The 112,739-nt window shown below is 37.3% G+C and overlaps 28 protein-coding genes across 28 annotated transcripts; all 28 read right to left on the bottom strand.

Annotated features, from left to right (window-relative positions):
• Positions 1 to 225: 225 nt before the first annotated feature.
• On the bottom strand, positions 226 to 600 carry LOC142242599 (histone H2A). The gene has a single exon (XM_075314166.1). The coding sequence runs from the start codon at positions 598 to 600 to the stop codon at positions 226 to 228; it is 375 nt and encodes a 124-aa protein (XP_075170281.1).
• A 3,599-nt stretch (positions 601 to 4,199) lies between these two features.
• LOC142242641 (histone H3) lies at positions 4,200 to 4,610 on the bottom strand. The gene has a single exon (XM_075314207.1). It carries the CDS (start codon positions 4,608 to 4,610, stop codon positions 4,200 to 4,202), a length of 411 nt encoding a protein of 136 aa, XP_075170322.1.
• A 7,371-nt stretch (positions 4,611 to 11,981) lies between these two features.
• On the bottom strand, positions 11,982 to 12,356 carry LOC142242598 (histone H2A). Its single transcript, XM_075314165.1, has one exon. It carries the CDS (start codon positions 12,354 to 12,356, stop codon positions 11,982 to 11,984), a length of 375 nt encoding a protein of 124 aa, XP_075170280.1.
• Positions 12,357 to 15,955: 3,599 nt separating this feature from the next.
• Positions 15,956 to 16,366, bottom strand: LOC142242642 (histone H3). The gene has a single exon (XM_075314208.1). The coding sequence runs from the start codon at positions 16,364 to 16,366 to the stop codon at positions 15,956 to 15,958; it is 411 nt and encodes a 136-aa protein (XP_075170323.1).
• A 1,652-nt stretch (positions 16,367 to 18,018) lies between these two features.
• Positions 18,019 to 18,393, bottom strand: LOC142242597 (histone H2A). Its single transcript, XM_075314163.1, has one exon. The coding sequence runs from the start codon at positions 18,391 to 18,393 to the stop codon at positions 18,019 to 18,021; it is 375 nt and encodes a 124-aa protein (XP_075170278.1).
• A 3,599-nt stretch (positions 18,394 to 21,992) lies between these two features.
• Positions 21,993 to 22,403, bottom strand: LOC142242643 (histone H3). Its single transcript, XM_075314209.1, has one exon. It carries the CDS (start codon positions 22,401 to 22,403, stop codon positions 21,993 to 21,995), a length of 411 nt encoding a protein of 136 aa, XP_075170324.1.
• Positions 22,404 to 24,055: 1,652 nt separating this feature from the next.
• On the bottom strand, positions 24,056 to 24,430 carry LOC142242596 (histone H2A). The gene has a single exon (XM_075314162.1). It carries the CDS (start codon positions 24,428 to 24,430, stop codon positions 24,056 to 24,058), a length of 375 nt encoding a protein of 124 aa, XP_075170277.1.
• A 3,606-nt stretch (positions 24,431 to 28,036) lies between these two features.
• On the bottom strand, positions 28,037 to 28,447 carry LOC142242644 (histone H3). The gene has a single exon (XM_075314210.1). The coding sequence runs from the start codon at positions 28,445 to 28,447 to the stop codon at positions 28,037 to 28,039; it is 411 nt and encodes a 136-aa protein (XP_075170325.1).
• A 7,196-nt stretch (positions 28,448 to 35,643) lies between these two features.
• On the bottom strand, positions 35,644 to 36,018 carry LOC142242588 (histone H2A). The gene has a single exon (XM_075314155.1). It carries the CDS (start codon positions 36,016 to 36,018, stop codon positions 35,644 to 35,646), a length of 375 nt encoding a protein of 124 aa, XP_075170270.1.
• A 3,599-nt stretch (positions 36,019 to 39,617) lies between these two features.
• LOC142242646 (histone H3) lies at positions 39,618 to 40,028 on the bottom strand. Its single transcript, XM_075314211.1, has one exon. It carries the CDS (start codon positions 40,026 to 40,028, stop codon positions 39,618 to 39,620), a length of 411 nt encoding a protein of 136 aa, XP_075170326.1.
• Positions 40,029 to 41,680: 1,652 nt separating this feature from the next.
• On the bottom strand, positions 41,681 to 42,055 carry LOC142242587 (histone H2A). Its single transcript, XM_075314154.1, has one exon. The coding sequence runs from the start codon at positions 42,053 to 42,055 to the stop codon at positions 41,681 to 41,683; it is 375 nt and encodes a 124-aa protein (XP_075170269.1).
• A 3,599-nt stretch (positions 42,056 to 45,654) lies between these two features.
• Positions 45,655 to 46,065, bottom strand: LOC142242647 (histone H3). Its single transcript, XM_075314212.1, has one exon. The coding sequence runs from the start codon at positions 46,063 to 46,065 to the stop codon at positions 45,655 to 45,657; it is 411 nt and encodes a 136-aa protein (XP_075170327.1).
• Positions 46,066 to 47,717: 1,652 nt separating this feature from the next.
• LOC142242589 (histone H2A) lies at positions 47,718 to 48,092 on the bottom strand. Its single transcript, XM_075314156.1, has one exon. It carries the CDS (start codon positions 48,090 to 48,092, stop codon positions 47,718 to 47,720), a length of 375 nt encoding a protein of 124 aa, XP_075170271.1.
• Positions 48,093 to 57,391: 9,299 nt separating this feature from the next.
• Positions 57,392 to 57,766, bottom strand: LOC142242590 (histone H2A). The gene has a single exon (XM_075314157.1). It carries the CDS (start codon positions 57,764 to 57,766, stop codon positions 57,392 to 57,394), a length of 375 nt encoding a protein of 124 aa, XP_075170272.1.
• A 3,517-nt stretch (positions 57,767 to 61,283) lies between these two features.
• Positions 61,284 to 61,694, bottom strand: LOC142242648 (histone H3). The gene has a single exon (XM_075314213.1). The coding sequence runs from the start codon at positions 61,692 to 61,694 to the stop codon at positions 61,284 to 61,286; it is 411 nt and encodes a 136-aa protein (XP_075170328.1).
• A 1,652-nt stretch (positions 61,695 to 63,346) lies between these two features.
• LOC142242595 (histone H2A) lies at positions 63,347 to 63,721 on the bottom strand. Its single transcript, XM_075314161.1, has one exon. It carries the CDS (start codon positions 63,719 to 63,721, stop codon positions 63,347 to 63,349), a length of 375 nt encoding a protein of 124 aa, XP_075170276.1.
• Positions 63,722 to 67,320: 3,599 nt separating this feature from the next.
• Positions 67,321 to 67,731, bottom strand: LOC142242649 (histone H3). Its single transcript, XM_075314214.1, has one exon. It carries the CDS (start codon positions 67,729 to 67,731, stop codon positions 67,321 to 67,323), a length of 411 nt encoding a protein of 136 aa, XP_075170329.1.
• A 1,652-nt stretch (positions 67,732 to 69,383) lies between these two features.
• LOC142242586 (histone H2A) lies at positions 69,384 to 69,758 on the bottom strand. The gene has a single exon (XM_075314152.1). It carries the CDS (start codon positions 69,756 to 69,758, stop codon positions 69,384 to 69,386), a length of 375 nt encoding a protein of 124 aa, XP_075170267.1.
• Positions 69,759 to 78,452: 8,694 nt separating this feature from the next.
• Positions 78,453 to 78,863, bottom strand: LOC142242651 (histone H3). The gene has a single exon (XM_075314215.1). It carries the CDS (start codon positions 78,861 to 78,863, stop codon positions 78,453 to 78,455), a length of 411 nt encoding a protein of 136 aa, XP_075170330.1.
• A 1,564-nt stretch (positions 78,864 to 80,427) lies between these two features.
• LOC142242585 (histone H2A) lies at positions 80,428 to 80,860 on the bottom strand. Its single transcript, XM_075314151.1, has one exon. It carries the CDS (start codon positions 80,858 to 80,860, stop codon positions 80,486 to 80,488), a length of 375 nt encoding a protein of 124 aa, XP_075170266.1. The 3' UTR covers positions 80,428 to 80,485.
• A 3,573-nt stretch (positions 80,861 to 84,433) lies between these two features.
• Positions 84,434 to 84,844, bottom strand: LOC142242652 (histone H3). The gene has a single exon (XM_075314216.1). It carries the CDS (start codon positions 84,842 to 84,844, stop codon positions 84,434 to 84,436), a length of 411 nt encoding a protein of 136 aa, XP_075170331.1.
• A 1,564-nt stretch (positions 84,845 to 86,408) lies between these two features.
• On the bottom strand, positions 86,409 to 86,841 carry LOC142242584 (histone H2A). The gene has a single exon (XM_075314150.1). It carries the CDS (start codon positions 86,839 to 86,841, stop codon positions 86,467 to 86,469), a length of 375 nt encoding a protein of 124 aa, XP_075170265.1. The 3' UTR covers positions 86,409 to 86,466.
• A 3,575-nt stretch (positions 86,842 to 90,416) lies between these two features.
• LOC142242653 (histone H3) lies at positions 90,417 to 90,827 on the bottom strand. The gene has a single exon (XM_075314217.1). The coding sequence runs from the start codon at positions 90,825 to 90,827 to the stop codon at positions 90,417 to 90,419; it is 411 nt and encodes a 136-aa protein (XP_075170332.1).
• A 1,842-nt stretch (positions 90,828 to 92,669) lies between these two features.
• On the bottom strand, positions 92,670 to 93,044 carry LOC142242591 (histone H2A). The gene has a single exon (XM_075314158.1). It carries the CDS (start codon positions 93,042 to 93,044, stop codon positions 92,670 to 92,672), a length of 375 nt encoding a protein of 124 aa, XP_075170273.1.
• A 3,574-nt stretch (positions 93,045 to 96,618) lies between these two features.
• On the bottom strand, positions 96,619 to 97,029 carry LOC142242654 (histone H3). Its single transcript, XM_075314219.1, has one exon. The coding sequence runs from the start codon at positions 97,027 to 97,029 to the stop codon at positions 96,619 to 96,621; it is 411 nt and encodes a 136-aa protein (XP_075170334.1).
• A 1,842-nt stretch (positions 97,030 to 98,871) lies between these two features.
• LOC142242592 (histone H2A) lies at positions 98,872 to 99,246 on the bottom strand. The gene has a single exon (XM_075314159.1). It carries the CDS (start codon positions 99,244 to 99,246, stop codon positions 98,872 to 98,874), a length of 375 nt encoding a protein of 124 aa, XP_075170274.1.
• Positions 99,247 to 102,820: 3,574 nt separating this feature from the next.
• Positions 102,821 to 103,231, bottom strand: LOC142242655 (histone H3). The gene has a single exon (XM_075314220.1). It carries the CDS (start codon positions 103,229 to 103,231, stop codon positions 102,821 to 102,823), a length of 411 nt encoding a protein of 136 aa, XP_075170335.1.
• Positions 103,232 to 105,073: 1,842 nt separating this feature from the next.
• LOC142242593 (histone H2A) lies at positions 105,074 to 105,448 on the bottom strand. The gene has a single exon (XM_075314160.1). It carries the CDS (start codon positions 105,446 to 105,448, stop codon positions 105,074 to 105,076), a length of 375 nt encoding a protein of 124 aa, XP_075170275.1.
• Between the last annotated feature and the right edge of the window lie 7,291 nt (positions 105,449 to 112,739).

The raw sequence follows: 112,739 nt of genomic DNA on the forward strand, positions 1-112,739 counted from the left end.
CGAAATTTTTCGATGTCATAACAGATGAAAACTAAATATATGTATATATATCTTCATATAATTTTTTTATAGTAAATTTTATTGTTACTGAAAAAAAGTATGTATGAAATTATATTGTTTGAAAATATTTTTTCTCTTTTTAAAAATGTTTTGTCGTCCTGAAAAGGACGGATTGTTGTTTGATAGAGATACGATGGTCTGTATTTACATTTTCTTGTAGATAATTTAAGCCTTCTTTTCGGTCTTCTTGGGCAAGAGAACAGCTTGGATGTTTGGCAATACACCACCTTGAGCAATGGTGACACCGGACAACAATTTGTTCAATTCTTCGTCATTACGGATAGCCAATTGCAAGTGACGAGGGATAATTCTTGTCTTTTTGTTGTCACGAGCAGCGTTACCAGCCAATTCAAGAACTTCAGCGGCCAAGTATTCCATCACAGCAGCCAAGTAAACTGGAGCTCCAGCACCAACACGCTCAGCATAGTTGCCTTTGCGCAAAAGACGATGAATACGACCGACGGGGAATTGAAGCCCAGCACGATTGGAACGAGACTTTGCCTTTCCCTTAACTTTGCCACCTTTACCGCGTCCAGACATGTTTCAATTTTTTTTTCTTTTTCACTTCACTTCACAAAACACTAATGATAGCGTTTAACTAGTTGTCAGTTCTTTATATACTTTTCGTTCGAGCTATTTAATACATTTGAGGGTTGTTTTGCTGCACGAAGAGGCTACCTGAATATCTTGTCCACGAAATGGTACAAATGTGTGCTCATCGCTGCGCACACACAAAATTCTCTTTTGAACAGTGTAAACAGTGTTTGTGTGAAAAAAAAATAGTGAAAATGCCTCCAAAAGCCAGTGGTAAAGCAGCAAAGAAGGCCGGCAAAGCCCAAAAGAACATCACAAAGGGTGACAAGACCAAGAGACGCACCAAGCGTAAGGAGAGTTATGCCATCTACATTTACAAAGTGTTGAAGCAAGTACATCCCGATACTGGTATCTCTTCAAAGGCAATGAGCATCATGAACAGTTTCGTTAATGATATCTTCGAACGTATTGCCGCCGAAGCCTCTCGTTTGGCTCACTACAACAAGCGTTCCACCATCACCAGTCGGGAAATCCAAACTGCCGTTCGTCTATTATTGCCCGGTGAATTGGCTAAGCACGCTGTCAGTGAAGGTACCAAAGCCGTTACTAAGTACACCAGCTCCAAGTAAATGGCTTTATATTTCGTCGAAAATTTATTTCCTCCACCATCAAAGGCCCTTTTCAGGGCCACAAAAATCATTAAAAAAGAGATTTTCTTTGTTGATCAACTAAAAACAAAATATCCTTATTTTATTTCAATAACAAAAAAAAAAATAAATACATCTTCCATCGAATAATAACAAATAATTGATTTTTCAACTAAGATAAATTCAATGTTGTAATCTTCATTTTATTAAAATTCTATTATGGCATTTCATTACTATGTCTAACTTCTATTAAAATTCTAATTTGGCATTTCATTACTGTTTCTTCAATATTTCTTCTTTTTATTTTTCTTCATTATAATAACGTCGCTATAATATTTTTCTCAGAGTAAAAGACTTCAATATTTCTTCTTTTTATTTTTCTTCATTATAATAACGTCGCTATAATATTTTTCTCAGAGTAAAAGACTCTATTACATTGATCGTATGCATTACTGTAAATGGCGTAGTTAAAGGATGTGTGTGTGTGAGAGAGAGTTTTGATGATGACTCTATGCGTAGGTACATGAAACCTTTTTTTCTAGAATTCTAATTGCTGCGGTTTATTACCACATCCCAATTGGCTAATCCAGTTTTGGAAAAATTCCCATAAAACATGTGATTATAAATTTCAATTTTACCGTGAAAAATAGATTAAGTACAATGTATATTTATTTAAATAAAAATTAGGTAAAAAAACAAAATTGTTTGCATAAAATTTGTTCTCTTTTTCAAAGATATTTTGTAGCCCTGAAAAGGGCTGTTAGATAAACTGCTTTCGAATATCGAAAATAATCATTCTGCCATGAAATAGAAAATTTACTTCTTGGCGGCGGCTTTTTTAGCAGCTGGTTTCTTGGCAGCGGCGGCCTTTTTGGGTTTGGCTGCTGCTACTGTTTTTGCCTTGGGTGCTTTTGGTTTTGTGGCGGAGGCCTTGGCCTTGGCGGCGGTTTTTGCTGGTTTAGCTTTAACTGTACCGGTCTTTTTGGCAGTTTTAGCCTTAGCCTTTTCGGTCTTCTTCTTTTCTGCTGTCTTCTTAGCGGCAGAAGGTTTCTTTGCAGCAGCCTTCTTTTCTCCACTGGCCTTTTTGGGTGCGGCAGCCTTCTTTTTCTTATCACCAGCTGGGGCCTTCTTCTTTTCGGCGCTCATTGCTTTAGACATTTTGAATGAACCAGATGCACCCTTACCTTTAGTTTGGATCAATTTTCCACTGGCAACAGCGCCCTTCAAATACTTCTTGATGAAGGGAGCCAATTTTTGGGCATCAACTTTGTAGGTGCTGGCCAAATATTTCTTGATGGCAGGCAATGATGAACCACCACGTTCTTTCAATGTTTTGATGGCAGCATCGACCATTTGTTGGGTTGGTGGATGAGATGGGGCAGCAGAGGGCTTCTTTGCCTTGGCAGCAGCTTTTTTAGGTGCCTTTTTCTCAACAGCGGCAACTGGAGATGCGGTGGCTTCAACTACGGCGGCGTCAGACATGTTTCACTATATTTTTCACTTCAAACACTAATATACACTAACACGCGTGTACGTTGGTTATATATATTTTTTACCGTTCAACGTAGCTATTCTTGGGTACATCGGAATTATGAGAAGTACATAGTAGTCAGCTACGAAATTTTGTGAATTCTTGTGTGGAAGAGAATAAATTTTTTCACAAAAGTTTTGATAGAATAATTAAATTTATGATGACATAGTAAATATATTTAATTGGAATTTATCACATTTCTCTAGTAGAGATATCCACCTAAATGACAAAAAGGACTTCAATTAATAATATTGAAGGACTAGAGTATTATAATCTTTTGAGTTGAAAGTTTATAAAAGTGTCATCATAAATTTCCAACTAAATTATATAAATTTTAGTATTTTTATTGAAAATTGTATAAAATAAAAAAATTATAGGGAATCTTGATATGTTTTCTTTAAAAAAATACGAAAAAATTATACATTTTGCATAGTTTTCATGGTAAAATATTCAATTATATTATGTCGTCTATGACAGTGGAATTCATCATATTGGGATATTTTCCATGAATAAAAGTTTTTCTGCAAATTAATTTGAAAGCTCAAAAGTGAAAATGTTTTAGGAAATTTTCATTCAAAAATATAATAGAAATCACAAATTTCTACTAAAATATAACATTAATAATAAAAAGTGTCAAATTGTAACGAAAAGTTAAAATAATCGTGAAGGTGTGGTATATCATGTACAGCGATGTTAACAATGTTGAATATAGTTGAAACCATAAAATTAAAATATTTGCAAAAGAAATGAAATGTATATATGAAAAATATTAAAACATCGTAGAAAAAATACATGTCGGATTATAATACCATTTTAACAAAATTTTAAATCGAAATACTATGAATAAAAATTTGCCATAGCTGATATACCACCTCTAGCCAAATTTTAAGAAGTAAAGTAATTGGCTATTTTTGATATAAAATTTCGCAAAAAAAAAACTAAAAGAATTATAACAACAGATGGAATAAATTTAAGTCTAACGACTTTAGGAAATATATAAACAATAAACACCCTAGAAAATTCAAAAACCATCTCCGATTTAGATTAGGGTTAGAAAATATTTCATAAAATGTTTGCCGCATTGAATGTAGCATTAGATGAAAATAAGAAACAAATCCTCCTACTTATATCTTTTCTTCTTTTGAAAAAATAAATTAATAGAAAATAAATTGTGAATGAGTACGAAAAAATGTAAAACCATTGGAAAGCAAAATCTACATCATATATCAACATTCCCTTCATATCCAACCTAATACAAAAAAAAAAACACAAATGCAATATATTTTATTGATATCAAATAATTAAGAATAAATTCTTGTCAACTGTAAAGTATTGAAAAAATTTTTTCTCTTTTTATAAAAATATTGTGGTCCTGAAAAGGACCGATTGTTTTTGTAAAAAAAGTTGGCTTTTAATATGTCAAAAATTTAAGCACGTTCTCCACGAATACGTCTGGCCAATTGGATATCCTTAGGCATGATGGTGACACGCTTAGCATGGATAGCGCACAAGTTGGTATCTTCGAATAGACCAACCAAGTAGGCTTCGCTAGCTTCTTGCAAGGCCATGACAGCAGAACTCTGGAAACGCAAGTCAGTTTTGAAATCTTGGGCAATTTCACGAACCAAACGTTGGAAAGGCAATTTGCGGATCAACAATTCTGTGCTCTTTTGGTAACGACGGATTTCACGCAAAGCAACGGTACCAGGGCGGAAACGATGGGGCTTCTTGACACCGCCGGTGGCTGGGGCACTCTTACGAGCAGCTTTAGTAGCCAATTGCTTACGAGGGGCTTTGCCACCGGTAGATTTACGGGCAGTTTGCTTAGTACGAGCCATTTTTCACTTTAATTCTTCACTTCACAAGATATGAACACAAACACTGTCAAAACGTTATTACTTGTGTGCCGAGCATGAACGCGCATATTTATAGAAAAATTGAGCGCGCAAACTGTTAGTTAAGGGTGTGTGTGGGGAAAGATTGAAATATTGTATCTTACAGCTGCCTGTATATACACGAAGTATACACGAACGAACCCGAGGGTAGATCGTGTTATTAATATTAGTAAGCATTTCAAGGAATTTTTGTATAAATAGAAGCGCATAGGCTGCGGAACAGTATTAGTTCTTGTGCATCATTCGTGAAGTGAAATTTAAAAGTGAAAAATGACTGGTCGTGGTAAAGGTGCCAGTCCACTTTAATACTCACAGTGTCAGTGCAAAGTGATAAAGACTAAAAAACTATATAACACAAATTGCTGTTTTACCGACGGCTTTTTGATAATTGACAATTGGTGTTTTGCCGACGGCTTTTGTATTTCACTACACTAGCTTGAAACAAAATTTTAATCCACTCAGTTTGAAACAAAAAATAATCTAAATCGCAGTGAATTTTGTGATACTTACCTGGATTTTTGAGAAGAAATAGTAGTCTTCGAATATTTTGACTATTGGTGTCACTTACCTGAAAAAGTGAGAATCACATAGTAAGCAGAAAATTTTTTCAACATTTTTCTGGTCACATGAAATTTTGAGAATCGAAAAGGAGGCAGTGAAAATTGAACTTTTTTCATATTGGACTCTCTAAGGAGGGTTGTTGCAACGGCCTCAAGCATGAGTGCCAGCGGTGGACGTGAGGAAGCCGTTGGTCATCTTGGGGCAGTTAAAAAGACTGGTAATATGTCTAATATAACTATAACAAACAACAGTGGACATGGAAAAGCCATTGAAATAATCAATAATAATATGGGTGCCCCTGACAACGAGGGTGAATGTGCAACTGACGCCACCCTATGTACTTCAGATGGCTTTCAGCCCGTCGTGGATAAGAAGCATCGTAAGAAGAAAAGGAAGAAGAAGACTGGGGATGACAGCGACTCCCCGTACGAAACCTTGAAATTCAATTTGGCTCTCAAACAATTCAATGAGACAATTGAAAAATTGCAACAAGAAAGGCAACTTTTATTGAATAGAATAGCCGAACTGGAGAGATATGTCCATGATAATAACAATGGCGCAGGAAATAATAATGCCTCGAATAATGCTGTGGATGAAATTATTCCATCAAATTTAAATAATAATAATAATGCTATCGAAGTAGCCGGAGGCTTCGATATGGCGTGTGGATATGAAGATGTCACAATGCAGGTGACTCCAAATGAAATTGAAATACCGGTCACAACCAACCGATACAGTGTTTTAGCGGACGAGAGACACATTGACACCAGCAGAGGAGCCATCCCAAAGGGAGGTGGAGCGGGAATAGGTGCCTCAACAAAAAATGCAGAACAAGGAAATGATGACAACAATAACAATAACCAAAACAACAGGAAATCAGGTAAGACTAGACCACCTGTTATTAAAATATACAATGCCAATATTAAAGAATTAGGAAATAGAATCAGAAATTTGATAGGCCATGACCTCTTTACCTTAAAAATTGCGAACCGTAACATGGTATGTCTAAAGATGGTGGAACTTGTAGATTACGACAAAGTATGTAAGATGCTAGTGGATAGGATGTATCGTTTCTTTACTTATACTCCTAAGAATAGGAAACCATATACTTTGGCGATAAATGGGTTATCAAAGACCTATGATGTTGAGGAGGTTAGGGCTTTTCTACTCAAGAAAAACCTTGACATAGACATAAAGAATTTGATGAACCTTGAGAATGACAGATGGATCGTACAGCTCTCCATGGGGTCGGATGTCCAGGCGTTCCGCAAGATTCAGTATATCATAAACTGCAAAGTGAGCATGTCCAGGCTGAAGAAAGGAGGATTATTGCAATGTAGAAATTGCCAGCGATTTGGACATTCGTCAGTAAATTGTCATTTAGAATTTCGATGTGTTAAGTGTGGTCAATCCCATGGCCCCGGAAAATGCGAGATTCCTGATAAAGAACACAATAACAAGGAGTTCACCACCACTGACCCGAAAACTGGAGCGATAGTACAGACGATTGGGATTCCAGTCCGATGTGTTAACTGTAATATGGAAGGACATGTTGCTAGCGATAGGAACTGTCCCAGAAGACTTGATTTAGTCCGCAAAATAGCAGAAAGAAAGGCTGCTGATCAGGCAGCCAAGGCCGCGAGATATAATGCTATACCTGCTCGCAATGTTCCAAACCCGGGACGTAGTGCCCCCAGGACTGGCAATTTGTCTTATGCAAATGTTACGCGAGGACCACAGGCGATGCCCTCCTCATTTTTGTTTATGAGCCCTGAAGGGAGAGAAGAAGTTCGAGGGAACAATACTGAAATGGCAAGGGCTAGCGCGGCAATGGCTGGCTTCAATAATGAGGTCAAAAGAGTATTAGGTCAGGATTTTCTGACCTGTATGAGAAGGATTGATCAGTTCCGGGTTGAGTATAGCCGCCTGAGAAATGATGACGAGAAGATGCAAGCCATGATGGGGTTGTTATGGAGTTTCCGTGAAAATGGACAACATTAAATGTATTTTCATCAATGTCAACTCTATAGTGTCCCTAGCTAGGAGACACTATCTTAATCTGTTTGTGAAGGCGAAAAAACCTGACGTCTTAATGGTCGCTGAGCATAAACTTAAGGACAATCATACTTTTGAACTGGAGGGCTACACGGTTTTTCGTCAAAATAGGAATAATGGTAATGGGGGTGGTACGGCGATATGCCTCAGGGAAAATATAAAGGGGGAAAGACTGTCTGTCCGTTTCATAGATCTGGAGGGTACTATTGTTAAAGTTAGGGGTATAGGCAATAGGGCGATTTTATTTATATCATTATATTCGAGCCCTAGGGCGGTGTTGAATAGGATAGATTTAGATATGTTAGAGACCATAATAGGACCTGATTGTGCAGTGATTGGTGGTGATCTCAATGCGAGACACACATATTGGGGGGATTGTCTGGATAACACCCGTGGAAGGACTCTCAAAAGATGGCTTGATATGAGCCCAACGTTGGTAATTAGACCAACTAATAGCCCAACAACTGGGACATCATTTATAGACATTTTCTTGACTTCAGCTGATATAAGACTTACTGACGGACCAAACGGAGGACAAACAGTGAACGGACTACGGACACTAGATTACGACTCGGACCATAGGGCAGTTGAGATTAATATTATGCTCAGCGACCTAGAGGTACGGGACCCTGATGAAATCTACTTATATGGGAAAATGAGGAACCGTGTATTTAACGACTCTTTGAATGAAATTTTGTCTACAAGAATCCCACCTGTGGACCGGAATTTGACAATATCTGAAATTGATGAGCACGTGGACTTCCTCACGGCTTCAGTGAAGACGGCCATGGAAAACAGCATTCCGAAGAGAAAACCAGGAGTCGGCAGGATGAATCGACTACCGAGGGACATAATTTCCTTAATCTCCCAGAAGAAAAACCTTAGAAGACGGATTTTCAGAATACACAATCATCAAGACGCAAGAGAAATTAGAGTGCAAATCCGCCTATTGGATAAGATAATAAGAGAAAGAATAACATTATTCGAGGAGGAACATTGTGTTAGGATACTTTCGTCGATTAGACCAGGTAATAATCTTTTCAAAGATGTGAAGAAACTCACATGCACCAAGGCAGGAAGGGCGACTGGTGATCTCATATGCAACGGAGGCCAGACTATTAGCTCTGATAGGGAGAAGACGGAGTTATTGGCATCAACTTTTGCTGACGTCCAGGGACAAGTGAATACGGCTGGACTGGCAGTTTCTGGCGATCCCCCGCCCCCTTTAGTGTCTTTTGGATCTCAAATACTTGCAAATGGAGAACGAACTGGAGCATCATATACAAGTCCTATTAGGTTCATCAAATCCGATGAGATAGGTGCTAGATTGAGAAGATTGAACAATAAAAAGAGCTCCGGTGAGGATGGCATACCTAATTTTGTGGTAAGGAGAATTGATCGTAGAATCTGGACACACCTGGCCATTTTATATAATCAATGCCTAAACTCTGCATATTTCCCATCTAAATGGAAGAGGGCTATTGTTGTGCCGATATTAAAACCAGGAAAAGACCCAACAGACCCTAAGTCTTACAGGCCCATATCATTATTATCAAATCTTGGCAAACTATTTGAAGCTTTGATTCTGGATAGATTGGAGGATCAAATTGAGGATAACCATGTGGTTGGGGATTTCCAATTTGGTTTTAGAGCAGAGACATCCACAGAGCATGCTCTAACTGTTTTGACCGATAAAGTGTCCAGGGGCTTCATGGACCGTAGTGCGACGGTGGCGGTCAGCCTCGATTTTGAAAAAGCATTCGATACGGTCTGGCACGAGGGCCTTTTGGAGAAAATGGGAAATTATGGTATTGAATCACACTTGACCAAATTGATTGGAAATTATCTCATGGGAAGATCGTTCACGGTGCGAGTTCAAGAGGAGACATCGGGTCCCAGGAGTGTCTTGGCTGGAGTGCCTCAGGGATCAATCCTGGGCCCGACACTATATAATTTATATCTGGCAGATATCCCACAGCCCCATGGTAATGATCTGTTGATAATGTATGCTGATGACATACTGGTAGCGGCTACTCATGCGAGGGCTAGGATCGCGCAAACCCGCCTAGAACAGTATTTAACAGTACTCTCGGACTACTTCGATAGATGGAGGCTGAAACTGAACATACCCAAATGTAGATCTATCATCTTCAAGGGCAGAAGAAACACATTATATAGGAATGCTAGGGGATTCACCCCTATGATCAGGATTAGAAATGAGGTTATCCGGAATGATGGTGAACTGAAATACCTGGGTGTGAAATTCCAAGAGAACTTTTCCTTCACCAAACAGGTGGATGAAGCAATTAGGAAAGGTAGGGCGGCGTATCAGGCGCTACAAAAGGCCATGGGACAAAGAAGGGGACTCACTCGACAGGTGAAAATGATAATATACAAGGTTGCTGTCAGACCAGTTATATCATATGGTTTCCCCATATGGTTTAATGTTTCCTCGACTCAAATGGAGAGAGTAAGAATACTCGAAAGGAAGATTTTGAGACATTGCCTCTGCCTTCGGGGCACTTCCATAGATGGACGTTATCGTTCGCCCTCTAATGAACTGGTATATGAATCAAGTGGAACGCCAAGGATAGACGCCTTCATGGTGAGGTCGACGCTGGCCAGAATTGGAAAAAATATAACGCACCCGAATGGTTTAGTCAGGGGTGGTTGTGCTACAAGGGAGGTTTATCAGAGGGCCGCTGAGATGGGCAGCCATCTCCCCCCTATATGCCTTCAGTACCTCGATGATGATGGTCTCTTATTTGATGATGATGGAAGACTGGTTTTCTTCAATAGAACGCTCGGGTCACTAGACTCTTTGAGCAATACGTACAGCCTAGCACAATGACCTTGTCGTGATCCACATAGTCCGGCAATCTTTGTAAATACGTTCCCTTAGTTTCCTTTTTTTTCCTATTCCAATCTTTTTTCTTTTTGTAAATACCTTCAATTAGTAGACTTGAATCCCCTATTTTATTTTATTTTATTATTTTTTAGTTTTATTTTTGTAAATAGTGTAAATATCGTAGTAGTTAAGCATCAATGAAAAAAACCAAAAAGTGTTCCCGATTTTTTTACCCTTTTTTAACGGGAAATTCATACAAATTGAAATAACAAACAAAATTGGCATTATAAAGTGGTCTAGTCTTTCTGAGCTACTTAATATTTAACGAAACGAATGCATTCCTAGAAAAATGAATCTCTATGTTCATGCTGAGGAGTAGATATCAATATAATATAAGATACAAGATTTAAATATTGTAAAATTAGATTTAAGACTAATGGAAAATAAAAACGAATCTGAATCTGAATCTGCGGAACAGTATTAGTTCTTGTGCATCATTCGTGAAGTGAAATTTAAAAGTGAAAAATGACTGGTCGTGGTAAAGGTGGCAAAGGCTTGGGAAAAGGTGGCGCTAAACGTCATCGTAAAGTGTTGCGTGATAACATCCAAGGTATTACCAAGCCTGCAATCAGACGTTTGGCTCGTCGTGGCGGTGTAAAACGTATCTCTGGATTGATATACGAAGAAACCCGTGGTGTCCTCAAGGTGTTTTTGGAAAACGTTATTCGTGATGCTGTCACCTACACCGAACATGCTAAGCGTAAAACCGTCACCGCTATGGATGTCGTCTACGCTTTGAAGAGACAAGGCCGCACTTTGTACGGTTTCGGCGGTTAAACATTTTCTTGACGCTATTTGGAGAATATTTAAATACTTTAATACAAAAACAATCGGTCCTTTTCAGGACCACAAAATATATTTACAAAAGAGATCATCTTGTTACAAATTTATTTAATTATTTTAATAATAAAATTTTAAATTTACTTGGTTTAAATAAAATTACAAACATTTGGTTTGCCGTCGGCAAAACATTGTTACTAACCCAATGAAACAATTATGTATGGACTTACCAAAGGCGACTACTATGCTATTTTTCTGCCGTCGGCACTTGAAAAACATGACATACGCTACAAAAGAAAAACACTACGAATGTAATACATACGAAACATATATGCAATTCTCTATATGTCATTTCTCGTCCCATTCCCCAAAGAAAATGATTCTATGATTCTCTTACTCTCTTTTTGCAGAAATCAAAGAAAATGATTCTATGTTGCACTGTACTCGATCCTAGTGTCATTTATTTGTTCTTTTGCGTGACGTTCTTACTCTCTTTTTGCAGAAATCAGTTATGTATGTATTGATACAAACAGCTTTCTCTGTCATCAACTATTTGCAACTTCCCGCTAGAAGTTACGAACACTTACGATCCTACTAGACTTCGGCTTTGCCAAAGCATACAAAAGATACATATGTAGTAAATAATCAGAGTTGATACAGATGAAAATAAAAACACTTCGGCTCAGAAAACGAATGCTCTCTTAATGAAATTGGTGGGAATTTGTTGTTTTTCGATATTAGGAATAAATGACATTAGATAGGAACAAAATGAAAAAATGAAGTGACGAAATTTTTCGATGTCATAACAGATGAAAACTAAATATATGTATATATATCTTCATATAATTTTTTTATAGTAAATTTTATTGTTACTGAAAAAAAGTATGTATGAAATTATATTGTTTGAAAATATTTTTTCTCTTTTTAAAAATGTTTTGTCGTCCTGAAAAGGACGGATTGTTGTTTGATAGAGATACGATGGTCTGTATTTACATTTTCTTGTAGATAATTTAAGCCTTCTTTTCGGTCTTCTTGGGCAAGAGAACAGCTTGGATGTTTGGCAATACACCACCTTGAGCAATGGTGACACCGGACAACAATTTGTTCAATTCTTCGTCATTACGGATAGCCAATTGCAAGTGACGAGGGATAATTCTTGTCTTTTTGTTGTCACGAGCAGCGTTACCAGCCAATTCAAGAACTTCAGCGGCCAAGTATTCCATCACAGCAGCCAAGTAAACTGGAGCTCCAGCACCAACACGCTCAGCATAGTTGCCTTTGCGCAAAAGACGATGAATACGACCGACGGGGAATTGAAGCCCAGCACGATTGGAACGAGACTTTGCCTTTCCCTTAACTTTGCCACCTTTACCGCGTCCAGACATGTTTCAATTTTTTTTTCTTTTTCACTTCACTTCACAAAACACTAATGATAGCGTTTAACTAGTTGTCAGTTCTTTATATACTTTTCGTTCGAGCTATTTAATACATTTGAGGGTTGTTTTGCTGCACGAAGAGGCTACCTGAATATCTTGTCCACGAAATGGTACAAATGTGTGCTCATCGCTGCGCACACACAAAATTCTCTTTTGAACAGTGTAAACAGTGTTTGTGTGAAAAAAAAATAGTGAAAATGCCTCCAAAAGCCAGTGGTAAAGCAGCAAAGAAGGCCGGCAAAGCCCAAAAGAACATCACAAAGGGTGACAAGACCAAGAGACGCACCAAGCGTAAGGAGAGTTATGCCATCTACATTTACAAAGTGTTGAAGCAAGTACATCCCGATACTGGTATCTCTTCAAAGGCAATGAGCATCATGAACAGTTTCGTTAATGATATCTTCGAACGTATTGCCGCCGAAGCCTCTCGTTTGGCTCACTACAACAAGCGTTCCACCATCACCAGTCGGGAAATCCAAACTGCCGTTCGTCTATTATTGCCCGGTGAATTGGCTAAGCACGCTGTCAGTGAAGGTACCAAAGCCGTTACTAAGTACACCAGCTCCAAGTAAATGGCTTTATATTTCGTCGAAAATTTATTTCCTCCACCATCAAAGGCCCTTTTCAGGGCCACAAAAATCATTAAAAAAGAGATTTTCTTTGTTGATCAACTAAAAACAAAATATCCTTATTTTATTTCAATAACAAAAAAAAAAATAAATACATCTTCCATCGAATAATAACAAATAATTGATTTTTCAACTAAGATAAATTCAATGTTGTAATCTTCATTTTATTAAAATTCTATTATGGCATTTCATTACTATGTCTAACTTCTATTAAAATTCTAATTTGGCATTTCATTACTGTTTCTTCAATATTTCTTCTTTTTATTTTTCTTCATTATAATAACGTCGCTATAATATTTTTCTCAGAGTAAAAGACTTCAATATTTCTTCTTTTTATTTTTCTTCATTATAATAACGTCGCTATAATATTTTTCTCAGAGTAAAAGACTCTATTACATTGATCGTATGCATTACTGTAAATGGCGTAGTTAAAGGATGTGTGTGTGTGAGAGAGAGTTTTGATGATGACTCTATGCGTAGGTACATGAAACCTTTTTTTCTAGAATTCTAATTGCTGCGGTTTATTACCACATCCCAATTGGCTAATCCAGTTTTGGAAAAATTCCCATAAAACATGTGATTATAAATTTCAATTTTACCGTGAAAAATAGATTAAGTACAATGTATATTTATTTAAATAAAAATTAGGTAAAAAAACAAAATTGTTTGCATAAAATTTGTTCTCTTTTTCAAAGATATTTTGTAGCCCTGAAAAGGGCTGTTAGATAAACTGCTTTCGAATATCGAAAATAATCATTCTGCCATGAAATAGAAAATTTACTTCTTGGCGGCGGCTTTTTTAGCAGCTGGTTTCTTGGCAGCGGCGGCCTTTTTGGGTTTGGCTGCTGCTACTGTTTTTGCCTTGGGTGCTTTTGGTTTTGTGGCGGAGGCCTTGGCCTTGGCGGCGGTTTTTGCTGGTTTAGCTTTAACTGTACCGGTCTTTTTGGCAGTTTTAGCCTTAGCCTTTTCGGTCTTCTTCTTTTCTGCTGTCTTCTTAGCGGCAGAAGGTTTCTTTGCAGCAGCCTTCTTTTCTCCACTGGCCTTTTTGGGTGCGGCAGCCTTCTTTTTCTTATCACCAGCTGGGGCCTTCTTCTTTTCGGCGCTCATTGCTTTAGACATTTTGAATGAACCAGATGCACCCTTACCTTTAGTTTGGATCAATTTTCCACTGGCAACAGCGCCCTTCAAATACTTCTTGATGAAGGGAGCCAATTTTTGGGCATCAACTTTGTAGGTGCTGGCCAAATATTTCTTGATGGCAGGCAATGATGAACCACCACGTTCTTTCAATGTTTTGATGGCAGCATCGACCATTTGTTGGGTTGGTGGATGAGATGGGGCAGCAGAGGGCTTCTTTGCCTTGGCAGCAGCTTTTTTAGGTGCCTTTTTCTCAACAGCGGCAACTGGAGATGCGGTGGCTTCAACTACGGCGGCGTCAGACATGTTTCACTATATTTTTCACTTCAAACACTAATATACACTAACACGCGTGTACGTTGGTTATATATATTTTTTACCGTTCAACGTAGCTATTCTTGGGTACATCGGAATTATGAGAAGTACATAGTAGTCAGCTACGAAATTTTGTGAATTCTTGTGTGGAAGAGAATAAATTTTTTCACAAAAGTTTTGATAGAATAATTAAATTTATGATGACATAGTAAATATATTTAATTGGAATTTATCACATTTCTCTAGTAGAGATATCCACCTAAATGACAAAAAGGACTTCAATTAATAATATTGAAGGACTAGAGTATTATAATCTTTTGAGTTGAAAGTTTATAAAAGTGTCATCATAAATTTCCAACTAAATTATATAAATTTTAGTATTTTTATTGAAAATTGTATAAAATAAAAAAATTATAGGGAATCTTGATATGTTTTCTTTAAAAAAATACGAAAAAATTATACATTTTGCATAGTTTTCATGGTAAAATATTCAATTATATTATGTCGTCTATGACAGTGGAATTCATCATATTGGGATATTTTCCATGAATAAAAGTTTTTCTGCAAATTAATTTGAAAGCTCAAAAGTGAAAATGTTTTAGGAAATTTTCATTCAAAAATATAATAGAAATCACAAATTTCTACTAAAATATAACATTAATAATAAAAAGTGTCAAATTGTAACGAAAAGTTAAAATAATCGTGAAGGTGTGGTATATCATGTACAGCGATGTTAACAATGTTGAATATAGTTGAAACCATAAAATTAAAATATTTGCAAAAGAAATGAAATGTATATATGAAAAATATTAAAACATCGTAGAAAAAATACATGTCGGATTATAATACCATTTTAACAAAATTTTAAATCGAAATACTATGAATAAAAATTTGCCATAGCTGATATACCACCTCTAGCCAAATTTTAAGAAGTAAAGTAATTGGCTATTTTTGATATAAAATTTCGCAAAAAAAAAACTAAAAGAATTATAACAACAGATGGAATAAATTTAAGTCTAACGACTTTAGGAAATATATAAACAATAAACACCCTAGAAAATTCAAAAACCATCTCCGATTTAGATTAGGGTTAGAAAATATTTCATAAAATGTTTGCCGCATTGAATGTAGCATTAGATGAAAATAAGAAACAAATCCTCCTACTTATATCTTTTCTTCTTTTGAAAAAATAAATTAATAGAAAATAAATTGTGAATGAGTACGAAAAAATGTAAAACCATTGGAAAGCAAAATCTACATCATATATCAACATTCCCTTCATATCCAACCTAATACAAAAAAAAAAACACAAATGCAATATATTTTATTGATATCAAATAATTAAGAATAAATTCTTGTCAACTGTAAAGTATTGAAAAAATTTTTTCTCTTTTTATAAAAATATTGTGGTCCTGAAAAGGACCGATTGTTTTTGTAAAAAAAGTTGGCTTTTAATATGTCAAAAATTTAAGCACGTTCTCCACGAATACGTCTGGCCAATTGGATATCCTTAGGCATGATGGTGACACGCTTAGCATGGATAGCGCACAAGTTGGTATCTTCGAATAGACCAACCAAGTAGGCTTCGCTAGCTTCTTGCAAGGCCATGACAGCAGAACTCTGGAAACGCAAGTCAGTTTTGAAATCTTGGGCAATTTCACGAACCAAACGTTGGAAAGGCAATTTGCGGATCAACAATTCTGTGCTCTTTTGGTAACGACGGATTTCACGCAAAGCAACGGTACCAGGGCGGAAACGATGGGGCTTCTTGACACCGCCGGTGGCTGGGGCACTCTTACGAGCAGCTTTAGTAGCCAATTGCTTACGAGGGGCTTTGCCACCGGTAGATTTACGGGCAGTTTGCTTAGTACGAGCCATTTTTCACTTTAATTCTTCACTTCACAAGATATGAACACAAACACTGTCAAAACGTTATTACTTGTGTGCCGAGCATGAACGCGCATATTTATAGAAAAATTGAGCGCGCAAACTGTTAGTTAAGGGTGTGTGTGGGGAAAGATTGAAATATTGTATCTTACAGCTGCCTGTATATACACGAAGTATACACGAACGAACCCGAGGGTAGATCGTGTTATTAATATTAGTAAGCATTTCAAGGAATTTTTGTATAAATAGAAGCGCATAGGCTGCGGAACAGTATTAGTTCTTGTGCATCATTCGTGAAGTGAAATTTAAAAGTGAAAAATGACTGGTCGTGGTAAAGGTGGCAAAGGCTTGGGAAAAGGTGGCGCTAAACGTCATCGTAAAGTGTTGCGTGATAACATCCAAGGTATTACCAAGCCTGCAATCAGACGTTTGGCTCGTCGTGGCGGTGTAAAACGTATCTCTGGATTGATATACGAAGAAACCCGTGGTGTCCTCAAGGTGTTTTTGGAAAACGTTATTCGTGATGCTGTCACCTACACCGAACATGCTAAGCGTAAAACCGTCACCGCTATGGATGTCGTCTACGCTTTGAAGAGACAAGGCCGCACTTTGTACGGTTTCGGCGGTTAAACATTTTCTTGACGCTATTTGGAGAATATTTAAATACTTTAATACAAAAACAATCGGTCCTTTTCAGGACCACAAAATATATTTACAAAAGAGATCATCTTGTTACAAATTTATTTAATTATTTTAATAATAAAATTTTAAATTTACTTGGTTTAAATAAAATTACAAACATTTGGTTTGCCGTCGGCAAAACATTGTTACTAACCCAATGAAACAATTATGTATGGACTTACCAAAGGCGACTACTATGCTATTTTTCTGCCGTCGGCACTTGAAAAACATGACATACGCTACAAAAGAAAAACACTACGAATGTAATACATACGAAACATATATGCAATTCTCTATATGTCATTTCTCGTCCCATTCCCCAAAGAAAATGATTCTATGATTCTCTTACTCTCTTTTTGCAGAAATCAAAGAAAATGATTCTATGTTGCACTGTACTCGATCCTAGTGTCATTTATTTGTTCTTTTGCGTGACGTTCTTACTCTCTTTTTGCAGAAATCAGTTATGTATGTATTGATACAAACAGCTTTCTCTGTCATCAACTATTTGCAACTTCCCGCTAGAAGTTACGAACACTTACGATCCTACTAGACTTCGGCTTTGCCAAAGCATACAAAAGATACATATGTAGTAAATAATCAGAGTTGATACAGATGAAAATAAAAACACTTCGGCTCAGAAAACGAATGCTCTCTTAATGAAATTGGTGGGAATTTGTTGTTTTTCGATATTAGGAATAAATGACATTAGATAGGAACAAAATGAAAAAATGAAGTGACGAAATTTTTCGATGTCATAACAGATGAAAACTAAATATATGTATATATATCTTCATATAATTTTTTTATAGTAAATTTTATTGTTACTGAAAAAAAGTATGTATGAAATTATATTGTTTGAAAATATTTTTTCTCTTTTTAAAAATGTTTTGTCGTCCTGAAAAGGACGGATTGTTGTTTGATAGAGATACGATGGTCTGTATTTACATTTTCTTGTAGATAATTTAAGCCTTCTTTTCGGTCTTCTTGGGCAAGAGAACAGCTTGGATGTTTGGCAATACACCACCTTGAGCAATGGTGACACCGGACAACAATTTGTTCAATTCTTCGTCATTACGGATAGCCAATTGCAAGTGACGAGGGATAATTCTTGTCTTTTTGTTGTCACGAGCAGCGTTACCAGCCAATTCAAGAACTTCAGCGGCCAAGTATTCCATCACAGCAGCCAAGTAAACTGGAGCTCCAGCACCAACACGCTCAGCATAGTTGCCTTTGCGCAAAAGACGATGAATACGACCGACGGGGAATTGAAGCCCAGCACGATTGGAACGAGACTTTGCCTTTCCCTTAACTTTGCCACCTTTACCGCGTCCAGACATGTTTCAATTTTTTTTTCTTTTTCACTTCACTTCACAAAACACTAATGATAGCGTTTAACTAGTTGTCAGTTCTTTATATACTTTTCGTTCGAGCTATTTAATACATTTGAGGGTTGTTTTGCTGCACGAAGAGGCTACCTGAATATCTTGTCCACGAAATGGTACAAATGTGTGCTCATCGCTGCGCACACACAAAATTCTCTTTTGAACAGTGTAAACAGTGTTTGTGTGAAAAAAAAATAGTGAAAATGCCTCCAAAAGCCAGTGGTAAAGCAGCAAAGAAGGCCGGCAAAGCCCAAAAGAACATCACAAAGGGTGACAAGACCAAGAGACGCACCAAGCGTAAGGAGAGTTATGCCATCTACATTTACAAAGTGTTGAAGCAAGTACATCCCGATACTGGTATCTCTTCAAAGGCAATGAGCATCATGAACAGTTTCGTTAATGATATCTTCGAACGTATTGCCGCCGAAGCCTCTCGTTTGGCTCACTACAACAAGCGTTCCACCATCACCAGTCGGGAAATCCAAACTGCCGTTCGTCTATTATTGCCCGGTGAATTGGCTAAGCACGCTGTCAGTGAAGGTACCAAAGCCGTTACTAAGTACACCAGCTCCAAGTAAATGGCTTTATATTTCGTCGAAAATTTATTTCCTCCACCATCAAAGGCCCTTTTCAGGGCCACAAAAATCATTAAAAAAGAGATTTTCTTTGTTGATCAACTAAAAACAAAATATCCTTATTTTATTTCAATAACAAAAAAAAAAATAAATACATCTTCCATCGAATAATAACAAATAATTGATTTTTCAACTAAGATAAATTCAATGTTGTAATCTTCATTTTATTAAAATTCTATTATGGCATTTCATTACTATGTCTAACTTCTATTAAAATTCTAATTTGGCATTTCATTACTGTTTCTTCAATATTTCTTCTTTTTATTTTTCTTCATTATAATAACGTCGCTATAATATTTTTCTCAGAGTAAAAGACTTCAATATTTCTTCTTTTTATTTTTCTTCATTATAATAACGTCGCTATAATATTTTTCTCAGAGTAAAAGACTCTATTACATTGATCGTATGCATTACTGTAAATGGCGTAGTTAAAGGATGTGTGTGTGTGAGAGAGAGTTTTGATGATGACTCTATGCGTAGGTACATGAAACCTTTTTTTCTAGAATTCTAATTGCTGCGGTTTATTACCACATCCCAATTGGCTAATCCAGTTTTGGAAAAATTCCCATAAAACATGTGATTATAAATTTCAATTTTACCGTGAAAAATAGATTAAGTACAATGTATATTTATTTAAATAAAAATTAGGTAAAAAAACAAAATTGTTTGCATAAAATTTGTTCTCTTTTTCAAAGATATTTTGTAGCCCTGAAAAGGGCTGTTAGATAAACTGCTTTCGAATATCGAAAATAATCATTCTGCCATGAAATAGAAAATTTACTTCTTGGCGGCGGCTTTTTTAGCAGCTGGTTTCTTGGCAGCGGCGGCCTTTTTGGGTTTGGCTGCTGCTACTGTTTTTGCCTTGGGTGCTTTTGGTTTTGTGGCGGAGGCCTTGGCCTTGGCGGCGGTTTTTGCTGGTTTAGCTTTAACTGTACCGGTCTTTTTGGCAGTTTTAGCCTTAGCCTTTTCGGTCTTCTTCTTTTCTGCTGTCTTCTTAGCGGCAGAAGGTTTCTTTGCAGCAGCCTTCTTTTCTCCACTGGCCTTTTTGGGTGCGGCAGCCTTCTTTTTCTTATCACCAGCTGGGGCCTTCTTCTTTTCGGCGCTCATTGCTTTAGACATTTTGAATGAACCAGATGCACCCTTACCTTTAGTTTGGATCAATTTTCCACTGGCAACAGCGCCCTTCAAATACTTCTTGATGAAGGGAGCCAATTTTTGGGCATCAACTTTGTAGGTGCTGGCCAAATATTTCTTGATGGCAGGCAATGATGAACCACCACGTTCTTTCAATGTTTTGATGGCAGCATCGACCATTTGTTGGGTTGGTGGATGAGATGGGGCAGCAGAGGGCTTCTTTGCCTTGGCAGCAGCTTTTTTAGGTGCCTTTTTCTCAACAGCGGCAACTGGAGATGCGGTGGCTTCAACTACGGCGGCGTCAGACATGTTTCACTATATTTTTCACTTCAAACACTAATATACACTAACACGCGTGTACGTTGGTTATATATATTTTTTACCGTTCAACGTAGCTATTCTTGGGTACATCGGAATTATGAGAAGTACATAGTAGTCAGCTACGAAATTTTGTGAATTCTTGTGTGGAAGAGAATAAATTTTTTCACAAAAGTTTTGATAGAATAATTAAATTTATGATGACATAGTAAATATATTTAATTGGAATTTATCACATTTCTCTAGTAGAGATATCCACCTAAATGACAAAAAGGACTTCAATTAATAATATTGAAGGACTAGAGTATTATAATCTTTTGAGTTGAAAGTTTATAAAAGTGTCATCATAAATTTCCAACTAAATTATATAAATTTTAGTATTTTTATTGAAAATTGTATAAAATAAAAAAATTATAGGGAATCTTGATATGTTTTCTTTAAAAAAATACGAAAAAATTATACATTTTGCATAGTTTTCATGGTAAAATATTCAATTATATTATGTCGTCTATGACAGTGGAATTCATCATATTGGGATATTTTCCATGAATAAAAGTTTTTCTGCAAATTAATTTGAAAGCTCAAAAGTGAAAATGTTTTAGGAAATTTTCATTCAAAAATATAATAGAAATCACAAATTTCTACTAAAATATAACATTAATAATAAAAAGTGTCAAATTGTAACGAAAAGTTAAAATAATCGTGAAGGTGTGGTATATCATGTACAGCGATGTTAACAATGTTGAATATAGTTGAAACCATAAAATTAAAATATTTGCAAAAGAAATGAAATGTATATATGAAAAATATTAAAACATCGTAGAAAAAATACATGTCGGATTATAATACCATTTTAACAAAATTTTAAATCGAAATACTATGAATAAAAATTTGCCATAGCTGATATACCACCTCTAGCCAAATTTTAAGAAGTAAAGTAATTGGCTATTTTTGATATAAAATTTCGCAAAAAAAAAACTAAAAGAATTATAACAACAGATGGAATAAATTTAAGTCTAACGACTTTAGGAAATATATAAACAATAAACACCCTAGAAAATTCAAAAACCATCTCCGATTTAGATTAGGGTTAGAAAATATTTCATAAAATGTTTGCCGCATTGAATGTAGCATTAGATGAAAATAAGAAACAAATCCTCCTACTTATATCTTTTCTTCTTTTGAAAAAATAAATTAATAGAAAATAAATTGTGAATGAGTACGAAAAAATGTAAAACCATTGGAAAGCAAAATCTACATCATATATCAACATTCCCTTCATATCCAACCTAATACAAAAAAAAAAACACAAATGCAATATATTTTATTGATATCAAATAATTAAGAATAAATTCTTGTCAACTGTAAAGTATTGAAAAAATTTTTTCTCTTTTTATAAAAATATTGTGGTCCTGAAAAGGACCGATTGTTTTTGTAAAAAAAGTTGGCTTTTAATATGTCAAAAATTTAAGCACGTTCTCCACGAATACGTCTGGCCAATTGGATATCCTTAGGCATGATGGTGACACGCTTAGCATGGATAGCGCACAAGTTGGTATCTTCGAATAGACCAACCAAGTAGGCTTCGCTAGCTTCTTGCAAGGCCATGACAGCAGAACTCTGGAAACGCAAGTCAGTTTTGAAATCTTGGGCAATTTCACGAACCAAACGTTGGAAAGGCAATTTGCGGATCAACAATTCTGTGCTCTTTTGGTAACGACGGATTTCACGCAAAGCAACGGTACCAGGGCGGAAACGATGGGGCTTCTTGACACCGCCGGTGGCTGGGGCACTCTTACGAGCAGCTTTAGTAGCCAATTGCTTACGAGGGGCTTTGCCACCGGTAGATTTACGGGCAGTTTGCTTAGTACGAGCCATTTTTCACTTTAATTCTTCACTTCACAAGATATGAACACAAACACTGTCAAAACGTTATTACTTGTGTGCCGAGCATGAACGCGCATATTTATAGAAAAATTGAGCGCGCAAACTGTTAGTTAAGGGTGTGTGTGGGGAAAGATTGAAATATTGTATCTTACAGCTGCCTGTATATACACGAAGTATACACGAACGAACCCGAGGGTAGATCGTGTTATTAATATTAGTAAGCATTTCAAGGAATTTTTGTATAAATAGAAGCGCATAGGCTGCGGAACAGTATTAGTTCTTGTGCATCATTCGTGAAGTGAAATTTAAAAGTGAAAAATGACTGGTCGTGGTAAAGGTGGCAAAGGCTTGGGAAAAGGTGGCGCTAAACGTCATCGTAAAGTGTTGCGTGATAACATCCAAGGTATTACCAAGCCTGCAATCAGACGTTTGGCTCGTCGTGGCGGTGTAAAACGTATCTCTGGATTGATATACGAAGAAACCCGTGGTGTCCTCAAGGTGTTTTTGGAAAACGTTATTCGTGATGCTGTCACCTACACCGAACATGCTAAGCGTAAAACCGTCACCGCTATGGATGTCGTCTACGCTTTGAAGAGACAAGGCCGCACTTTGTACGGTTTCGGCGGTTAAACATTTTCTTGACGCTATTTGGAGAATATTTAAATACTTTAATACAAAAACAATCGGTCCTTTTCAGGACCACAAAATATATTTACAAAAGAGATCATCTTGTTACAAATTTATTTAATTATTTTAATAATAAAATTTTAAATTTACTTGGTTTAAATAAAATTACAAACATTTGGTTTGCCGTCGGCAAAACATTGTTACTAACCCAATGAAACAATTATGTATGGACTTACCAAAGGCGACTACTATGCTATTTTTCTGCCGTCGGCACTTGAAAAACATGACATACGCTACAAAAGAAAAACACTACGAATGTAATACATACGAAACATATATGCAATTCTCTATATGTCATTTCTCGTCCCATTCCCCAAAGAAAATGATTCTATGATTCTCTTACTCTCTTTTTGCAGAAATCAAAGAAAATGATTCTATGTTGCACTGTACTCGATCCTAGTGTCATTTATTTGTTCTTTTGCGTGACGTTCTTACTCTCTTTTTGCAGAAATCAGTTATGTATGTATTGATACAAACAGCTTTCTCTGTCATCAACTATTTGCAACTTCCCGCTAGAAGTTACGAACACTTACGATCCTACTAGACTTCGGCTTTGCCAAAGCATACAAAAGATACATATGTAGTAAATAATCAGAGTTGATACAGATGAAAATAAAAACACTTCGGCTCAGAAAACGAATGCTCTCTTAATGAAATTGGTGGGAATTTGTTGTTTTTCGATATTAGGAATAAATGACATTAGATAGGAACAAAATGAAAAAATGAAGTGACGAAATTTTTCGATGTCATAACAGATGAAAACTAAATATATGTATATATATCTTCATATAATTTTTTTATAGTAAATTTTATTGTTACTGAAAAAAAGTATGTATGAAATTATATTGTTTGAAAATATTTTTTCTCTTTTTAAAAATGTTTTGTCGTCCTGAAAAGGACGGATTGTTGTTTGATAGAGATACGATGGTCTGTATTTACATTTTCTTGTAGATAATTTAAGCCTTCTTTTCGGTCTTCTTGGGCAAGAGAACAGCTTGGATGTTTGGCAATACACCACCTTGAGCAATGGTGACACCGGACAACAATTTGTTCAATTCTTCGTCATTACGGATAGCCAATTGCAAGTGACGAGGGATAATTCTTGTCTTTTTGTTGTCACGAGCAGCGTTACCAGCCAATTCAAGAACTTCAGCGGCCAAGTATTCCATCACAGCAGCCAAGTAAACTGGAGCTCCAGCACCAACACGCTCAGCATAGTTGCCTTTGCGCAAAAGACGATGAATACGACCGACGGGGAATTGAAGCCCAGCACGATTGGAACGAGACTTTGCCTTTCCCTTAACTTTGCCACCTTTACCGCGTCCAGACATGTTTCAATTTTTTTTTCTTTTTCACTTCACTTCACAAAACACTAATGATAGCGTTTAACTAGTTGTCAGTTCTTTATATACTTTTCGTTCGAGCTATTTAATACATTTGAGGGTTGTTTTGCTGCACGAAGAGGCTACCTGAATATCTTGTCCACGAAATGGTACAAATGTGTGCTCATCGCTGCGCACACACAAAATTCTCTTTTGAACAGTGTAAACAGTGTTTGTGTGAAAAAAAAATAGTGAAAATGCCTCCAAAAGCCAGTGGTAAAGCAGCAAAGAAGGCCGGCAAAGCCCAAAAGAACATCACAAAGGGTGACAAGACCAAGAGACGCACCAAGCGTAAGGAGAGTTATGCCATCTACATTTACAAAGTGTTGAAGCAAGTACATCCCGATACTGGTATCTCTTCAAAGGCAATGAGCATCATGAACAGTTTCGTTAATGATATCTTCGAACGTATTGCCGCCGAAGCCTCTCGTTTGGCTCACTACAACAAGCGTTCCACCATCACCAGTCGGGAAATCCAAACTGCCGTTCGTCTATTATTGCCCGGTGAATTGGCTAAGCACGCTGTCAGTGAAGGTACCAAAGCCGTTACTAAGTACACCAGCTCCAAGTAAATGGCTTTATATTTCGTCGAAAATTTATTTCCTCCACCATCAAAGGCCCTTTTCAGGGCCACAAAAATCATTAAAAAAGAGATTTTCTTTGTTGATCAACTAAAAACAAAATATCCTTATTTTATTTCAATAACAAAAAAAAAAAATAAATACATCTTCCATCGAATAATAACAAATAATTGATTTTTCAACTAAGATAAATTCAATGTTGTAATCTTCATTTTATTAAAATTCTATTATGGCATTTCATTACTATGTCTAACTTCTATTAAAATTCTAATTTGGCATTTCATTACTGTTTCTTCAATATTTCTTCTTTTTATTTTTCTTCATTATAATAACGTCGCTATAATATTTTTCTCAGAGTAAAAGACTTCAATATTTCTTCTTTTTATTTTTCTTCATTATAATAACGTCGCTATAATATTTTTCTCAGAGTAAAAGACTCTATTACATTGATCGTATGCATTACTGTAAATGGCGTAGTTAAAGGATGTGTGTGTGTGAGAGAGAGTTTTGATGATGACTCTATGCGTAGGTACATGAAACCTTTTTTTCTAGAATTCTAATTGCTGCGGTTTATTACCACATCCCAATTGGCTAATCCAGTTTTGGAAAAATTCCCATAAAACATGTGATTATAAATTTCAATTTTACCGTGAAAAATAGATTAAGTACAATGTATATTTATTTAAATAAAAATTAGGTAAAAAAACAAAATTGTTTGCATAAAATTTGTTCTCTTTTTCAAAGATATTTTGTAGCCCTGAAAAGGGCTGTTAGATAAACTGCTTTCGAATATCGAAAATAATCATTCTGCCATGAAATAGAAAATTTACTTCTTGGCGGCGGCTTTTTTAGCAGCTGGTTTCTTGGCAGCGGCGGCCTTTTTGGGTTTGGCTGCTGCTACTGTTTTTGCCTTGGGTGCTTTTGGTTTTGTGGCGGAGGCCTTGGCCTTGGCGGCGGTTTTTGCTGGTTTAGCTTTAACTGTACCGGTCTTTTTGGCAGTTTTAGCCTTAGCCTTTTCGGTCTTCTTCTTTTCTGCTGTCTTCTTAGCGGCAGAAGGTTTCTTTGCAGCAGCCTTCTTTTCTCCACTGGCCTTTTTGGGTGCGGCAGCCTTCTTTTTCTTATCACCAGCTGGGGCCTTCTTCTTTTCGGCGCTCATTGCTTTAGACATTTTGAATGAACCAGATGCACCCTTACCTTTAGTTTGGATCAATTTTCCACTGGCAACAGCGCCCTTCAAATACTTCTTGATGAAGGGAGCCAATTTTTGGGCATCAACTTTGTAGGTGCTGGCCAAATATTTCTTGATGGCAGGCAATGATGAACCACCACGTTCTTTCAATGTTTTGATGGCAGCATCGACCATTTGTTGGGTTGGTGGATGAGATGGGGCAGCAGAGGGCTTCTTTGCCTTGGCAGCAGCTTTTTTAGGTGCCTTTTTCTCAACAGCGGCAACTGGAGATGCGGTGGCTTCAACTACGGCGGCGTCAGACATGTTTTTGTTTTTCACTTTGATTCACTTCAAGCACTAATATACACTAACACGCGTGTACGTTTATTATATATGATTTTTACCGTTCGAACTAGCTATTCTTGGGTACATCGGAATTATGAGAAGTACATAGTAGTCAGCTACGAAATTTTGTGAATTCTTGTGTGGAAGAGAATAAATTTTTTCACAAAAGTTTTGATAGAATAATTAAATTTATGATGACATAGTAAATATATTTAATTGGAATTTATCACATTTCTCTAGTAGAGATATCCACCTAAATGACAAAAAGAATTTCAATTAATAATATTGAAGGGCTAGAGTATTATAATCTTTTGAGTTGAAAGTTTATAAAAGTGTCATCATAAATTTCCAACTAAATTATATAAATTTTAGTATTTTTATTGAAAATTGTATAAAATAAAAAAATTATAGGGAATCTTGATATGTTTTCTTTAAAAAAATACGAAAAAATTATACATTTTGCATAGTTTTCATGGTAAAATATTCAATTATATTATGTCGTCTATGACAGTGGAATTCATCATATTGGGATATTTTCCATGAATAAAAGTTTTTCTGCAAATTAATTTGAAAGCTCAAAAGTGAAAATGTTTTAGGAAATTTTCATTCAAAAATATAATAGAAATCACAAATTTCTACTAAAATATAACATTAATAATAAAAAGTGTCAAATTGTAACGAAAAGTTAAAATAATCGTGAAGGTGTGGTATATCATGTACAGCGATGTTAACAATGTTGAATATAGTTGAAACCATAAAATTAAAATATTTGCAAAAGAAATGAAATGTATATATGAAAAATATTAAAACATCGTAGAAAAAATACATGTCGGATTATAATACCATTTTAACAAAATTTTAAATCGAAATACTATGAATAAAAATTTGCCATAGCTGATATACCACCTCTAGCCAAATTTTAAGAAGTAAAGTAATTGGCTATTTTTGATATAAAATTTCGCAAAAAAAAAACTAAAAGAATTATAACAACAGATGGAATAAATTTAAGTCTAACGACTTTAGGAAATATATAAACAATAAACACCCTAGAAAATTCAAAAACCATCTCCGATTTAGATTAGGGTTAGAAAATATTTCATAAAATGTTTGCCGCATTGAATGTAGCATTAGATGAAAATAAGAAACAAATCCTCCTACTTATATCTTTTCTTCTTTTGAAAAAATAAATTAATAGAAAATAAATTGTGAATGAGTACGAAAAAATGTAAAACCATTGGAAAGCAAAATCTACATCATATATCAACATTCCCTTCATATCCAACCTAATACAAAAAAAAAAACACAAATGCAATATATTTTATTGATATCAAATAATTAAGAATAAATTCTTGTCAACTGTAAAGTATTGAAAAAATTTTTTCTCTTTTTATAAAAATATTGTGGTCCTGAAAAGGACCGATTGTTTTTGTAAAAAAAGTTGGCTTTTAATATGTCAAAAATTTAAGCACGTTCTCCACGAATACGTCTGGCCAATTGGATATCCTTAGGCATGATGGTGACACGCTTAGCATGGATAGCGCACAAGTTGGTATCTTCGAATAGACCAACCAAGTAGGCTTCGCTAGCTTCTTGCAAGGCCATGACAGCAGAACTCTGGAAACGCAAGTCAGTTTTGAAATCTTGGGCAATTTCACGAACCAAACGTTGGAAAGGCAATTTGCGGATCAACAATTCTGTGCTCTTTTGGTAACGACGGATTTCACGCAAAGCAACGGTACCAGGGCGGAAACGATGGGGCTTCTTGACACCGCCGGTGGCTGGGGCACTCTTACGAGCAGCTTTAGTAGCCAATTGCTTACGAGGGGCTTTGCCACCGGTAGATTTACGGGCAGTTTGCTTAGTACGAGCCATTTTTCACTTTAATTCTTCACTTCACAAGATATGAACACAAACACTGTCAAAACGTTATTACTTGTGTGCCGATTTTCGATTTTCAAAAAGTTCATTTTTATTCCATTAAATCAACTATATACGTACATAAGTAGAACTGAACTTAAGAAATTAAATTATTGATAACCAATCATATGAAGTACTAACTTCCTTCATTCTCAAACTCAAATAAACTCTTGCTGCAGATCTACCACAGACACAACTTCCTAACAAAAAACAACTAAAAAATGTCATCTCCAGTCCGTCTCAAAAATTTGGGAATACAAAAAAAAAGACAAAAGTTAATATAAAATGAAAACTTAAAACTAGGGCTTAAAACTATGGCTTAAAACTAAGGATATTTACAATATTTACAAAATATATTTACAATGTCCACCTAAGTGGTCAGGTCTACTGCGCAGTCAAATAGACCGTGTCGTCAAGGTCATAAGTCCCATACCTTCTGTGATAGAACAATAATTGTCCATCCCTGTACAACATTCCATTCTCCTCTAGGCCCAGAAGTGAGGCCGGCGACAAGTGGGTCCTGCCAGTAAGACTGTCAACGTCCCCCCGAAAGCCCAACATGTCAACAACCATTCCGTTTGGAACAGTCTCCGAGTCTCGCAAAAATACCAGAGCATCCCTCATCATCACCACATCAATACGCAACACATTCGCACAATCATACACTGCCCTCGCAGAGGGACTTCGCACCGTGCCATCATCCAAAACCATGGGTCTCATACCAACACACGCTCTCAAGATGCCTCTCTCCCATATCCTAAGTCTCTCCATCTGCGCAGACGAAATGCCAGCCCAAACGGGGAAGGCGTAGGTTATGACAGGTCGCACTATCTGACTGTAAATCAGAAGTTTGACCCGTTGAGAGAGGCCTCCCCTCATAGCAATCAGCCTCCTATACGCAAAATAAATACCCTTGCCCTTCGCCAAGGTGTAATCCAAGTGCCTACGAAACGAGAATCCAGTATCAAAGACCACGCCAAGGTACTTCAGCGAGTCCGTCACGACAACAGAAGTGCCAGCGATCAACACCTCAGGTCGAAATGACACGAAATTGGGAAATACCGTGCCAGGTCGCCCAGTGATGACGACCGCAGAACACTTCCTGACATTCAGCCTGAGTCTCCACTTGGAGAAATAGCTGTGCAAATCCTCCAAGAAGAGATTAAGACCACGCTCAATCGAACTGGCCCTGGGACCAGAAAACGCAACCATAACATCGTCCGCATACGCTAGCAGCAAGCCCCTTTCGGGTGGTTCAGGGATATCACTTGCAAAAATATTATAGAGTATCGGCCCAAGGAGTGAACCTTGGGGCACACCCACTGAAACATTCCTCCAAGTCGACATTCCATCACCTACTCTCACAGCAAAAGAGCGATCCCGCAAGAAACTTGCTACCATCCCACACAGACGCTCACCAAAGCCGAAGCGGGACATCTTGTACAAAATCCCGTCATGCCACACAGAATCAAACGCCTTGGCGAAGTCAAGGCCAACAGCAATTGTACCATACCTCCTCCCCAGAGACCTAACAACATGCGTCGAGAAAACACCCAATGCGTGAGATGTGGACAGACCTCGCCTGAACCCGAACTGGAAATCCTTGAAGACCCCATTCTCCTCCGCGAACGACCTAATCCTTTCCAGGACGAAAAATTCAAAAAGTTTGCCAAACGATGACAACATTGAGATCGGTCTGTAGCCCGAACAATCTTCACGAGAGCCGCCAGCTTTCGGTATTGGAATGACAACTGCCTTTTTCCACGCCTTTGGGAAATATCCCAAATTAAGGCAGTGGTTAAAGAGGACAGCTAGAAATCCAAAAACCAAGATGCCAGCTCTCTTGATGACTGTATCCGGGATACCGTCCAACCCAGAAGATCTCTTGGCAGGCCTTAATGCCAAGGCCTGCCCAATATCATCAGGCCTGACAAACCCCCCGTCAGCCCAGAGAGAACGATCCGACATCATTGCTCCATCCGCAGAAAATGTGCCACAAAATGTTGTCAGAGGCGGCCCTCGTCCAACACCATCCGCAACCACGCCGACATTATTGGCGAAGTCGTCATCATTCATATTAACGGGAGCAGAAGACTGCAGGAAGTCGGCTAAAACCTCTGCTTTGTGAGCATCGACAGTCGCCTGACTACCATCAGGACAACGCAAAGCACCAACAGAGATTCCTGTCGACAAACCGGCAGCTCTTTTCACCCGTCCATATGTCCGATTATCCACCTTAATGCCTCGAAGATAACGCTTCAGACGATCCTCCTCAAACCGTCTGATAGAACCGTCAATGACAACATTAAGCTCACCAATCATAGCCCTGATCTCAGATCGCCTCTCAGGATCTGGCGTCCTGCGAGCCGTCCTACAAAGCCTACGCCGCTCCCGAATAAGGCCAACCAAATAAGGCGGAAGATCAGGAAGAGATTTCCTATTCCTAACTCTGGGCACAGAACGGTCCACAGCCTCACGAAACACATTCACCAAACCATCCACACAGTCATCGATCTCATTCACTGTGACATTTCTGTCAACCGGAAGCATGTGCCCCTCCAAACCATTCATGAGATGAGACCTAAATCTTCTCACATTCATACGTCTATAATCTAAATATCCAACTCGCTCTCGCCTAGCAACATCATTCACACTCAGAAACAAACAAATAGCCCTATGGTCTGACTCAAAATCCACCGCATCCACAAGCCCCCCAGGGTTCAACACAGGAAGACCAGGGGAGATCAAAAATAAATCTATAAATGACCCGTAATCGCCATTTGGCCTGGTAGGTCTATTCGCAGCACAAGCTACTAAATTCGGCGAATTCAGAAGGAATTCGGCGAATCTTCTACCCCTATGATCCAACTCGTTGCCACCCCAGGATGGATGCCTCGCATTGAGATCAGCACCAACAACTACTTCGCCCTCATCATATAATGAAAGAATCGCATTAAAATCATCCACACGCAAAGCAATAGACGGAGGCAGGTACAATGAAACAAACGAAATCGAAGACCCATCATTCATCCACACTCTAACAGCACACGACTCAACCACACCAGTATCAAGCACAATCTCATCACACCTGAAGTCATCTCTTACCACGACAGCCGTCCCACCTCCAGACCGACCCTGTCTATCCCTGCGAAACACCCGATAACCATCGATGGCGAATGTATGAGAGGCCGAGAGCTTATGTTCCGCCAATAGCAAAACATCTGGCTTTCGTTCTCTCATAAACATTGCCAAAAAATGTCTCTTGCTCAGGGATATGCAAGAGTTGACATTCAGAAACACACAATTCAATTCACACATTGACAAGCACACGCATCATTGCCAAAAGGGCCTCATTCTCACCTTTTTCCTTAACCAGTCTCTCATATCGTGGAGCAAATTCCCTCATTCGGGCAAAAACTCCAATGAAATCCCCACCAAAGACACGCTGACAGGCGTCGAACATGTCGGGCTTACGATTTGAGGCACCTGATGAGGGTACCCCCTTCGTAATTCCAACGCCACTTCTGACAGCGAGGGGGGGATTTGGGCGCGCACCTAGGGCGGCAGCATATGACATGCTAGCAACGCGATCAGATTTAGCTTTGGCTTTCGCCTTAGCTTCCTCTTTACGCTTTGCAAGCGCTGCCATAATGGCTACCCTACGTGGGCACTCCAAGGAGCCAGCCGTATGCCCCACGACATCACAGTTCACACATCTCACAGGGGGGCACTCTGAAACCACTCCAGAAATCGGGTCAATAACGCCCTGAGCAGCAATCTCCCTAGAGGGGATATGACAGTCCCCCGGTCCATGAGCGCCCCCACACTTCACACAGCGAAGAGGCATACTACAATTCTCGGAGACATGTCCAAACCTTTGGCAGCGGAAACATTGGGGGGGACCCTTCGATTTGTCCTTGGTGAACCGAACTACGCAGTCGAGGACTGTCCGTAACTTGTACAGCTCCTCGACGTCACTAGTTCGGTCCACGCGCAGGACCCATTTGTCCTCAGCGATATTCTTCACACTCAGTATGCTGAGCTTGAAAGTGATTTTCTCCCCCGAGAAAAATCCTAAAACCTCCTGCTCACTATACTCACTCGAAAGTCCGTGAAGGACAATGGTGTAGGGCAAAACACACTTTGGTGTATGAGTGTGGCCCATATACTTTCGATCCCTAAAAATCGACGTGACCTTCTCAAAGTTCTTCAGACCCTTCACCTTTACATTAATCACCCCTTTTCTTACCATTTTTATATGGAAGTCACCATTCTTCAACGTCCTATTTAAAATATTGGCTATCTCCCTTATACTTGTCTCGTATAATGTTATCGCCGGCATCATACCATCAGTGTTGATTTTCTTCTCCTTCGGTGTATCTTCTTTAGGCTTGGTTGCCGCAGTCTTCTTCTTCTTATTTTTGCCTTTCGCCTCTATTAAAGTGGGGAACTGCTCATTCGCTTTCGACGCTTTGGGTATTGCGCCTGTTGGGGCCTTCTTTAATGCTTCTGCAGTTGACATCGAGGCCACTGTTGCCGGCGGTGCAACAAATTCCATCTTCGCAGTGCCGGGGACTTCGGCTGCCCCGACCGACAAAACATCATCTATCTCTTCTGAGACCATGCCATCCATACCACTTTCAATGGCAGTATCGTTGTGAGTGACTGTTCTACCAGCGCCACTCAATGCCTGAATCTCAGCTCTCAGTCTGTTATTTTCTTCGACCAGCATTGAAATGGTTCCATTTAGTTCGCTAATGGTACCATTGAGCTTCTCAACTGCTAGCTGCAAACGCAAATTCTCGTATGGCGAATCTCGCCCACTCGACTTCTTTTTGCGTTTACGCCTCTCACGCTCTCTATTGCGTGCCTCCTCATTATTAAGGCTAGTGTCAGATAATTGGCTACTAGCCTCACCAGTCATCTTCGCCTCACTGACTTTTCCACCAAGTCTTTGACTTTCACTCATTGTGACTACCTGAATGGCTTCCTCGCGTCCACCATTCAATGTAGTCACTGGAAAATCTTTCAAATTATTGAAAATTTCAATATTTGATTTTTGCTGCCTACTATGCAAATCTCACTTTTACAGGTAGGGTGTGAGATTTTTGCTGCCTACTATTTCGATTTCGGCTTCTCACAATCGCTAGTAAGGTACAATATTTTGCACAATTTTTGCTGCCTACTATATCGTCTTCCGCTTCTCAAAATCGCTGGTAAGGTGAGTGATTTTGACAAATTTTGCTGCCTACTATTTTGATTTCGGCTTCTCAAAAATCGAGGTAAGCTAACCAAATTTAGCCACCAATTTGAGATTTAATTTTGTTTCAAGCTCACTGAGATTAAATTTCTGCTTCAAACTAGTGTTACAGTGAAGTGATAGTTCCGTCGGCAAAACACCAAAAAACTGCCAAGCTTATTAAAAAAAGCCGTCGGTAAAATTACCAATCCGCCAAACTAAAAAGCCGACGGGAAAACAGCAGTTTGCTTGGTAGACACTTCTCACTTTAATTCTTCACTTCACAAGATATGAACACAAACACTGTCAAAACGTTATTACTTGTGTGCCGAGCATGAACGCGCATATTTATAGAAAAATTGAGCGCGCAAACTGTTAGTTAAGGGTGTGTGTAGGGAAAGATTGAAATATTGTATCTTACAGCTGCCTGTATAAACACGAAGTATACACGAACGAACCCGAGGGTAGATCGTGTCATTAATATTAGTAAGCATTTCAGGGCATTTTTGTATAAATAGAAGCGAAATGAGGCTGGAACAGTATTAGTTCTTGTGCATCATTCGTGAAGTGAAATTTAAAAGTGAAAAATGACTGGTCGTGGTAAAGGTGGCAAAGGCTTGGGAAAAGGTGGCGCTAAACGTCATCGTAAAGTGTTGCGTGATAACATCCAAGGTATTACCAAGCCTGCAATCAGACGTTTGGCTCGTCGTGGCGGTGTAAAACGTATCTCTGGATTGATATACGAAGAAACCCGTGGTGTCCTCAAGGTGTTTTTGGAAAACGTTATTCGTGATGCTGTCACCTACACCGAACATGCTAAGCGTAAAACCGTCACCGCTATGGATGTCGTCTACGCTTTGAAGAGACAAGGCCGCACTTTGTACGGTTTCGGCGGTTAAACATTTTCTTGACGCTATTTGGAGAATATTTAAATACTTTAATACAAAAACAATCGGTCCTTTTCAGGACCACAAAATATATTTACAAAAGAGATCATCTTGTTACAAATTTATTTAATTATTTTAATAATAAAATTTTAAATTTACTTGGTTTAAATAAAATTACAAACATTTGGTTTGCCGTCGGCAAAACATTGTTACTAACCCAATGAAACAATTATGTATGGACTTACCAAAGGCGACTACTATGCTATTTTTCTGCCGTCGGCACTTGAAAAACATGACATACGCTACAAAAGAAAAACACTACGAATGTAATACATACGAAACATATATGCAATTCTCTATATGTCATTTCTCGTCCCATTCCCCAAAGAAAATGATTCTATGATTCTCTTACTCTCTTTTTGCAGAAATCAAAGAAAATGATTCTATGTTGCACTGTACTCGATCCTAGTGTCATTTATTTGTTCTTTTGCGTGACGTTCTTACTCTCTTTTTGCAGAAATCAGTTATGTATGTATTGATACAAACAGCTTTCTCTGTCATCAACTATTTGCAACTTCCCGCTAGAAGTTACGAACACTTACGATCCTACTAGACTTCGGCTTTGCCAAAGCATACAAAAGATACATATGTAGTAAATAATCAGAGTTGATACAGATGAAAATAAAAACACTTCGGCTCAGAAAACGAATGCTCTCTTAATGAAATTGGTGGGAATTTGTTGTTTTTCGATATTAGGAATAAATGACATTAGATAGGAACAAAATGAAAAAATGAAGTGACGAAATTTTTCGATGTCATAACAGATGAAAACTAAATATATGTATATATATCTTCATATAATTTTTTTATAGTAAATTTTATTGTTACTGAAAAAAAGTATGTATGAAATTATATTGTTTGAAAATATTTTTTCTCTTTTTAAAAATGTTTTGTCGTCCTGAAAAGGACGGATTGTTGTTTGATAGAGATACGATGGTCTGTATTTACATTTTCTTGTAGATAATTTAAGCCTTCTTTTCGGTCTTCTTGGGCAAGAGAACAGCTTGGATGTTTGGCAATACACCACCTTGAGCAATGGTGACACCGGACAACAATTTGTTCAATTCTTCGTCATTACGGATAGCCAATTGCAAGTGACGAGGGATAATTCTTGTCTTTTTGTTGTCACGAGCAGCGTTACCAGCCAATTCAAGAACTTCAGCGGCCAAGTATTCCATCACAGCAGCCAAGTAAACTGGAGCTCCAGCACCAACACGCTCAGCATAGTTGCCTTTGCGCAAAAGACGATGAATACGACCGACGGGGAATTGAAGCCCAGCACGATTGGAACGAGACTTTGCCTTTCCCTTAACTTTGCCACCTTTACCGCGTCCAGACATGTTTCAATTTTTTTTTCTTTTTCACTTCACTTCACAAAACACTAATGATAGCGTTTAACTAGTTGTCAGTTCTTTATATACTTTTCGTTCGAGCTATTTAATACATTTGAGGGTTGTTTTGCTGCACGAAGAGGCTACCTGAATATCTTGTCCACGAAATGGTACAAATGTGTGCTCATCGCTGCGCACACACAAAATTCTCTTTTGAACAGTGTAAACAGTGTTTGTGTGAAAAAAAAATAGTGAAAATGCCTCCAAAAGCCAGTGGTAAAGCAGCAAAGAAGGCCGGCAAAGCCCAAAAGAACATCACAAAGGGTGACAAGACCAAGAGACGCACCAAGCGTAAGGAGAGTTATGCCATCTACATTTACAAAGTGTTGAAGCAAGTACATCCCGATACTGGTATCTCTTCAAAGGCAATGAGCATCATGAACAGTTTCGTTAATGATATCTTCGAACGTATTGCCGCCGAAGCCTCTCGTTTGGCTCACTACAACAAGCGTTCCACCATCACCAGTCGGGAAATCCAAACTGCCGTTCGTCTATTATTGCCCGGTGAATTGGCTAAGCACGCTGTCAGTGAAGGTACCAAAGCCGTTACTAAGTACACCAGCTCCAAGTAAATGGCTTTATATTTCGTCGAAAATTTATTTCCTCCACCATCAAAGGCCCTTTTCAGGGCCACAAAAATCATTAAAAAAGAGATTTTCTTTGTTGATCAACTAAAAACAAAATATCCTTATTTTATTTCAATAACAAAAAAAAAAATAAATACATCTTCCATCGAATAATAACAAATAATTGATTTTTCAACTAAGATAAATTCAATGTTGTAATCTTCATTTTATTAAAATTCTATTATGGCATTTCATTACTATGTCTAACTTCTATTAAAATTCTAATTTGGCATTTCATTACTGTTTCTTCAATATTTCTTCTTTTTATTTTTCTTCATTATAATAACGTCGCTATAATATTTTTCTCAGAGTAAAAGACTTCAATATTTCTTCTTTTTATTTTTCTTCATTATAATAACGTCGCTATAATATTTTTCTCAGAGTAAAAGACTCTATTACATTGATCGTATGCATTACTGTAAATGGCGTAGTTAAAGGATGTGTGTGTGTGAGAGAGAGTTTTGATGATGACTCTATGCGTAGGTACATGAAACCTTTTTTTCTAGAATTCTAATTGCTGCGGTTTATTACCACATCCCAATTGGCTAATCCAGTTTTGGAAAAATTCCCATAAAACATGTGATTATAAATTTCAATTTTACCGTGAAAAATAGATTAAGTACAATGTATATTTATTTAAATAAAAATTAGGTAAAAAAACAAAATTGTTTGCATAAAATTTGTTCTCTTTTTCAAAGATATTTTGTAGCCCTGAAAAGGGCTGTTAGATAAACTGCTTTCGAATATCGAAAATAATCATTCTGCCATGAAATAGAAAATTTACTTCTTGGCGGCGGCTTTTTTAGCAGCTGGTTTCTTGGCAGCGGCGGCCTTTTTGGGTTTGGCTGCTGCTACTGTTTTTGCCTTGGGTGCTTTTGGTTTTGTGGCGGAGGCCTTGGCCTTGGCGGCGGTTTTTGCTGGTTTAGCTTTAACTGTACCGGTCTTTTTGGCAGTTTTAGCCTTAGCCTTTTCGGTCTTCTTCTTTTCTGCTGTCTTCTTAGCGGCAGAAGGTTTCTTTGCAGCAGCCTTCTTTTCTCCACTGGCCTTTTTGGGTGCGGCAGCCTTCTTTTTCTTATCACCAGCTGGGGCCTTCTTCTTTTCGGCGCTCATTGCTTTAGACATTTTGAATGAACCAGATGCACCCTTACCTTTAGTTTGGATCAATTTTCCACTGGCAACAGCGCCCTTCAAATACTTCTTGATGAAGGGAGCCAATTTTTGGGCATCAACTTTGTAGGTGCTGGCCAAATATTTCTTGATGGCAGGCAATGATGAACCACCACGTTCTTTCAATGTTTTGATGGCAGCATCGACCATTTGTTGGGTTGGTGGATGAGATGGGGCAGCAGAGGGCTTCTTTGCCTTGGCAGCAGCTTTTTTAGGTGCCTTTTTCTCAACAGCGGCAACTGGAGATGCGGTGGCTTCAACTACGGCGGCGTCAGACATGTTTCACTATATTTTTCACTTCAAACACTAATATACACTAACACGCGTGTACGTTGGTTATATATATTTTTTACCGTTCAACGTAGCTATTCTTGGGTACATCGGAATTATGAGAAGTACATAGTAGTCAGCTACGAAATTTTGTGAATTCTTGTGTGGAAGAGAATAAATTTTTTCACAAAAGTTTTGATAGAATAATTAAATTTATGATGACATAGTAAATATATTTAATTGGAATTTATCACATTTCTCTAGTAGAGATATCCACCTAAATGACAAAAAGGACTTCAATTAATAATATTGAAGGACTAGAGTATTATAATCTTTTGAGTTGAAAGTTTATAAAAGTGTCATCATAAATTTCCAACTAAATTATATAAATTTTAGTATTTTTATTGAAAATTGTATAAAATAAAAAAATTATAGGGAATCTTGATATGTTTTCTTTAAAAAAATACGAAAAAATTATACATTTTGCATAGTTTTCATGGTAAAATATTCAATTATATTATGTCGTCTATGACAGTGGAATTCATCATATTGGGATATTTTCCATGAATAAAAGTTTTTCTGCAAATTAATTTGAAAGCTCAAAAGTGAAAATGTTTTAGGAAATTTTCATTCAAAAATATAATAGAAATCACAAATTTCTACTAAAATATAACATTAATAATAAAAAGTGTCAAATTGTAACGAAAAGTTAAAATAATCGTGAAGGTGTGGTATATCATGTACAGCGATGTTAACAATGTTGAATATAGTTGAAACCATAAAATTAAAATATTTGCAAAAGAAATGAAATGTATATATGAAAAATATTAAAACATCGTAGAAAAAATACATGTCGGATTATAATACCATTTTAACAAAATTTTAAATCGAAATACTATGAATAAAAATTTGCCATAGCTGATATACCACCTCTAGCCAAATTTTAAGAAGTAAAGTAATTGGCTATTTTTGATATAAAATTTCGCAAAAAAAAAACTAAAAGAATTATAACAACAGATGGAATAAATTTAAGTCTAACGACTTTAGGAAATATATAAACAATAAACACCCTAGAAAATTCAAAAACCATCTCCGATTTAGATTAGGGTTAGAAAATATTTCATAAAATGTTTGCCGCATTGAATGTAGCATTAGATGAAAATAAGAAACAAATCCTCCTACTTATATCTTTTCTTCTTTTGAAAAAATAAATTAATAGAAAATAAATTGTGAATGAGTACGAAAAAATGTAAAACCATTGGAAAGCAAAATCTACATCATATATCAACATTCCCTTCATATCCAACCTAATACAAAAAAAAAAACACAAATGCAATATATTTTATTGATATCAAATAATTAAGAATAAATTCTTGTCAACTGTAAAGTATTGAAAAAATTTTTTCTCTTTTTATAAAAATATTGTGGTCCTGAAAAGGACCGATTGTTTTTGTAAAAAAAGTTGGCTTTTAATATGTCAAAAATTTAAGCACGTTCTCCACGAATACGTCTGGCCAATTGGATATCCTTAGGCATGATGGTGACACGCTTAGCATGGATAGCGCACAAGTTGGTATCTTCGAATAGACCAACCAAGTAGGCTTCGCTAGCTTCTTGCAAGGCCATGACAGCAGAACTCTGGAAACGCAAGTCAGTTTTGAAATCTTGGGCAATTTCACGAACCAAACGTTGGAAAGGCAATTTGCGGATCAACAATTCTGTGCTCTTTTGGTAACGACGGATTTCACGCAAAGCAACGGTACCAGGGCGGAAACGATGGGGCTTCTTGACACCGCCGGTGGCTGGGGCACTCTTACGAGCAGCTTTAGTAGCCAATTGCTTACGAGGGGCTTTGCCACCGGTAGATTTACGGGCAGTTTGCTTAGTACGAGCCATTTTTCACTTTAATTCTTCACTTCACAAGATATGAACACAAACACTGTCAAAACGTTATTACTTGTGTGCCGAGCATGAACGCGCATATTTATAGAAAAATTGAGCGCGCAAACTGTTAGTTAAGGGTGTGTGTGGGGAAAGATTGAAATATTGTATCTTACAGCTGCCTGTATATACACGAAGTATACACGAACGAACCCGAGGGTAGATCGTGTTATTAATATTAGTAAGCATTTCAAGGAATTTTTGTATAAATAGAAGCGCATAGGCTGCGGAACAGTATTAGTTCTTGTGCATCATTCGTGAAGTGAAATTTAAAAGTGAAAAATGACTGGTCGTGGTAAAGGTGGCAAAGGCTTGGGAAAAGGTGGCGCTAAACGTCATCGTAAAGTGTTGCGTGATAACATCCAAGGTATTACCAAGCCTGCAATCAGACGTTTGGCTCGTCGTGGCGGTGTAAAACGTATCTCTGGATTGATATACGAAGAAACCCGTGGTGTCCTCAAGGTGTTTTTGGAAAACGTTATTCGTGATGCTGTCACCTACACCGAACATGCTAAGCGTAAAACCGTCACCGCTATGGATGTCGTCTACGCTTTGAAGAGACAAGGCCGCACTTTGTACGGTTTCGGCGGTTAAACATTTTCTTGACGCTATTTGGAGAATATTTAAATACTTTAATACAAAAACAATCGGTCCTTTTCAGGACCACAAAATATATTTACAAAAGAGATCATCTTGTTACAAATTTATTTAATTATTTTAATAATAAAATTTTAAATTTACTTGGTTTAAATAAAATTACAAACATTTGGTTTGCCGTCGGCAAAACATTGTTACTAACCCAATGAAACAATTATGTATGGACTTACCAAAGGCGACTACTATGCTATTTTTCTGCCGTCGGCACTTGAAAAACATGACATACGCTACAAAAGAAAAACACTACGAATGTAATACATACGAAACATATATGCAATTCTCTATATGTCATTTCTCGTCCCATTCCCCAAAGAAAATGATTCTATGATTCTCTTACTCTCTTTTTGCAGAAATCAAAGAAAATGATTCTATGTTGCACTGTACTCGATCCTAGTGTCATTTATTTGTTCTTTTGCGTGACGTTCTTACTCTCTTTTTGCAGAAATCAGTTATGTATGTATTGATACAAACAGCTTTCTCTGTCATCAACTATTTGCAACTTCCCGCTAGAAGTTACGAACACTTACGATCCTACTAGACTTCGGCTTTGCCAAAGCATACAAAAGATACATATGTAGTAAATAATCAGAGTTGATACAGATGAAAATAAAAACACTTCGGCTCAGAAAACGAATGCTCTCTTAATGAAATTGGTGGGAATTTGTTGTTTTTCGATATTAGGAATAAATGACATTAGATAGGAACAAAATGAAAAAATGAAGTGACGAAATTTTTCGATGTCATAACAGATGAAAACTAAATATATGTATATATATCTTCATATAATTTTTTTATAGTAAATTTTATTGTTACTGAAAAAAAGTATGTATGAAATTATATTGTTTGAAAATATTTTTTCTCTTTTTAAAAATGTTTTGTCGTCCTGAAAAGGACGGATTGTTGTTTGATAGAGATACGATGGTCTGTATTTACATTTTCTTGTAGATAATTTAAGCCTTCTTTTCGGTCTTCTTGGGCAAGAGAACAGCTTGGATGTTTGGCAATACACCACCTTGAGCAATGGTGACACCGGACAACAATTTGTTCAATTCTTCGTCATTACGGATAGCCAATTGCAAGTGACGAGGGATAATTCTTGTCTTTTTGTTGTCACGAGCAGCGTTACCAGCCAATTCAAGAACTTCAGCGGCCAAGTATTCCATCACAGCAGCCAAGTAAACTGGAGCTCCAGCACCAACACGCTCAGCATAGTTGCCTTTGCGCAAAAGACGATGAATACGACCGACGGGGAATTGAAGCCCAGCACGATTGGAACGAGACTTTGCCTTTCCCTTAACTTTGCCACCTTTACCGCGTCCAGACATGTTTCAATTTTTTTTTCTTTTTCACTTCACTTCACAAAACACTAATGATAGCGTTTAACTAGTTGTCAGTTCTTTATATACTTTTCGTTCGAGCTATTTAATACATTTGAGGGTTGTTTTGCTGCACGAAGAGGCTACCTGAATATCTTGTCCACGAAATGGTACAAATGTGTGCTCATCGCTGCGCACACACAAAATTCTCTTTTGAACAGTGTAAACAGTGTTTGTGTGAAAAAAAAATAGTGAAAATGCCTCCAAAAGCCAGTGGTAAAGCAGCAAAGAAGGCCGGCAAAGCCCAAAAGAACATCACAAAGGGTGACAAGACCAAGAGACGCACCAAGCGTAAGGAGAGTTATGCCATCTACATTTACAAAGTGTTGAAGCAAGTACATCCCGATACTGGTATCTCTTCAAAGGCAATGAGCATCATGAACAGTTTCGTTAATGATATCTTCGAACGTATTGCCGCCGAAGCCTCTCGTTTGGCTCACTACAACAAGCGTTCCACCATCACCAGTCGGGAAATCCAAACTGCCGTTCGTCTATTATTGCCCGGTGAATTGGCTAAGCACGCTGTCAGTGAAGGTACCAAAGCCGTTACTAAGTACACCAGCTCCAAGTAAATGGCTTTATATTTCGTCGAAAATTTATTTCCTCCACCATCAAAGGCCCTTTTCAGGGCCACAAAAATCATTAAAAAAGAGATTTTCTTTGTTGATCAACTAAAAACAAAATATCCTTATTTTATTTCAATAACAAAAAAAAAAATAAATACATCTTCCATCGAATAATAACAAATAATTGATTTTTCAACTAAGATAAATTCAATGTTGTAATCTTCATTTTATTAAAATTCTATTATGGCATTTCATTACTATGTCTAACTTCTATTAAAATTCTAATTTGGCATTTCATTACTGTTTCTTCAATATTTCTTCTTTTTATTTTTCTTCATTATAATAACGTCGCTATAATATTTTTCTCAGAGTAAAAGACTTCAATATTTCTTCTTTTTATTTTTCTTCATTATAATAACGTCGCTATAATATTTTTCTCAGAGTAAAAGACTCTATTACATTGATCGTATGCATTACTGTAAATGGCGTAGTTAAAGGATGTGTGTGTGTGAGAGAGAGTTTTGATGATGACTCTATGCGTAGGTACATGAAACCTTTTTTTCTAGAATTCTAATTGCTGCGGTTTATTACCACATCCCAATTGGCTAATCCAGTTTTGGAAAAATTCCCATAAAACATGTGATTATAAATTTCAATTTTACCGTGAAAAATAGATTAAGTACAATGTATATTTATTTAAATAAAAATTAGGTAAAAAAACAAAATTGTTTGCATAAAATTTGTTCTCTTTTTCAAAGATATTTTGTAGCCCTGAAAAGGGCTGTTAGATAAACTGCTTTCGAATATCGAAAATAATCATTCTGCCATGAAATAGAAAATTTACTTCTTGGCGGCGGCTTTTTTAGCAGCTGGTTTCTTGGCAGCGGCGGCCTTTTTGGGTTTGGCTGCTGCTACTGTTTTTGCCTTGGGTGCTTTTGGTTTTGTGGCGGAGGCCTTGGCCTTGGCGGCGGTTTTTGCTGGTTTAGCTTTAACTGTACCGGTCTTTTTGGCAGTTTTAGCCTTAGCCTTTTCGGTCTTCTTCTTTTCTGCTGTCTTCTTAGCGGCAGAAGGTTTCTTTGCAGCAGCCTTCTTTTCTCCACTGGCCTTTTTGGGTGCGGCAGCCTTCTTTTTCTTATCACCAGCTGGGGCCTTCTTCTTTTCGGCGCTCATTGCTTTAGACATTTTGAATGAACCAGATGCACCCTTACCTTTAGTTTGGATCAATTTTCCACTGGCAACAGCGCCCTTCAAATACTTCTTGATGAAGGGAGCCAATTTTTGGGCATCAACTTTGTAGGTGCTGGCCAAATATTTCTTGATGGCAGGCAATGATGAACCACCACGTTCTTTCAATGTTTTGATGGCAGCATCGACCATTTGTTGGGTTGGTGGATGAGATGGGGCAGCAGAGGGCTTCTTTGCCTTGGCAGCAGCTTTTTTAGGTGCCTTTTTCTCAACAGCGGCAACTGGAGATGCGGTGGCTTCAACTACGGCGGCGTCAGACATGTTTCACTATATTTTTCACTTCAAACACTAATATACACTAACACGCGTGTACGTTGGTTATATATATTTTTTACCGTTCAACGTAGCTATTCTTGGGTACATCGGAATTATGAGAAGTACATAGTAGTCAGCTACGAAATTTTGTGAATTCTTGTGTGGAAGAGAATAAATTTTTTCACAAAAGTTTTGATAGAATAATTAAATTTATGATGACATAGTAAATATATTTAATTGGAATTTATCACATTTCTCTAGTAGAGATATCCACCTAAATGACAAAAAGGACTTCAATTAATAATATTGAAGGACTAGAGTATTATAATCTTTTGAGTTGAAAGTTTATAAAAGTGTCATCATAAATTTCCAACTAAATTATATAAATTTTAGTATTTTTATTGAAAATTGTATAAAATAAAAAAATTATAGGGAATCTTGATATGTTTTCTTTAAAAAAATACGAAAAAATTATACATTTTGCATAGTTTTCATGGTAAAATATTCAATTATATTATGTCGTCTATGACAGTGGAATTCATCATATTGGGATATTTTCCATGAATAAAAGTTTTTCTGCAAATTAATTTGAAAGCTCAAAAGTGAAAATGTTTTAGGAAATTTTCATTCAAAAATATAATAGAAATCACAAATTTCTACTAAAATATAACATTAATAATAAAAAGTGTCAAATTGTAACGAAAAGTTAAAATAATCGTGAAGGTGTGGTATATCATGTACAGCGATGTTAACAATGTTGAATATAGTTGAAACCATAAAATTAAAATATTTGCAAAAGAAATGAAATGTATATATGAAAAATATTAAAACATCGTAGAAAAAATACATGTCGGATTATAATACCATTTTAACAAAATTTTAAATCGAAATACTATGAATAAAAATTTGCCATAGCTGATATACCACCTCTAGCCAAATTTTAAGAAGTAAAGTAATTGGCTATTTTTGATATAAAATTTCGCAAAAAAAAAACTAAAAGAATTATAACAACAGATGGAATAAATTTAAGTCTAACGACTTTAGGAAATATATAAACAATAAACACCCTAGAAAATTCAAAAACCATCTCCGATTTAGATTAGGGTTAGAAAATATTTCATAAAATGTTTGCCGCATTGAATGTAGCATTAGATGAAAATAAGAAACAAATCCTCCTACTTATATCTTTTCTTCTTTTGAAAAAATAAATTAATAGAAAATAAATTGTGAATGAGTACGAAAAAATGTAAAACCATTGGAAAGCAAAATCTACATCATATATCAACATTCCCTTCATATCCAACCTAATACAAAAAAAAAAACACAAATGCAATATATTTTATTGATATCAAATAATTAAGAATAAATTCTTGTCAACTGTAAAGTATTGAAAAAATTTTTTCTCTTTTTATAAAAATATTGTGGTCCTGAAAAGGACCGATTGTTTTTGTAAAAAAAGTTGGCTTTTAATATGTCAAAAATTTAAGCACGTTCTCCACGAATACGTCTGGCCAATTGGATATCCTTAGGCATGATGGTGACACGCTTAGCATGGATAGCGCACAAGTTGGTATCTTCGAATAGACCAACCAAGTAGGCTTCGCTAGCTTCTTGCAAGGCCATGACAGCAGAACTCTGGAAACGCAAGTCAGTTTTGAAATCTTGGGCAATTTCACGAACCAAACGTTGGAAAGGCAATTTGCGGATCAACAATTCTGTGCTCTTTTGGTAACGACGGATTTCACGCAAAGCAACGGTACCAGGGCGGAAACGATGGGGCTTCTTGACACCGCCGGTGGCTGGGGCACTCTTACGAGCAGCTTTAGTAGCCAATTGCTTACGAGGGGCTTTGCCACCGGTAGATTTACGGGCAGTTTGCTTAGTACGAGCCATTTTTCACTTTAATTCTTCACTTCACAAGATATGAACACAAACACTGTCAAAACGTTATTACTTGTGTGCCGAGCATGAACGCGCATATTTATAGAAAAATTGAGCGCGCAAACTGTTAGTTAAGGGTGTGTGTGGGGAAAGATTGAAATATTGTATCTTACAGCTGCCTGTATATACACGAAGTATACACGAACGAACCCGAGGGTAGATCGTGTTATTAATATTAGTAAGCATTTCAAGGAATTTTTGTATAAATAGAAGCGCATAGGCTGCGGAACAGTATTAGTTCTTGTGCATCATTCGTGAAGTGAAATTTAAAAGTGAAAAATGACTGGTCGTGGTAAAGGTGGCAAAGGCTTGGGAAAAGGTGGCGCTAAACGTCATCGTAAAGTGTTGCGTGATAACATCCAAGGTATTACCAAGCCTGCAATCAGACGTTTGGCTCGTCGTGGCGGTGTAAAACGTATCTCTGGATTGATATACGAAGAAACCCGTGGTGTCCTCAAGGTGTTTTTGGAAAACGTTATTCGTGATGCTGTCACCTACACCGAACATGCTAAGCGTAAAACCGTCACCGCTATGGATGTCGTCTACGCTTTGAAGAGACAAGGCCGCACTTTGTACGGTTTCGGCGGTTAAACATTTTCTTGACGCTATTTGGAGAATATTTAAATACTTTAATACAAAAACAATCGGTCCTTTTCAGGACCACAAAATATATTTACAAAAGAGATCATCTTGTTACAAATTTATTTAATTATTTTAATAATAAAATTTTAAATTTACTTGGTTTAAATAAAATTACAAACATTTGGTTTGCCGTCGGCAAAACATTGTTACTAACCCAATGAAACAATTATGTATGGACTTACCAAAGGCGACTACTATGCTATTTTTCTGCCGTCGGCACTTGAAAAACATGACATACGCTACAAAAGAAAAACACTACGAATGTAATACATACGAAACATATATGCAATTCTCTATATGTCATTTCTCGTCCCATTCCCCAAAGAAAATGATTCTATGATTCTCTTACTCTCTTTTTGCAGAAATCAAAGAAAATGATTCTATGTTGCACTGTACTCGATCCTAGTGTCATTTATTTGTTCTTTTGCGTGACGTTCTTACTCTCTTTTTGCAGAAATCAGTTATGTATGTATTGATACAAACAGCTTTCTCTGTCATCAACTATTTGCAACTTCCCGCTAGAAGTTACGAACACTTACGATCCTACTAGACTTCGGCTTTGCCAAAGCATACAAAAGATACATATGTAGTAAATAATCAGAGTTGATACAGATGAAAATAAAAACACTTCGGCTCAGAAAACGAATGCTCTCTTAATGAAATTGGTGGGAATTTGTTGTTTTTCGATATTAGGAATAAATGACATTAGATAGGAACAAAATGAAAAAATGAAGTGACGAAATTTTTCGATGTCATAACAGATGAAAACTAAATATATGTATATATATCTTCATATAATTTTTTTATAGTAAATTTTATTGTTACTGAAAAAAAGTATGTATGAAATTATATTGTTTGAAAATATTTTTTCTCTTTTTAAAAATGTTTTGTCGTCCTGAAAAGGACGGATTGTTGTTTGATAGAGATACGATGGTCTGTATTTACATTTTCTTGTAGATAATTTAAGCCTTCTTTTCGGTCTTCTTGGGCAAGAGAACAGCTTGGATGTTTGGCAATACACCACCTTGAGCAATGGTGACACCGGACAACAATTTGTTCAATTCTTCGTCATTACGGATAGCCAATTGCAAGTGACGAGGGATAATTCTTGTCTTTTTGTTGTCACGAGCAGCGTTACCAGCCAATTCAAGAACTTCAGCGGCCAAGTATTCCATCACAGCAGCCAAGTAAACTGGAGCTCCAGCACCAACACGCTCAGCATAGTTGCCTTTGCGCAAAAGACGATGAATACGACCGACGGGGAATTGAAGCCCAGCACGATTGGAACGAGACTTTGCCTTTCCCTTAACTTTGCCACCTTTACCGCGTCCAGACATGTTTCAATTTTTTTTTCTTTTTCACTTCACTTCACAAAACACTAATGATAGCGTTTAACTAGTTGTCAGTTCTTTATATACTTTTCGTTCGAGCTATTTAATACATTTGAGGGTTGTTTTGCTGCACGAAGAGGCTACCTGAATATCTTGTCCACGAAATGGTACAAATGTGTGCTCATCGCTGCGCACACACAAAATTCTCTTTTGAACAGTGTAAACAGTGTTTGTGTGAAAAAAAAATAGTGAAAATGCCTCCAAAAGCCAGTGGTAAAGCAGCAAAGAAGGCCGGCAAAGCCCAAAAGAACATCACAAAGGGTGACAAGACCAAGAGACGCACCAAGCGTAAGGAGAGTTATGCCATCTACATTTACAAAGTGTTGAAGCAAGTACATCCCGATACTGGTATCTCTTCAAAGGCAATGAGCATCATGAACAGTTTCGTTAATGATATCTTCGAACGTATTGCCGCCGAAGCCTCTCGTTTGGCTCACTACAACAAGCGTTCCACCATCACCAGTCGGGAAATCCAAACTGCCGTTCGTCTATTATTGCCCGGTGAATTGGCTAAGCACGCTGTCAGTGAAGGTACCAAAGCCGTTACTAAGTACACCAGCTCCAAGTAAATGGCTTTATATTTCGTCGAAAATTTATTTCCTCCACCATCAAAGGCCCTTTTCAGGGCCACAAAAATCATTAAAAAAGAGATTTTCTTTGTTGATCAACTAAAAACAAAATATCCTTATTTTATTTCAATAACAAAAAAAAAAATAAATACATCTTCCATCGAATAATAACAAATAATTGATTTTTCAACTAAGATAAATTCAATGTTGTAATCTTCATTTTATTAAAATTCTATTATGGCATTTCATTACTATGTCTAACTTCTATTAAAATTCTAATTTGGCATTTCATTACTGTTTCTTCAATATTTCTTCTTTTTATTTTTCTTCATTATAATAACGTCGCTATAATATTTTTCTCAGAGTAAAAGACTTCAATATTTCTTCTTTTTATTTTTCTTCATTATAATAACGTCGCTATAATATTTTTCTCAGAGTAAAAGACTCTATTACATTGATCGTATGCATTACTGTAAATGGCGTAGTTAAAGGATGTGTGTGTGTGAGAGAGAGTTTTGATGATGACTCTATGCGTAGGTACATGAAACCTTTTTTTCTAGAATTCTAATTGCTGCGGTTTATTACCACATCCCAATTGGCTAATCCAGTTTTGGAAAAATTCCCATAAAACATGTGATTATAAATTTCAATTTTACCGTGAAAAATAGATTAAGTACAATGTATATTTATTTAAATAAAAATTAGGTAAAAAAACAAAATTGTTTGCATAAAATTTGTTCTCTTTTTCAAAGATATTTTGTAGCCCTGAAAAGGGCTGTTAGATAAACTGCTTTCGAATATCGAAAATAATCATTCTGCCATGAAATAGAAAATTTACTTCTTGGCGGCGGCTTTTTTAGCAGCTGGTTTCTTGGCAGCGGCGGCCTTTTTGGGTTTGGCTGCTGCTACTGTTTTTGCCTTGGGTGCTTTTGGTTTTGTGGCGGAGGCCTTGGCCTTGGCGGCGGTTTTTGCTGGTTTAGCTTTAACTGTACCGGTCTTTTTGGCAGTTTTAGCCTTAGCCTTTTCGGTCTTCTTCTTTTCTGCTGTCTTCTTAGCGGCAGAAGGTTTCTTTGCAGCAGCCTTCTTTTCTCCACTGGCCTTTTTGGGTGCGGCAGCCTTCTTTTTCTTATCACCAGCTGGGGCCTTCTTCTTTTCGGCGCTCATTGCTTTAGACATTTTGAATGAACCAGATGCACCCTTACCTTTAGTTTGGATCAATTTTCCACTGGCAACAGCGCCCTTCAAATACTTCTTGATGAAGGGAGCCAATTTTTGGGCATCAACTTTGTAGGTGCTGGCCAAATATTTCTTGATGGCAGGCAATGATGAACCACCACGTTCTTTCAATGTTTTGATGGCAGCATCGACCATTTGTTGGGTTGGTGGATGAGATGGGGCAGCAGAGGGCTTCTTTGCCTTGGCAGCAGCTTTTTTAGGTGCCTTTTTCTCAACAGCGGCAACTGGAGATGCGGTGGCTTCAACTACGGCGGCGTCAGACATGTTTCACTATATTTTTCACTTCAAACACTAATATACACTAACACGATTTTCGATTTCGATTTTCAAAAAGTTCATTTTTATTCCATTAAATCAACTATATACGTACATAAGTAGAACTGAACTTAAGAAATTAAATTATTGATAACCAATCATATGAAGTACTAACTTCCTTCATTCTCAAACTCAAATAAACTCTTGCTGCAGATCTACCACAGACACAACTTCCTAACAAAAAACAACTAAAAAATGTCATCTCCAGTCCGTCTCAAAAATTTGGGAATACAAAAAAAAAGACAAAAGTTAATATAAAATGAAAACTTAAAACTAGGGCTTAAAACTATGGCTTAAAACTAAGGATATTTACAATATTTACAAAATATATTTACAATGTCCACCTAAGTGGTCAGGTCTACTGCGCAGTCAAATAGACCGTGTCGTCAAGGTCATAAGTCCCATACCTTCTGTGATAGAACAATAATTGTCCATCCCTGTACAACATTCCATTCTCCTCTAGGCCCAGAAGTGAGGCCGGCGACAAGTGGGTCCTGCCAGTAAGACTGTCAACGTCCCCCCGAAAGCCCAACATGTCAACAACCATTCCGTTTGGAACAGTCTCCGAGTCTCGCAAAAATACCAGAGCATCCCTCATCATCACCACATCAATACGCAACACATTCGCACAATCATACACTGCCCTCGCAGAGGGACTTCGCACCGTGCCATCATCCAAAACCATGGGTCTCATACCAACACACGCTCTCAAGATGCCTCTCTCCCATATCCTAAGTCTCTCCATCTGCGCAGACGAAATGCCAGCCCAAACGGGGAAGGCGTAGGTTATGACAGGTCGCACTATCTGACTGTAAATCAGAAGTTTGACCCGTTGAGAGAGGCCTCCCCTCATAGCAATCAGCCTCCTATACGCAAAATAAATACCCTTGCCCTTCGCCAAGGTGTAATCCAAGTGCCTACGAAACGAGAATCCAGTATCAAAGACCACGCCAAGGTACTTCAGCGAGTCCGTCACGACAACAGAAGTGCCAGCGATCAACACCTCAGGTCGAAATGACACGAAATTGGGAAATACCGTGCCAGGTCGCCCAGTGATGACGACCGCAGAACACTTCCTGACATTCAGCCTGAGTCTCCACTTGGAGAAATAGCTGTGCAAATCCTCCAAGAAGAGATTAAGACCACGCTCAATCGAACTGGCCCTGGGACCAGAAAACGCAACCATAACATCGTCCGCATACGCTAGCAGCAAGCCCCTTTCGGGTGGTTCAGGGATATCACTTGCAAAAATATTATAGAGTATCGGCCCAAGGAGTGAACCTTGGGGCACACCCACTGAAACATTCCTCCAAGTCGACATTCCATCACCTACTCTCACAGCAAAAGAGCGATCCCGCAAGAAACTTGCTACCATCCCACACAGACGCTCACCAAAGCCGAAGCGGGACATCTTGTACAAAATCCCGTCATGCCACACAGAATCAAACGCCTTGGCGAAGTCAAGGCCAACAGCAATTGTACCATACCTCCTCCCCAGAGACCTAACAACATGCGTCGAGAAAACACCCAATGCGTGAGATGTGGACAGACCTCGCCTGAACCCGAACTGGAAATCCTTGAAGACCCCATTCTCCTCCGCGAACGACCTAATCCTTTCCAGGACGAAAAATTCAAAAAGTTTGCCAAACGATGACAACATTGAGATCGGTCTGTAGCCCGAACAATCTTCACGAGAGCCGCCAGCTTTCGGTATTGGAATGACAACTGCCTTTTTCCACGCCTTTGGGAAATATCCCAAATTAAGGCAGTGGTTAAAGAGGACAGCTAGAAATCCAAAAACCAAGATGCCAGCTCTCTTGATGACTGTATCCGGGATACCGTCCAACCCAGAAGATCTCTTGGCAGGCCTTAATGCCAAGGCCTGCCCAATATCATCAGGCCTGACAAACCCCCCGTCAGCCCAGAGAGAACGATCCGACATCATTGCTCCATCCGCAGAAAATGTGCCACAAAATGTTGTCAGAGGCGGCCCTCGTCCAACACCATCCGCAACCACGCCGACATTATTGGCGAAGTCGTCATCATTCATATTAACGGGAGCAGAAGACTGCAGGAAGTCGGCTAAAACCTCTGCTTTGTGAGCATCGACAGTCGCCTGACTACCATCAGGACAACGCAAAGCACCAACAGAGATTCCTGTCGACAAACCGGCAGCTCTTTTCACCCGTCCATATGTCCGATTATCCACCTTAATGCCTCGAAGATAACGCTTCAGACGATCCTCCTCAAACCGTCTGATAGAACCGTCAATGACAACATTAAGCTCACCAATCATAGCCCTGATCTCAGATCGCCTCTCAGGATCTGGCGTCCTGCGAGCCGTCCTACAAAGCCTACGCCGCTCCCGAATAAGGCCAACCAAATAAGGCGGAAGATCAGGAAGAGATTTCCTATTCCTAACTCTGGGCACAGAACGGTCCACAGCCTCACGAAACACATTCACCAAACCATCCACACAGTCATCGATCTCATTCACTGTGACATTTCTGTCAACCGGAAGCATGTGCCCCTCCAAACCATTCATGAGATGAGACCTAAATCTTCTCACATTCATACGTCTATAATCTAAATATCCAACTCGCTCTCGCCTAGCAACATCATTCACACTCAGAAACAAACAAATAGCCCTATGGTCTGACTCAAAATCCACCGCATCCACAAGCCCCCCAGGGTTCAACACAGGAAGACCAGGGGAGATCAAAAATAAATCTATAAATGACCCGTAATCGCCATTTGGCCTGGTAGGTCTATTCGCAGCACAAGCTACTAAATTCGGCGAATTCAGAAGGAATTCGGCGAATCTTCTACCCCTATGATCCAACTCGTTGCCACCCCAGGATGGATGCCTCGCATTGAGATCAGCACCAACAACTACTTCGCCCTCATCATATAATGAAAGAATCGCATTAAAATCATCCACACGCAAAGCAATAGACGGAGGCAGGTACAATGAAACAAACGAAATCGAAGACCCATCATTCATCCACACTCTAACAGCACACGACTCAACCACACCAGTATCAAGCACAATCTCATCACACCTGAAGTCATCTCTTACCACGACAGCCGTCCCACCTCCAGACCGACCCTGTCTATCCCTGCGAAACACCCGATAACCATCGATGGCGAATGTATGAGAGGCCGAGAGCTTATGTTCCGCCAATAGCAAAACATCTGGCTTTCGTTCTCTCATAAACATTGCCAAAAAATGTCTCTTGCTCAGGGATATGCAAGAGTTGACATTCAGAAACACACAATTCAATTCACACATTGACAAGCACACGCATCATTGCCAAAAGGGCCTCATTCTCACCTTTTTCCTTAACCAGTCTCTCATATCGTGGAGCAAATTCCCTCATTCGGGCAAAAACTCCAATGAAATCCCCACCAAAGACACGCTGACAGGCGTCGAACATGTCGGGCTTACGATTTGAGGCACCTGATGAGGGTACCCCCTTCGTAATTCCAACGCCACTTCTGACAGCGAGGGGGGGATTTGGGCGCGCACCTAGGGCGGCAGCATATGACATGCTAGCAACGCGATCAGATTTAGCTTTGGCTTTCGCCTTAGCTTCCTCTTTACGCTTTGCAAGCGCTGCCATAATGGCTACCCTACGTGGGCACTCCAAGGAGCCAGCCGTATGCCCCACGACATCACAGTTCACACATCTCACAGGGGGGCACTCTGAAACCACTCCAGAAATCGGGTCAATAACGCCCTGAGCAGCAATCTCCCTAGAGGGGATATGACAGTCCCCCGGTCCATGAGCGCCCCCACACTTCACACAGCGAAGAGGCATACTACAATTCTCGGAGACATGTCCAAACCTTTGGCAGCGGAAACATTGGGGGGGACCCTTCGATTTGTCCTTGGTGAACCGAACTACGCAGTCGAGGACTGTCCGTAACTTGTACAGCTCCTCGACGTCACTAGTTCGGTCCACGCGCAGGACCCATTTGTCCTCAGCGATATTCTTCACACTCAGTATGCTGAGCTTGAAAGTGATTTTCTCCCCCGAGAAAAATCCTAAAACCTCCTGCTCACTATACTCACTCGAAAGTCCGTGAAGGACAATGGTGTAGGGCAAAACACACTTTGGTGTATGAGTGTGGCCCATATACTTTCGATCCCTAAAAATCGACGTGACCTTCTCAAAGTTCTTCAGACCCTTCACCTTTACATTAATCACCCCTTTTCTTACCATTTTTATATGGAAGTCACCATTCTTCAACGTCCTATTTAAAATATTGGCTATCTCCCTTATACTTGTCTCGTATAATGTTATCGCCGGCATCATACCATCAGTGTTGATTTTCTTCTCCTTCGGTGTATCTTCTTTAGGCTTGGTTGCCGCAGTCTTCTTCTTCTTATTTTTGCCTTTCGCCTCTATTAAAGTGGGGAACTGCTCATTCGCTTTCGACGCTTTGGGTATTGCGCCTGTTGGGGCCTTCTTTAATGCTTCTGCAGTTGACATCGAGGCCACTGTTGCCGGCGGTGCAACAAATTCCATCTTCGCAGTGCCGGGGACTTCGGCTGCCCCGACCGACAAAACATCATCTATCTCTTCTGAGACCATGCCATCCATACCACTTTCAATGGCAGTATCGTTGTGAGTGACTGTTCTACCAGCGCCACTCAATGCCTGAATCTCAGCTCTCAGTCTGTTATTTTCTTCGACCAGCATTGAAATGGTTCCATTTAGTTCGCTAATGGTACCATTGAGCTTCTCAACTGCTAGCTGCAAACGCAAATTCTCGTATGGCGAATCTCGCCCACTCGACTTCTTTTTGCGTTTACGCCTCTCACGCTCTCTATTGCGTGCCTCCTCATTATTAAGGCTAGTGTCAGATAATTGGCTACTAGCCTCACCAGTCATCTTCGCCTCACTGACTTTTCCACCAAGTCTTTGACTTTCACTCATTGTGACTACCTGAATGGCTTCCTCGCGTCCACCATTCAATGTAGTCACTGGAAAATCTTTCAAATTATTGAAAATTTCAATATTTGATTTTTGCTGCCTACTATGCAAATCTCACTTTTACAGGTAGGGTGTGAGATTTTTGCTGCCTACTATTTCGATTTCGGCTTCTCACAATCGCTAGTAAGGTACAATATTTTGCACAATTTTTGCTGCCTACTATATCGTCTTCCGCTTCTCAAAATCGCTGGTAAGGTGAGTGATTTTGACAAATTTTGCTGCCTACTATTTTGATTTCGGCTTCTCAAAAATCGAGGTAAGCTAACCAAATTTAGCCACCAATTTGAGATTTAATTTTGTTTCAAGCTCACTGAGATTAAATTTCTGCTTCAAACTAGTGTTACAGTGAAGTGATAGTTCCGTCGGCAAAACACCAAAAAACTGCCAAGCTTATTAAAAAAAGCCGTCGGTAAAATTACCAATCCGCCAAACTAAAAAGCCGACGGGAAAACAGCAGTTTGCTTGGTAGACACTTCTCACTTTAATTCTTCACTTCACAAGATATGAACACAAACACTGTCAAAACGTTATTACTTGTGTGCCGAGCATGAACGCGCATATTTATAGAAAAATTGAGCGCGCAAACTGTTAGTTAAGGGTGTGTGTAGGGAAAGATTGAAATATTGTATCTTACAGCTGCCTGTATAAACACGAAGTATACACGAACGAACCCGAGGGTAGATCGTGTCATTAATATTAGTAAGCATTTCAGGGCATTTTTGTATAAATAGAAGCGAAATGAGGCTGGAACAGTATTAGTTCTTGTGCATCATTCGTGAAGTGAAATTTAAAAGTGAAAAATGACTGGTCGTGGTAAAGGTGGCAAAGGCTTGGGAAAAGGTGGCGCTAAACGTCATCGTAAAGTGTTGCGTGATAACATCCAAGGTATTACCAAGCCTGCAATCAGACGTTTGGCTCGTCGTGGCGGTGTAAAACGTATCTCTGGATTGATATACGAAGAAACCCGTGGTGTCCTCAAGGTGTTTTTGGAAAACGTTATTCGTGATGCTGTCACCTACACCGAACATGCTAAGCGTAAAACCGTCACCGCTATGGATGTCGTCTACGCTTTGAAGAGACAAGGCCGCACTTTGTACGGTTTCGGCGGTTAAACATTTTCTTGACGCTATTTGGAGAATATTTAAATACTTTAATACAAAAACAATCGGTCCTTTTCAGGACCACAAAATATATTTACAAAAGAGATCATCTTGTTACAAATTTATTTAATTATTTTAATAATAAAATTTTAAATTTACTTGGTTTAAATAAAATTACAAACATTTGGTTTGCCGTCGGCAAAACATTGTTACTAACCCAATGAAACAATTATGTATGGACTTACCAAAGGCGACTACTATGCTATTTTTCTGCCGTCGGCACTTGAAAAACATGACATACGCTACAAAAGAAAAACACTACGAATGTAATACATACGAAACATATATGCAATTCTCTATATGTCATTTCTCGTCCCATTCCCCAAAGAAAATGATTCTATGATTCTCTTACTCTCTTTTTGCAGAAATCAAAGAAAATGATTCTATGTTGCACTGTACTCGATCCTAGTGTCATTTATTTGTTCTTTTGCGTGACGTTCTTACTCTCTTTTTGCAGAAATCAGTTATGTATGTATTGATACAAACAGCTTTCTCTGTCATCAACTATTTGCAACTTCCCGCTAGAAGTTACGAACACTTACGATCCTACTAGACTTCGGCTTTGCCAAAGCATACAAAAGATACATATGTAGTAAATAATCAGAGTTGATACAGATGAAAATAAAAACACTTCGGCTCAGAAAACGAATGCTCTCTTAATGAAATTGGTGGGAATTTGTTGTTTTTCGATATTAGGAATAAATGACATTAGATAGGAACAAAATGAAAAAATGAAGTGACGAAATTTTTCGATGTCATAACAGATGAAAACTAAATATATGTATATATATCTTCATATAATTTTTTTATAGTAAATTTTATTGTTACTGAAAAAAAGTATGTATGAAATTATATTGTTTGAAAATATTTTTTCTCTTTTTAAAAATGTTTTGTCGTCCTGAAAAGGACGGATTGTTGTTTGATAGAGATACGATGGTCTGTATTTACATTTTCTTGTAGATAATTTAAGCCTTCTTTTCGGTCTTCTTGGGCAAGAGAACAGCTTGGATGTTTGGCAATACACCACCTTGAGCAATGGTGACACCGGACAACAATTTGTTCAATTCTTCGTCATTACGGATAGCCAATTGCAAGTGACGAGGGATAATTCTTGTCTTTTTGTTGTCACGAGCAGCGTTACCAGCCAATTCAAGAACTTCAGCGGCCAAGTATTCCATCACAGCAGCCAAGTAAACTGGAGCTCCAGCACCAACACGCTCAGCATAGTTGCCTTTGCGCAAAAGACGATGAATACGACCGACGGGGAATTGAAGCCCAGCACGATTGGAACGAGACTTTGCCTTTCCCTTAACTTTGCCACCTTTACCGCGTCCAGACATGTTTCAATTTTTTTTTCTTTTTCACTTCACTTCACAAAACACTAATGATAGCGTTTAACTAGTTGTCAGTTCTTTATATACTTTTCGTTCGAGCTATTTAATACATTTGAGGGTTGTTTTGCTGCACGAAGAGGCTACCTGAATATCTTGTCCACGAAATGGTACAAATGTGTGCTCATCGCTGCGCACACACAAAATTCTCTTTTGAACAGTGTAAACAGTGTTTGTGTGAAAAAAAAAATAGTGAAAATGCCTCCAAAAGCCAGTGGTAAAGCAGCAAAGAAGGCCGGCAAAGCCCAAAAGAACATCACAAAGGGTGACAAGACCAAGAGACGCACCAAGCGTAAGGAGAGTTATGCCATCTACATTTACAAAGTGTTGAAGCAAGTACATCCCGATACTGGTATCTCTTCAAAGGCAATGAGCATCATGAACAGTTTCGTTAATGATATCTTCGAACGTATTGCCGCCGAAGCCTCTCGTTTGGCTCACTACAACAAGCGTTCCACCATCACCAGTCGGGAAATCCAAACTGCCGTTCGTCTATTATTGCCCGGTGAATTGGCTAAGCACGCTGTCAGTGAAGGTACCAAAGCCGTTACTAAGTACACCAGCTCCAAGTAAATGGCTTTATATTTCGTCGAAAATTTATTTCCTCCACCATCAAAGGCCCTTTTCAGGGCCACAAAAATCATTAAAAAAGAGATTTTCTTTGTTGATCAACTAAAAACAAAATATCTTTATTTTATTTCAATAAAAAAAAAATACATCTTCCATCGAATAATAAGAAATAATTGATTTTCAACTAAGAAAAATTCAATGTTGTAATCTTCATTTTATTAAAATTCTATTATGGCATTTCATTACTATGTCTAACTTCTATTAAAATTCTAATTTGGCATTTCATTACTGTTTCTTCAATATTTCTTCTTTTTATTTTTCTTCATTATAATAACGTCGCTATAATATTTTTCTCAGAGTAAAAGACTTTATTACATTGATCGTATGCATTACTGTAAATGGCGTAGAGTTAAAGGATGTGTGTGTGTGTGAGTTTTGATGATGACTCTATGCGTAGGTACATGAAACCTTTTTTTCTAGAATTCTAATTGCTGTGGTTTATTACCACATCCCAATTGGCTAATCCAGTTTTGGAAAAATTCCCATAAAACATGTGATTATAAATTTCAATTTTACCGTGAAAAATAGATTAAGTACAATGTATATTTATTTAAATAAAAATTAGGTAACAAAACAAAATTGTTTGCATAAAATTTGTTCTCTTTTTCAAAGATATTTTGTAGCCCTGAAAAGGGCTGTTAGATAAACTGCTTTCGAATATCGAAAATAATCATTCTGCCATGAAATAGAAAATTTACTTCTTGGCGGCGGCTTTTTTAGCAGCTGGTTTCTTGGCAGCGGCGGCCTTTTTGGGTTTGGCTGCTGCTACTGTTTTTGCCTTGGGTGCTTTTGGTTTTGTGGCGGAGGCCTTGGCCTTGGCGGCGGTTTTTGCTGGTTTAGCTTTAACTGTACCGGTCTTTTTGGCAGTTTTAGCCTTAGCCTTTTCGGTCTTCTTCTTTTCTGCTGTCTTCTTAGCGGCAGAAGGTTTCTTTGCAGCAGCCTTCTTTTCTCCACTGGCCTTTTTGGGTGCGGCAGCCTTCTTTTTCTTATCACCAGCTGGGGCCTTCTTCTTTTCGGCGCTCATTGCTTTAGACATTTTGAATGAACCAGATGCACCCTTACCTTTAGTTTGGATCAATTTTCCACTGGCAACAGCGCCCTTCAAATACTTCTTGATGAAGGGAGCCAATTTTTGGGCATCAACTTTGTAGGTGCTGGCCAAATATTTCTTGATGGCAGGCAATGATGAACCACCACGTTCTTTCAATGTTTTGATGGCAGCATCGACCATTTGTTGGGTTGGTGGATGAGATGGGGCAGCAGAGGGCTTCTTTGCCTTGGCAGCAGCTTTTTTAGGTGCCTTTTTCTCAACAGCGGCAACTGGAGATGCGGTGGCTTCAACTACGGCGGCGTCAGACATGTTTCACTATATTTTTCACTTCAAACACTAATATACACTAACACGCGTGTACGTTGGTTATATATATTTTTTACCGTTCAACGTAGCTATTCTTGGGTACATCGGAATTATGAGAAGTACATAGTAGTCAGCTACGAAATTTTGTGAATTCTTGTGTGGAAGAGAATAAATTTTTTCACAAAAGTTTTGATAGAATAATTAAATTTATGATGACATAGTAAATATATTTAATTGGAATTTATCACATTTCTCTAGTAGAGATATCCACCTAAATGACAAAAAGGACTTCAATTAATAATATTGAAGGACTAGAGTATTATAATCTTTTGAGTTGAAAGTTTATAAAAGTGTCATCATAAATTTCCAACTAAATTATATAAATTTTAGTATTTTTATTGAAAATTGTATAAAATAAAAAAATTATAGGGAATCTTGATATGTTTTCTTTAAAAAAATACGAAAAAATTATACATTTTGCATAGTTTTCATGGTAAAATATTCAATTATATTATGTCGTCTATGACAGTGGAATTCATCATATTGGGATATTTTCCATGAATAAAAGTTTTTCTGCAAATTAATTTGAAAGCTCAAAAGTGAAAATGTTTTAGGAAATTTTCATTCAAAAATATAATAGAAATCACAAATTTCTACTAAAATATAACATTAATAATAAAAAGTGTCAAATTGTAACGAAAAGTTAAAATAATCGTGAAGGTGTGGTATATCATGTACAGCGATGTTAACAATGTTGAATATAGTTGAAACCATAAAATTAAAATATTTGCAAAAGAAATGAAATGTATATATGAAAAATATTAAAACATCGTAGAAAAAATACATGTCGGATTATAATACCATTTTAACAAAATTTTAAATCGAAATACTATGAATAAAAATTTGCCATAGCTGATATACCACCTCTAGCCAAATTTTAAGAAGTAAAGTAATTGGCTATTTTTGATATAAAATTTCGCAAAAAAAAAACTAAAAGAATTATAACAACAGATGGAATAAATTTAAGTCTAACGACTTTAGGAAATATATAAACAATAAACACCCTAGAAAATTCAAAAACCATCTCCGATTTAGATTAGGGTTAGAAAATATTTCATAAAATGTTTGCCGCATTGAATGTAGCATTAGATGAAAATAAGAAACAAATCCTCCTACTTATATCTTTTCTTCTTTTGAAAAAATAAATTAATAGAAAATAAATTGTGAATGAGTACGAAAAAATGTAAAACCATTGGAAAGCAAAATCTACATCATATATCAACATTCCCTTCATATCCAACCTAATACAAAAAAAAAAACACAAATGCAATATATTTTATTGATATCAAATAATTAAGAATAAATTCTTGTCAACTGTAAAGTATTGAAAAAATTTTTTCTCTTTTTATAAAAATATTGTGGTCCTGAAAAGGACCGATTGTTTTTGTAAAAAAAGTTGGCTTTTAATATGTCAAAAATTTAAGCACGTTCTCCACGAATACGTCTGGCCAATTGGATATCCTTAGGCATGATGGTGACACGCTTAGCATGGATAGCGCACAAGTTGGTATCTTCGAATAGACCAACCAAGTAGGCTTCGCTAGCTTCTTGCAAGGCCATGACAGCAGAACTCTGGAAACGCAAGTCAGTTTTGAAATCTTGGGCAATTTCACGAACCAAACGTTGGAAAGGCAATTTGCGGATCAACAATTCTGTGCTCTTTTGGTAACGACGGATTTCACGCAAAGCAACGGTACCAGGGCGGAAACGATGGGGCTTCTTGACACCGCCGGTGGCTGGGGCACTCTTACGAGCAGCTTTAGTAGCCAATTGCTTACGAGGGGCTTTGCCACCGGTAGATTTACGGGCAGTTTGCTTAGTACGAGCCATTTTTCACTTTAATTCTTCACTTCACAAGATATGAACACAAACACTGTCAAAACGTTATTACTTGTGTGCCGAGCATGAACGCGCATATTTATAGAAAAATTGAGCGCGCAAACTGTTAGTTAAGGGTGTGTGTGGGGAAAGATTGAAATATTGTATCTTACAGCTGCCTGTATATACACGAAGTATACACGAACGAACCCGAGGGTAGATCGTGTTATTAATATTAGTAAGCATTTCAAGGAATTTTTGTATAAATAGAAGCGCATAGGCTGCGGAACAGTATTAGTTCTTGTGCATCATTCGTGAAGTGAAATTTAAAAGTGAAAAATGACTGGTCGTGGTAAAGGTGGCAAAGGCTTGGGAAAAGGTGGCGCTAAACGTCATCGTAAAGTGTTGCGTGATAACATCCAAGGTATTACCAAGCCTGCAATCAGACGTTTGGCTCGTCGTGGCGGTGTAAAACGTATCTCTGGATTGATATACGAAGAAACCCGTGGTGTCCTCAAGGTGTTTTTGGAAAACGTTATTCGTGATGCTGTCACCTACACCGAACATGCTAAGCGTAAAACCGTCACCGCTATGGATGTCGTCTACGCTTTGAAGAGACAAGGCCGCACTTTGTACGGTTTCGGCGGTTAAACATTTTCTTGACGCTATTTGGAGAATATTTAAATACTTTAATACAAAAACAATCGGTCCTTTTCAGGACCACAAAATATATTTACAAAAGAGATCATCTTGTTACAAATTTATTTAATTATTTTAATAATAAAATTTTAAATTTACTTGGTTTAAATAAAATTACAAACATTTGGTTTGCCGTCGGCAAAACATTGTTACTAACCCAATGAAACAATTATGTATGGACTTACCAAAGGCGACTACTATGCTATTTTTCTGCCGTCGGCACTTGAAAAACATGACATACGCTACAAAAGAAAAACACTACGAATGTAATACATACGAAACATATATGCAATTCTCTATATGTCATTTCTCGTCCCATTCCCCAAAGAAAATGATTCTATGATTCTCTTACTCTCTTTTTGCAGAAATCAAAGAAAATGATTCTATGTTGCACTGTACTCGATCCTAGTGTCATTTATTTGTTCTTTTGCGTGACGTTCTTACTCTCTTTTTGCAGAAATCAGTTATGTATGTATTGATACAAACAGCTTTCTCTGTCATCAACTATTTGCAACTTCCCGCTAGAAGTTACGAACACTTACGATCCTACTAGACTTCGGCTTTGCCAAAGCATACAAAAGATACATATGTAGTAAATAATCAGAGTTGATACAGATGAAAATAAAAACACTTCGGCTCAGAAAACGAATGCTCTCTTAATGAAATTGGTGGGAATTTGTTGTTTTTCGATATTAGGAATAAATGACATTAGATAGGAACAAAATGAAAAAATGAAGTGACGAAATTTTTCGATGTCATAACAGATGAAAACTAAATATATGTATATATATCTTCATATAATTTTTTTATAGTAAATTTTATTGTTACTGAAAAAAAGTATGTATGAAATTATATTGTTTGAAAATATTTTTTCTCTTTTTAAAAATGTTTTGTCGTCCTGAAAAGGACGGATTGTTGTTTGATAGAGATACGATGGTCTGTATTTACATTTTCTTGTAGATAATTTAAGCCTTCTTTTCGGTCTTCTTGGGCAAGAGAACAGCTTGGATGTTTGGCAATACACCACCTTGAGCAATGGTGACACCGGACAACAATTTGTTCAATTCTTCGTCATTACGGATAGCCAATTGCAAGTGACGAGGGATAATTCTTGTCTTTTTGTTGTCACGAGCAGCGTTACCAGCCAATTCAAGAACTTCAGCGGCCAAGTATTCCATCACAGCAGCCAAGTAAACTGGAGCTCCAGCACCAACACGCTCAGCATAGTTGCCTTTGCGCAAAAGACGATGAATACGACCGACGGGGAATTGAAGCCCAGCACGATTGGAACGAGACTTTGCCTTTCCCTTAACTTTGCCACCTTTACCGCGTCCAGACATGTTTCAATTTTTTTTTCTTTTTCACTTCACTTCACAAAACACTAATGATAGCGTTTAACTAGTTGTCAGTTCTTTATATACTTTTCGTTCGAGCTATTTAATACATTTGAGGGTTGTTTTGCTGCACGAAGAGGCTACCTGAATATCTTGTCCACGAAATGGTACAAATGTGTGCTCATCGCTGCGCACACACAAAATTCTCTTTTGAACAGTGTAAACAGTGTTTGTGTGAAAAAAAAATAGTGAAAATGCCTCCAAAAGCCAGTGGTAAAGCAGCAAAGAAGGCCGGCAAAGCCCAAAAGAACATCACAAAGGGTGACAAGACCAAGAGACGCACCAAGCGTAAGGAGAGTTATGCCATCTACATTTACAAAGTGTTGAAGCAAGTACATCCCGATACTGGTATCTCTTCAAAGGCAATGAGCATCATGAACAGTTTCGTTAATGATATCTTCGAACGTATTGCCGCCGAAGCCTCTCGTTTGGCTCACTACAACAAGCGTTCCACCATCACCAGTCGGGAAATCCAAACTGCCGTTCGTCTATTATTGCCCGGTGAATTGGCTAAGCACGCTGTCAGTGAAGGTACCAAAGCCGTTACTAAGTACACCAGCTCCAAGTAAATGGCTTTATATTTCGTCGAAAATTTATTTCCTCCACCATCAAAGGCCCTTTTCAGGGCCACAAAAATCATTAAAAAAGAGATTTTCTTTGTTGATCAACTAAAAACAAAATATCCTTATTTTATTTCAATAACAAAAAAAAAAATAAATACATCTTCCATCGAATAATAACAAATAATTGATTTTTCAACTAAGATAAATTCAATGTTGTAATCTTCATTTTATTAAAATTCTATTATGGCATTTCATTACTATGTCTAACTTCTATTAAAATTCTAATTTGGCATTTCATTACTGTTTCTTCAATATTTCTTCTTTTTATTTTTCTTCATTATAATAACGTCGCTATAATATTTTTCTCAGAGTAAAAGACTTCAATATTTCTTCTTTTTATTTTTCTTCATTATAATAACGTCGCTATAATATTTTTCTCAGAGTAAAAGACTCTATTACATTGATCGTATGCATTACTGTAAATGGCGTAGTTAAAGGATGTGTGTGTGTGAGAGAGAGTTTTGATGATGACTCTATGCGTAGGTACATGAAACCTTTTTTTCTAGAATTCTAATTGCTGCGGTTTATTACCACATCCCAATTGGCTAATCCAGTTTTGGAAAAATTCCCATAAAACATGTGATTATAAATTTCAATTTTACCGTGAAAAATAGATTAAGTACAATGTATATTTATTTAAATAAAAATTAGGTAAAAAAACAAAATTGTTTGCATAAAATTTGTTCTCTTTTTCAAAGATATTTTGTAGCCCTGAAAAGGGCTGTTAGATAAACTGCTTTCGAATATCGAAAATAATCATTCTGCCATGAAATAGAAAATTTACTTCTTGGCGGCGGCTTTTTTAGCAGCTGGTTTCTTGGCAGCGGCGGCCTTTTTGGGTTTGGCTGCTGCTACTGTTTTTGCCTTGGGTGCTTTTGGTTTTGTGGCGGAGGCCTTGGCCTTGGCGGCGGTTTTTGCTGGTTTAGCTTTAACTGTACCGGTCTTTTTGGCAGTTTTAGCCTTAGCCTTTTCGGTCTTCTTCTTTTCTGCTGTCTTCTTAGCGGCAGAAGGTTTCTTTGCAGCAGCCTTCTTTTCTCCACTGGCCTTTTTGGGTGCGGCAGCCTTCTTTTTCTTATCACCAGCTGGGGCCTTCTTCTTTTCGGCGCTCATTGCTTTAGACATTTTGAATGAACCAGATGCACCCTTACCTTTAGTTTGGATCAATTTTCCACTGGCAACAGCGCCCTTCAAATACTTCTTGATGAAGGGAGCCAATTTTTGGGCATCAACTTTGTAGGTGCTGGCCAAATATTTCTTGATGGCAGGCAATGATGAACCACCACGTTCTTTCAATGTTTTGATGGCAGCATCGACCATTTGTTGGGTTGGTGGATGAGATGGGGCAGCAGAGGGCTTCTTTGCCTTGGCAGCAGCTTTTTTAGGTGCCTTTTTCTCAACAGCGGCAACTGGAGATGCGGTGGCTTCAACTACGGCGGCGTCAGACATGTTTCACTATATTTTTCACTTCAAACACTAATATACACTAACACGCGTGTACGTTGGTTATATATATTTTTTACCGTTCAACGTAGCTATTCTTGGGTACATCGGAATTATGAGAAGTACATAGTAGTCAGCTACGAAATTTTGTGAATTCTTGTGTGGAAGAGAATAAATTTTTTCACAAAAGTTTTGATAGAATAATTAAATTTATGATGACATAGTAAATATATTTAATTGGAATTTATCACATTTCTCTAGTAGAGATATCCACCTAAATGACAAAAAGGACTTCAATTAATAATATTGAAGGACTAGAGTATTATAATCTTTTGAGTTGAAAGTTTATAAAAGTGTCATCATAAATTTCCAACTAAATTATATAAATTTTAGTATTTTTATTGAAAATTGTATAAAATAAAAAAATTATAGGGAATCTTGATATGTTTTCTTTAAAAAAATACGAAAAAATTATACATTTTGCATAGTTTTCATGGTAAAATATTCAATTATATTATGTCGTCTATGACAGTGGAATTCATCATATTGGGATATTTTCCATGAATAAAAGTTTTTCTGCAAATTAATTTGAAAGCTCAAAAGTGAAAATGTTTTAGGAAATTTTCATTCAAAAATATAATAGAAATCACAAATTTCTACTAAAATATAACATTAATAATAAAAAGTGTCAAATTGTAACGAAAAGTTAAAATAATCGTGAAGGTGTGGTATATCATGTACAGCGATGTTAACAATGTTGAATATAGTTGAAACCATAAAATTAAAATATTTGCAAAAGAAATGAAATGTATATATGAAAAATATTAAAACATCGTAGAAAAAATACATGTCGGATTATAATACCATTTTAACAAAATTTTAAATCGAAATACTATGAATAAAAATTTGCCATAGCTGATATACCACCTCTAGCCAAATTTTAAGAAGTAAAGTAATTGGCTATTTTTGATATAAAATTTCGCAAAAAAAAAACTAAAAGAATTATAACAACAGATGGAATAAATTTAAGTCTAACGACTTTAGGAAATATATAAACAATAAACACCCTAGAAAATTCAAAAACCATCTCCGATTTAGATTAGGGTTAGAAAATATTTCATAAAATGTTTGCCGCATTGAATGTAGCATTAGATGAAAATAAGAAACAAATCCTCCTACTTATATCTTTTCTTCTTTTGAAAAAATAAATTAATAGAAAATAAATTGTGAATGAGTACGAAAAAATGTAAAACCATTGGAAAGCAAAATCTACATCATATATCAACATTCCCTTCATATCCAACCTAATACAAAAAAAAAAACACAAATGCAATATATTTTATTGATATCAAATAATTAAGAATAAATTCTTGTCAACTGTAAAGTATTGAAAAAATTTTTTCTCTTTTTATAAAAATATTGTGGTCCTGAAAAGGACCGATTGTTTTTGTAAAAAAAGTTGGCTTTTAATATGTCAAAAATTTAAGCACGTTCTCCACGAATACGTCTGGCCAATTGGATATCCTTAGGCATGATGGTGACACGCTTAGCATGGATAGCGCACAAGTTGGTATCTTCGAATAGACCAACCAAGTAGGCTTCGCTAGCTTCTTGCAAGGCCATGACAGCAGAACTCTGGAAACGCAAGTCAGTTTTGAAATCTTGGGCAATTTCACGAACCAAACGTTGGAAAGGCAATTTGCGGATCAACAATTCTGTGCTCTTTTGGTAACGACGGATTTCACGCAAAGCAACGGTACCAGGGCGGAAACGATGGGGCTTCTTGACACCGCCGGTGGCTGGGGCACTCTTACGAGCAGCTTTAGTAGCCAATTGCTTACGAGGGGCTTTGCCACCGGTAGATTTACGGGCAGTTTGCTTAGTACGAGCCATTTTTCACTTTAATTCTTCACTTCACAAGATATGAACACAAACACTGTCAAAACGTTATTACTTGTGTGCCGAGCATGAACGCGCATATTTATAGAAAAATTGAGCGCGCAAACTGTTAGTTAAGGGTGTGTGTGGGGAAAGATTGAAATATTGTATCTTACAGCTGCCTGTATATACACGAAGTATACACGAACGAACCCGAGGGTAGATCGTGTTATTAATATTAGTAAGCATTTCAAGGAATTTTTGTATAAATAGAAGCGCATAGGCTGCGGAACAGTATTAGTTCTTGTGCATCATTCGTGAAGTGAAATTTAAAAGTGAAAAATGACTGGTCGTGGTAAAGGTGGCAAAGGCTTGGGAAAAGGTGGCGCTAAACGTCATCGTAAAGTGTTGCGTGATAACATCCAAGGTATTACCAAGCCTGCAATCAGACGTTTGGCTCGTCGTGGCGGTGTAAAACGTATCTCTGGATTGATATACGAAGAAACCCGTGGTGTCCTCAAGGTGTTTTTGGAAAACGTTATTCGTGATGCTGTCACCTACACCGAACATGCTAAGCGTAAAACCGTCACCGCTATGGATGTCGTCTACGCTTTGAAGAGACAAGGCCGCACTTTGTACGGTTTCGGCGGTTAAACATTTTCTTGACGCTATTTGGAGAATATTTAAATACTTTAATACAAAAACAATCGGTCCTTTTCAGGACCACAAAATATATTTACAAAAGAGATCATCTTGTTACAAATTTATTTAATTATTTTAATAATAAAATTTTAAATTTACTTGGTTTAAATAAAATTACAAACATTTGGTTTGCCGTCGGCAAAACATTGTTACTAACCCAATGAAACAATTATGTATGGACTTACCAAAGGCGACTACTATGCTATTTTTCTGCCGTCGGCACTTGAAAAACATGACATACGCTACAAAAGAAAAACACTACGAATGTAATACATACGAAACATATATGCAATTCTCTATATGTCATTTCTCGTCCCATTCCCCAAAGAAAATGATTCTATGATTCTCTTACTCTCTTTTTGCAGAAATCAAAGAAAATGATTCTATGTTGCACTGTACTCGATCCTAGTGTCATTTATTTGTTCTTTTGCGTGACGTTCTTACTCTCTTTTTGCAGAAATCAGTTATGTATGTATTGATACAAACAGCTTTCTCTGTCATCAACTATTTGCAACTTCCCGCTAGAAGTTACGAACACTTACGATCCTACTAGACTTCGGCTTTGCCAAAGCATACAAAAGATACATATGTAGTAAATAATCAGAGTTGATACAGATGAAAATAAAAACACTTCGGCTCAGAAAACGAATGCTCTCTTAATGAAATTGGTGGGAATTTGTTGTTTTTCGATATTAGGAATAAATGACATTAGATAGGAACAAAATGAAAAAATGAAGTGACGAAATTTTTCGATGTCATAACAGATGAAAACTAAATATATGTATATATATCTTCATATAATTTTTTTATAGTAAATTTTATTGTTACTGAAAAAAAGTATGTATGAAATTATATTGTTTGAAAATATTTTTTCTCTTTTTAAAAATGTTTTGTCGTCCTGAAAAGGACGGATTGTTGTTTGATAGAGATACGATGGTCTGTATTTACATTTTCTTGTAGATAATTTAAGCCTTCTTTTCGGTCTTCTTGGGCAAGAGAACAGCTTGGATGTTTGGCAATACACCACCTTGAGCAATGGTGACACCGGACAACAATTTGTTCAATTCTTCGTCATTACGGATAGCCAATTGCAAGTGACGAGGGATAATTCTTGTCTTTTTGTTGTCACGAGCAGCGTTACCAGCCAATTCAAGAACTTCAGCGGCCAAGTATTCCATCACAGCAGCCAAGTAAACTGGAGCTCCAGCACCAACACGCTCAGCATAGTTGCCTTTGCGCAAAAGACGATGAATACGACCGACGGGGAATTGAAGCCCAGCACGATTGGAACGAGACTTTGCCTTTCCCTTAACTTTGCCACCTTTACCGCGTCCAGACATGTTTCAATTTTTTTTTCTTTTTCACTTCACTTCACAAAACACTAATGATAGCGTTTAACTAGTTGTCAGTTCTTTATATACTTTTCGTTCGAGCTATTTAATACATTTGAGGGTTGTTTTGCTGCACGAAGAGGCTACCTGAATATCTTGTCCACGAAATGGTACAAATGTGTGCTCATCGCTGCGCACACACAAAATTCTCTTTTGAACAGTGTAAACAGTGTTTGTGTGAAAAAAAAATAGTGAAAATGCCTCCAAAAGCCAGTGGTAAAGCAGCAAAGAAGGCCGGCAAAGCCCAAAAGAACATCACAAAGGGTGACAAGACCAAGAGACGCACCAAGCGTAAGGAGAGTTATGCCATCTACATTTACAAAGTGTTGAAGCAAGTACATCCCGATACTGGTATCTCTTCAAAGGCAATGAGCATCATGAACAGTTTCGTTAATGATATCTTCGAACGTATTGCCGCCGAAGCCTCTCGTTTGGCTCACTACAACAAGCGTTCCACCATCACCAGTCGGGAAATCCAAACTGCCGTTCGTCTATTATTGCCCGGTGAATTGGCTAAGCACGCTGTCAGTGAAGGTACCAAAGCCGTTACTAAGTACACCAGCTCCAAGTAAATGGCTTTATATTTCGTCGAAAATTTATTTCCTCCACCATCAAAGGCCCTTTTCAGGGCCACAAAAATCATTAAAAAAGAGATTTTCTTTGTTGATCAACTAAAAACAAAATATCCTTATTTTATTTCAATAACAAAAAAAAAAATAAATACATCTTCCATCGAATAATAACAAATAATTGATTTTTCAACTAAGATAAATTCAATGTTGTAATCTTCATTTTATTAAAATTCTATTATGGCATTTCATTACTATGTCTAACTTCTATTAAAATTCTAATTTGGCATTTCATTACTGTTTCTTCAATATTTCTTCTTTTTATTTTTCTTCATTATAATAACGTCGCTATAATATTTTTCTCAGAGTAAAAGACTTCAATATTTCTTCTTTTTATTTTTCTTCATTATAATAACGTCGCTATAATATTTTTCTCAGAGTAAAAGACTCTATTACATTGATCGTATGCATTACTGTAAATGGCGTAGTTAAAGGATGTGTGTGTGTGAGAGAGAGTTTTGATGATGACTCTATGCGTAGGTACATGAAACCTTTTTTTCTAGAATTCTAATTGCTGCGGTTTATTACCACATCCCAATTGGCTAATCCAGTTTTGGAAAAATTCCCATAAAACATGTGATTATAAATTTCAATTTTACCGTGAAAAATAGATTAAGTACAATGTATATTTATTTAAATAAAAATTAGGTAAAAAAACAAAATTGTTTGCATAAAATTTGTTCTCTTTTTCAAAGATATTTTGTAGCCCTGAAAAGGGCTGTTAGATAAACTGCTTTCGAATATCGAAAATAATCATTCTGCCATGAAATAGAAAATTTACTTCTTGGCGGCGGCTTTTTTAGCAGCTGGTTTCTTGGCAGCGGCGGCCTTTTTGGGTTTGGCTGCTGCTACTGTTTTTGCCTTGGGTGCTTTTGGTTTTGTGGCGGAGGCCTTGGCCTTGGCGGCGGTTTTTGCTGGTTTAGCTTTAACTGTACCGGTCTTTTTGGCAGTTTTAGCCTTAGCCTTTTCGGTCTTCTTCTTTTCTGCTGTCTTCTTAGCGGCAGAAGGTTTCTTTGCAGCAGCCTTCTTTTCTCCACTGGCCTTTTTGGGTGCGGCAGCCTTCTTTTTCTTATCACCAGCTGGGGCCTTCTTCTTTTCGGCGCTCATTGCTTTAGACATTTTGAATGAACCAGATGCACCCTTACCTTTAGTTTGGATCAATTTTCCACTGGCAACAGCGCCCTTCAAATACTTCTTGATGAAGGGAGCCAATTTTTGGGCATCAACTTTGTAGGTGCTGGCCAAATATTTCTTGATGGCAGGCAATGATGAACCACCACGTTCTTTCAATGTTTTGATGGCAGCATCGACCATTTGTTGGGTTGGTGGATGAGATGGGGCAGCAGAGGGCTTCTTTGCCTTGGCAGCAGCTTTTTTAGGTGCCTTTTTCTCAACAGCGGCAACTGGAGATGCGGTGGCTTCAACTACGGCGGCGTCAGACATGTTTCACTATATTTTTCACTTCAAACACTAATATACACTAACACGCGTGTACGTTGGTTATATATATTTTTTACCGTTCAACAGATTTCAGATTTCAAAATTTAGGTTTTATTGGTCAAAAATTTCTAAACTATTACAGTTGAAACCTTACAACTACAATTTTCAACTACATACATACATATATAGATTCTTATATTTAGCGTATATATAATACTTTTCTAAATTTATCTAAATATTACAAAATACGGCTTAAACTATTTATTTAAGCTAGTCTCTATTTCAAATTTTTTCTCAATTAAACAAAATTTCCCTGAAAAATGACTAATAAAAACAGGGGTCATAACATTTTTCTATTATTTACTTAAAAACTATCACTTAAAACTAAAAATCAAAAAATATATACAATTGTCCTTAGAGTTACTATTGTGCCAAACTGTAAACAGTGTCGTCCACGTCTAGCGTACCATATCGTCGATGATAAAACACAAGCCTCTCATCCCTAAAGAGAAGTCCCTGTCTATCTAACTGTAACAGACATATCGGCGGTCGATATGTTAAATGAGGAAGATTGGCTGGACTGATGTCCTCTACCAAGCAACCCCTCACTAGCGGATTATCTACAAAAGATGCCCTATCTAGGAAATTTAATGCATTTCTAGTCAGAAATACATCAATCCTATCAATCTCTGCAGAGTCGTAGATGGATTGGTTGGAAGGTCTCCGCCATACACCATCCTCTCCTCTAACAGGCACTAAACCTACACAAGAAGCTAAAATTCTTCTCTCCCATATCCTGAGTAATTCCATTTGGTGTGAAGAAATTCCATACCAAATTGGAAAAGCATTAGCGATGATTGGCCTAATGATTTGTCGATAAATCAATAGTTTCACCTCCTTACTCAGGCCATTTGAGCGTCGAAAGACGCTCAAATAGCAGAAGAACATCCTCTTAACCTTGTCAAGAAGATAGCTAATATGCGACACAAAATCAAATCTGCCTTGGAGAATCACGCCTAAGTATTTAATGCTTTCACAAGTGCGAATGGTACGATCACCAATTGCAATGGCTGGCTCGTATCTTCTAGAGCGAGGATACAAGTTTCGCCTATTGCCTTTGAAAATCACACCTTCACACTTGTCCACATTAAGCCTTAGTCGCCATATATCGAAATATGTGGATAGTTCACCCAAGTATTGATTCAATCTGTCATTGACAACCGCTGCATCTGCTCCTGATGCTGCGACGAATATGTCGTCAGCATATATCAGGAGTAAATCTCCAGATGGTGGTTGCGGTATGTCACTAATAAAAATGTTGTAGAGGACTGGACCCAGTAAAGAGCCCTGGGGTACACCAGTCCTTACAACCCTATCGCTAGAGTAGTCATCGCCTACTCTAACCCTAAATGTCCTGTCCCTAAGAAAGTCCGCGACGATCCTACATAAACTAGTATCAAAGCCTAATACTCTCATTTTGTATATGAGAGCATCATGCCAGACACTATCAAATGCCCTAGAGAAATCGAGACTAACGGCGATAGTCACGCGACGTCTATTGAGCGATCTAACCACATGATCACCGAGCACAGTCAGCGCATGTGTTGTGGAGAGGCCTTGTCTAAAGCCAAATTGGCTATCAGACAAGATCGACCTATCATCTAGCGTCTCCCTAATACCGTCGAGTATGAAATACTCGAAAAGTTTACCGAGCGATGACAGTAAACTAATCGGTCTATAACTCTTACTGCTCGTTGGATCTTTTCCTGCCTTTAGGATGGGGACGGTGATCGCCCTTTTCCATAAGGCCGGAAAATAACCAATGTTCAAGCAGTGGTTATATAGAATCGCGAGAAAAGTCCATGTGTGGTGGTCAGTTTTCCTTAACACCACGTCAGGAATTTTATCCTCGCCGCTAGATTTGAGATTTTTTCTTGATCTCAAAGCTGTCCTAATCCTTTCACACGAAACGAACCTATTTCTATTCGCACTAACGTCCCTTATTTCACCATCAGCCGTAAGAAACGGCGAAAAGTGAACTAAGGGATTTCTATCAACCAAGGGAAAAGTATTTTCCCTAACGGTTGTGTCAATCGGCATTCCCCGATCGGCCACATCAGCTAAATCGCCTTGTACCACGTCGGCCAAGAGATCAGCTTTACGGCAATCCTGCGAAATCGTCAATCCATCATCTGTTTTCAAATCAGGAATTGACGTTTTTCGATTTAAACCGATAGCAGATTTAACTCTGCTATATACCCTATCATTAACGCGGATACTACGAAGAAAGCGAATATTTCGCTCTTCTTCATAGTCCCTAATAGCCGAACTAATCACCGAATCTAGTTCGCGAATTTCCGCTTTGAGTATATCATACCTCAAAGGATTAGTCGTTCTATGAAGAGTTCTTCTCAGCCTCTTCTTTCGAGCGATTACCTCGAGGACATGAGGTGGCAGCTGTCTTGGGCCTCTATTCCCAGGACGAATCTTGGGAATAGATGCATCCATTGCTTCACGAAATGCCTCGCCCATAGTATCAATGCAAGCATCAATTTCTGAGCAAGTCGCATTTCGATCCACTGGCAGCTGACAACCCTCTAATGCCCTATTTAACGACCGATTAAAACGTCGCCTATCCATACGCCGAAAATTATAAATTAATTCGCGTTCCCTATCAACCGTTTCGCCACTAGAGATAATAATCTCTAGGGCTCTATGGTCAGACTCATAGTCTAACGTCCTAATTTGACCATTGGCATTGGGAACAATTATTCCAGCAGATGCCATACAAATATCGATAAAAGAGCTGGTGCTCCTACCGATTCTTGTTGGTCCTTCTGTTGGAATTATCCCTAAATCAGGACAACCCAACAGAAAATCCCTAATTAACCGGCCTCTAGCGCATGTCGTGCTTCCTCCCCAGTCAACATTCCTGGCATTGAGGTCAGCCGCGACGACCACATCATTGGCTGATGCCAATGATGCGATTGTGTCCAAATCTGATGCAACGAAATTTGCATTTGGCGCACAATATAACGAGATAACATAGAGATGGTTACCGTCCATTCTATGTATCTTTACACACGTTCCCTCTATCGAACCTAACTCTATTTCAAATCGTTCGCTTTTCATCGAATCTCTAACTAACACGGCCGTACCGCCCCCTGAGCGTTCGCGCCTAATCTGGGTATATATCGAATACCCATCCATATCAAACACGTGTCCTGAATTCAGCTTATGTTCGGCCATAAGCATGACATCAGGACAATGCCTATCTAAAAATAATTTTAGATAATGTCTCTTCAGTCGTGATACCACTGAATTGACATTTGCAAAGATTATTTTCATTTCCCTAGACATCGCATAAAGAATCGACAACAGACATCATAGCGCCGCAGATGTCCCCTTTCGTGATTAATGCTCTTACGTCATCCATACGTCGACGCAACACACTTGCACAGGCAAGGAAATCCTTGCCAAACGCCTCGCGACACTTTTCATCAAAAGTGGCAAACAAGCCAGCTGTCGATGTAAGGGTCGACGAGGCGTTGCTACCTCTGTTACCTGTGGTAACAGCTGCAGCTGCACGTGGTTTTACCGCGGTCGAGTAGGAAATTCCCGCGCGAACGTTGTTACTACCTGACCTACCTGTGTTGCTGTCCTTTATGACCGCAACACGTGCGTTGGCTGTAGAGGCTGGCTTTGGGATTTTCCCCTCAGCCTGCTTAGCCATTAAAGATTGCCTGTAAGGGCAATTCTTTGAATTTGCCGAGTGACCGCTCACTCCACAATTTGCACACCTGAGCACGAACTCAGGCTGCATACTAACCGCACCTGTCTTACTGTCCCTAACAGCCACGACGCGCGGTTTCGAAACGCCCTTAGGTATGGTGCATTTACCGGCACCATGGTCGCCCGCGCACTTAACACACCTGTAAGGCATGTTGCAACCGTTCGCGGTATGTCCGTACCTCTGGCAATTGAAGCATTGCGTCAAGCCCTTCTTCGTGTCTTTTCTCACGTAGACACGATGGCTTAGCAATCTTTCCACACCGTATAACGCGACGATATCCGATTCTTTATCTAGGTGAATAAGCCATTTGCCTTCACCTAGATTCACGACGCGTTTGATAATGATGTTAATGGGAAGAGCACATAATGCACTCTTCACATCACCATCGCTAAACGATGACGACAAGCCCTCTATCACGACCGAGTGAGCCTGTCCTTTCGGGGAATAGGTTATCGCAGAGATAGCCTTTTCCTTAATCAACTTTAAAATAGCAGAATGCTCTTCTAAAGTCGAGACCCGAACACTAGCTCCATTACGCCCGAGCAATGACAAAGTAAATTTGTCATGGCCTAGCAACGTTTTTAGGTTTTCACCGAACTCGCGAATATTCGTGTTATAAATTTTCACGATCGGCACTTTTTCACTTTTTCCGCGTTTCTCCGTCGACTCGCGTTTTTCCCTAGCTTCACACTCGCGATTGTCCGTCTTCGAAACACTGTTCACACTTTTTTCACTATTTTTCACTCTACTCACGTTATTTTCGTTTTCATTCTCCAGCTTCCTCGATCTTTTTGCCTCTTCCGGCGTCTTTCCATCGATTACAGGGCCAGCGTATAGTACCACGGCCTTCCTTTTGGCCTTTTTCTTGGTGACGGTGGTCCACTGATTACCTTCATCTTTTTCTTGTGAGGCCGGCGTTGCCTTCACTTCTTCCTTCTTCTTCTCCCCGGGCATTGGCTTCTTGCACCCGGGCTGGTGCACCGGCGTTGTGCCACCAGTAGCCTTCAATCGGCTTATCTCCTCGCTCATTGCATTCATCTGCGCTTCCATTCGTTGGATGATACGGTGGCAGATGACATTCTCCTTTATGGCTTTCCGGCATTCAGCCAGTTGAGCAACCATGCCGTCAAAATGCTTCTTCTTGACGTGTACAGTATCGCCATCGTGTGTGACCTCGAAGTCGTACTCAATATCCATTTCCATGTCTCCGCTACCTGCGGTTAGAGATGCGGTGGCTTCAACTACGGCGGCGTCAGACATGTTTTTGTTTTTCACTTTGATTCACTTCAAGCACTAATATACACTAACACGCGTGTACGTTTATTATATATGATTTTTACCGTTCGAACTAGCTATTCTTGGGTACATCGGAATTATGAGAAGTACATAGTAGTCAGCTACGAAATTTTGTGAATTCTTGTGTGGAAGAGAATAAATTTTTTCACAAAAGTTTTGATAGAATAATTAAATTTATGATGACATAGTAAATATATTTAATTGGAATTTATCACATTTCTCTAGTAGAGATATCCACCTAAATGACAAAAAGAATTTCAATTAATAATATTGAAGGGCTAGAGTATTATAATCTTTTGAGTTGTAAGTTTATAAAAGTGTCATCATAAATTTCCAACTAAATTATATAAATTTTACTATTTTTATTGAAAATTGTATAAAATAAAAAAATTATAGGGAATCTTGATATGTTTTCTTTAAAGAAATACGAAAAAATTATACAATTTGCATAGTTTTCATGGTAAAATATTCAATTATATTATGTCGTCTATGACAGTGGAATTCATCATATTGGGATATTTTCCATGAATAAAAGTTTTTCTGCAAATTAATTTCAAAGCTCAAAACTAAAAATGTTTTAGGAAATTTTCATTCAAAAATATAATAGAAATCACACATTTATACTAAAATATAACATTATTAATAAAAAGTGTCAAATTGTAACGAAAAGTTAAAATAATCGTGAAGGTGTGGTATATCATGTACAGCGATGTTAACAATGTTGAATATAGTTGAAACCATAAAATTAAAATATTTGCAAAAGAAATGAAATGTATATATGAAAAATATTAAAACATCGTAGAAAAAATACATGTCGGATTATAATACCATTTTAACAAAATTTTAAATCGAAATACTATGAATAAAAATTTGCCATAGCTGATATACCACCTCTAGCCAAAGAAGTAAAGTAATTGGCTATTTTTGATATAAAATTTCGCAAAAAAAAAACTAAAAGAATTATAACAGCAGAGGGAATAAATTTAAGTCTAACGACTTTAGGAAATATATAAACAATAAACACCCTAGAAAATTCAAAAATAATCTCCGATTTGTTACGAAAAGTTTGCCATATAGGGTTAGAAAATATTTCATAAAATGTTTGCCGCATTGAATGTAGCATTAGATGAAAATAAGAAACAAATCCTCCTACTTATATCTTTTCTTCTTTTGAAAAAATAAATTAATAGAAAATAAATTGTGAATGAGTACGAAAAAATGGAAATTGTGAATGAGTACGAAAAAATGTAAAACCATTGGAAAGCAAAATCTACATCATATAACAACATTCCCTTCATATCCAACCTAATACAAAAAAAAAAAAACACAAATGCAATATAGTTTATTGATATCAAATAATAAAGAATAAATTCTTGTCAACTGTAAAGTATTGAAAAAAAATTTTCTCTTTTTATAAAAATATTGTGGTCCTGAAAAGGACCGATTGTTTTTGTAAAAAAAGTTGGCTTTTAATATGTCAAAAATTTAAGCACGTTCTCCACGAATACGTCTGGCCAATTGGATATCCTTAGGCATGATGGTGACACGCTTAGCATGGATAGCGCACAAGTTGGTATCTTCGAATAGACCAACCAAGTAGGCTTCGCTAGCTTCTTGCAAGGCCATGACAGCAGAACTCTGGAAACGCAAGTCAGTTTTGAAATCTTGGGCAATTTCACGAACCAAACGTTGGAAAGGCAATTTGCGGATCAACAATTCTGTGCTCTTTTGGTAACGACGGATTTCACGCAAAGCAACGGTACCAGGGCGGAAACGATGGGGCTTCTTGACACCGCCGGTGGCTGGGGCACTCTTACGAGCAGCTTTAGTAGCCAATTGCTTACGAGGGGCTTTGCCACCGGTAGATTTACGGGCAGTTTGCTTGGTACGAGCCATTTTTCACTTTAATTCTTCACTTCACAAGATATGAACACAAACACTGTCAAAACGTTATTACTTGTGTGCCGAGCATGAACGCGCATATTTATAGAAAAATTGAGCGCGCAAACTGTTAGTTAAGGGTGTGTGTAGGGAAAGATTGAAATATTGTATCTTACAGCTGCCTGTATAAACACGAAGTATACACGAACGAACCCGAGGGTAGATCGTGTCATTAATATTAGTAAGCATTTCAGGGCATTTTTGTATAAATAGAAGCGAAATGAGGCTGGAACAGTATTAGTTCTTGTGCATCATTCGTGAAGTGAAATTTAAAAGTGAAAAATGACTGGTCGTGGTAAAGGTGGCAAAGGCTTGGGAAAAGGTGGCGCTAAACGTCATCGTAAAGTGTTGCGTGATAACATCCAAGGTATTACCAAGCCTGCAATCAGACGTTTGGCTCGTCGTGGCGGTGTAAAACGTATCTCTGGATTGATATACGAAGAAACCCGTGGTGTCCTCAAGGTGTTTTTGGAAAACGTTATTCGTGATGCTGTCACCTACACCGAACATGCTAAGCGTAAAACCGTCACCGCTATGGATGTCGTCTACGCTTTGAAGAGACAAGGCCGCACTTTGTACGGTTTCGGCGGTTAAACATTTTCTTGACGCTATTTGGAGAATATTTAAATACTTTAATACAAAAACAATCGGTCCTTTTCAGGACCACAAAATATATTTACAAAAGAGATCATCTTGTTACAAATTTATTTAATTATTTTAATAATAAAATTTTAAATTTACTTGGTTTAAATAAAATTACAAACATTTGGTTTGCCGTCGGCAAAACATTGTTACTAACCCAATGAAACAATTATGTATGGACTTACCAAAGGCGACTACTATGCTATTTTTCTGCCGTCGGCACTTGAAAAACATGACATACGCTACAAAAGAAAAATACTACGAATGTAATACATACGAAACATATATGCAATTCTCTATATGTCATTTCTCGTCCCATTCCCCAAAGAAAATGATTCTATGATTCTCTTACTCTCTTTTTGCAGAAATCAAAGAAAATGATTCTATGTTGCACTGTACTCGATCCTAGTGTCATTTGTTCTTTTGCGTGACGTTCTTACTCTCTTTTTGCAGAAATCAGTTATGTATGTATTGATACAAACAGCTTTCTCTGTCATCAACTATTTGCAACTTCCCGCTAGAAGTTACGAACACTTACGATCCTACTAGACTTCGGCTTTGCCAAAGCATACAAAAGATACATATGTAGTAAATAATCAGGGTTGATACAGATGAAAATTAAAACACTTCGGCTCAGAAAACGAATGCTCTCTTAATGAAATTGGTGGGAATTTGTTGTTTTTCGATATTAGGAATAAATGGCATTAGATAGGAACAAAATGAAAATATGAAGTGGCGAAATTTTTCGATGCCATGACAGATGAATATCTTCATATAAATTTTTTTATAGTAAATTTTATTGTTACAGAAAGAAAGTATGTATGAAATTATATTGTTTGAAAATATTTTTTCTCTTTTTAAAAATGTTTTGTCGTCCTGAAAAGGACGGATTGTTGAGATACGATGGTCTGTATTTACATTTTCTTGTAGATAATTTAAGCCTTCTTTTCGGTCTTCTTGGGCAAGAGAACAGCTTGGATGTTTGGCAATACACCACCTTGAGCAATGGTGACACCGGACAACAATTTGTTCAATTCTTCGTCATTACGGATAGCCAATTGCAAGTGACGAGGGATAATTCTTGTCTTTTTGTTGTCACGAGCAGCGTTACCAGCCAATTCAAGAACTTCAGCGGCCAAGTATTCCATCACAGCAGCCAAGTAAACTGGAGCTCCAGCACCAACACGCTCAGCATAGTTGCCTTTGCGCAAAAGACGATGAATACGACCGACGGGGAATTGAAGCCCAGCACGATTGGAACGAGACTTTGCCTTTCCCTTAACTTTGCCACCTTTACCGCGTCCAGACATGTTTCAATTGTTTTTTCTTTTTCACTTCACTTCACAAAACACTAATGATAGCGTTTAACTAGTTGTCAGTTCTTTATATACTTTTCGTTCGAGCTATTTAATACATTTGAGGGTTGTTTTGCTGCACGAAGAGGCTCGTTTTCCGCTACCTGAATATCTTGTCCACGAAATGGTACAAATGTGTGCTCATCGCTGCGCACACACAAAATTCTCTTTTGAACAGTGTAAACAGTGTTTGTGTGAAAAAAAAAATAGTGAAAATGCCTCCAAAAGCCAGTGGTAAAGCAGCAAAGAAGGCCGGCAAAGCCCAAAAGAACATCACAAAGGGTGACAAGACCAAGAGACGCACCAAGCGTAAGGAGAGTTATGCCATCTACATTTACAAAGTGTTGAAGCAAGTACATCCCGATACTGGTATCTCTTCAAAGGCAATGAGCATCATGAACAGTTTCGTTAATGATATCTTCGAACGTATTGCCGCCGAAGCCTCTCGTTTGGCTCACTACAACAAGCGTTCCACCATCACCAGTCGGGAAATCCAAACTGCCGTTCGTCTATTATTGCCCGGTGAATTGGCTAAGCACGCTGTCAGTGAAGGTACCAAAGCCGTTACTAAGTACACCAGCTCCAAGTAAATGGCTTTATATTTCGTCGAAAATTTATTTCCTCCACCATCAAAGGCCCTTTTCAGGGCCACAAAAATCATTAAAAAAGAGATTTTCTTTGTTGATCAACTAAAAACAAAATATCTTTATTTTATTTCAATAAAAAAAAAATACATCTTCCATCGAATAATAAGAAATAATTGATTTTCAACTAAGAAAAATTCAATGTTGTAATCTTCATTTTATTAAAATTCTATTATGGCATTTCATTACTATGTCTAACTTCTATTAAAATTCTAATTTGGCATTTCATTACTGTTTCTTCAATATTTCTTCTTTTTATTTTTCTTCATTATAATAACGTCGCTATAATATTTTTCTCAGAGTAAAAGACTTTATTACATTGATCGTATGCATTACTGTAAATGGCGTAGAGTTAAAGGATGTGTGTGTGTGTGAGTTTTGATGATGACTCTATGCGTAGGTACATGAAACCTTTTTTTCTAGAATTCTAATTGCTGTGGTTTATTACCACATCCCAATTGGCTAATCCAGTTTTGGAAAAATTCCCATAAAACATGTGATTATAAATTTCAATTTTACCGTGAAAAATAGATTAAGTACAATGTATATTTATTTAAATAAAAATTAGGTAACAAAACAAAATTGTTTGCATAAAATTTGTTCTCTTTTTCAAAGATATTTTGTAGCCCTGAAAAGGGCTGTTAGATAAACTGCTTTCGAATATCGAAAATAATCATTCTGCCATGAAATAGAAAATTTACTTCTTGGCGGCGGTTTTTTTAGCAGCTGGTTTCTTGGCAGCGGCGGCCTTTTTGGGTTTGGCTGCTGCTACTGTTTTTGCCTTGGGTGCTTTTGGTTTTGTGGCGGAGGCCTTGGCCTTGGCGGCGGTTTTTGCTGGTTTAGCTTTAACTGTACCGGTCTTTTTGGCAGTTTTAGCCTTAGCCTTTTCGGTCTTCTTCTTTTCTGCTGTCTTCTTAGCGGCAGAAGGTTTCTTTGCAGCAGCCTTCTTTTCTCCACTGGCCTTTTTGGGTGCGGCAGCCTTCTTTTTCTTATCACCAGCTGGGGCCTTCTTCTTTTCGGCGCTCATTGCTTTAGACATTTTGAATGAACCAGATGCACCCTTACCTTTAGTTTGGATCAATTTTCCACTGGCAACAGCGCCCTTCAAATACTTCTTGATGAAGGGAGCCAATTTTTGGGCATCAACTTTGTAGGTGCTGGCCAAATATTTCTTGATGGCAGGCAATGATGAACCACCACGTTCTTTCAATGTTTTGATGGCAGCATCGACCATTTGTTGGGTTGGTGGATGAGATGGGGCAGCAGAGGGCTTCTTTGCCTTGGCAGCAGCTTTTTTAGGTGCCTTTTTCTCAACAGCGGCAACTGGAGATGCGGTGGCTTCAACTACGGCGGCGTCAGACATGTTTTTGTTTTTCACTTTGATTCACTTCAAGCACTAATATACACTAACACGCGTGTACGTTTATTATATATGATTTTTACCGTTCGAACTAGCTATTCTTGGGTACATCGGAATTATGAGAAGTACATAGTAGTCAGCTACGAAATTTTGTGAATTCTTGTGTGGAAGAGAATAAATTTTTTCACAAAAGTTTTGATAGAATAATTAAATTTATGATGACATAGTAAATATATTTAATTGGAATTTATCACATTTCTCTAGTAGAGATATCCACCTAAATGACAAAAAGAATTTCAATTAATAATATTGAAGGGCTAGAGTATTATAATCTTTTGAGTTGTAAGTTTATAAAAGTGTCATCATAAATTTCCAACTAAATTATATAAATTTTACTATTTTTATTGAAAATTGTATAAAATAAAAAAATTATAGGGAATCTTGATATGTTTTCTTTAAAGAAATACGAAAAAATTATACAATTTGCATAGTTTTCATGGTAAAATATTCAATTATATTATGTCGTCTATGACAGTGGAATTCATCATATTGGGATATTTTCCATGAATAAAAGTTTTTCTGCAAATTAATTTCAAAGCTCAAAACTAAAAATGTTTTAGGAAATTTTCATTCAAAAATATAATAGAAATCACACATTTATACTAAAATATAACATTATTAATAAAAAGTGTCAAATTGTAACGAAAAGTTAAAATAATCGTGAAGGTGTGGTATATCATGTACAGCGATGTTAACAATGTTGAATATAGTTGAAACCATAAAATTAAAATATTTGCAAAAGAAATGAAATGTATATATGAAAAATATTAAAACATCGTAGAAAAAATACATGTCGGATTATAATACCATTTTAACAAAATTTTAAATCGAAATACTATGAATAAAAATTTGCCATAGCTGATATACCACCTCTAGCCAAAGAAGTAAAGTAATTGGCTATTTTTGATATAAAATTTCGCAAAAAAAAAACTAAAAGAATTATAACAGCAGAGGGAATAAATTTAAGTCTAACGACTTTAGGAAATATATAAACAATAAACACCCTAGAAAATTCAAAAATAATCTCCGATTTGTTACGAAAAGTTTGCCATATAGGGTTAGAAAATATTTCATAAAATGTTTGCCGCATTGAATGTAGCATTAGATGAAAATAAGAAACAAATCCTCCTACTTATATCTTTTCTTCTTTTGAAAAAATAAATTAATAGAAAATAAATTGTGAATGAGTACGAAAAAATGGAAATTGTGAATGAGTACGAAAAAATGTAAAACCATTGGAAAGCAAAATCTACATCATATAACAACATTCCCTTCATATCCAACCTAATACAAAAAAAAAAAAACACAAATGCAATATAGTTTATTGATATCAAATAATAAAGAATAAATTCTTGTCAACTGTAAAGTATTGAAAAAAAATTTTCTCTTTTTATAAAAATATTGTGGTCCTGAAAAGGACCGATTGTTTTTGTAAAAAAAGTTGGCTTTTAATATGTCAAAAATTTAAGCACGTTCTCCACGAATACGTCTGGCCAATTGGATATCCTTAGGCATGATGGTGACACGCTTAGCATGGATAGCGCACAAGTTGGTATCTTCGAATAGACCAACCAAGTAGGCTTCGCTAGCTTCTTGCAAGGCCATGACAGCAGAACTCTGGAAACGCAAGTCAGTTTTGAAATCTTGGGCAATTTCACGAACCAAACGTTGGAAAGGCAATTTGCGGATCAACAATTCTGTGCTCTTTTGGTAACGACGGATTTCACGCAAAGCAACGGTACCAGGGCGGAAACGATGGGGCTTCTTGACACCGCCGGTGGCTGGGGCACTCTTACGAGCAGCTTTAGTAGCCAATTGCTTACGAGGGGCTTTGCCACCGGTAGATTTACGGGCAGTTTGCTTGGTACGAGCCATTTTTCACTTTAATTCTTCACTTCACAAGATATGAACACAAACACTGTCAAAACGTTATTACTTGTGTGCCGAGCATGAACGCGCATATTTATAGAAAAATTGAGCGCGCAAACTGTTAGTTAAGGGTGTGTGTAGGGAAAGATTGAAATATTGTATCTTACAGCTGCCTGTATAAACACGAAGTATACACGAACGAACCCGAGGGTAGATCGTGTCATTAATATTAGTAAGCATTTCAGGGCATTTTTGTATAAATAGAAGCGAAATGAGGCTGGAACAGTATTAGTTCTTGTGCATCATTCGTGAAGTGAAATTTAAAAGTGAAAAATGACTGGTCGTGGTAAAGGTGGCAAAGGCTTGGGAAAAGGTGGCGCTAAACGTCATCGTAAAGTGTTGCGTGATAACATCCAAGGTATTACCAAGCCTGCAATCAGACGTTTGGCTCGTCGTGGCGGTGTAAAACGTATCTCTGGATTGATATACGAAGAAACCCGTGGTGTCCTCAAGGTGTTTTTGGAAAACGTTATTCGTGATGCTGTCACCTACACCGAACATGCTAAGCGTAAAACCGTCACCGCTATGGATGTCGTCTACGCTTTGAAGAGACAAGGCCGCACTTTGTACGGTTTCGGCGGTTAAACATTTTCTTGACGCTATTTGGAGAATATTTAAATACTTTAATACAAAAACAATCGGTCCTTTTCAGGACCACAAAATATATTTACAAAAGAGATCATCTTGTTACAAATTTATTTAATTATTTTAATAATAAAATTTTAAATTTACTTGGTTTAAATAAAATTACAAACATTTGGTTTGCCGTCGGCAAAACATTGTTACTAACCCAATGAAACAATTATGTATGGACTTACCAAAGGCGACTACTATGCTATTTTTCTGCCGTCGGCACTTGAAAAACATGACATACGCTACAAAAGAAAAATACTACGAATGTAATACATACGAAACATATATGCAATTCTCTATATGTCATTTCTCGTCCCATTCCCCAAAGAAAATGATTCTATGATTCTCTTACTCTCTTTTTGCAGAAATCAAAGAAAATGATTCTATGTTGCACTGTACTCGATCCTAGTGTCATTTGTTCTTTTGCGTGACGTTCTTACTCTCTTTTTGCAGAAATCAGTTATGTATGTATTGATACAAACAGCTTTCTCTGTCATCAACTATTTGCAACTTCCCGCTAGAAGTTACGAACACTTACGATCCTACTAGACTTCGGCTTTGCCAAAGCATACAAAAGATACATATGTAGTAAATAATCAGGGTTGATACAGATGAAAATTAAAACACTTCGGCTCAGAAAACGAATGCTCTCTTAATGAAATTGGTGGGAATTTGTTGTTTTTCGATATTAGGAATAAATGGCATTAGATAGGAACAAAATGAAAATATGAAGTGGCGAAATTTTTCGATGCCATGACAGATGAATATCTTCATATAAATTTTTTTATAGTAAATTTTATTGTTACAGAAAGAAAGTATGTATGAAATTATATTGTTTGAAAATATTTTTTCTCTTTTTAAAAATGTTTTGTCGTCCTGAAAAGGACGGATTGTTGAGATACGATGGTCTGTATTTACATTTTCTTGTAGATAATTTAAGCCTTCTTTTCGGTCTTCTTGGGCAAGAGAACAGCTTGGATGTTTGGCAATACACCACCTTGAGCAATGGTGACACCGGACAACAATTTGTTCAATTCTTCGTCATTACGGATAGCCAATTGCAAGTGACGAGGGATAATTCTTGTCTTTTTGTTGTCACGAGCAGCGTTACCAGCCAATTCAAGAACTTCAGCGGCCAAGTATTCCATCACAGCAGCCAAGTAAACTGGAGCTCCAGCACCAACACGCTCAGCATAGTTGCCTTTGCGCAAAAGACGATGAATACGACCGACGGGGAATTGAAGCCCAGCACGATTGGAACGAGACTTTGCCTTTCCCTTAACTTTGCCACCTTTACCGCGTCCAGACATGTTTCAATTGTTTTTTCTTTTTCACTTCACTTCACAAAACACTAATGATAGCGTTTAACTAGTTGTCAGTTCTTTATATACATTTCGTTCGAGCTATTTAATACATTTGAGGGTTGTTTTGCTGCACGAAGAGGCTCGTTTTCCGCTACCTGAATATCTTGTCCACGAAATGGTACAAATGTGTGCTCATCGCTGCGCACACACAAAATTCTCTTTTGAACAGTGTAAACAGTGTTTGTGTGAAAAAAAAAATAGTGAAAATGCCTCCAAAAGCCAGTGGTAAAGCAGCAAAGAAGGCCGGCAAAGCCCAAAAGAACATCACAAAGGGTGACAAGACCAAGAGACGCACCAAGCGTAAGGAGAGTTATGCCATCTACATTTACAAAGTGTTGAAGCAAGTACATCCCGATACTGGTATCTCTTCAAAGGCAATGAGCATCATGAACAGTTTCGTTAATGATATCTTCGAACGTATTGCCGCCGAAGCCTCTCGTTTGGCTCACTACAACAAGCGTTCCACCATCACCAGTCGGGAAATCCAAACTGCCGTTCGTCTATTATTGCCCGGTGAATTGGCTAAGCACGCTGTCAGTGAAGGTACCAAAGCCGTTACTAAGTACACCAGCTCCAAGTAAATGGCTTTATATTTCGTCGAAAATTTATTTCCTCCACCATCAAAGGCCCTTTTCAGGGCCACAAAAATCATTAAAAAAGAGATTTTCTTTGTTGATCAACTAAAAACAAAATATCTTTATTTTATTTCAATAAAAAAAAAATACATCTTCCATCGAATAATAAGAAATAATTGATTTTCAACTAAGAAAAATTCAATGTTGTAATCTTCATTTTATTAAAATTCTATTATGGCATTTCATTACTATGTCTAACTTCTATTAAAATTCTAATTTGGCATTTCATTACTGTTTCTTCAATATTTCTTCTTTTTATTTTTCTTCATTATAATAACGTCGCTATAATATTTTTCTCAGAGTAAAAGACTTTATTACATTGATCGTATGCATTACTGTAAATGGCGTAGAGTTAAAGGATGTGTGTGTGTGTGAGTTTTGATGATGACTCTATGCGTAGGTACATGAAACCTTTTTTTCTAGAATTCTAATTGCTGTGGTTTATTACCACATCCCAATTGGCTAATCCAGTTTTGGAAAAATTCCCATAAAACATGTGATTATAAATTTCAATTTTACCGTGAAAAATAGATTAAGTACAATGTATATTTATTTAAATAAAAATTAGGTAACAAAACAAAATTGTTTGCATAAAATTTGTTCTCTTTTTCAAAGATATTTTGTAGCCCTGAAAAGGGCTGTTAGATAAACTGCTTTCGAATATCGAAAATAATCATTCTGCCATGAAATAGAAAATTTACTTCTTGGCGGCGGTTTTTTTAGCAGCTGGTTTCTTGGCAGCGGCGGCCTTTTTGGGTTTGGCTGCTGCTACTGTTTTTGCCTTGGGTGCTTTTGGTTTTGTGGCGGAGGCCTTGGCCTTGGCGGCGGTTTTTGCTGGTTTAGCTTTAACTGTACCGGTCTTTTTGGCAGTTTTAGCCTTAGCCTTTTCGGTCTTCTTCTTTTCTGCTGTCTTCTTAGCGGCAGAAGGTTTCTTTGCAGCAGCCTTCTTTTCTCCACTGGCCTTTTTGGGTGCGGCAGCCTTCTTTTTCTTATCACCAGCTGGGGCCTTCTTCTTTTCGGCGCTCATTGCTTTAGACATTTTGAATGAACCAGATGCACCCTTACCTTTAGTTTGGATCAATTTTCCACTGGCAACAGCGCCCTTCAAATACTTCTTGATGAAGGGAGCCAATTTTTGGGCATCAACTTTGTAGGTGCTGGCCAAATATTTCTTGATGGCAGGCAATGATGAACCACCACGTTCTTTCAATGTTTTGATGGCAGCATCGACCATTTGTTGGGTTGGTGGATGAGATGGGGCAGCAGAGGGCTTCTTTGCCTTGGCAGCAGCTTTTTTAGGTGCCTTTTTCTCAACAGCGGCAACTGGAGATGCGGTGGCTTCAACTACGGCGGCGTCAGACATGTTTTTGTTTTTCACTTTGATTCACTTCAAGCACTAATATACACTAACACGCGTGTACGTTTATTATATATGATTTTTACCGTTCGAACTAGCTATTCTTGGGTACATCGGAATTATGAGAAGTACATAGTAGTCAGCTACGAAATTTTGTGAATTCTTGTGTGGAAGAGAATAAATTTTTTCACAAAAGTTTTGATAGAATAATTAAATTTATGATGACATAGTAAATATATTTAATTGGAATTTATCACATTTCTCTAGTAGAGATATCCACCTAAATGACAAAAAGAATTTCAATTAATAATATTGAAGGGCTAGAGTATTATAATCTTTTGAGTTGTAAGTTTATAAAAGTGTCATCATAAATTTCCAACTAAATTATATAAATTTTACTATTTTTATTGAAAATTGTATAAAATAAAAAAATTATAGGGAATCTTGATATGTTTTCTTTAAAGAAATACGAAAAAATTATACAATTTGCATAGTTTTCATGGTAAAATATTCAATTATATTATGTCGTCTATGACAGTGGAATTCATCATATTGGGATATTTTCCATGAATAAAAGTTTTTCTGCAAATTAATTTCAAAGCTCAAAACTAAAAATGTTTTAGGAAATTTTCATTCAAAAATATAATAGAAATCACACATTTATACTAAAATATAACATTATTAATAAAAAGTGTCAAATTGTAACGAAAAGTTAAAATAATCGTGAAGGTGTGGTATATCATGTACAGCGATGTTAACAATGTTGAATATAGTTGAAACCATAAAATTAAAATATTTGCAAAAGAAATGAAATGTATATATGAAAAATATTAAAACATCGTAGAAAAAATACATGTCGGATTATAATACCATTTTAACAAAATTTTAAATCGAAATACTATGAATAAAAATTTGCCATAGCTGATATACCACCTCTAGCCAAAGAAGTAAAGTAATTGGCTATTTTTGATATAAAATTTCGCAAAAAAAAAACTAAAAGAATTATAACAGCAGAGGGAATAAATTTAAGTCTAACGACTTTAGGAAATATATAAACAATAAACACCCTAGAAAATTCAAAAATAATCTCCGATTTGTTACGAAAAGTTTGCCATATAGGGTTAGAAAATATTTCATAAAATGTTTGCCGCATTGAATGTAGCATTAGATGAAAATAAGAAACAAATCCTCCTACTTATATCTTTTCTTCTTTTGAAAAAATAAATTAATAGAAAATAAATTGTGAATGAGTACGAAAAAATGGAAATTGTGAATGAGTACGAAAAAATGTAAAACCATTGGAAAGCAAAATCTACATCATATAACAACATTCCCTTCATATCCAACCTAATACAAAAAAAAAAAAAAACACAAATGCAATATAGTTTATTGATATCAAATAATAAAGAATAAATTCTTGTCAACTGTAAAGTATTGAAAAAAAATTTTCTCTTTTTATAAAAATATTGTGGTCCTGAAAAGGACCGATTGTTTTTGTAAAAAAAGTTGGCTTTTAATATGTCAAAAATTTAAGCACGTTCTCCACGAATACGTCTGGCCAATTGGATATCCTTGGGCATGATGGTGACACGCTTAGCATGGATAGCGCACAAGTTGGTATCTTCGAATAGACCAACCAAGTAGGCTTCGCTAGCTTCTTGCAAGGCCATGACAGCAGAACTCTGGAAACGCAAGTCAGTTTTGAAATCTTGGGCAATTTCACGAACCAAACGTTGGAAAGGCAATTTGCGGATCAACAATTCTGTGCTCTTTTGGTAACGACGGATTTCACGCAAAGCAACGGTACCAGGGCGGAAACGATGGGGCTTCTTGACACCGCCGGTGGCTGGGGCACTCTTACGAGCAGCTTTAGTAGCCAATTGCTTACGAGGGGCTTTGCCACCGGTAGATTTACGGGCAGTTTGCTTGGTACGAGCCATTTTTCACTTTAATTCTTCACTTCACAAGATATGAACACAAACACTGTCAAAACGTTATTACTTGTGTGCCGAGCATGAACGCGCATATTTATAGAAAAATTGAGCGCGCAAACTGTTAGTTAAGGGTGTGTGTAGGGAAAGATTGAAATATTGTATCTTACAGCTGCCTGTATAAACACGAAGTATACACGAACGAACCCGAGGGTAGATCGTGTCATTAATATTAGTAAGCATTTCAGGGCATTTTTGTATAAATAGAAGCGAAATGAGGCTGGAACAGTATTAGTTCTTGTGCATCATTCGTGAAGTGAAATTTAAAAGTGAAAAATGACTGGTCGTGGTAAAGGTGGCAAAGGCTTGGGAAAAGGTGGCGCTAAACGTCATCGTAAAGTGTTGCGTGATAACATCCAAGGTATTACCAAGCCTGCAATCAGACGTTTGGCTCGTCGTGGCGGTGTAAAACGTATCTCTGGATTGATATACGAAGAAACCCGTGGTGTCCTCAAGGTGTTTTTGGAAAACGTTATTCGTGATGCTGTCACCTACACCGAACATGCTAAGCGTAAAACCGTCACCGCTATGGATGTCGTCTACGCTTTGAAGAGACAAGGCCGCACTTTGTACGGTTTCGGCGGTTAAACATTTTCTTGACGCTATTTGGAGAATATTTAAATACTTTAATACAAAAACAATCGGTCCTTTTCAGGACCACAAAATATATTTACAAAAGAGATCATCTTGTTACAAATTTATTTAATTATTTTAATAATAAAATTTTAAATTTACTTGGTTTAAATAAAATTACAAACATTTGGTTTGCCGTCGGCAAAACATTGTTACTAACCCAATGAAACAATTATGTATGGACTTACCAAAGGCGACTACTATGCTATTTTTCTGAAAAACATGACATACGCTACAAAAGAAAAACACTACGAATGTAATACATACGAAACATATATGCAATTCTCTATATGTCATTTCTCGTCCCATTCCCCAAAGAAAATGATTCTATGATTCTCTTACTCTCTTTTTGCAGAAATCAAAGAAAATGATTCTATGTTGCACTGTACTCGATCCTAGTGTCATTTGTTCTTTTGCGTGACGTTCTTACTCTCTTTTTGCAGAAATCAGTTATGTATGTATTGATACAAACAGCTTTCTCTGTCATCAACTATTTGCAACTTCCCGCTAGAAGTTACGAACACTTACGATCCTACTAGACTTCGGCTTTGCCAAAGCATACAAAAGATACATATGTAGTAAATAATCAGGGTTGATACAGATGAAAATTAAAACACTTCGGCTCAGAAAACGAATGCTCTCTTAATGAAATTGGTGGGAATTTGTTGTTTTTCGATATTAAGCTGAGTACTATGTTCAGTTTTCAAGCTGAAAACCAGCTTATTTTCACGGTTACTTTTTTTAATCAATTAATTTTGAAATATTAAATGGTTCGCAATCAATACATTGGATCCTTTCCATCCATAATTTGAAGAGACTTGATAAAAATGTTATCGTCTTCATATATATTTTTGCACTTTTAATTTAGTGTTTTGGTGAAAAACTCGAACATAGTACTCACCTTTAGGAATAAATGGCATTAGATAGGAACAAAATGAAAATATGAAGTGGCGAAATTTTTCGATGCCATGACAGATGAATATCTTCATATAAATTTTTTTATAGTAAATTTTATTGTTACAGAAAGAAAGTATGTATGAAATTATATTGTTTGAAAATATTTTTTCTCTTTTTAAAAATGTTTTGTCGTCCTGAAAAGGACGGATTGTTGTTTGATAGAGATACGATGGTCTGTATTTACATTTTCTTGTAGATAATTTAAGCCTTCTTTTCGGTCTTCTTGGGCAAGAGAACAGCTTGGATGTTTGGCAATACACCACCTTGAGCAATGGTGACACCGGACAACAATTTGTTCAATTCTTCGTCATTACGGATAGCCAATTGCAAGTGACGAGGGATAATTCTTGTCTTTTTGTTGTCACGAGCAGCGTTACCAGCCAATTCAAGAACTTCAGCGGCCAAGTATTCCATCACAGCAGCCAAGTAAACTGGAGCTCCAGCACCAACACGCTCAGCATAGTTGCCTTTGCGCAAAAGACGATGAATACGACCGACGGGGAATTGAAGCCCAGCACGATTGGAACGAGACTTTGCCTTTCCCTTAACTTTGCCACCTTTACCGCGTCCAGACATGTTTCAATTGTTTTTTCTTTTTCACTTCACTTCACAAAACACTAATGATAGCGTTTAACTAGTTGTCAGTTCTTTATATACTTTTCGTTCGAGCTATTTAATACATTTGAGGGTTGTTTTGCTGCACGAAGAGGCTCGTTTTCCGCTACCTGAATATCTTGTCCACGAAATGGTACAAATGTGTGCTCATCGCTGCGCACACACAAAATTCTCTTTTGAACAGTGTAAACAGTGTTTGTGTGAAAAAAAAAATAGTGAAAATGCCTCCAAAAGCCAGTGGTAAAGCAGCAAAGAAGGCCGGCAAAGCCCAAAAGAACATCACAAAGGGTGACAAGACCAAGAGACGCACCAAGCGTAAGGAGAGTTATGCCATCTACATTTACAAAGTGTTGAAGCAAGTACATCCCGATACTGGTATCTCTTCAAAGGCAATGAGCATCATGAACAGTTTCGTTAATGATATCTTCGAACGTATTGCCGCCGAAGCCTCTCGTTTGGCTCACTACAACAAGCGTTCCACCATCACCAGTCGGGAAATCCAAACTGCCGTTCGTCTATTATTGCCCGGTGAATTGGCTAAGCACGCTGTCAGTGAAGGTACCAAAGCCGTTACTAAGTACACCAGCTCCAAGTAAATGGCTTTATATTTCGTCGAAAATTTATTTCCTCCACCATCAAAGGCCCTTTTCAGGGCCACAAAAATCATTAAAAAAGAGATTTTCTTTGTTGATCAACTAAAAACAAAATATCTTTATTTTATTTCAATAAAAAAAAAAAATACATCTTCCATCGAATAATAAGAAATAATTGATTTTTCAACTAAGAAAAATTCAATGTTGTAATCTTCATTTTATTAAAATTCTATTATGGCATTTCATTACTATGTCTAACTTCTATTAAAATTCTAATTTGGCATTTCATTACTGTTTCTTCAATATTTCTTCTTTTTATTTTTCTTCATTATAATAACGTCGCTATAATATTTTTCTCAGAGTAAAAGACTTTATTACATTGATCGTATGCATTACTGTAAATGGCGTAGAGTTAAAGGATGTGTGTGTGTGTGTGAGTTTTGATGATGACTCTATGCGTAGGTACATGAAACCTTTTTTTCTAGAATTCTAATTGCTGTGGTTTATTACCACATCCCAATTGGCTAATCCAGTTTTGGAAAAATTCCCATAAAACATGTGATTATAAATTTCAATTTTACCGTGAAAAATAGATTAAGTACAATGTATATTTATTTAAATAAAAATTAGGTAACAAAACAAAATTGTTTGCATAAAATTTGTTCTCTTTTTCAAAGATATTTTGTAGCCCTGAAAAGGGCTGTTAGATAAACTGCTTTCGAATATCGAAAATAATCATTCTGCCATGAAATAGAAAATTTACTTCTTGGCGGCGGCTTTTTTAGCAGCTGGTTTCTTGGCAGCCTTTTTGGGTTTGGCTGCTGCTACTGTTTTTGCCTTGGGTGCTTTTGGTTTTGTGGCGGAGGCCTTGGCCTTGGCGGCGGTTTTTGCTGGTTTAGCTTTAACTGTACCGGTCTTTTTGGCAGTTTTAGCCTTAGCCTTTTCGGTCTTCTTCTTTTCTGCTGTCTTCTTAGCGGCAGAAGGTTTCTTTGCAGCAGCCTTCTTTTCTCCACTGGCCTTTTTGGGTGCGGCAGCCTTCTTTTTCTTATCACCAGCTGGGGCCTTCTTCTTTTCGGCGCTCATTGCTTTAGACATTTTAAATGAACCAGATGCACCCTTACCTTTAGTTTGGATCAATTTTCCACTGGCAACAGCGCCTTTCAAATACTTCTTGATGAAGGGAGCCAATTTTTGGGCATCAACTTTGTAGGTGCTGGCCAAATATTTCTTGATGGCAGGCAATGATGAACCACCACGTTCTTTCAATGTTTTGATGGCAGCATCGACCATTTGTTGGGTTGGTGGATGAGATGGGGCAGCAGAGGGCTTCTTTGCCTTGGCAGCAGCTTTTTTAGGTGCCTTTTTCTCAACAGCGGCAACTGGAGATGCGGTGGCTTCAACTACGGCGGCGTCAGACATGTTTTTGTTTTTCACTTTGATTCACTTCAAGCACTAATATACACTAACACGCGTGTACGTTTATTATATATGATTTTTACCGTTCGAACTAGCTATTCTTGGGTACATCGGAATTATGAGAAGTACATAGTAGTCAGCTACGAAATTTTGTGAATTCTTGTGTGGAAGAGAATAAATTTTTTCACAAAAGTTTTGATAGAATAATTAAATTTATGATGACATAGTAAATATATTTAATTGGAATTTATCACATTTCTCTAGTAGAGATATCCACCTAAATGACAAAAAGAATTTCAATTAATAATATTGAAGGGCTAGAGTATTATAATCTTTTGAGTTGTAAGTTTATAAAAGTGTCATCATAAATTTCCAACTAAATTATATAAATTTTACTATTTTTATTGAAAATTGTATAAAATAAAAAAATTATAGGGAATCTTGATATGTTTTCTTTAAAGAAATACGAAAAAATTATACAATTTGCATAGTTTTCATGGTAAAATATTCAATTATATTATGTCGTCTATGACAGTGGAATTCATCATATTGGGATATTTTCCATGAATAAAAGTTTTTCTGCAAATTAATTTCAAAGCTCAAAACTAAAAATGTTTTAGGAAATTTTCATTCAAAAATATAATAGAAATCACACATTTATACTAAAATATAACATTATTAATAAAAAGTGTCAAATTGTAACGAAAAGTTAAAATAATCGTGAAGGTGTGGTATATCATGTACAGCGATGTTAACAATGTTGAATATAGTTGAAACCATAAAATTAAAATATTTGCAAAAGAAATGAAATGTATATATGAAAAATATTAAAACATCGTAGAAAAAATACATGTCGGATTATAATACCATTTTAACAAAATTTTAAATCGAAATACTATGAATAAAAATTTGCCATAGCTGATATACCACCTCTAGCCAAAGAAGTAAAGTAATTGGCTATTTTTGATATAAAATTTCGCAAAAAAAAAACTAAAAGAATTATAACAGCAGAGGGAATAAATTTAAGTCTAACGACTTTAGGAAATATATAAACAATAAACACCCTAGAAAATTCAAAAATAATCTCCGATTTGTTACGAAAAGTTTGCCATATAGGGTTAGAAAATATTTCATAAAATGTTTGCCGCATTGAATGTAGCATTAGATGAAAATAAGAAACAAATCCTCCTACTTATATCTTTTCTTCTTTTGAAAAAATAAATTAATAGAAAATAAATTGTGAATGAGTACGAAAAAATGGAAATTGTGAATGAGTACGAAAAAATGTAAAACCATTGGAAAGCAAAATCTACATCATATAACAACATTCCCTTCATATCCAACCTAATACAAAAAAAAAAAAAAACACAAATGCAATATAGTTTATTGATATCAAATAATAAAGAATAAATTCTTGTCAACTGTAAAGTATTGAAAAAAAATTTTCTCTTTTTATAAAAATATTGTGGTCCTGAAAAGGACCGATTGTTTTTGTAAAAAAAGTTGGCTTTTAATATGTCAAAAATTTAAGCACGTTCTCCACGAATACGTCTGGCCAATTGGATATCCTTGGGCATGATGGTGACACGCTTAGCATGGATAGCGCACAAGTTGGTATCTTCGAATAGACCAACCAAGTAGGCTTCGCTAGCTTCTTGCAAGGCCATGACAGCAGAACTCTGGAAACGCAAGTCAGTTTTGAAATCTTGGGCAATTTCACGAACCAAACGTTGGAAAGGCAATTTGCGGATCAACAATTCTGTGCTCTTTTGGTAACGACGGATTTCACGCAAAGCAACGGTACCAGGGCGGAAACGATGGGGCTTCTTGACACCGCCGGTGGCTGGGGCACTCTTACGAGCAGCTTTAGTAGCCAATTGCTTACGAGGGGCTTTGCCACCGGTAGATTTACGGGCAGTTTGCTTGGTACGAGCCATTTTTCACTTTAATTCTTCACTTCACAAGATATGAACACAAACACTGTCAAAACGTTATTACTTGTGTGCCGAGCATGAACGCGCATATTTATAGAAAAATTGAGCGCGCAAACTGTTAGTTAAGGGTGTGTGTAGGGAAAGATTGAAATATTGTATCTTACAGCTGCCTGTATAAACACGAAGTATACACGAACGAACCCGAGGGTAGATCGTGTCATTAATATTAGTAAGCATTTCAGGGCATTTTTGTATAAATAGAAGCGAAATGAGGCTGGAACAGTATTAGTTCTTGTGCATCATTCGTGAAGTGAAATTTAAAAGTGAAAAATGACTGGTCGTGGTAAAGGTGGCAAAGGCTTGGGAAAAGGTGGCGCTAAACGTCATCGTAAAGTGTTGCGTGATAACATCCAAGGTATTACCAAGCCTGCAATCAGACGTTTGGCTCGTCGTGGCGGTGTAAAACGTATCTCTGGATTGATATACGAAGAAACCCGTGGTGTCCTCAAGGTGTTTTTGGAAAACGTTATTCGTGATGCTGTCACCTACACCGAACATGCTAAGCGTAAAACCGTCACCGCTATGGATGTCGTCTACGCTTTGAAGAGACAAGGCCGCACTTTGTACGGTTTCGGCGGTTAAACATTTTCTTGACGCTATTTGGAGAATATTTAAATACTTTAATACAAAAACAATCGGTCCTTTTCAGGACCACAAAATATATTTACAAAAGAGATCATCTTGTTACAAATTTATTTAATTATTTTAATAATAAAATTTTAAATTTACTTGGTTTAAATAAAATTACAAACATTTGGTTTGCCGTCGGCAAAACATTGTTACTAACCCAATGAAACAATTATGTATGGACTTACCAAAGGCGACTACTATGCTATTTTTCTGAAAAACATGACATACGCTACAAAAGAAAAACACTACGAATGTAATACATACGAAACATATATGCAATTCTCTATATGTCATTTCTCGTCCCATTCCCCAAAGAAAATGATTCTATGATTCTCTTACTCTCTTTTTGCAGAAATCAAAGAAAATGATTCTATGTTGCACTGTACTCGATCCTAGTGTCATTTGTTCTTTTGCGTGACGTTCTTACTCTCTTTTTGCAGAAATCAGTTATGTATGTATTGATACAAACAGCTTTCTCTGTCATCAACTATTTGCAACTTCCCGCTAGAAGTTACGAACACTTACGATCCTACTAGACTTCGGCTTTGCCAAAGCATACAAAAGATACATATGTAGTAAATAATCAGGGTTGATACAGATGAAAATTAAAACACTTCGGCTCAGAAAACGAATGCTCTCTTAATGAAATTGGTGGGAATTTGTTGTTTTTCGATATTAAGCTGAGTACTATGTTCAGTTTTCAAGCTGAAAACCAGCTTATTTTCACGGTTACTTTTTTTAATCAATTAATTTTGAAATATTAAATGGTTCGCAATCAATACATTGGATCCTTTCCATCCATAATTTGAAGAGACTTGATAAAAATGTTATCGTCTTCATATATATTTTTGCACTTTTAATTTAGTGTTTTGGTGAAAAACTCGAACATAGTACTCACCTTTAGGAATAAATGGCATTAGATAGGAACAAAATGAAAATATGAAGTGGCGAAATTTTTCGATGCCATGACAGATGAATATCTTCATATAAATTTTTTTATAGTAAATTTTATTGTTACAGAAAGAAAGTATGTATGAAATTATATTGTTTGAAAATATTTTTTCTCTTTTTAAAAATGTTTTGTCGTCCTGAAAAGGACGGATTGTTGTTTGATAGAGATACGATGGTCTGTATTTACATTTTCTTGTAGATAATTTAAGCCTTCTTTTCGGTCTTCTTGGGCAAGAGAACAGCTTGGATGTTTGGCAATACACCACCTTGAGCAATGGTGACACCGGACAACAATTTGTTCAATTCTTCGTCATTACGGATAGCCAATTGCAAGTGACGAGGGATAATTCTTGTCTTTTTGTTGTCACGAGCAGCGTTACCAGCCAATTCAAGAACTTCAGCGGCCAAGTATTCCATCACAGCAGCCAAGTAAACTGGAGCTCCAGCACCAACACGCTCAGCATAGTTGCCTTTGCGCAAAAGACGATGAATACGACCGACGGGGAATTGAAGCCCAGCACGATTGGAACGAGACTTTGCCTTTCCCTTAACTTTGCCACCTTTACCGCGTCCAGACATGTTTCAATTGTTTTTTCTTTTTCACTTCACTTCACAAAACACTAATGATAGCGTTTAACTAGTTGTCAGTTCTTTATATACTTTTCGTTCGAGCTATTTAATACATTTGAGGGTTGTTTTGCTGCACGAAGAGGCTCGTTTTCCGCTACCTGAATATCTTGTCCACGAAATGGTACAAATGTGTGCTCATCGCTGCGCACACACAAAATTCTCTTTTGAACAGTGTAAACAGTGTTTGTGTGAAAAAAAAAATAGTGAAAATGCCTCCAAAAGCCAGTGGTAAAGCAGCAAAGAAGGCCGGCAAAGCCCAAAAGAACATCACAAAGGGTGACAAGACCAAGAGACGCACCAAGCGTAAGGAGAGTTATGCCATCTACATTTACAAAGTGTTGAAGCAAGTACATCCCGATACTGGTATCTCTTCAAAGGCAATGAGCATCATGAACAGTTTCGTTAATGATATCTTCGAACGTATTGCCGCCGAAGCCTCTCGTTTGGCTCACTACAACAAGCGTTCCACCATCACCAGTCGGGAAATCCAAACTGCCGTTCGTCTATTATTGCCCGGTGAATTGGCTAAGCACGCTGTCAGTGAAGGTACCAAAGCCGTTACTAAGTACACCAGCTCCAAGTAAATGGCTTTATATTTCGTCGAAAATTTATTTCCTCCACCATCAAAGGCCCTTTTCAGGGCCACAAAAATCATTAAAAAAGAGATTTTCTTTGTTGATCAACTAAAAACAAAATATCTTTATTTTATTTCAATAAAAAAAAAAAATACATCTTCCATCGAATAATAAGAAATAATTGATTTTTCAACTAAGAAAAATTCAATGTTGTAATCTTCATTTTATTAAAATTCTATTATGGCATTTCATTACTATGTCTAACTTCTATTAAAATTCTAATTTGGCATTTCATTACTGTTTCTTCAATATTTCTTCTTTTTATTTTTCTTCATTATAATAACGTCGCTATAATATTTTTCTCAGAGTAAAAGACTTTATTACATTGATCGTATGCATTACTGTAAATGGCGTAGAGTTAAAGGATGTGTGTGTGTGTGTGAGTTTTGATGATGACTCTATGCGTAGGTACATGAAACCTTTTTTTCTAGAATTCTAATTGCTGTGGTTTATTACCACATCCCAATTGGCTAATCCAGTTTTGGAAAAATTCCCATAAAACATGTGATTATAAATTTCAATTTTACCGTGAAAAATAGATTAAGTACAATGTATATTTATTTAAATAAAAATTAGGTAACAAAACAAAATTGTTTGCATAAAATTTGTTCTCTTTTTCAAAGATATTTTGTAGCCCTGAAAAGGGCTGTTAGATAAACTGCTTTCGAATATCGAAAATAATCATTCTGCCATGAAATAGAAAATTTACTTCTTGGCGGCGGCTTTTTTAGCAGCTGGTTTCTTGGCAGCCTTTTTGGGTTTGGCTGCTGCTACTGTTTTTGCCTTGGGTGCTTTTGGTTTTGTGGCGGAGGCCTTGGCCTTGGCGGCGGTTTTTGCTGGTTTAGCTTTAACTGTACCGGTCTTTTTGGCAGTTTTAGCCTTAGCCTTTTCGGTCTTCTTCTTTTCTGCTGTCTTCTTAGCGGCAGAAGGTTTCTTTGCAGCAGCCTTCTTTTCTCCACTGGCCTTTTTGGGTGCGGCAGCCTTCTTTTTCTTATCACCAGCTGGGGCCTTCTTCTTTTCGGCGCTCATTGCTTTAGACATTTTAAATGAACCAGATGCACCCTTACCTTTAGTTTGGATCAATTTTCCACTGGCAACAGCGCCTTTCAAATACTTCTTGATGAAGGGAGCCAATTTTTGGGCATCAACTTTGTAGGTGCTGGCCAAATATTTCTTGATGGCAGGCAATGATGAACCACCACGTTCTTTCAATGTTTTGATGGCAGCATCGACCATTTGTTGGGTTGGTGGATGAGATGGGGCAGCAGAGGGCTTCTTTGCCTTGGCAGCAGCTTTTTTAGGTGCCTTTTTCTCAACAGCGGCAACTGGAGATGCGGTGGCTTCAACTACGGCGGCGTCAGACATGTTTTTGTTTTTCACTTTGATTCACTTCAAGCACTAATATACACTAACACGCGTGTACGTTTATTATATATGATTTTTACCGTTCGAACTAGCTATTCTTGGGTACATCGGAATTATGAGAAGTACATAGTAGTCAGCTACGAAATTTTGTGAATTCTTGTGTGGAAGAGAATAAATTTTTTCACAAAAGTTTTGATAGAATAATTAAATTTATGATGACATAGTAAATATATTTAATTGGAATTTATCACATTTCTCTAGTAGAGATATCCACCTAAATGACAAAAAGAATTTCAATTAATAATATTGAAGGGCTAGAGTATTATAATCTTTTGAGTTGTAAGTTTATAAAAGTGTCATCATAAATTTCCAACTAAATTATATAAATTTTACTATTTTTATTGAAAATTGTATAAAATAAAAAAATTATAGGGAATCTTGATATGTTTTCTTTAAAGAAATACGAAAAAATTATACAATTTGCATAGTTTTCATGGTAAAATATTCAATTATATTATGTCGTCTATGACAGTGGAATTCATCATATTGGGATATTTTCCATGAATAAAAGTTTTTCTGCAAATTAATTTCAAAGCTCAAAACTAAAAATGTTTTAGGAAATTTTCATTCAAAAATATAATAGAAATCACACATTTATACTAAAATATAACATTATTAATAAAAAGTGTCAAATTGTAACGAAAAGTTAAAATAATCGTGAAGGTGTGGTATATCATGTACAGCGATGTTAACAATGTTGAATATAGTTGAAACCATAAAATTAAAATATTTGCAAAAGAAATGAAATGTATATATGAAAAATATTAAAACATCGTAGAAAAAATACATGTCGGATTATAATACCATTTTAACAAAATTTTAAATCGAAATACTATGAATAAAAATTTGCCATAGCTGATATACCACCTCTAGCCAAAGAAGTAAAGTAATTGGCTATTTTTGATATAAAATTTCGCAAAAAAAAAACTAAAAGAATTATAACAGCAGAGGGAATAAATTTAAGTCTAACGACTTTAGGAAATATATAAACAATAAACACCCTAGAAAATTCAAAAATAATCTCCGATTTGTTACGAAAAGTTTGCCATATAGGGTTAGAAAATATTTCATAAAATGTTTGCCGCATTGAATGTAGCATTAGATGAAAATAAGAAACAAATCCTCCTACTTATATCTTTTCTTCTTTTGAAAAAATAAATTAATAGAAAATAAATTGTGAATGAGTACGAAAAAATGGAAATTGTGAATGAGTACGAAAAAATGTAAAACCATTGGAAAGCAAAATCTACATCATATAACAACATTCCCTTCATATCCAACCTAATACAAAAAAAAAAAAAAACACAAATGCAATATAGTTTATTGATATCAAATAATAAAGAATAAATTCTTGTCAACTGTAAAGTATTGAAAAAAAATTTTCTCTTTTTATAAAAATATTGTGGTCCTGAAAAGGACCGATTGTTTTTGTAAAAAAAGTTGGCTTTTAATATGTCAAAAATTTAAGCACGTTCTCCACGAATACGTCTGGCCAATTGGATATCCTTGGGCATGATGGTGACACGCTTAGCATGGATAGCGCACAAGTTGGTATCTTCGAATAGACCAACCAAGTAGGCTTCGCTAGCTTCTTGCAAGGCCATGACAGCAGAACTCTGGAAACGCAAGTCAGTTTTGAAATCTTGGGCAATTTCACGAACCAAACGTTGGAAAGGCAATTTGCGGATCAACAATTCTGTGCTCTTTTGGTAACGACGGATTTCACGCAAAGCAACGGTACCAGGGCGGAAACGATGGGGCTTCTTGACACCGCCGGTGGCTGGGGCACTCTTACGAGCAGCTTTAGTAGCCAATTGCTTACGAGGGGCTTTGCCACCGGTAGATTTACGGGCAGTTTGCTTGGTACGAGCCATTTTTCACTTTAATTCTTCACTTCACAAGATATGAACACAAACACTGTCAAAACGTTATTACTTGTGTGCCGAGCATGAACGCGCATATTTATAGAAAAATTGAGCGCGCAAACTGTTAGTTAAGGGTGTGTGTAGGGAAAGATTGAAATATTGTATCTTACAGCTGCCTGTATAAACACGAAGTATACACGAACGAACCCGAGGGTAGATCGTGTCATTAATATTAGTAAGCATTTCAGGGCATTTTTGTATAAATAGAAGCGAAATGAGGCTGGAACAGTATTAGTTCTTGTGCATCATTCGTGAAGTGAAATTTAAAAGTGAAAAATGACTGGTCGTGGTAAAGGTGGCAAAGGCTTGGGAAAAGGTGGCGCTAAACGTCATCGTAAAGTGTTGCGTGATAACATCCAAGGTATTACCAAGCCTGCAATCAGACGTTTGGCTCGTCGTGGCGGTGTAAAACGTATCTCTGGATTGATATACGAAGAAACCCGTGGTGTCCTCAAGGTGTTTTTGGAAAACGTTATTCGTGATGCTGTCACCTACACCGAACATGCTAAGCGTAAAACCGTCACCGCTATGGATGTCGTCTACGCTTTGAAGAGACAAGGCCGCACTTTGTACGGTTTCGGCGGTTAAACATTTTCTTGACGCTATTTGGAGAATATTTAAATACTTTAATACAAAAACAATCGGTCCTTTTCAGGACCACAAAATATATTTACAAAAGAGATCATCTTGTTACAAATTTATTTAATTATTTTAATAATAAAATTTTAAATTTACTTGGTTTAAATAAAATTACAAACATTTGGTTTGCCGTCGGCAAAACATTGTTACTAACCCAATGAAACAATTATGTATGGACTTACCAAAGGCGACTACTATGCTATTTTTCTGAAAAACATGACATACGCTACAAAAGAAAAACACTACGAATGTAATACATACGAAACATATATGCAATTCTCTATATGTCATTTCTCGTCCCATTCCCCAAAGAAAATGATTCTATGATTCTCTTACTCTCTTTTTGCAGAAATCAAAGAAAATGATTCTATGTTGCACTGTACTCGATCCTAGTGTCATTTGTTCTTTTGCGTGACGTTCTTACTCTCTTTTTGCAGAAATCAGTTATGTATGTATTGATACAAACAGCTTTCTCTGTCATCAACTATTTGCAACTTCCCGCTAGAAGTTACGAACACTTACGATCCTACTAGACTTCGGCTTTGCCAAAGCATACAAAAGATACATATGTAGTAAATAATCAGGGTTGATACAGATGAAAATTAAAACACTTCGGCTCAGAAAACGAATGCTCTCTTAATGAAATTGGTGGGAATTTGTTGTTTTTCGATATTAAGCTGAGTACTATGTTCAGTTTTCAAGCTGAAAACCAGCTTATTTTCACGGTTACTTTTTTTAATCAATTAATTTTGAAATATTAAATGGTTCGCAATCAATACATTGGATCCTTTCCATCCATAATTTGAAGAGACTTGATAAAAATGTTATCGTCTTCATATATATTTTTGCACTTTTAATTTAGTGTTTTGGTGAAAAACTCGAACATAGTACTCACCTTTAGGAATAAATGGCATTAGATAGGAACAAAATGAAAATATGAAGTGGCGAAATTTTTCGATGCCATGACAGATGAATATCTTCATATAAATTTTTTTATAGTAAATTTTATTGTTACAGAAAGAAAGTATGTATGAAATTATATTGTTTGAAAATATTTTTTCTCTTTTTAAAAATGTTTTGTCGTCCTGAAAAGGACGGATTGTTGTTTGATAGAGATACGATGGTCTGTATTTACATTTTCTTGTAGATAATTTAAGCCTTCTTTTCGGTCTTCTTGGGCAAGAGAACAGCTTGGATGTTTGGCAATACACCACCTTGAGCAATGGTGACACCGGACAACAATTTGTTCAATTCTTCGTCATTACGGATAGCCAATTGCAAGTGACGAGGGATAATTCTTGTCTTTTTGTTGTCACGAGCAGCGTTACCAGCCAATTCAAGAACTTCAGCGGCCAAGTATTCCATCACAGCAGCCAAGTAAACTGGAGCTCCAGCACCAACACGCTCAGCATAGTTGCCTTTGCGCAAAAGACGATGAATACGACCGACGGGGAATTGAAGCCCAGCACGATTGGAACGAGACTTTGCCTTTCCCTTAACTTTGCCACCTTTACCGCGTCCAGACATGTTTCAATTGTTTTTTCTTTTTCACTTCACTTCACAAAACACTAATGATAGCGTTTAACTAGTTGTCAGTTCTTTATATACTTTTCGTTCGAGCTATTTAATACATTTGAGGGTTGTTTTGCTGCACGAAGAGGCTCGTTTTCCGCTACCTGAATATCTTGTCCACGAAATGGTACAAATGTGTGCTCATCGCTGCGCACACACAAAATTCTCTTTTGAACAGTGTAAACAGTGTTTGTGTGAAAAAAAAAATAGTGAAAATGCCTCCAAAAGCCAGTGGTAAAGCAGCAAAGAAGGCCGGCAAAGCCCAAAAGAACATCACAAAGGGTGACAAGACCAAGAGACGCACCAAGCGTAAGGAGAGTTATGCCATCTACATTTACAAAGTGTTGAAGCAAGTACATCCCGATACTGGTATCTCTTCAAAGGCAATGAGCATCATGAACAGTTTCGTTAATGATATCTTCGAACGTATTGCCGCCGAAGCCTCTCGTTTGGCTCACTACAACAAGCGTTCCACCATCACCAGTCGGGAAATCCAAACTGCCGTTCGTCTATTATTGCCCGGTGAATTGGCTAAGCACGCTGTCAGTGAAGGTACCAAAGCCGTTACTAAGTACACCAGCTCCAAGTAAATGGCTTTATATTTCGTCGAAAATTTATTTCCTCCACCATCAAAGGCCCTTTTCAGGGCCACAAAAATCATTAAAAAAGAGATTTTCTTTGTTGATCAACTAAAAACAAAATATCTTTATTTTATTTCAATAAAAAAAAAAAATACATCTTCCATCGAATAATAAGAAATAATTGATTTTTCAACTAAGAAAAATTCAATGTTGTAATCTTCATTTTATTAAAATTCTATTATGGCATTTCATTACTATGTCTAACTTCTATTAAAATTCTAATTTGGCATTTCATTACTGTTTCTTCAATATTTCTTCTTTTTATTTTTCTTCATTATAATAACGTCGCTATAATATTTTTCTCAGAGTAAAAGACTTTATTACATTGATCGTATGCATTACTGTAAATGGCGTAGAGTTAAAGGATGTGTGTGTGTGTGTGAGTTTTGATGATGACTCTATGCGTAGGTACATGAAACCTTTTTTTCTAGAATTCTAATTGCTGTGGTTTATTACCACATCCCAATTGGCTAATCCAGTTTTGGAAAAATTCCCATAAAACATGTGATTATAAATTTCAATTTTACCGTGAAAAATAGATTAAGTACAATGTATATTTATTTAAATAAAAATTAGGTAACAAAACAAAATTGTTTGCATAAAATTTGTTCTCTTTTTCAAAGATATTTTGTAGCCCTGAAAAGGGCTGTTAGATAAACTGCTTTCGAATATCGAAAATAATCATTCTGCCATGAAATAGAAAATTTACTTCTTGGCGGCGGCTTTTTTAGCAGCTGGTTTCTTGGCAGCCTTTTTGGGTTTGGCTGCTGCTACTGTTTTTGCCTTGGGTGCTTTTGGTTTTGTGGCGGAGGCCTTGGCCTTGGCGGCGGTTTTTGCTGGTTTAGCTTTAACTGTACCGGTCTTTTTGGCAGTTTTAGCCTTAGCCTTTTCGGTCTTCTTCTTTTCTGCTGTCTTCTTAGCGGCAGAAGGTTTCTTTGCAGCAGCCTTCTTTTCTCCACTGGCCTTTTTGGGTGCGGCAGCCTTCTTTTTCTTATCACCAGCTGGGGCCTTCTTCTTTTCGGCGCTCATTGCTTTAGACATTTTAAATGAACCAGATGCACCCTTACCTTTAGTTTGGATCAATTTTCCACTGGCAACAGCGCCTTTCAAATACTTCTTGATGAAGGGAGCCAATTTTTGGGCATCAACTTTGTAGGTGCTGGCCAAATATTTCTTGATGGCAGGCAATGATGAACCACCACGTTCTTTCAATGTTTTGATGGCAGCATCGACCATTTGTTGGGTTGGTGGATGAGATGGGGCAGCAGAGGGCTTCTTTGCCTTGGCAGCAGCTTTTTTAGGTGCCTTTTTCTCAACAGCGGCAACTGGAGATGCGGTGGCTTCAACTACGGCGGCGTCAGACATGTTTTTGTTTTTCACTTTGATTCACTTCAAGCACTAATATACACTAACACGCGTGTACGTTTATTATATATGATTTTTACCGTTCGAACAGATTTCAGATTTCAGATTTCAAAATTTAGGTTTTATTGGTCAAAAATTTCTAAACTATTACAGTTGAAACCTTACAACTACAATTTTCAACTACATACATACATATATAGATTCTTGTATTTAGCGTATATATAATACTTTTCTAAATTTATCTAAATATTACAAAATACGGCTTAAACTATTTATTTAAGCTAGTCTCTATTTCAAATTTTTTCTCAATTAAACAAAATTTCCCTGAAAAATGACTAATAAAAACAGGGGCCATAACATTTTTCTATTATTTACTTAAAAACTATCACTTAAAACTAAAAATCAAAAAAAAATATATACAATTGTCCTTAGAGTTACTATTGTGCCAAACTGTAAACAGTGTCGTCCACGTCTAGCGTACCATATCGTCGATGATAAAACACAAGCCTCTCATCCCTAAAGAGAAGTCCCTGTCTATCTAACTGTAACAGACATATCGGCGGTCGATATGTTAAATGAGGAAGATTGGCTGGACTGATGTCCTCTACCAAGCAACCCCTCACTAGCGGATTGTCTACAAAAGATGCCCTATCTAGAAAATTTAATGCATTTCTAGTCAGAAATACATCAATCCTATCAATCTCTGCAGAGTCGTAGATGGATTGGTTGGAAGGTCTCCGCCATACACCATCCTCTCCTCTAACAGGCACTAAACCTACACAAGAAGCTAAAATTCTTCTCTCCCATATCCTGAGTAATTCCATTTGGTGTGAAGAAATTCCATACCAAATTGGAAAAGCATTAGCGATGATTGGCCTAATGATTTGTCGATAAATCAATAGTTTCACCTCCTTACTCAGGCCATTTGAGCGTCGAAAGACGCTCAAATAGCAGAAGAACATCCTCTTAACCTTGTCAAGAAGATAGCTAATATGCGACACAAAATCAAATCTGCCTTGGAGAATCACGCCTAAGTATTTAATGTTTTCACAAGTGCGAATGGTACGATCACCAATTGCAATGGCTGGCTCGTATCTTCTAGAGCGAGGATACAAGTTTCGCCTATTGCCTTTGAAAATCACACCTTCACACTTGTCCACATTAAGCCTTAGTCGCCACATATCGAAATATGTGGATAGTTCACCCAAGTATTGATTCAATCTGTCATTGACAACCGCTGCATCTGCTCCTGATGCTGCGACGAATATGTCGTCAGCATATATCAGGAGTAAATCTCCAGATGGTGGTTGCGGTATGTCACTAATAAAAATGTTGTAGAGGACTGGACCCAGTAAAGAGCCCTGGGGTACACCAGTCCTTACAACCCTATCGCTAGAGTAGTCATCGCCTACTCTAACCCTAAATGTCCTGTCCCTAAGAAAGTCCGCGACGATCCTACATAAACTAGTATCAAAGCCTAATACTCTCATTTTGTATATGAGAGCATCATGCCAGACACTATCAAATGCCCTAGAGAAATCGAGACTAACGGCGATAGTCACGCGACGTCTATTGAGCGATCTAACCACATGATCACCGAGCACAGTCAGCGCATGTGTTGTGGAGAGGCCTTGTCTAAAGCCAAATTGGCTATCAGACAAGATCGACCTATCATCTAGCGTCTCCCTAATACCGTCGAGTATGAAATACTCGAAAAGTTTACCGAGCGATGACAGTAAACTAATCGGTCTATAACTCTTACTGCTCGTTGGATCTTTTCCTGCCTTTAGGATGGGGACGGTGATCGCCCTTTTCCATAAGGCCGGAAAATAACCAATGTTCAAGCAGTGGTTATATAGAATCGCGAGAAAAGTCCATGTGTGGTGGTCAGTTTTCCTTAACACCACGTCAGGAATTTTATCCTCGCCGCTAGATTTGAGATTTTTTCTTGATCTCAAAGCTGTCCTAATCCTTTCACACGAAACGAACCTATTTCTATTCGCACTAACGTCCCTTATTTCACCATCAGCCGTAAGAAACGGCGAAAAGTGAACTAAGGGATTTCTATCAACCAAGGGAAAAGTATTTTCCCTAACGGTTGTGTCAATCGGCATTCCCCGATCGGCCACATCAGCTAAATCGCCTTGTACCACGTCGGCCAAGAGATCAGCTTTACGGCAATCCTGCGAAATCGTCAATCCATCATCTGTTTTCAAATCAGGAATTGACGTTTTTCGATTTAAACCGATAGCAGATTTAACTCTGCTATATACCCTATCATTAACGCGGATACTACGAAGAAAGCGAATATTTCGCTCTTCTTCATAGTCCCTAATAGCCGAACTAATCACCGAATCTAGTTCGCGAATTTCCGCTTTGAGTATATCATACCTCAAAGGATTAGTCGTTCTATGAAGAGTTCTTCTCAGCCTCTTCTTTCGAGCGATCACCTCGAGGACATGAGGTGGCAGCTGTCTTGGGCCTCTATTCCCAGGACGAATCTTGGGAATAGATGCATCCATTGCTTCACGAAATGCCTCGCCCATAGTATCAATGCAAGCATCAATTTCTGAGCAAGTCGCATTTCGATCCACTGGCAGCTGACAACCCTCTAATGCCCTATTTAACGACCGATTAAAACGTCGCCTATCCATACGCCGAAAATTATAAATTAATTCGCGTTCCCTATCAACCGTTTCGCCACTAGAGATAATAATCTCTAGGGCTCTATGGTCAGACTCATAGTCTAACGTCCTAATTTGACCATTGGCATTGGGAACAATTATTCCAGCAGATGCCATACAAATATCGATAAAAGAGCTGGTGCTCCTACCGATTCTTGTTGGTCCTTCTGTTGGAATTATCCCTAAATCAGGACAACCCAACAGAAAATCCCTAATTAACCGGCCTCTAGCGCATGTCGTGCTTCCTCCCCAGTCAACATTTCTGGCATTGAGGTCAGCCGCGACGACCACATCATTGGCTGATGCCAATGATGCGATTGTGTCCAAATCTGATGCAACGAAATTTGCATTTGGCGCACAATATAACGAGATAACATAGAGATGGTTACCGTCCATTCTATGTATCTTTACACACGTTCCCTCTATCGAACCTAACTCTATTTCAAATCGTTCGCTTTTAATCGAATCTCTAACTAACACGGCCGTACCGCCCCCTGAGCGTTCGCGCCTAATCTGGGTATATATCGAATACCCATCCATATCAAACACGTGTCCTGAATTCAGCTTATGTTCGGCCATAAGCATGACATCAGGACAATGCCTATCTAAAAATAATTTTAGATAATGTCTCTTCAGTCGTGATACCACTGAATTGACATTTGCAAAGATTATTTTCATTTCCCTAGACATCGCATAAAGAATCGACAACAGACATCATAGCGCCGCAGATGTCCCCTTTCGTGATTAATGCTCTTACGTCATCCATACGTCGACGCAACACACTTGCACAGGCAAGGAAATCCTTGCCAAACGCCTCGCGACACTTTTCATCAAAAGTGGCAAACAAGCCAGCTGTCGATGTAAGGGTCGACGAGGCGTTGCTACCTCTGTTACCTGTGGTAACAGCTGCAGCTGCACGTGGTTTTACCGCGGTCGAGTAGGAAATTCCCGCGCGAACGTTGTTACTACCTGACCTACCTGTGTTGCTGTCCTTTATGACCGCAACACGTGCGTTGGCTGTAGAGGCTGGCTTTGGGATTTTCCCCTCAGCCTGCTTAGCCATTAAAGATTGCCTGTAAGGGCAATTCTTTGAATTTGCCGAGTGACCGCTCACTCCACAATTTGCACACCTGAGCACGAACTCAGGCTGCATACTAACCGCACCTGTCTTACTGTCCCTAACAGCCACGACGCGCGGTTTCGAAACGCCCTTAGGTATGGTGCATTTACCGGCACCATGGTCGCCCGCGCACTTAACACACCTGTAAGGCATGTTGCAACCGTTCGCGGTATGTCCGTACCTCTGACAATTGAAGCATTGCGTCAAGCCCTTCTTCGTGTCTTTTCTCACGTAGACACGATGGCTTAGCAATCTTTCCACACCGTATAACGCGACGATATCCGATTCTTTATCTAGGTGAATAAGCCATTTGCCTTCACCTAGATTCACGACGCGTTTGATAATGATGTTAATGGGAAGAGCACATAATGCACTCTTCACATCACCATCGCTAAACGATGACGACAAGCCCTCTATCACGACCGAGTGAGCCTGTCCTTTCGGGGAATAGGTTATCGCAGAGATAGCCTTTTCCTTAATCAACTTTAAAATAGCAGAATGCTCTTCTAAAGTCGAGACCCGAACACTAGCTCCATTACGCCCGAGCAATGACAAAGTAAATTTGTCATGGCCTAGCAACGTTTTTAGGTTTTCACCGAACTCGCGAATATTCGTGTTATAAATTTTCACGATCGGCACTTTTTCACTTTTTCCGCGTTTCTCCGTCGACTCGCGTTTTTCCCTAGCTTCACACTCGCGATTGTCCGTCTTCGAAACACTGTTCACACTTTTTTCACTATTTTTCACTCTACTCACGTTATTTTCGTTTTCATTCTCCAACTTCCTCGATCTTTTTGCCTCTTCCGGCGTCTTTCCATCGATTACAGGGCCAGCGTATAGTACCACGGCCTTCCTTTTGGCCTTCTTCTTGGTGACGGTGGTCCACTGATTACCTTCATCTTTTTCTTGTGAGGCCGGCGTTGCCTTCACTTCTTCCTTCTTCTTCTCCCCGGGCATTGGCTTCTTGCACCCGGGCTGGTGCACCGGCGTTGTGCCACCAGTAGCCTTCAATCGGCTTATCTCCTCGCTCATTGCATTCATCTGCGCTTCCATTCGTTGGATGATACGGTGGCAGATGACATTCTCCTTTATGGCTTTCCGGCATTCAGCCAGTTGAGCAACCATGCCGTCAAAATGCTTCTTCTTGACGTGTACAGTATCGCCATCGTGTGTGACCTCGAAGTCGTACTCAATATCCATTTCCATGTCTCCGCTACCTGCGGTTAGAGATGCGGTGGCTTCAACTACGGCGGCGTCAGACATGTTTATGTTTTTCACTTAGATTCACTTCAAGCACTAATATACACTAACACGCGTGTACGTTTATTATATATGATTTTTACCGTTCAACGTAGCTATTCTTGGGTACATCGGAATTATGAGAAGTACATAGTAGTCAGCTACGAAATTTTGTGAATTCTTGTGTGGAAGAGAAT

Source organism: Haematobia irritans, unplaced genomic scaffold (assembly GCF_050003625.1).
Source record: "Haematobia irritans isolate KBUSLIRL unplaced genomic scaffold, ASM5000362v1 scaffold_6, whole genome shotgun sequence".
Taxonomy (NCBI): domain Eukaryota; kingdom Metazoa; phylum Arthropoda; class Insecta; order Diptera; family Muscidae; genus Haematobia; species Haematobia irritans.

Coding starts and splice junctions, on each gene's coding strand:
- LOC142242599 (XM_075314166.1), bottom strand. CDS start 600: ATGTCTGGACGCGGTAAAGGTGGCAAAGTTAAGGGAAAGGCAAAGTCT.
- LOC142242641 (XM_075314207.1), bottom strand. CDS start 4,610: ATGGCTCGTACTAAGCAAACTGCCCGTAAATCTACCGGTGGCAAAGCC.
- LOC142242598 (XM_075314165.1), bottom strand. CDS start 12,356: ATGTCTGGACGCGGTAAAGGTGGCAAAGTTAAGGGAAAGGCAAAGTCT.
- LOC142242642 (XM_075314208.1), bottom strand. CDS start 16,366: ATGGCTCGTACTAAGCAAACTGCCCGTAAATCTACCGGTGGCAAAGCC.
- LOC142242597 (XM_075314163.1), bottom strand. CDS start 18,393: ATGTCTGGACGCGGTAAAGGTGGCAAAGTTAAGGGAAAGGCAAAGTCT.
- LOC142242643 (XM_075314209.1), bottom strand. CDS start 22,403: ATGGCTCGTACTAAGCAAACTGCCCGTAAATCTACCGGTGGCAAAGCC.
- LOC142242596 (XM_075314162.1), bottom strand. CDS start 24,430: ATGTCTGGACGCGGTAAAGGTGGCAAAGTTAAGGGAAAGGCAAAGTCT.
- LOC142242644 (XM_075314210.1), bottom strand. CDS start 28,447: ATGGCTCGTACTAAGCAAACTGCCCGTAAATCTACCGGTGGCAAAGCC.
- LOC142242588 (XM_075314155.1), bottom strand. CDS start 36,018: ATGTCTGGACGCGGTAAAGGTGGCAAAGTTAAGGGAAAGGCAAAGTCT.
- LOC142242646 (XM_075314211.1), bottom strand. CDS start 40,028: ATGGCTCGTACTAAGCAAACTGCCCGTAAATCTACCGGTGGCAAAGCC.
- LOC142242587 (XM_075314154.1), bottom strand. CDS start 42,055: ATGTCTGGACGCGGTAAAGGTGGCAAAGTTAAGGGAAAGGCAAAGTCT.
- LOC142242647 (XM_075314212.1), bottom strand. CDS start 46,065: ATGGCTCGTACTAAGCAAACTGCCCGTAAATCTACCGGTGGCAAAGCC.
- LOC142242589 (XM_075314156.1), bottom strand. CDS start 48,092: ATGTCTGGACGCGGTAAAGGTGGCAAAGTTAAGGGAAAGGCAAAGTCT.
- LOC142242590 (XM_075314157.1), bottom strand. CDS start 57,766: ATGTCTGGACGCGGTAAAGGTGGCAAAGTTAAGGGAAAGGCAAAGTCT.
- LOC142242648 (XM_075314213.1), bottom strand. CDS start 61,694: ATGGCTCGTACTAAGCAAACTGCCCGTAAATCTACCGGTGGCAAAGCC.
- LOC142242595 (XM_075314161.1), bottom strand. CDS start 63,721: ATGTCTGGACGCGGTAAAGGTGGCAAAGTTAAGGGAAAGGCAAAGTCT.
- LOC142242649 (XM_075314214.1), bottom strand. CDS start 67,731: ATGGCTCGTACTAAGCAAACTGCCCGTAAATCTACCGGTGGCAAAGCC.
- LOC142242586 (XM_075314152.1), bottom strand. CDS start 69,758: ATGTCTGGACGCGGTAAAGGTGGCAAAGTTAAGGGAAAGGCAAAGTCT.
- LOC142242651 (XM_075314215.1), bottom strand. CDS start 78,863: ATGGCTCGTACCAAGCAAACTGCCCGTAAATCTACCGGTGGCAAAGCC.
- LOC142242585 (XM_075314151.1), bottom strand. CDS start 80,860: ATGTCTGGACGCGGTAAAGGTGGCAAAGTTAAGGGAAAGGCAAAGTCT.
- LOC142242652 (XM_075314216.1), bottom strand. CDS start 84,844: ATGGCTCGTACCAAGCAAACTGCCCGTAAATCTACCGGTGGCAAAGCC.
- LOC142242584 (XM_075314150.1), bottom strand. CDS start 86,841: ATGTCTGGACGCGGTAAAGGTGGCAAAGTTAAGGGAAAGGCAAAGTCT.
- LOC142242653 (XM_075314217.1), bottom strand. CDS start 90,827: ATGGCTCGTACCAAGCAAACTGCCCGTAAATCTACCGGTGGCAAAGCC.
- LOC142242591 (XM_075314158.1), bottom strand. CDS start 93,044: ATGTCTGGACGCGGTAAAGGTGGCAAAGTTAAGGGAAAGGCAAAGTCT.
- LOC142242654 (XM_075314219.1), bottom strand. CDS start 97,029: ATGGCTCGTACCAAGCAAACTGCCCGTAAATCTACCGGTGGCAAAGCC.
- LOC142242592 (XM_075314159.1), bottom strand. CDS start 99,246: ATGTCTGGACGCGGTAAAGGTGGCAAAGTTAAGGGAAAGGCAAAGTCT.
- LOC142242655 (XM_075314220.1), bottom strand. CDS start 103,231: ATGGCTCGTACCAAGCAAACTGCCCGTAAATCTACCGGTGGCAAAGCC.
- LOC142242593 (XM_075314160.1), bottom strand. CDS start 105,448: ATGTCTGGACGCGGTAAAGGTGGCAAAGTTAAGGGAAAGGCAAAGTCT.